Raw genomic sequence first — 144,179 nt, forward strand, 5'->3', positions numbered from 1 at the left:
AAGTACGTTTAAAAAACTAGTATTCCTAGTGAACACCTTTCCCAGCTAACATGCTCTCTGAGAAGATTTCTGAATGTCTCCAGGGTCTGAGCTTTCCTCAAGAAAAGACCACAGATATTAAAGCTGCAAGAAACTGAGACACAGATGATGCACTTGCTTTTCTATTTCTGTGCCCTATTATAAGCCTTGTTGTTTTGGGTCATTTATTAGAGGCCTCATATATATAAAGAACTGGGAATCTCAATTTTTGTGTTTAATTGCACCTGATAAATATTTGTCTCATAATTTGCACTTTTTTTGCCCTTTTATGATTATTGTTTCTACTTTATTCTCTGATCAGGTGGGCAAAGTGTCATTTAATAAAGTGCAGCGTAGAACAAGTACTTCTTTTTATTTTTTTTCAGACACACTGCCTAAGGATTTTATTCAGTGACTCTTTTTTTGTTTTGTGAGACAGAAGTTGAATATGGATGACTTTCTTTTTTAATATCCTGTGACGGGCCTTTAGGTAGTTATTGATCCTTTTAATCTCAAGGTAGTTGAGACTCCTTATAAAGGTCTTCACAATTCTTACAAGACCTAGACAGAAGCACAAATGAAATTTAAAAGTCTATATAAAGTGGATCATTTACATATGAAGGTGCTTGATGAAGCCTCCAGGAGACGGGAAGAGGCACAGCTTCCTCATAAGAATTTTGCAGTAGAATCACACAATATAGGAGCACAGAATCATTTCGGTTGGAAAAGACCTTTGAGATCATGGAGTCAGCCATTAACCCAGCCCTGCCAAGTGCACCACTAAACTGTATCCCTAAGCACCACATCTGTACATCTTTTAAACACCTCCAAGAAATGGGGACACAGCCACTTCCCTGGGCAGCTTGTTCCAATGCTGAACAACCCTGTTGGTGAAGGAAGTTTTCCTGATATGCAATCTATATTTCCCTGGTGCAGCTTGAGACTGTTTCCTCTCCTCCTACTGCTTGTAACCTGGGAGAACAGATCAGACTCCACCTGGCTACACCCTCCTTTCAGGTAGCTGTAGAGAGTGATAAGGTCCCCCTCTAGAGCCTCCTTTTCTCCATGCTAAACAACTCCAGCTCCTTCGGCTGCTCTTCATAGGACTTGTGCTCCAGTTCTTTCCCAGCTCCGTTGCCCTTCTCTGGACTCGCTTCAGCACCTCGATGTCCTTCTTGTAGCGAGAGGCCCAAAACTGAACACAGGATTTGAGGTGTGGCCTCACCAGTGCCAAGTACGGAAGGACAATCACTGCCCTGGTGCTGCTGGCCACACCATTGCTGATATAGGCCAGAATGGTATTAGTTTGGAGTTATTCATATGCCAAGTGAGACTGTTTTGAGGTTATTTTTTAAGGGGATTGTCTCAAATACAAATACCCTCTGGAGCTCTTCTCCTTGTACCTATTTGATTGAGTTTAAAAAGTATTTGAATGGCAAATTTACCTCAAACTTAGTGGGACAGTTGTTCAATACCTGACCTCTCAAGATACTTCCAGGTGAATAGGACTCAGGCAAGCTGATTTTATTATTTATTTTCCTTATTTAATTTTTTTCCCCCTCCTTCCAACCACTCGGTATGGGATAACTCTGCAGATCTGATTTTTGTAAAGAAAGTGGATGGATATGAATGTCTCCAAGCTCTTTGGTAGAGAAACTGCAAAGAAGTTGCATTAACACCTCTTTCATGGCCTTTTTTGTGATCCTCTTACTCCTTGGTAATCCCTCAGCTCTGCAGCTTCCTAGTTCTTGTGGTCTAAGATTTTATGAGTAACTTTTATACTTGCCTGTAGCAAGTTGTTCTCAAAACTCTTAAATTATATTTTAAGCCTAATTTGTGTAGGTTTAGGATCTGTGTAAACTGCCTCGTTGGCACATAACTTCTGCTTCTGGAAAAATGTTTTCTACATTCAGATAAAATCTGTTCTATTTAGCTTTGTCATCTTATTTATCTAAGAATCTTTGGGTTTTGTTGTTTGTTTTGTTTTTCCCCAAGGAGTAATCATTTATTTTGCACCTCTTAAATTGATGCTTTTAAGGAGTCCAAAATGTCATGTTTCTAAAATCAGCGATCTAGCAGAAGGGAGAGAGTTCAGAAGCCTTTACTGTGGCAAGATTCTGCCTCCAGCTTAAAAGGCAGCCTCAGCCTCTGATACATTGCTACATCCAGTACTTGGCTCCACAGCTCCTATGAAAACCCATCTCATCAAAGCTCAATCCCCAGGGAAGGGCCACTGGCAGGAAGTTTTCTGCATGGTCCATCCAGTGGTCTTCTACATGATGCAACAAAGAAGGGTAGTGCTCCTGCAGCTCCCCACTGCTCCCCAGGTGTAATCCCCTTCCTCTCCTGGCTGTACCACCAGCCCGTGCTGAAGAGAGCAAAACAGTTATAACAGTCTGAATTTTTTGTTTAATTTTCACTTTATTTGTGTCCTGTTTATCTTTAAAATTTGAGATGCCAAGCGGAACATGGAGCATGGTCACAGGACTAGCAAGGATCTGGGCCACTGACTTTGTTCCCTGTCTCCTAGGCACAGCAGTAAACCATAATCTTCATAAATTTCACAACTGGAATTCAAAAACAGTTCATCTACTGTATTTTCCTCACTGGTTTGTTCTCCTGTGACAGCAATTGATTTCATTAGAAGCATCTTTGGAAATCTGAAACTTCCAACAATATGTACAATATGATATAAAGAAAGATGGTTTTGGCATGAATATTGTTAAAGTACACTAGGATTTTTTCCTAATCCTCCAGATATTTAAAAATATAGAAACTTCACAGGGCTACAACCTGAAAAGTTTCTCAGCAAGACTTACAAATACAAAATCTTTTTTTTCAAGTGACACTGATTTTGCTACAAGAAAGGAGAAAATAAAGAAATAGCAGTTTATAATAAAGAAATGAAAGAGAAAGCCAATTGTGGCTCTAAGTAGGGAAGCTCCACATTTCTGTCAAGGCATGCCCACAGCAGAAACTAAATTGATCCCAGCTGCTTCAAAGCAGCTTTCCACTACTGAGCACCACTGAGGTATCTGATTCACTCCTTTGCAGAAAGGATTTTTCTCTCAGTGCCACACTGGGAACACGCACATCCCTGAAGAACTCGTTGTCATGGAGTAATCATCTCACTCAGGCATCAGTGGTTCCTCCAGGCGTTCATGCTGGTTCTGATTCAGAGCAGGTGTCTGAAGTGCTCCACTCCAAACCCCACACATGAAATCCCACCTGCACACAGCATATGTCAGCTGCATCAGGAAAGCTGAGGAGCATCTCCTGCTGCCTCAGAACTCCTACCACTGCCTCAGCCTGAAGGAATCCACAGGTTGGATCATCCCTCAGACCACATACAGGTGGGCTAGAAGGATGTCAAAGCCTTCATGAACCAAGCTAAGTGCAGGACAGAACCTTGGCACTAATAGCTGTGTATTCTCCTTAGCTCATGTGTTCTCACGCAAACAAAGCCCTGAAGGTGACCAGAACACACTTTTCCCCGTTTCCACTGGGTAAAGGAGCTGCTGAATGTAAATCTATGGTACAAATACTAGTTTTGTGAGAGAATAACTGCAGGATCATTCTTCTGAATAAATCTTCCTTATAACCTGGAAAAGGAAAGACATGTACCAGTTATTTTTGTCATTAAGCTAAAAATAGTACTCATAAGAGGGTTTTTTTGAGAAATCAAGCCATCTACCCAAATAATTAAATAAATGGCAAAGAGTCTAATCACTAAAGGAAATACATCAAATTATATTCTAAGAAAAATATTTTAGAGGGAGTATTGGCAGGACTCCAAACTACAGCTCTTGTACTTTAAGAGGACATTTGGAAAGATCTAATAAAAATGCAACATAATCAACCAATTCTAAGCCATCACCTGAGTTACTTGGTGTTTAAAGTTCCCATTGTAAATAGGATTACTTTAACAACATGGCTTAAATAATGTTAAAAATAGATCCTAAGTATTCTAGGTCATGCCAGAAATATGTAAGAAGTAAAACCAAGGGACTTTAGGTTCATGAAAGCCAACCTCATTTTCAAAATGGAATAAAATTCTAATCCTCTTTTTTTATTTCTTATCATAAATAAATATGATAAAAAGCTTGACATGGCTTGTAGGTAAGCACTGAAAAACACAGTTAAGGTACCCACTTTTGTCTGCGTTTGTTGGGTTTTCAGAATATAAATGGAAAGGTGCTGAGAATAAATGGAAAACCTCTGTGCAGATTTCCTTTTCATTTGTCTCTGACTGGATCTAGGGAAACGGCTGGATGAAGTCTCGGATATAGATATAGAGATAGAGACAGAGATGGAGATAGAGATAGAGATATACAGATACATATGTATATATAGATATATAGATTGTAGTGTGATTTTCAAAATGGCTTAAAGTGATTTCAAAATAGATAGTCTAGGGTCCTTTTGGTACAATTAAAAAACAAAAAAACAATTAACAAATCTATGCTATTCTCAAAATGTCTAGATCTTTTGAAAAGCTTTCAAAGACAGATTGGTATAATGTGGTAGAATATGCCTGAAGATGTTAATTTTGTATTTCCCCTGAAACAAAGTCTTTAAGATAGACAACTCTCAGCATTCTTCACAGGGCACCATTTTAAGCGGCAAATGGCAAAGACTGCTGATTTCAGGGCAAGGTTGGATTTTTCCGAACTCCTGCATGAAGGCATGTCCCAGAGTCCAGCAGCCTCGAAAGAGGCGTGCAGCTGCACCACGGCCTCTCCCTGTGCGACGTAACAAGGCTCGGAGCCAAAAAGGGTCACATATGGCTACATCCAGGCGCCAACTTTTTGTCACACGCTCGCTGCTTGCGTCGGGCAAGAGTGGGAGGATGTCCTGTGTCATTTTGCTGTGCAGTTCGAGGGACTGCAGCCAAAAAAAAAAAAGGGGGAAGAAAAGAGAGTAAAGTCAGCAAGGCTCCAGGTAAGAGCTGTTTTTCCTATTGTTTTTAGGGCAGCGGGACCTGCTCTTATCCCCCGACATCAGTTTGCAGCGGGACAGCTCTGTCAGGGCCACGGAGGACAGAGACCCTGGGCAGGTGCGTCCCTCCGCGCTTGATGCAGGGAGGGGGTGTCCCAGCCAGGTCCCCTCTCCCCGGCACCGGCAGCCGGGGCCAGCCGGCGCTCGCTGTTTTGGGGAATGGTGCCCCACGCCCGCCACCTCCAGGCCCGCCAGTTCCTGGGGCCCGGCCCCCCCCGCGCTGCTCCCCGCCTGGACGGGCTGCGGGGACGGGCCCGCCGGGGGCGGGCACGGCATCCCGCCGCCTCCCGGCACGGCATCCCGGCACGGCATCCCGCGGCATCCCGGCACGGCATCCCGGCACGGCATCCCGCGGCATCCCGCGGCATCCCGGCGCCCCTGGGCACGGCCGCGGCTCCCGGCGCAGCGCGATCCGAGGGCAGGCACCTCCGGCGCCGGGTGAGGGCGGCGGCGGCGGGCGGGGGAAGCCGGGGCCGGGCGGGCGGCGAGAGGCGCGGGCGGCGTCCCGCTCCGCCCGGGGCTGGATCGGCCGCCCGGGCCGGCTGGCCGCAGGGAACATCCGGCAGGGAACACCCCGCAGGGAACACCCCGCAGGAGCGGCGGGGCCGTGCGCCCCCCCTGCGCCCGCAAACCGGAGCGTTCCCGGCGACGCGGAGTGCCCAGGTACCGTGTGCGTCCCTGCCGGCCCCAGCCACTCCGGCCCCGGGCAGCCCTTCGGGCATCGAGGGGAACGGGGAGAAGTTTGGAGCTGAGGGCGAGGAGCGGTGAAGCTGCTGGGGAGCGTGGTCCTGGGGATGTGATGTCCCGTGCCCGACCACCGTGTCCCAGACGTTCTTCGGGATAGGTCACGGCTGATCTGCCTGCGCCTCCCTGCCCTGGCTGCTTCCGCAGTGACCAGGTTAAATGTGTCTTAGCGCCAGGTATTATTAACCTTTAGTGGAAGCCGCTAATCGGTGTCATTCATACATAGGCTGCCTCTCATCGGGGAGGAAACTGAAATTACTTTTTCTCCGGCAGAAAAGCAATCAGAAGCGTGCCAGGTGCGATTTTTAAGCATGTCTCCTTCCTGAAAGTATGATTACCCGGTCAAATTAATCAGTGGTGACAACACGAATGCTAGAGAGTAATTCACTGCCTAGAGACATTACAACACATTTTTGAACCATAACCGTTGTGCATGAAGTCCATAATTTAAATTGCACAGAAAGATAATGAACAACTAACGTGTCGTTTGTTGATGCAAAATATATTCCTAGAAAACTAGTTAAAATACACTGCTGACTTTCAGCTGTGTTTGCAAGGAATGTCCTTGCAAACTTGTACTTAGATCACACGCAAGGCAGTAACTTTTTTTCTTTCTAATTGCCACAGAATGTTGGCAGTAAGAGAATTGTTTCTTAATCCAGTTATATATGATTCTTCTCAGCATTCGTTGAAGTTATTTGTGGATTCTGCAGAGCAGGCAAGTGTTTTTAGCAGTGAAAAGTAAAAGAGTATTAAAAATTCCTGAAACAATAGCTTTGGGGGCATTGTGGTTAAGATTGGTTAATGTGGAAACATATAGGGCATATTGACTTACACAGTATAACTTCATCACCTTCTGTATGTAGGAAAAAAACCCCCACATTTATTGATGAAAAATTGGATCAAAACGGAGACCTTAAAAACAGCTGAAGGAAAGACAGTGACACTTTGTTTACCTTTTCTGACTACAAAAGTCACGGGAATGAGAATGGTCTGAGTTACTGAGTTTTTTTGTTTCAACTTATAATATTCTCTTTGAAGTTTTGAACTTGAATGTTTATGCCATGATGGTTTTGAAATACCACATTATGGTTGATAGCAAATACTTACATATATGAGTAAGATAATTTGAAACTTAGCTATAAATACCCACATAACTTCTAAAAGCACATACTTTAGTGTGCTATTAGAGTGAAGGTTTAGGTTTAGTTCCATACCTTGGTTTTGTAGTATACCTGTTGAAACAGAGACCAGCTTTTTTCTTTTGGTTTGGTTTGTTTGTTGTTTTTTTGTTGTTGTTTTTTTTTAATTAGATGTGTTATGACAGTTACAAATTAAGACAAAACACCATAACACATCAGTATGCTACAAAAATGTGCATGAATTTCAAAATCATGACAAATTTAAAAAATATTTTCATGATGCAAATCATGAAATGCAGAGAGATGGAAACTCAGTCACTTGTTAACTCGATCATGTTGTTAATCTGTCTGAAAGTACAAAATTGTTCCCTTGTGTCCGTTCACTGACTGTCCTGTTAACAAATAATATTTTTCGTTAGTGAACTAATGAAGGTTTTTTATGACCCTTTCAGAATGTAACTGCTTCCTTCAGTTTCTAAAACCTGAGATGGAAAATCTCTGAGGAATCATTTGTATAGTTATCTCCATCAGCTCAAGATCATATGTTCCCTGAACTCCTGCTGGATTTTTTGCTGTCCTTGGTTGATTTCTCCTCCTGGTGAAGATGCCTCAGGACCACACTTGGTTCTCTGGGCTTGGCTTCCTCTTGACTGGCTTTGGGGGCAAAGTGAGGGAAATTGGTGTGTTCTCCCCACTTCTTGATGTCCAAAGAGCCTCCATGCACTGCAGCATCTCCCTAGGGTGCACTTCATTTTCTCAAATAGTTTTGTGAGCAGTGGAACAGTTCAGTATTTTGGATTGATTTTTTGCATCCTGTAGCATCCAGACTGGCCACTCAGACCTACAGTATAACCCCCAGCACTGAAAGGGGAGAATTACAAAAGTAAATCCAAGTGATCTTGTCTGCTAGAAGTATTTAGACAGTCAAACATCTGTGTTAGAATGGATTAAGATTCTGGCGTTTGCATTTTTACAAGGGGATCATCCAGATTTTCATTGCAGCCTAAGAGTATGGCTTAGCAGAAATCCTAGAAAGTCAGAAATGGTGATCTGTTTGTGAAAAGCTCCCAAATCTGGCTCTCCTCACATGAAATAATGTCTTCTGTACTTGACTTAAAAATTCAGGTTTTTAAAGTTTTTCCCATTTTAGATTTATGTTTGTTATTTCTTCCCTTCTGTCCTGACTATATTAATTTCAGCCTGGTTTTCTAAGGAGATGAAGCTGAAACAATAATAATGCTGTCTGACTGACAGCTCCCCTCATTGCCTTGGTGTAATTTTTTTTACCCTTAGGGATTAATTTCTGCCAATATAAACAGAAGAGCAGAGATTTCAAAGTGATGAAATCTTACAAACCTCAAGACTTCTGGTGACCAGGGAGATGAGGGAGATGCAATTGATGCCCCCACTGAAGGAAGAGCTGTAGTAAACATTCAAAGTAATAGACATCAGAAAATGTGTGTGGGTGCTCCATAGGATGCTGAGCTTTATAACTTCTGCTGCTCAAGGCTTGGTGATTATATTTTTTCAATTTCTTTGCTCCATGGGAGTGCACAGTTGTGGAAGTTTTGATTGTGCCTTTTCTTCTCCATAGTCCTCTCAAAATAAGCTCAATAGGTCTCAGATGTTTCTGATAATGAGTTATGAATACAGACTGTCATTCCTCGACTTCATAGGCTGATGTGTTGCTTTCCTTGTCCATAATTTAATACTTCTTGATACAGGGTTGATAGCCAGTGGTGCAGTAATTTTCTTTGTTGTCTTGACTCAGTGCAAACACTCGATTACTGTGGTCACAATAAAACCTAGGCTCTTCCACAGTCAGTTTCAATTGCTTACAAGTTTTTGATTAGAGTGTAGTTTGCTTCCTACTGCCACTGCTGTTTCTTCTGGTTAAGGCTACATCCGAACATCCTCTTCTGCTTTCTCTGAACAGCAGGATGCCGTAACACTCTCCCCATATCACGAGAAGGATAATGGAGGAGAAATATGAAAAGGTGTTGTGAGTTTATCTAGCAAGACCTTTATGAATACATGTGCTTTTATTGATTTTTTTGGTGGGTTTGGTTCTGATTATTTGCTCTGTTACAAAACTGAAGAGCTGTGTGTACAGGTAATTGCTTATTTTCTCCTTCCTTGTCTTGCCAGCATTAATAGCATCACAAAACTTGTCCATCTTTTCTCTTTCATTATCTCCTTATAAAATTACTGTGGGTAGGTTTTTTTGATGTTGGTTGGGTTTGGTTGTTTTGTTTTCCTTTTTCTTTTTTTTTTTTTTTTTTTCTTTAGAAAGATTTAGTCATGTATTAAGTTAATTTGCTAGCTTTGTTCCTCCTGTAGAAATTGTGTCAACTGGCCTTGCTCTCTGGACATGAATGTACATATAAAAATGAAATTAATTTAGTAAAGTGCTCACTGGATTATGTTGATTTCTTTGAAAATATTTTTCTGCATTTACATTGCACAAAGCTCCCCTCTACATATTTTACAATCGTTTATATACATTAAAGTCTCCATTCCCCACTAAAGACGCAGCATCACCATGCTTGTAAAGCAATTACATTTGACTTTATTCTCTTGTGTGATATCACCAAGAGGAAGGATGAGGTGCACAATGATTTTTTTTCTGGGAATAAGCACAAACACATAATGTCTTTGCCTGCTTCATCCTCTTGCCCTTGGATGGAGCCAAACCTCCTTCCCTGCTGCAAGGACCTGGCCTCCTGGCAGCCCCACAGGGCTCTCCCTGTGCTCCAGGTAGCTGCCACCCCGCACCATGGGCTGGGTGCCTCCCAGCTGGGAATTGTCAGAGACAACTCCCACAGCAGTTTCTCACCACTGGTTGCATCGCTCCCAGAAACGTGGGATGTAGCATCGTACGTAGGTGCTACCCAGTCTGCTTCAGTTCAAATGCATCCAAGGGATGGCTCCTAAAACCCTGCCAGTGTAAGTGTTTAACTTGTGCTGTGGTGAAAGATTAGGTAGGATGTGCAAACTTGTGCCCTGACCTTGGCAGGGCAGAGAAGGGTGGTGACATCCTGCAGAGAGGGAGTGTGGGCTCTGCCCAGAGACCAGGGGATGGGCTGGGGTGGGCTGGGAGCAGGAGTCCTTCACATGGTTTAGCTGTGGCTGAGGCAGCTCATCTGACTACAACCAAAAAAAAAACACTCAGCAAAGGGAGGTGATGATTTTACCAGGGTCAGGTTTACACTGTATGTGGGGAGACAGACCTTGAGCAGCCTTTGGGTGTGCATCTCTGGCCAGGTGCACCCAGGCTGAAGCATTTTGACAGGAGGATTTCAACTGACTTCCCAGAGCACAAAAAGCACTGAATATATGCAGCAGAAGTTTTCTGCATGTCTTTTCTTTGGTATGTGGCACACATCTTTCCACACTGAACCCAGAGGTAGGGGAAGTTTCTGTGCTGGGCTGTGCTGCAAGGATGCAGCTCTGAATTTAAAATCTTCCATTTTCTGTGTCCCTAGGAAGATCCCAGGAAAACACTTGCAGATCGGGAGCACTTGCTTTTTTCTTTTTGTTTCTTGTTCTTTTGATCTACAGATTAAACAGTATTTACTACATACATAAAAATAGCAAAGCTATCTCTGTTGTCTTTCCCCATCCTGTCCACATGTTCCATCCAGCAGTGGAAGGTGAACTGAGTTTCCAGTACATAGTGATGTTTATGCCTGCAGTTCTGAACACCTGCTGAAGCAGAACAGAGGGAATAATTTTTACTGCTTTCCAGCTCCCATGGACAAATGGGTAGCCTTTTATTTTAGCCTTTTTCAGTTACCTTTTCAACCAATTCAACATTGCAAACTTTGAAACAATATTCTATTGGAAATCCAGAAGTTTGTCCATAGGCTCCTGAGCAACCTGGAACTGTGATTAGTAATGCAACTTTTCAAGGGTTGTTCAAATGCCCTTGGAAGATATGCTGCATTCAGCACCACACAATTTAGTTTTATGTCTGTATAAACTACTGCTCTTTGCTCAGGCTCAACATCCCTTTTAAGTTTTGTTTTGCCTACTTTGGAATCTTGTGTCATTTGTATCCTTTAACTAAGCACCTGACCCATTGCTATTTTAGATCTTCTTCATTACAAGGTACCTTGGTCTTGCTCAGATAGATGCAGAGGCATTGGCAGCTCTTAAATATTTCATATTAACTGATGAAAGTGCTCTGTGGTATTTCACTGAGTGATGACGAAGAGATTGTCATTCAGATGATTCTGTACCCTTACTCTGCCTCATCAAAAATAGCTTTAGTTCCTGGGAAATACATGGTATGCTTTGATCATAAGTAATTTCTATCTACAAAGGTGGATTTTATGGTCCTTAATTAAGGGAGTTTCCATTAGTGTTGGTAGGATTTATCCTGGAAGTATATATGTGGAGACCTTGCTATGTCTCTTCCATCTGTTGTGGATGATGTTTGGTTGGGTAAGAGGACTAGAGGAAGCAGAAGACGGGAAGATGATGTCTATATATTCTGTCTCTGAGTGGACAAGCACTTCTGAAAATAGTGTTTGAACTAGAACTTCCCCCATAGTACCAAGAAGGATATGATTTGCCTGAAGTATATATATTTCTCAGGGCTTAGCCAGTTGTGAATAGCATTGTTTGCTTTGGCAGATGACAAGAAGGTGTCAAGAAATCATGTGGTACTTCATCTTGATTTAAGTCCACAATACAGTGGGAGTGCTGAAGTTTTTCTGCTGTTTGTATGAATAGAAATTTTGAGGACTGGCTTTATAAACTGCTATGAAAAAATAAAGGAAAGCCACCCTGGAACTGAAGAGCAGGGCAGAGGTCTGCAATTCTGTCGCCACTTCTTCCAGAAGATGGATGGGATTCTCCTACAGAGACAACCTGTAATGGCAAGACACTGATTTAGGTGTAACCCTGCCTGTAGCAGAGCCTTGGGGACACAGGATTGCGGTTCCCTGGTCACAGGGATTCAGATAATGCTTTGGAGTGTGTGTATCAGTGTAGTTCGCCTTCCCCGTTTCCTTGCAAACAGGATGCACTCTCCTCCAGGAAAGGAGCCATTTTCTAGGGTATCAAAGGTGTGATGGTCATGGCTGGAGCAGTTGCCCCATGAGGAAAGGCTGAGGAAAGGGCTGGCTCAGTCAGGAAGAAGATGTCTCTAGAGGTGCTGACGGCAGCCCCTGGTACCACGGGGAGAGAGGTGGTCAAAAACAGAGAGCCACAGACTCTCCAGGGGCCATCAGCTGGATCAAGCCAGAGAGGTTCAGATGGGCACAAGAAAAAGAATCCTAGGAAGCAGAGGTGTGGGCTGGCCACGGTGCCAGTTCTGCTCTGGGGAGTTCTAGCCCCAAGGGAGCACAGCTGTGATCAGCCTCACCTGGCCTTGGTGCTGGGCCAGACCAGGGAATCCTGAGCCACATCCTGCCTGAGTTGTCCCTTGACCCTGTCATTCCAAGCTCAAAGCTGTGCCTCTGAAAAGTTGCTGTGAAGCCTCTGTTGACCATCTACACATAAAAAACATAGCAGGGAAGAGGAACCTTATTTAACAGACTGAAAGAAAGGCAGTTGACAGTACCTTTAATAAGAAATAACAAATAGATGCTAACAACAGCATAGTGGTTTGCAGTCCCTGCCTTAAAATATCTTGCTGATACAGTCTGCCTTAGATATGGTTAGATTCAGTGTTGTAAAACAATTTCTAAATGTACTGCATGTGATCTGTTTCAGGCTTCAAGTCTAATTCAGTCTGCTGCAGCTTTTGTTCACTTAAGAAAGGCTTTCTCCAAGGCACAATAAAGTATAATAAAAATGCAGGGACTTCTGCAAACATGTTTTGCTAAAGTTTTAATGTGATAGTTATGTTCTGTGTTCAAAAATGAAACACTGAGCTTACTGCTTTCTTGGAAGTGGGCATCATGTGCAATGGTGTGACTTTGATGTTTAAAAGAAAGGTCCCTAAGTGGGGATGGGATTCTTCTAATGTGTCTCACTTGTTTTTCTTCTTGGAAAGGTCAGGTATTATAAATTCTGTTGTTACCACCTTTCTGATATTTTCTCTAAATTTCTTCTCAGAAGAGCTGGATTGAAGTGAAACCTCTTGGTAACAAACCCTCCAGAGAAGACAGCCACTGACTAATCTATTATTAAGACTGTGAGTTGCTTCTGTTTAACAAAAAAATACTAAAGAACCATGCCAAAAAGCAAACTATAAGCAATTGCTTCTACAATAGATAGAGTTTCATTTAAGCAAACATCAAGCAATAAGCTCCTCTCCATGTTGTCAGAGCTGTTTCATAAGCAATGATTGAACATGTGTTCCCTGAGTAACACAAAAGAGTTGGCATTAAGGAGCCAGTGGTGCTTTCAACCACTTCCCCTCTCTTCCCCATCATTACTCAGAACCTGTCACTAAAAGTGCTTGCTGTTTACCTCAGAGAGCTTAAAACAACTTAAAAAGATGAATGTGTGAGGGTTGGAGTAATATTTGTTTTCTTTCCCCTTGAAGTTGCATTTGTTTGCTGGAAAAGCTAGAATTGTGGAAGGAATTAAATTGAATAAAAATAATTCTTAGCTAATTTCTAATGGAAACTGCCTATTACTGATGTGATTGGAAGGTCTCCTCTTTAACACAGAGGGTGTTTATCATAAGACATGATGCTTTTGGGAAAAAAGCATCACTGAAAAGGTAATGCTGGCTTTTTCTGTTCTGAATTGGTAGTTTTATTATTTACAGTTTGAAGAGAGAGTACATGCTGTCCATGCTGTTCCTTTTATTAATGAGTAACTCACTTTTATGTTCTTCTCTCCTTCTGGTTTCTCATTAGTTACAGGTAGCTGGAAGTAACACTCCAAAGTAAAACAGAATAAATTGGATGGTGTGTTTATCAAACAGATTTCTCAAGAGACTCAGTCTGCTCTGTTCTAGTGAGTTTTGAAACTAAAAAAAAAATAAATATTATGATACTAATATTATTATACTAATTCATTTAGCTTCACTGAGTATTAAAGTAATTCCAAATGGAAACCTACTTCCTGTAATCCCATTTAAGGAGATACAATTCCTTGATTTGAGTCAACTATAATAATTCACACATCTTAGCATTAAAATTGAATATTGTTACAGTAACTTAGTAATCTTGAAGGGATGTAATGGGGCATTCAGCTGTATATTCATTGTGTTAACTAAGTGACTAGTGAACAATCCAGCCTTTGTAGAGAGTTAAATTTTGTCATATAAAGGGAGAATGAAGAAAGCTGGAGGTCTTTTTAGTAGCAGTTGGTGGTCTACAGAACACAGAAGAAAGATGAACAAATGTGTCCAGCTAATCAATTTTGCACATCCACATGGAGTGATATCTGCCTCATGATTCTGACAACCAAAAAAGTCAATTAAAATTTCACACCTTAATGATTTTAAAAGTTGCTTGTTCTTTAGTTTTTTGTAAAACCTAGAACCTGAAGTTCTACTCCTTAAAATTAAATAAATACTTTGGAATAACTGGAAAAATCAGATTTAGAGATTCACCTTGTTTTTGAAATGAAGCCTTTTTTGGCTTAATGGATTGATTAGTCCTTATTATAAATATTTTAACTATGCAATTTTTCTAGGCATACATTTTGAGGGGTTTTTTTTTGTTTGTTTGTTTGTTTTTTTTAAATCTGTATCTTGGCCTCATTTCCGTACCTTTTCAGAATTTAGGAAGAGTCATGTAAGATTAGAAGTGAATCAAAGCAAATAACAAAAAGGTCAATTTTAATTTGAATGGCTCAGTACCGCCCATCCCTGCTCTCCTCCCAGTGCTGTTCCATTTGATTAAAGCCACCAAAAAGCTGGGATTTCCAGCCCAGGCCTTTCTGTATGGCTGCCTTTCAGTGTAGGATGGAGTGCCTTTGCTCCTGCTCTATTCCTGGTTGGGAGCTGGAGTGCAGAGATAACAGCCGGCAGTGCCGTCTCCGGGGCAAAGGATGTCTCCCGTAATCCCAGTTTCCTTGTTAAGACTTTCCAGCGTCAGTGTTTCATGGAGGAAGAGAAGCGAGGCTGACAGCCCAAGCTGCCGTGTGACAGGAGTGACATTTGACGTACGGGTGGCAGCGGATCCCTTGGTTGTGTCTGTGACAGAGGAGGCCGTCCAGCCTTCAGGCTTAGAAAAGCAAGAGCCCCTCAAAGGTGAGACGTAATTACCATTTGAAGTTAAGCTGTTCCCAAAATGGGGATATTTGTTCAGATGTCTTACCAGGAGCTGGCAGGGGGATCTGGCTTCACTCCTCCTGTGCCAGTCTGAACTGCTCCAGCAAGACAGCAGGCCCAGTCTATTTATACAACTGAACAAAAGAGGTGCAGGATAAGACCTCGTTCTGATTTTGGGGCAAAGGCCTTGACAGCAGAACACACAGAGACATGCTATTTTGTTGGAGCATGTCTTTTTAAGGCTCCGTCTCTTAAGAGAGAGTGCAGCATTCAAAAGCCTGAGGATGGATGGCTCATCACTAAATGGGATGTGATGAGGGGGAAGATACTCAGCCTCAGGCAGCATGGGAGCTAAAAACAACTCAGTGGTGTTGCGAGCTGTGTTTGCACAGTGCCAGCACAGCCAGTGCTGAACTTGGGAGAGGCTGGAGATGTTCTGGAAATGTTCAGAGGAATGAAATCCTCAGGAAAACCCTGAAACTGAAGAAGGAATATTATGGCATGTTCGTGTCTGGTCTCAGTATGGGAGTTTCAAAAATTGTTAAGAAAATAAGCATATGGACTGTATAAAAGGCACATAAGCTTATTTTGGGTGAGGAATATACACGACACTGCTCTCCTTTTTACATCTTTTCAGAAAGGATCTTGGCATGTTTTCTGTAGATTGTGTCTCTGAACTTAGAGAGGGAGGATGAGGAGGAAGGGAAGCTGAGAAGAGAGTGCTGCTGGGATATGACAGAGTTTAGCACCAGTTTGTTTGCAAGTGGAAGATGCAGAGGAGCTACAGGGATGTGTTATATTGTTAATTATGTTTCAGTGTAGCTCTGGAGTTGTGGATCCTAGGAGAAATGCCGCTCTGAACAAATATGGCATTCAGAATTTGTTGGTGAACTGTAACATCTGAAATGATACTTCTCTAGATAAAAATAGAGCTTAACTCAGCTTAACATTCAACAAACACTTATTGCAACTCCAATTTTAATGTTTAAACTGTGAACAAAATACCAGGAAACATTCACTAATAATTCTGTGGCATCTGCTTTCTGGAGGAAATTGTGCCCTCATTTTCTAAATTAGAGGAACAAAAATAACAGTTAATTTATTTTATTTTTTTTCTCAGGTCATGGTGCACTTGGTAATAAGTCACTGGTAAACAGCTCATACGCTGTCTGTGCTTCTCATCTTGAGTGCTGAGTTTACAGGTTGTTTACTTGGAAGCCTTGGGACAGGCTTGGGACCCGTGGGAGAGAGGGGCTGAGGTGACACAGCAGAGACAGCCCAGGGAACAAGGTCTGTGGCACATGCAAAGGGCTTGAGGACTCCTGTCTATACACTTTGACAATGGGCATCAAAGTTACTGAGCAGAGGAGTGAGATAAAAGGTCGGAATGGTTTTGTTTTGTAACCAAAATGGGCAGATATGTCTATTGAGGAGAATGGCAGCCGACTAAATAAATGCACTTTGGCAACAGCAGTTGTACCCAGGTGTCATCTCATCTTTTGGGGGCTGTGGCACAGTATTCCAATGCAGGTTACTTTTCTTCTTCAAGGTAGAGGATCCTTTGAATATCATTTTAAATCTTGGGTAACTCCATCCTCCATTAAAAAATGAATGGATGCTCTAAAAATACCAAGCCTAGAATCCTAGTTCCTTTGGTCATAAATTTCCCATAGGAAAACTGTTCTGTGTTCAACAGTTTAATGCTGGGGTTGGTGATGATGCTTGGGTTTAATAGGGTTTATTGAAGTATCTTCATTATTGGGAATAAAATTGTTCTGGTGATTTTACATGATTTTGCACAGGATAAGCAGCACTGTGGTGGTGTGGTAAAGACTGTCTTATTTTTGTCTCCACAATTCAGGAGGAGCTGGGATCTTACAGAGTACTGGTGGAACTGTCTAACCAGAGAAGATACCGGTAATCAAACATGAATATCTAAAGGAAAGGTCATCTTAGTTATCATATGTATATGCCCTTTTCCCATCCACCAGCTTGTTGTTTTAATGGCTCTGGGGTGGCACAGATTTGTGACTAATCCTTTCATTGAATCAGCAGTGTCTACTGAGATAATACAGGAATTGTTCAGAGCTTTAAAGGGATGGATGGTTCAAAATTATAAAACAAACAAACAAAAAAAAAAACCCAAACAACTGAAAAATAAAAAAAAAACAGGTCAAAAGAGCTTTTCTATTACATCACCAAATTGATTACTTTTAATTCAGGAATTAATTTAAGCCATTCTTATTTTTCATAACTGGATCTTGGAGAAGCATTTTTACCATGTAAACCTGCATTTTTATTATTTTTTTTCCTTGGGACTGAGTAGTGAGGGCAGCTATCCAGAATGAGCTTCAACAAAGCCTAGATGTGTGGGCTCACAGTGTCTCCAGGCAGCATAGCAAATGCCACTTTTCCCAAGGATAAACATCACTGGCTTTGGCCTCACACCTCCACCTTGGCTTGGAGGATTTGTGGCCATTTGTGGCCACAGATTCTGCTCATCTTCAGCCTTTACTTCAGCCTGATGATGAATCACATCTTGCCGTCAGAGTTGTTTTGTGCCACAGTCTAGGCTGTGGCACCTGAGGGATTCCCTCTAGTGTGTGGTTTGGTGATGTGGATGGTTGTGGGGCAGCCTGCATTGGAAGTGCTCTTCTGTGGCTGCAGACTCTCCTTCCTTTGGGGATCTTTGAGCTAGGAGCAGGTTTTTGCATGAATCTCCAGCTTGTCCCTGGTAAAATGGGAAAACATTACCTTCTGAGTTGTGAGATGATGCCTTCAAAGCCCAGAATAGACAACTGTTTCACCAGGGAGGCTTCTTGAAAGACTGAGCAGTTTGTGTCCTCTAATGAGGCAAATGAGTGATGTGCCCTGGATTTAGCTGTGCCTACCATGTGATAATAGAAATTCATTGTGAAATTTTTATGATCCCAGAAAAGTACTGACATGCTGCACAAAGCAAGGGTGCTGCCACTGCACAGACTGGGCAAGGTTTTTTCACTCAATTTGTTTTTCCTCTATAGCCCCTGACTCCAGGTCAGTTCAACTATTTCGGGTCACTTTGAAAGCAATCTGAAACCACACTCTACTAAATACAGCTTCCCTGGATATGTAGCTTCAGCACATTTTCTTGTTGCATGAAATCTCAGAAAGCCTATTAGTAAATCCTGACTTTGATTTTTCTTTTTATAGTTTACAATTTCAGATAAAATTTCCACTTGCACTAGTAAAGGACTTAGTGTGAACTTGCAGCTCACTCTCTTTTGACTAGGTTATTTTATCTGTGTCAGTTTGTGATATCTGATACCTATTTTTCAGCCTCCGGTTCTGAAGCTGAATGATCAGAATTTCAGAAGAGCAGTTTATTTGTAGAAATTGCTTCCTTTTTCTCCATGTAGATACAATTTTCATATAAATGTTGAGTATTTTGACAATCAGCTCCCAGATGTGATCGAAGCACACATCTCTAAAGAGTCAAGTATTAGCTCATAAAACTCAGTGACCATGAAAACACATCCATGACATGGACGGTGTAGGACTGGTTAAATGATAGATCCTTAGAGCATGTGGTAGGAAGAAGGTTAGGCACAAACTCCTGACTGATGGTATTTGGGGAAGAGTAGCTTTTGTGCTATTAACAGGCATGGTAGTTCTGCTGAATACCTGGTGTCTCCTCTCCTTCATGCTGCCCTGAGGATTCTCTGGAGAAGCAAAACATTACTAAGGACAAACAGAGAAAACTCAGAGCACTGTATGATAATTTTACTGTAGAGCCTGGACATCCTTCAGTGGGAATGGACATGCTTGAATTGCTATGCATGAATATTTTTATGATATTGAATAAATCTCTGAGAAGAACTTGGCTGAATACAGGGAATCTTGAGGCCCTATGCCATGTGTCCCTTTCTGTGAGATGTATCCTGCTCTATTTCTGTTTCAAGGAGGTTTTATGCATTTGTTTGGAAGTAGTGCATCCTTAGAAGAACTGTTCAACAGCTCTTGAAAGAACAGTTTCCTGCCTCGCAGGGTATTTTTAGCCAGCTTAGACCCACAACACATCAAGACCTGAGGAACGGACCACCCGGGACTTAAAAGATAGTTTTGTGTTGATACCTCTCTGCCTTGTGGAAGTTGAAGGTAAATTAGGGTGAATTTGGCTTCTGATATATATCAGAACATCTGTTACAAATCGTGCCTGGCTACAGTAGCCTCTCAGATGGATCTCTGCAGCACAGTGGTGCACTGGCCCTGCTGTTTTTTTTGGAGATGTCCTCCGTACCAAGGGCAAATAAAAAAATCTATAGATCTGCCTGCTTGTCGCTGTAAAGCTGCATGGTTAATTGATGTGTGGCCTGATCCTTGTGTAGAGCATTGAAATCTGAACTGTGTTCAGAATAAGCATAAGTGCATTCATCCTTTTCCTCAGTATAGGTGAAGGGAAGAATTCACTCCTGGAATGAACAAAGGGAACATTGTTGCTGTGCATACCTGACAGAGATGGGCTAGAAAAAATACCTGGTGAATTAATATCAGAATTACATTCACTCTCAGGCTGGTAAAAGCTGTAGTCTCCAGAGAGAAGAGCAAGAACACCACCACATTGCCTGAGTTTTGGTATCACAGCACACTGAGTCTGGAGGTGATCTTTAGTTCTCATCCATGTCATATCCATGTGCCAAGGGTTTCTTCCATTGTTTTATTTCAGGTTTGATCTCTGTGACACCAGACGTGGAATATCACATGGTCAGTCATTGCCTGTTAGGTCAAAAGAAGCATTAGAAAATGCAGTTACAGAGCATGTCTGATGGAAACCCTTGTGTGACAGACACTGGTGTTTTGAAAACTTCTCTTGAGGCTTTTCATCCAGGCTTCAGGCTTACCATTCTGCCATTAATAGCAATTATGCACCTTGCTGTTGTTATTTGCCACATGCAAATATAGGTATAAATACCATGTTTTCATGACATGTAAAATTGCATTCCCCTACTGATGGCAGCAAGGAATCTTGCAGGGAGGATTGCAAAGCATTTGTAAAAAAATCCTGTTTATTGAATGAAGCCACAATAGAGCATACAGAGGTTAGGGCTGAGTTTTAATGATTCCTGCTTTTCTTCTCCTGCTCTTTGCAGAGATGCTGTTGTTCCAGGGAGGGCTAGGGAACCCCTTGGGCTGCAGCTGTGTCTGGACTGCACAGTGCAAGAATAAAGACTGAAAAAACCTCTTTTCCACTTCTGCCATCCCTCTGCATCTTTTTAGGGATCAGATATGATTCATTGCCTTCCCCTCACCTCCAAATGCCATTCAGCCCTCGGAGAGCCCCAGTGAGAGAGCAGATTGCTTTAGTTAAATATTGGCAAGTGACCACATCCTGCAGCTGGGGTTTGTCTGGGCTTCTGACCCCTTTTCCTTTTTGTCATAGGTTTTATAGAGGGGTTTAGTTTTGGAACTGCTGACTTCAGCTCTCACATCTATGCTGATGGCTTTATTAATGGTAGAGACATCACATAAATTGTCATCTCCTGCCCTTGACTGCCCAATGTCAGAGATGTCTCTGGAAGAGTTTCTGTAGACAGGAAAGCAGATGTTGATTCTTTGGGGCATTTGACTTTTAAATTTCCTCCTCATCACCTTGCTTTTAAGGGCACTGTTACAGGGTTTGGTTACTTGTGTCGGTGCCCTTTCAGAATGGCACCCTGCAGCACTGCAGGGCTTCCTCTGCAGCCACCAGCCCAGAGTTGTTGGGCTTATGGGGTGATCAGTATGCAACAAACTGTGTTCATCTCTTTGTGCACTGTGAAACTTTCCATTTTACCATTCAAGCAGAATTTAGCCCAAGTGGAGGGGTAACACAATTTCAATGGGAAGATAAAATTGATAATCTTACATTCTTTTCTGATTGAGCTCTTTCAGTCTTTAAAGTGCTTTTTCATTGTCTAATGCTTCTTTGAAATAAAAAAAAACAAAACTGAATGAACAGTTAATAAAATCCTTTCCCATTTTCATCAGAAAGCTGATGTTATATTAGCACAAAATATCCTTGTAATTTTCCACTTTCAGATTCTGCTTTCTACCTCTCCAGAATCAGTGGACACAGTAGACTTCTTACCATAGGAGAGAATAGTCCTTTCCCTTTGCAGGAAATTGTTGTGGGGCTAGTTGGAGGTTATCTATCAAAACTGAAAATACTTTTTGGTAGTCCTCTCTTTGTTAGAAAATTGATATTCTGCCCTGTCACAGAAGGGAATAGGTTTTCTTAAAGCAGTGTTGACTAAATGATTTGGACTTTTTTTTTGGTATGGAAAGGAAGTTTTACTTTTGCTTAGAACTGACATAATGGGGATTTTTTTTGCAGAGTTGTTTTTTGTTTCTTTTGTCCAGAGCAGTTGGGAACAGTTGAGCTGGTTCTTATCAAATGGGTATCTAGTGTGTAGTGTCAAGTTCCTGAGGGAGGTCAAAAATAAGGGAAAACACTATGAGCACATGAAGGTGCTTACCACTGTGTAATCTCCATGTGTCCTGTGCTTGGCAGCTTGTGGGTTGAGTGAGACATAGTATTTTTGTGTTTAATAGCTTTTGATAGATTTTGCTTCCTTCAGGTTTTTTATGATATCCTCAGCATTACTGATTACACCTGAACCTCTAACTCAGCTCTTTATACACAGTTTTCAAATCCAGGGTAGATTTGCCACAAATATCTAGAAATTTCTCCCTGAAGCCACCTTCCTGACATTATGAAGGTTCTGTCTTAGAAACCATCGATACTTGTTGCCTCTTAATTCTGTGAACATTTGAAATACTAACATTGTGTGTAATGGAAAGCAAACCACAAATCTGTGGAGGTGTGTGAATCTGCAGAGTGTTGGTTTCTGGCAGAGATCCTGGCCAGGTGACAGGACATCTGGAATGATAGTACAGTCTTCCCAAAGCCAAGCCTCATTGCTGCCATATTTCACCTCTCTTTTGGATGCTACTGTTGTGTCATCATCACCCTCTGCAAGGTGGTGGGATTCTCTCCCTGTCCCTACAGCTTTAGCCATTGTTTTCTTGTCCTTCAGGTATGTAGAGATGTTGCCAGTGCACTGCAGGCTGAGCAGTTTTGAAGGCAAAAGCATTTCTCTTGTGCTTCTCAACACACACAGAAATAGTGCGAGGTAAGAAGTGGTGTATGTGCAGTGAATACCCCTCAGATGATTTATCTACTGATTATACCAATGGTTTATGCCAAGATGTCCCAGAAGAAAAGAATGAAACAGGAACTAGTTACAGCTCTAGAAGAAACAGGAACTCTGCCCTGTTGAGAGCAGTTACTCACTGTTGTATTTGAAGAGCTGAAGAAAATGTATGTAAACAAAACATGTGAACTTGTGTAATTAATACCTAAAGCCTAATTACAGCAGATTATTTTTACACTCTATCATTTAACTTAAATTGTTAGAGATTCCACATGAGAAGTGCAGAAACTCAGCAGTTCTGCAAATGAGTAAGTAATTCAGTATGTACTTATAGCCAGAACTGTTAAGGAAATGCTGCTTAATTAAGCCTCATAAATACAGACAGATTTGTTTTTAAAAATACTTTTTCTGCTGCTCAAAACAATCTTCATTTTTGCTCATTCCTGAATGTTTAGAACAGATTTAGAGTTTTAAATGCTTGTCAATAAATATTAATGACGAGTTTGGGGGTTTTTCTCCTGCATCTGTGAAATTTCTTTTGAAAGTAGTAGGATGTCCTTATGCAAGTTGCTGGTAGAAGGAAGAGCTGCAACTTTAAGGAGACTTGGCTTAAGCATAAGATAACTTACCAAGTAGCTATAGAATTTTTTTAATCTTGATAAAAGAACTCATGAAATGTCAGGTTTTTTAGATATTTCACTGCAAATGATGCTTATGGCATAAGCTGTTTAGCTTAATAGTTCCAACAGTGTTTTCGAAATTGACCTCCAGTATCTGTTCAGATGTAGAGCCCACCTCTCTCTGTGAGGGAATAGTAAAAATGTGCAGATTGATAAGCTCCATCCATTTCTGCAAGATAAACTCCTCACATATGGGTTTACAATGTGGAAATCATGCCTGCCAATATCCTTCATGTTCAACAGCGGCTGTGTGAGGAGGATTAAGTCATTGTGCATCCTCTCAGGTTTCAAAGATGCTTCACAGAAGGCAGAATTACTTGCTGCTAGTCCAAACCTGTACAAAATCCCCCTCTTTGACCCCTGTCCTGCATTTGAGATCCTGGAAATGTTCCCACTGACGTAAGCCTGAGTTAGATAAAGTACTCAATCCACCTTAAGATCACATCTTTATTTCTTCAACATAGACACCTCTTTTTTTTTTGTACTTCAAAGCCTCCAGAGACTGGGCATCACACCAAGGTGGGGAAATAGTGCTCCAGATCAATACAATTAGACAGTGCACAGTCTAAATTGGTGCCATATTTATGTATTTCAGAAGAAAGAGCAAGTTTGCCTCTCACAGCCTATAAGATGCTGTCATTGTGGTAATGGAAACAGGAAGCATGAAGGAGAAGGGTTTTTGTGTAGGCTGAATCTTCCCCTGCAGTGAAGCTGAGTTCAGACAGCAATCTTGCGCTTCTCAACAGCTGGCATAAAATGCCTCTTAGCAGAGGTCAGCACTTAGGACGCTTCTCTTAAAACAAATGGAAACTCAGCTGAAGGCAGAATGAGGCAACAATTACCATGAATTCTCTCTTAGAAGACTGTCACAGACGAGTGGTTTAGGTCATTTAAGGAAACCCTGCCAAAGGTAATAGCAGCAGCAAGTTTAATCTGAATTTGGGAAGGCGCATCTTGACAAAATTCAGTGGCAAGGTTCATTCTATGACTGGCTACACAGACAAAGCAAACAGAGCAAACTTGGATTAGAACCAAATTTTAAATTATTTACATGGAGAACAGGGATGAAAAAGGATAAAGATCTAAAAGGTAAGGGAGATGATCCGAACGAGTCGTGGGGTTCTAAGAGGACCCCCTTGTGTTCTAAATTCCTATTGGAGTGTTGGTGCAGCTGAGTCCAATCTTAGTCCCTGGCTTGGTCAATGGTTTATGTCTAAAGGATTTCATAGGGAAATAGATGGACTAGGGCAGACCATCTGTCTCCAAATGCTTTTGAGCCTTTTTAGGCAATTTTAGGTCATGCTGCCAGCAGCAAGGAGGTGAATTTGTGCCTTTCTTCTACTCTGCTTCAGAGGGATGTTGATTTTTGATGTCTTTGAGTGAAAATTCAGTACATCCCATTAACCTCATTAATCACAGTGTGAAGAAAAACCCTGTCAGAGAATCCAGGCTTTATCTTTGCCTTTTGCTTTTTGAGACACTGAAAGGAGGAGGAAAAAAAGATATCAGATGTGTCTGAGTGATAGTACTGAGACTCAGAAATTGTAACTGGACTAGGGAAAAAAAACTTTACCATAGGTGCCAGGAATGGAAGTCTGAAAAGGGAACTTAAAAGGCAGGCTGTCTGACTTGTTTTGCTGGAAAGGTCTGCTGTTCCGATCCTGTTTTCTCTTTCTGGAGCAAATATTTATCAAGTTGTTATTATTTTACTACTATCTTACACAAGTGCAAAAGGAAAATATATTATTAAATCTAGTGGGTTTGTTTTTGTACTTGTATAAATAACTCTTTAGCAAGCTATTTATTAGCTATTGCTACTGCACAGCATCAAGGAATAAAAAAGACTCCCAGTGTAGATGTGCCAACACAAAGATGGTATTCATAAGGGAGCACTGAAAATGAACACCAGCCTAAAAGGCACATGCCATGTTCACTATCTGGAATTTGGTATTTGAAGTTCATGCACATAAGGATAGTAGCAGCCTTATCAGAAAGCATCAGCTTAGCATATATTCCAAAATTTGCAGTGCTGACAGCTCCTACAGCACTGATGAGTAGGCTGCACAGAGGTGAAAGATCTCTGATCTTCCTGTCAGCAAAAGCATATGTAGACCTTATAGACAAGGTAATGAAAATATTCATGGCAGTTTTGACCCTCGCTGCTATTTTTTTGTGCTGACCCTTCATTTATAAATGGATATGGGAAACAAATGAATCATCATTTTGTGGTGGTAAGTATAAAGTTCAGCTTCCAGGCTGAAGTACGTAGTTAATTAGTTATTTACGACAATGCTCTTTCAGAGCAAGGGTAGACTGTATTTGTGCGTTTCACTGCATGGATTATGATGTTGTCTTTAAACCAAGAATTTGGGATGGGCAAGTTTTGAGTACTGTTTTACAGGCTGATAAAGAACAGGAAGCCACAAGAGCCTTCTCAAATCCTGTAACAATTCTTTTGCAGTTGCCTGATATTCCTTTTCCACTTACCTCTGCAAAAGGTATTGGACATAGTTGAAGTATGATTTCTGATCCTGGCCAAAAACAATGGAATCAATGCATCTCTTCTGTCATTGATTATGTGCAGATTGAAAACCACAATTGGGTCCTGCCACAGATTAAAACCCAATACGCTGTTACAGACATCTTCATTTTGATTTTGGAGCTTTATGTTTCTATCATTGGAGTCCGTTTCCCTGTTGAGCAATAATGCCATTTACTGTGAGACACACGTCAGAACCACAGCTGAATAAATGCAACTTCCACACTACAAAAGCAGATTTAAAGCCAGACTTCCTCATATATAACAAGACTGCATGACAGCTAGTGCTGACTTGTAGAACAACACATACAGTATAAATACCTGGTAAAGCTGCTGGGAGTTATTTGCATAACATATTGAGGGCAGAGAACAACTTCCACAAATTTTACATATCATCAATTCCCTTTATTTTTCTAGCTTCAAAGCAACATGCCTCACTTTTCTCCTGAAACACACCTGTAGATAGAGCCAGTATTATGTTAAAATGAGAGACAACTGGATTTTTTTACCTACCTCAGCTAAACAAGAACGATTTGACATTTAGGTCGGATACATGCAAAGTGACACACACACGCGCACACACACACACGCACACACACACACATATATATATATATGTCAATCATAACCACCCAGTTACTGCACTTTCTCAGAAAAATCCTGAAAGCAGTCTTCTTGAAAAGCAATAGTCACATCTGTTTTCTAAGTGTCCATCTGATGAGTTAAGCAGTTAGTTCTGGATATAATCAGAACTCTGGAAATAAGTTTCAGAAGCATTTTCCTAATCAGTTTTGTTGTGACATGAGCTCAACCAACCTGTGGCAGCAGCTCCTGAGCACATCATCTGTTGTGGTTGCTCAGCAGTGAGGAGGGCATGGCAGAGGGGGGCCTGTTCTAGTGACTTCAGTGAGCTCATGAAAGGATGTCTCGTTACCTCCTTGGACTCATGCAGTCTCTACTGCTGCTGTGTTTCCACGCAACTCCAGGATGCTGAAAGAATTTCTGTGCAGATTTGTTACCAGTTCTATGGCAGTTGGATAGCCAGCCTTTGTCAGTCAATGGAATTTGCAGGTTCGGTGGCTCTCCTGTTCTGAAAATGTATTCAGTAAAGGAGAGGCACTGTCAGAATAGATGATTATAGCTCTGAATTACTTGAAAAAGTGAATGTAGAGGAAATGGAAGATGACAAAGATGGACACCATCTGAAAGGAAAGTATTTTTCAAAGGAAAATTAAGAAGCTGACTTTCAAATAATGAAAGTAGAAATAACTTGAGACAGAATTAAATAAGAAATAGCAAGACTATGTTGGAAGCACTGCTGAGACTGTTGAACTTTGTATATGAGGTATTTTCTGGGATTACTTGTCCTTATTTTATCCTCCCTGGGATAAGGGGAGGCTGCAGACTGTTTAAAGAGGCAGAGGAGCAGTCACAGCATGGAGAACCCAAAGGCTGTTGGGGTGGAACAGAGCTGAAAAAAACCCCAACCTGCCAAAAACCACAGAGAATTTAGCAATTACTTCTGCTCTTTGTCTGCTGGATGTGTCTGCAGGGCTGGTGGCAGAACGCATTTCAGAAACCCACATTGCCAAGATGAGTGGCATCACTTCCTTAAACATATTTTTCTTCTTATACTCCCACGAAGGCATACAACTCTAATCAATTGAATTGCAGATTTGGAAAGCCAAAAGGGAGAAAAAACGCTGATGACATTTCTGGGTTTTTTTAACATTTCAGGGAAATCTGTTGTCCTGGGAAGTTCAGACTTGGGGGGCACTACTGTAGGCACATTTCTATTTTGTTTTAGCAACCAGAGAATGGCCATATTTTCAAAGCCACAGTTCATGCTCTGGGGGAGAAATGCAAGGTATGATTTACATGTCAGCTGTACTACAATGTTTGTCACTCTTCTCAATACAGAACTGTTACCCTTTTTTATTTTCTGTCACTTTTATAAACTGATACAGAATAGGATTGTATGGAGAAGAAAAGATGGTAAGGTAAAACTTTCATTTTTGTTATAGCTTCTTAGTTTCAGCAAGAAATCTCCATCTGCAGTTTTCCAAGAGGCTGTTTCTTTAAAAAGATGTTTTCAAGATTGATTGGTATCAGGTGTTCACTGCCATGTGATGCAGGTGTTACCATGGTGACCACTCCACTCCTTTAGGTAGGATGTCAGAGGCTATAATTGTGCTTTTAAAATCCTGTGCACAGTATGATAACTTGCACAGAAATAAGCTGTAGCCTTGCTCAGACACAGGTCTGTCTCTGAATTTGCTGATTTTTGACTGCAAGCCACAGAAGATTGTAGACTGATGTTTGGGAGAGATTTCTTTCCTCTCTCCCTTTCCATGTGACAAACAAGCACAATGGAGCCTACAATATAATGGTAAAGATTAAATTCTTTTAGCTGCACTCCCTCCCCAGCCCCATTTGAGTCTGTGGCTCTTTCTGATCTCAGGCCAGGAGATAAAACTGGTTGGAGCCCTGCTGTGTCTATGTGGCTCTGCTTGTGTCTGCCTTCTTCTAGGGCACATGAAAAAAGGTGTTTTACCGACACACTGGCGTCTGCATGGCTGTCCTCCAGACAAGGCTGAAGTGCCTTCTCTGCCTTTGGCAAATCTCTGACCAGGGATTAAAATTGCATTACCCTTCAAAATGCTGCTTGCTGACCCTTATATTTCATAGGTCCTAATGCTGCAACCACCCATTTGCCTTTTTTACAGTGCAGCTGGCAGCAATGCTACACATGCTCCTTAGCTTCTGCAGGGCTAGGACACAGGTGCCCCTCTTTTCATACACTGCTTATTTCTGTGCAAAAATAGTTTTCCACAGTCTGTAGATGCCTGCACTTCTCCTTCAAGCCAAGTAAGTTTTAGGTGACACAAAAAAGTAGTAAGATTGCAATGCTTATTTATTACCTTGAATTCTGCATCAGTAAGATGGAATGTAAAGAGAAAAGTTAGTAAAGAGTGAGGAAATTATAAGGATGAGTTGAAGGTCAAGAGGCAAAGGCTGAAAGAGCAGTAGAGTTAGAGGCTATTGTGCATCCTGCCCCAATTCCTCTATATCCCAGCTACTGCTTCTTAGCAGGAGCCAAAAGCCCCAGGCTCAGCCTCCTAAGGATGCCTTTAGGCAAGATGGTATCCTGGGAACCCTGGTTTTTAATGACTGGCTGTAACTTTGCTCTGTTGGTCTCCTCGGAGGGTGTGGGTTCAAGACCACAGCAGCAAAATAGCCCTACAAGAACGACCCAGTCTGTTACAGGAGATCAGATGTCAGGGAAAAGTCTTACTGCTAGAAAAGAAAATTTCCCCAATTAAATAAACCTTTCTGATGAAGTCTTTCACATTTCTTTAATTTTAATAGGGCTCAATCCTTTAAGCTGCTAAATAGCTTTACCTCTCCCCAGCAGAGGTAGACAATTGTGGACATCAGCACTGCTCAGTACTCCAAAGAGTTAAGAACAGAAAGTTGACCATTTGGACCTTCTGTGTCCTGGTAGTCCCTCTTAAGCCTCCAATTGCTGTTTTGAAAGATGAAATTAGAAAGTAAGATGAAATAAATATTTATGGCCTCAGTTGTACAGAGTGCTTAAGAATTTGTTTTTAAGGATGCAGCTATGAAAACTGGACATGCAGGTGAGTGCTGCTGTGTGCTGGAACTGTGTGGTACAGTGGTGTGTAGTGCTACAACTTGGATTCCAAATGACATTTGATTGTATAGTGTGCTTCAGTTTATTGATTTTACATTATCCTCTATTGTACTGGAGTTGTCTTTTGCTAGGTATTAAGTGGGCTGTAATACCACAAATAAGTGGAACACCTAGAGATAGTTGAAGGTGAGTGTAGTTTGCAGTCCTTTAGGTCAACATTGTCACATCCCCAACTGTACTAAGTATGTGCCCTGAAGCTGTGCTGAGCATCTTTTAGAAGCCACAGCTACCCCAGGGTTCAAATTCTTAAACTGAAATTTCCCATTGGCTTTTAATTAGATTAATAAATGAATGTGCAATTGGTGAGCTGTACGGAAAATTTCTGAATATGGAAACAACTAAACCAGACCCTAATGCAGTCATCAAGCAGTTTGAATAATTAAATATCAAAAGCAGATAAAGAACAAAAGAAGTCAGACGTTGTATAGCGTAGAGCATAAACGCTGATATGAAGACTGACTGAAATCTGAAGGGATGGTAAACAAGAGCATCTGTCCTTTCAAACATCACATTTATTAATAACTAACAAGCATTTTAATGGGTTGCTTTGCATCTAACTGTATAAATAAGACTGGAAAATGCCAGCCAAAACTACAGACAGCAGAATCAAACATTGAATTGAATTGTTTGGCCTAAAAGTGAGAGCTTCCATGGCTGGTTCTTTAGCGGAGAAAAGTGACACAGAAAGTGACGTAATTTACTAATTATTGACTCATTCTTCATGTTTTCACTTCTGTTTCCCTGGTTCTTTCCTTTTTGTGGGGAAGGGCTTCCCCTTCTGCTTTTGCTGTGTTCCTCTAAGCAACAGAAACATGCAACAGAAAACCATCTGGAAACCGGACTCGGTGCCAGCCCTATTGAGAATAAAAAAGCTGATTTTTGATGCCTGATTTGGAGTACCACATGCTCTGTTCTATATGTCTCACAGCCAAACTGGAAATCTGTCACCATGCCCAGTTTCCAAAACATGGAGACTCTTAGAATACAGATTCCTGCTGTATCAGTGCATAGTTCCTCATCTTTTTCACATCTCTTGGGGTGAGCAGCTCAACCTGAAAACTCTGGGCATCTGTAACCATCTTACCCTGCTCTGTGCATTGCTCACAGCAAACTGAACTTTACTTACCATGGGAGGCATAGCATCATCCTGGGAAGCACTCATTAGACCATGTGTAGAAGATTGTCCAGTTTTGGTTCTGTCTTACCAAAAGGTTGTTGATAAACTGGAGCAGGAGTTGGCCAGGAAGGAACACTTGAATAGATGATGAGGGACTGGGATTTGTTCAGCTTGGAGAACACTTGGGAGGACCTATGACTTTCCTTACGTTGCTGAGAAGGTGGAGTAAGGCACTTTACAGGGTTGCACAGCAGGAGAGCAACAGACTATGGCTATGAGAGATTATGGTTATGAACTAGAAGAGGACAAATTCAGACCTGAGGTAAGGAAGAGCCTTTTCTTCATGATGACAATGAAACCCTGGCACAGAGAGGTTGTGTAGTTTCTATCCTTGAAAATATTCAATAGCTGACAGGACAAAATCCCTGAGAAGTGTGATCTGAATTAGTTATTGACTCTGCTTTGAGTAGGAGGTTGGAGTAGATGACCTCTTGAGGTCATTTCCAACCTGAATTATTCTATCATTTTATAACACTGAGTTTTCAGCCTTGATTTGTCCTCTACTTCTGGCTCTGTCCCAGTCACCTCCTCCCATCCAGCTCTCAGAGACCTACAAGCAGTGGGGGGTTACACTGCTGTTCTCCACCAAGTGAACATTGGTGACATGATGAAAAGTTGCTGGTTTTGACATGTGGACAAACTCTCATTTTGACAAAACCCTTCCTTGTCTTCATAAGGTGGTTGCTTAGCCAGGACTTTTAGGCAGCTGTCCCAGCAAGAAAACGTTTGCTTTCCTTTCATGCTGCCATATATTTTGAATGATTTTTTGTTGTCTTTCACATTGCTGTTCATCTGGAAGCTGGTATTTGACTTTTCAAAATGGTGGCTGGCAAGAAGCCACAGCAGTAATTAGCAGGAAGGCAGAACAGAATTCCAACAAACACTTAGCTGAGGTATTTTAGTATCGCAAAAATGAAGGGTTTTTTTCTGCTTCAGCAAATGAAGAAATAATGTTCCAGCCTTAAGCAAGTTCAAAGAACTTGCTTTCAGGGTCCAAAGTAAAGTGGAGCAATTTCTGGGAGCAGGAGCAGGAAATGAGCCAAAGACAGTGGATACATGTTCATTTAGGAGAAAAGACAGATGGAAAAAGAAAAATTAAACCACATACAGCAAAACCAGGTGTCACTGGCAAGAGACTGACTTCTTGCATGAGAAAAGTGTAAAACATTTTTCACACCCAGTCTACACCTGGACTGAGTCTGTGCTAGAGTTTAAACCTATGCCAGCCTATCTTTGTGGCCTTGTAAATCTGCTTGGTGAAGAAGATGGTTAGGACCAATGCTGAAGATTAAGCTACTGCTTTCTACATGACTGCTACATCCATTTGCTCCCATCTGAACAGATGAACTTTGTTTTGTTAACTTGTTTTCACCATGTAAGAGTTGATTGTTCTTTCTATTTTTTTCAGGATACAGACATTTTAGTGTATTCCTAAATTTATCGGTGTTGAAATTCTGAAGCAAGCATCAGTGGATTGTGGCCTCTGAGAAGCCACTAGAGTCTGCTTCCTCCCAGACCTTTCTTCATGTCTCATGCACCCCATCTGTTCAGAAAATATTCAGCAAAAAGTCAAGCTGGATGCCTTGCTTTGATTTAAATAGGTTTTTTTTTTAGTTGTCCCAGAAGCAGTGACCCTAATACATTTTTATATGCAGAACTGTTTTTGAGAAGACTAAACTGAATAAAAGTGAATTACTTTGTACTCTTCCTAATATTACTTGTTCCCTTCTCCTCAGCTGACTTTTAGAAAAGCTCAGAAAGCTCACACTTTTCTTCAGCAGCAGAGTCAGAATTAATATAGAATGGGCAGATACAAAGACATCATCCAAAGTGTGCCTATGAGTAGTCTGAAATAACCACTTAATAATAAATCTGAAATAATGTTAGGAAAAATCCAGAATTTATTTTCTTTCCTAAAATTGAAGGGACTGCAAAGTCAAATTTCTAATGTGGATTAATGACTATGAAGTTTCTAAAGTTGTGTTGAAGAATATAACAAGAACACTTCTTTTTCTGGCCACTGTTGAATGCTTGGTATTACATTTTTTCCCTAAACATGTCACTTTGAAGAGGAAACTTGCTAGATTGGCTTACAATAAGTAGAGCAAAGAGTGTCTCCCAGAAAACACAGAGCCTTGGGTTGACAGAGAAGTGGAACGATAAGTTTGCCTATCAAAAGTCACTTCATTTCATCCAGTTATGCCACCTTGAGAATTGGTCATCACTGTTTTCTTAGCAGTTGCAGAATTCACTAACTTCAAATTCAATGATAACTTGGGATGCACCTCAGAACTTCTCTCCAAAAAAGCCATGTGACCAGGCTGATTTGGGCAAATCAGCTTTCTGTTTGGTGAGGGGAACAAAATGAGGGGCATTTTGTGATGTATGATGAAGGACATGTTAGCATCAGTTCAGGCCTCACTATGTGATGATCCAGCTCTTGAACTTGGTGTAGCTTGTCATTGTTTGGGTATTGAGGTGACAGTAGGAGACAACACAAAAATTGCTGCCCAGAAGGTCTAAAATAATTGCATATGTAACTTCTGCTTATTTTGGACATGTTTGCAGTCTCTTTAAAACTGTGTATGTCTAACAGCTTACACTGACCTCCTTTAGGATTTTCAGAATTCTAACTCCAGTATTCCTCACAAACTAATGTATATCATGCACTCAAACTTCACCAAAGACTAGCAAGAGGCACAGGGTTTTTCTTGAGTATAGTTATATTAAAACTGTCTAATAACTCTTTACAGTGTAAATAATCACTCTTTGAATTTGGTACATGCAAATAATGTAAACAATTGAAAACTGACTCTTCAACTTTGTTTTAATGCTGTTACTTTTTTATAGGTGTGGTAACTCCTCATTGGCAGGGATAAATTCTAATAACCATTCCCCCAGGGAGATCAGAAAAATCAAATTATTAGGTGTGGTGAGTCAACATAGCATGTAAAAAGAGAGGCAATTACAACTGTCCTGTCATCAGATCAGTAGGTCTGTGTTGTGATTGACCTCATTCACTTCCACTTGCAAGAAGCATGTAAATGTCATAAGATGCTCTGCCACTCTTGTCCCCAAGAGAACAGTGTCTCATGGGGTCCTTTTTAGTGCTCTGTCAGTATTTTGGTAATACAAAGGAAAATATTCTTTCAGAGGAACATTCAGCAGTTCCTTGCAGCATAGTCAATGTTATTAGTGTCAAGTCTTACTTAAATAAAAGTACAATGTTTTGGTTTGATTTTGTTTTGGTTTTGCTCATGTTTGGTTTACCCTTTCTAAAAGCTCTTTGCTTCAACAGTTTTTAGCTTTCAGTTTTTAGCTAGGAGCTCATTGGAGAAAGGGACAGGTAAGAATTCATGGCTTGTGGGGAGAAAACAAGCAGAGTCATTAGAGTACTCAGCTGGAAATGTGGAAGTTATGAATGGTGGTCTGGTTCCAAGGTCTCTTGTATAAGAAATAGTCACTGCATAAATCACAGAAGCAGGTTTCTTTAGGTTACAAGAATAATATTTTTTCTTTATATTTCAAGTGGTGGCCTGACAAATGCCAGTCCTGACCCCAGATTTTGTGGCATAGCTGTTTGGGGTTTTTTCCACTCAATTAAAGAATTGACTTAAAGTGTAAAGACTAGGGCAAAACTTGAGTTAACATCAAAAAACCAGAATTTCAGTTACAATACTTCTGCACAGTGGAAAGTGCTATTTCTCAGTTTCTTCCCTCGGATCAAAGCATTCACCTAGGAGACAGCAGCTCTAAGCAGTTTTTCTTCAAATCCCAAGGTATTCCTCTGTGCATGTTTTCAAAAGGAAGAATGAACTATGCCTGGTGGTTTGAAGGGGTCATTGCAGAGGTGATGGTTTCTTTATCAGCTGAAGTGAGCAGTAAGTAGGTGCAGGTGATGCCTGGCAAACCAGAGCAGGGAAAAGGTCTGTGATGGGTGGCGTCCCTAGGCAGGCCCTTCTCCCAGGTGTTACATCTTGGTTAGTTCCAGGTGGCTCTTCCTTCATGTATGAAATTTGTAGGTTGAAGTAATTTTCTGAAGCATCCAGCTTGGGAGAAGAAACTTCGGTATCTAGTTCTGCAGTTTGGCTTCTCTGTACTTTGCAGATTTGCTACCTCAAGCAAAGGTGTCATACATAGACATGTTCTTGGCTGAAGAACAAAGAAAATACACTCCCAGATGCTGGGAAGAATTGTGGTGTGTGAAACAAGGAAAAAGGCACCATCAGTTCCAGGAACAGTAGTGGGCTTTCATCATGACAGTCCACAAAAGGTTTTACTTTGCAAATGACTACTTGCGCTGGGCTTAACTCCATCTTTATTCGCTTCAGACAAAGGTGTGGGTTTATTAGTTTTAGGATAACCCCAAACAGTTTCATATCCAATGAAATTCAAAGAACTTCTTTCCATCCCTACTTATCTCACCTTAATGGCTATGGCAAGAGCATTCAGAGATAAAAGAAATTGGATGACCTATCTCCTCATACATCAGCGTAGGGATGTCTACACCTCATAATACAAAATAAATGCACCTTACAAATATGCTGAAATGACTTTACATATGTCTTATAAACCTAAGAACATTCTGGACATCAATCCAATAATATATTTCATGGTCTAATTTTGATTTCTTTAAAAATTTCATACAAGATAGCTAGCTTGGTTGGTCTTTAAAAAGACTTAACTGAGCCTCTCAAATGCACTAAATTCAAGCAGAAGCAGAATACTTTGTTCATATGTTAACAAATGAATAAATAGAACTTTTTTTTGTAGAAAAAGCAAGTAAAAGTCTCAGAAGTATTATCTGAAAAATAAATTTCTTGGAAGTGAAAAAGTAACTTAATAAATGATGACATGACAGGGTGGACTTTACACAATCCCTAAATGTTGTTTGGGAGACTCTGAATGCACTCACTGGTGCAAGACCAACAAAGTTTATCCAAGTTTACAGCAAATAACCTATCCTTGCATATGTAATGGACAAGCTTTCATTAAAGCCTCCTGTGGCATATTAGGAAGCTCTTAGATCATTAGTTTATCTGGCACCAAGCCACTTACCAAACTCCTAAGTGTGGAAGTTTGGTTTCTAAGTCACAGTTTTGGAAGCTGCAGTAACTGTTCAGAAAAATCTATCCTTCAGCTGGTAGAGCCCCTGAAGAGCTGCAAAGATGTGTAATATATATGCTTTTGTTCTTCAAAACAGAATAGAGAGAGCCCATCAACAGACCTTTTGAATCTACATGGTGTTTTCTTCTCTTCAGCGCTTAGGTACTTAAAGCAGCCAAAATCAATACACAAAATGTCAGGTCTGAAAGGGCATGTGTGCAAAAAAAGCATTTTGGGCTAAGGAGGTGGTTCAAAGCACTGACTGTGCTAACAATTTTGCCCAGTAATGTAGTAAAAGCATGGGTTTTGGTATTCAGGTGAGCAACAGATTTGGAACAAGATAGCATTTGAACTTGAGAGAACATTCACAATTTGATGCTTCCCTGCTAATACCAGGCATGGTTTACTGAAGGGAAGAGGAATGGAAGGAAAGACAGTAGCTTGGGAAAAGAGCTAACGGTGCTGTTGCCACTGCACTATCCCAGCTGGGCTGTGTGTGAGCATCAGCATGGTATCAACCACAGACCTCCTTTCTGTGACTGTAGAACAGGTAGTGTCACTCTGATAACATTTTCTGTCCCCCAGTATTCACATTACTCTCTTCTTAATTAGAAATCCATTCTTGCTTTACCTTGCCAACTATATTAAAATAAATGAAGCATATTTTGTAACCAGTGTCCAAGGACAGGTACATCACTGAATTTTCTTCTGCATGGTGTTAATTGAACAAAACCAATAAAATAGGCATAGCTGATATGTGCAAGAAGAAAACTAATTTTAGAGAGTGCTAAAAGCTTCAGGCAAGATTGTGGTTTTCCTGTAAATTTATACTGTCTTTATTGTATAAGTGTTGAGGTGGAAGCTGAAAAGTAGCACAACTTATTTTGAAATAGTTTGAAATCCAGTAATATCTCTGTGATGAACCCAAATCTGCTTCAAAATTCTGGCCTTTGTTAATATTCTAAAAACTTTCTGGAGGAGCATTTTTATAACTCATAGCTGTGAAACAGGAAGGAGTTCTCTGAGCCCTTCACAAAGTTTGTACGGTGTTTCATAAAGTGATTTCATTATTTCTCTACATGAAAGTGCAATGAAAAGACTATTCATCCAAGAGAGAATCTGGGGAAGAAAAGGTTATACTAGCCAAGAGCTGAATTGTTGAATACATTGGTATGGACTTTATTGTGGTTCCATATTTTACCCAAATTATTACATAAGTTGTTTGAAGGACAAATTAATATAGCCATTTAAACAAATTGTTAGCTTTTTAAACATTCTTTTCTTGCCTACATTAAATATTTGAAATAGAGATGACACTGTACAGAAAAGGAATATGTATGTAGGCAAATTATTTTCTGTTTCTTCTACCTAACTTTATGTGTCCGCTGACATCGACTGAAATGTTCTTTTTTCCCTCTAGTAAATAAGTAATCAGCTCATGTGAACAGTTCGTGGTAAGACCCCTATCTCGGTTGCCCCAGTGCACATCTAGAGAAACATAACTCCTGTGGGATTGCTTTAGTTTTACAGCAGCTAAATTTTATTCAGCTTGGATCTTCTGTGTTGGAAGAAACCTACTCAGCGGTAAATTAACCCCCACCTCCCCTCCAGCCCTCCCATTTGTAGGTGATTGACCCTTGAAAAATGTCAGATAGGGGCAACCTTGACTGGGTACAGAACATTGAATCATTTCCTCAAGCTAGAAGTTATTTTTTCCTGATTGTTTCTTGCCTTATTTTTTGCCCTGCTGACGTACGTGGCACACAAGGTATGTGTGGCTTCAAATTGCTGCAGCTGTTCTGATTTTTACAAGCATGGAGGCTTTTCCAGTGGCAATTTGCTTTTCTGGTAGTTAGGTGATATCAGCTTATTTTTGTGGAGACAAGAATCTGGAGCTGCTGGTACAACTTGAGCAGTGGCTTTGTTCTGTGTCTCATGCTGGCCCCTCTTGAGGCCATGCTGTGGGGCTGAAGGCATACCTGAACATTAAGGTACTTAGCATTTTGGGAGGCAGAATTGTGCATATTGTCAAGAACCCATACTAAATGATCCCCCTCTTGTATGCTGGTTGATTCTTCATCCAAATCAACTGATGGCTGATACAAAATCAGGCAGTGTGGTTATTCCCAGCTAGCTTTCTTGTCTCCTGTGAAACTCACTGTGTTTAGATGCTGAAATATGAACTCTGTTTTAGACATTTGCTGAAAATGTGTTGGCAAAGTAGTATTCATCTTAGAGCAGTGTGAAAGCAGCTTTTATGCCGCAGTTACGTGTTCTCTGTTTGGATAGCAGAACAGCCACGGCTTGTTGCTTACACGGTGTCCAGGCAGCAGTTGCCACCTTTGGGGTGAACGTAACAGCACTGCTGGTGCAGAGAAATTTGCCTCTCATTATGAGAGAATGGAGAATTCCTTTAATGGCACTGTTGTTAAGGATTTATTTTTGTACCCAAAGTGCCCTGAATGAAAAGGCTGACGTCCAGAAGTCTACCTGTATGGCATGCTCTCCTGTATGTGAATTTGTAATCTGTTCATTTATTTTAAATGCATGCAAGTTTATCTTCCTTCTTGGTGACAGTTCAGCTTTCCCTTGGTGTTTTGCTGTAGTCAGCTGAGAAGACAGACACTGAGATCACTTTCCAGTTGTTTCTGTGTGTCTCTGGTATTCATCAGCCTCTTTGCTGTCCTGTAAGTAGCTTTTTTCTTATGCTCTCGTTTGCTGTATTGTATTGTCTTTTGAGCTGTTTTTTAAAACATCTTAACAAGGTTTCACTAGTATCTGCCATTCCTAAAGAATTTTAGTTAATGAGCTGTGTTTGTTTCCTTACTGCCTTGAACAGACTAAGCAAATAGAGAAGTTCCCCTTTATTTAAATGTTCATAGCCTTGCGAGTGTTCTCCTGCTGCTGGGTTTTACACACTGTGAGGATCATCTTTGTCTTTCTAAGCTCTCCCTTGAAATGCTAGAGCTAGCATATTGTTTGGTATAATAAATGTGATTAGATTAAAATCCAAAAACCCCTCCATATTATTTGTTAAAATTATGTTCTTTGGTTGCGACACTCAGTGTTTTTGGGAGTTCCCTGCTGAGAAGTACAGAAATTAGTTCCGTTTCTCTGTGTGTGCATCTTTTCCTCCTTCAGAGGGGAAGAGGGATTCATTGGGTGAAACCATTTATTTGGCCCTTAAAATGCAGACTGTCAGGTCAGCCCTGCAGAGACATCCATATCAGAGCCAGGTTTCTGGAGCTATTTTTGACCATGAGGAGTCTGAGATGGAGTACTGGACACAAACAGCTCTGAACTGAGCAAGAATAGCTGGTTTTGCTTGTCCTTGGCCTTCACACAGTCATCACAAATGTGAAGGACTCTACAGTTGAGGGAGGAATGCTGAAACTTCTCAGTCAGGAACAAATCTTGCTCTTACTTTATTCCCTCTATCAGCTACATGAGCAAGGATTTTGTGGAGGGGTATCTGCAGGAATTTATTTTCTGACAGTGCTCTCCTAAAACCTCCATTTCATTGAACAAAGCTGTAGTGGTTTGGTTGAAGTTTTAAGGTACAGAATGTGACCCATGAGTTTAAAATGAGACCAGCATTCAGGTCCTATTCAGTGAAAGGTCGTGCCTGTTCATCTGCAGTCAAGAAAATGCAGTTATTTCTGCACTTTTTGTTAAAGAAAAAGACAAGTTATAAATAAAACAAACCTTTCAGCTGCTTATTTTAAAGTGAGACAAAGATGTAGCAGAGGAGACAGAGAAAAATGTTAACATGCCTGTAATCTTTGGTAGCTCTTCAAGAACAAGAGGTATTCTGCAGAAGGAGTCCCTTGAGATCTCCCTGTCTGCAGTTTTCCATCCAGATTCATGCAAGGCTCTAGAGAGGAGATGTAGGCTCTACTCATCTCCAGTGTTGAATGACGTTTAGAAATAGAGAATCCACCATATCTAAGGACAGGCACTCATTGGGGGACCATGACAAGCACATTCTTATTTTTCACCTTTTGAATATATAGGTCTTAATGCAGAACTAAATCCCAATATATAAACCAAGGAGTAAATATCTTGAGTACTACAACATCAGCATGATCCCTCAATGATCTGCACTTGCCAGTATCACTTCCAGGCTTTCTTTTGAAATGTTCAACTCATACTTCCACTAAAAAACACCAAGAAACCCTCCTATGGAATTTCCATTAAGCAATGCACTTAGGTCTGTGTTTCTGGGAAAGACACATCTTTGCAGACCATGTCTTCTAAAATGGTCATGGTGTTTGTTTAAATCTCTCTAGAAACAGAAGTTATCAGCTTGCAGAAAGATGCACTCAGGGATAATGCCTATCTGTTTTTGCCTTTTCTCTTTTTCTGTGCTTAATAACACAAAATGTGTGGAAAAAAAAAAAAGACTTCTGAGGAATTTGCATGGAAAATAAAAAAATAAAAGAAGACATTAATTTACACTGTTGGGTGTCAGGCTGTAATGTGATTATGCTGACAAAACTAAAAGCAGAAATGTTCAGAGCTCATAGGCATTTTAGGAGAGGTCTTTAGGTTAGCAGGTGGAAAAAATTTGTTTCTGAGCATTCTGCAGTTCCTGAATTCACACATTACACAGGTAGGCACAAGCGCTGACCAAATGCCATGGATTCTGCAAAACCTTAAGAGAAGCTTGCCAGGGGGCTGTTATTTCCAATTAAACATAAAATCTGATGGCTCCAAAATGTCAGTGCTGAACAATAATCTTTATACAAAGGGAAATTGGTCCTTTTGGGCTCCTCATCCCCCTGCAGCAGAGTGCCTTCAGCGAGGAATTGAAATGGCAGGTGTGAGTAACTCCAAATATCACATGTAACTCACTCTCTGCAGGTTGCATTGCTCATTCTTTTGTCTTTCTGTGGTGAGAGTCACCTGTGGTGCTACCTGAGAAAGAGCCTCTGCAGGGATGGTGGAGACTTTTGCCATGGTCCTTCTGTGGGTCAGGATGGGAGAGGCTGGGTGAGGAGGGGGACACTGGCCCTTTCTGCATGGAGCGAGCATGTCTATGAGCATGTGAATTTGCTGCTATAGGACAGAGAAAGAGGAGAGAAGGCATTTGCTGCCATGGGAGGGTAGGAAGAGAGGCATGGCTGGTGCTGCCTCTTTCAGGGTAAGAGGAGTTGAGATGAAGGATGTCCCATCTCCAGCATGACCTCTGTGGCTGTCAGCGTTTGACCATTTTTGTCTCACTGCTGGATGAGAGCACAAAGGAACAAACCTCCTGTGATAAAGCCAAACAAGGTCTGGGATTGCCTTGCCTCTTAACCTAGGAAATGTCTTGTATCACTGGCGCCATGTACAGGCTCTTTCCAGAGCAAAGAAACCCAGTGAAGTTTGTGGGCTTCCAGGAGTGAAACCAGAAAGTGAAAATTTCGGAGGGGTCAAATAGCCTGGTGATTAAAGCAGTTGCCATATCCATAGCAACTGAAGCTGACTCTCCTCCCACCCTGTGCAACTCCCTGAATACTGGCAAGCAACTCTTTAGGAGCAGTTGGAGGTCTCTCTCTTGCCTGGACCTAGTAAAAAGTTTCATTAAAACTGATGTAATTCAGTAATGACATGGCACCATCCCTACACAGCAGAAGTGCAGAGTCTCCTTTGAGTTTTCAAGATGAAAACCCTATCCAATTCTGTTCCAAGGGGAAGTAATGTTTGCTGAGACAGATCTTGCTAGTTGCTTCTCCTGCTCTTGTGGGAGAATGGCATTGCTCTAACATGTCAAAATTAAACCCACCTCTCACTCAGAATAAAGCAGACTAAATGTTAAATTAAAACTAAAAAGATGAGGAGAGAGCAGACTGTTAAACGTTTAAATCCAAAGGATTCAATATGTGGAACTTCCCCTTAATGTTGTTTGTATGACAAATAGGAACAAGACTTGATTGCTTGTTTATATTTTGGTCTTCATTCCTTCACTTTCCTTAAGCATCAATGGCCCATGCAGATTAAGAAAGTTAAATAAAAGTCCTGTGGATCATGGTATCCCAGCTAAAATAGCTTAAGGGTCCAGCCATACTTGGAATCATAGAATCATAGAATCGTAACATGGTTTGGCTTGGGAGGGATATTTAGAGGTCATTTAGTTCAAGCCCCCTGCCAATGGCAGGGACACCTGCAACAAGATCAGGTTGCTCAGAGCCCCATGCAACCTGACCTGGAATGTTTTGAGTGATGAGGCATCCACCATCACTCTGGGCAACCTGTGCCAGTGTTTTACCACCTCCTGTAAAAAACCTCTTCCTTATGTCTAATCTAAATCAATCCTCTTTCAGTCTAAAACCATCATCTCTTGTCCTGTCACAACAGACCCTACTAAAAAGTTTTTATTCTAGGCCCCCTTTCAGTACTGCAAGTCTGAGGGTTTCATTCAAATAATTTATAAAAAGTGCACTTCAACTTTCTACTGTCATCTTTTAAGTCATCCTATATGTACTGGTGATTTTCACAGCCTCCTTACCATTTGAGATATAAATACACCTTTTTTGGTCCCTTTTTAAAGCACTTAATCCAGGTGTTTCCATAGAAGGACATGTTTACTGAATGATGATTTATCAAAATGGAAAGGGTTCTTTGAAAGCCATCTACTTTAATTAGAGATAATTCGTGTGGAAATGACCTGCCTATTAGCTTCATGCATGCCTTGGAAAGGTCTTTTTGGTTCTTGTTCTTGAAAAACAGGCTATAATAATTTGAGGTAGGGATTTGCTTTTAGGGTTTAGATTTTTTGAGAGACAATAATTTTTCTTAAATGCCAAATAAGATCACTGAGATAATAAAATACCTTCCTTAGTATATTTTGTAGAATTTTGATTGAAATATGTCTTCTTTTTCATGAAACTAGTCTATAACTGTGAAACCCTAAAGTAGGAAGGCTGGTTTAGTGTCACAGGCTAAGATCATTAGAGGGTAATAGAGATGATTCATACCCTCATAAAATAGAAGTATATTGAAAGGCTAAAGAAATTAAACCAAATTAATCCCCTGTGTATTTCACAGACTTGTTTAGGCATGTAACTACTATGAATTTTACCTATTAGACCTGTTCTCCTAGGAAAAAGAGACACTCTGAAATAGCATGAAAGCCAGGGAGGTTTATAAATTGCTGTGATCAATGGTATCCTTTCAGCAACAAATAGTCATCTAAAAGTAGGAAGGGGGAAGCAAGTATAGTATTGAAGATAAACCCTTCACCTGAAGTGTAAAATTAATCCAAAATAAGTTCTAAGGAAAAAAATTCTTAATGTGTATTACAGATAATCATATAGCCTGTTTGTTTCCTTCATTGCTTCTCAAGAGATTGTGGGATTGTGAATTATTCATTTATTTAATTTCTTTTATCAGTGATACTCAGTGGAGCTGTGCTTAGCTGGCTCATTTCTAGAAAATTTAAGAACAAGATGCTCTCAAATACTTATTCCCCCATATTCCTTGTTCTGTGGAAAAAGCTTTTCCCCCAGTCTCAGAACATTCTGGCAGAGGATTAAATCCTACGGTTTCATTATTCTGATCCTTTGTGGGTGTAAATACCCTGTGGTCTCTGACCTTGGCACAGTCACAGATTTTCTGGTGCACAGGTAACCAGAGACTGTATCATCGGGTTTCCTATCCCCTGGAGATAACTCTTACCACCAAATCTGAGTGGGACAAATCTGACTCAGTGATCTGCTCTTGAATGTCAAAGCACTTGTTCCTAGTACTGTGTCCTGGCTCTATTATCAAATTTCAGTGGAAGCAACACAAGCCTTGCAATTAGATGAAGTACGTGGGAAACTGCAGGGTCAAATTGTAAAACTGTACTATCAGGATATGTCTCAGTGAATTGAAATTGATTGAATTCATTTTTTTTACTTGCAATTTAAAGTCTGTTGTAAATATAATTGAGAAAGTCTTGTGAATCAAGGTCATTATTTAAGTTAAATTATAAGCCTAAAAGAAGACAGATTTCTCAAATCTCAGTCTATTTTCTTGGTGAGTCACCATGAGAGGGGCAAATTTTCCTAGCTGTAATTTCATTAAAATCAGTAAATAGGACTACTGCCAAGATTGAACAGGTAAACTTTGACCTCAGTGAAATTGTATTAGAGTAAGCATGATGTATGCTGGAGAATTAAATGAAAATAAAAAATATTCATTGAATATTGAAGAAATACTGTTTCTGAGGCAAAAAAATTGTGCTAAAGCATAAATATAGTATAAATGGAATATACCAAGCAAGGAACTGAGGGTCCTCATTTCAAATGCAATTGTTGAACAGTGCAGCAAAGTCATATAGCTTCTCAAAATGTATCCATATGTCCTATTGATTTTTCATTTTTGTGAATGTTAAAGTCACTGACATGTCAAGGAGAGCAGTAGGAAACTTAAGTAACTCATTAAAGGCTGTTCCAGGGCACCAGGCTGACTTGCAGTTGGAGGTTAGCTCCATTTTCCTTGTATTAGACTTCACTTGCCAAATGGCTGTTTCCTGCCTGGGCTCACTTTAACAGTCACCAGATTGGTCGGAAAAGCACAGTGTTCTTTGTTGGTTCATCCTCCCCTGAGGGCAAGCTGAACCAGAATGATTTTGCAGAATTTTCCAGCACCTGTAGCGGTCTAAGGACATGGTCAAGACAAAGTTTTAGGAACAGAAATTATCTTTTATTAGTTATTAGTGATTGGAAAAACCTTCAGGTAGACCAGCAGAGATAGCTTTATAGAATTATCCTGTAATAATTCACTTACATAAGCAAAATCAAAGACCTTTTACTGCCCTTGAACTGATTTACTAAAATAATATTTTATTAACTATTTAAACATTTATTGAATTGAGCAAATATGATTTTCTTTCCACCATCCTATTCAGTGAAACATGCCAAATGAGGTATTTTGGATTGGATTTCCAGGAGTATTCTTGGATGAGCCAGAAGAATAGTTCAGGAAGCCCAGATCATTTGTGGAGTATGAGACACCCCTGAAGTGAGAAATAAATTAATAATTATGGTGAAAATAGTTATGCAGACCTTCATGGCAAAAGTAAAGAGCACTGAGGCCCCAAGAACTGTGTTTGAGATAAGTTTCGGGGTGATGTCTGCAAGATATCTGAGGGGCTCCCAGACTGATATTTACTGAAGAGGGGTGGTAGAGATGCTCCCATCAATAAGCACTACTGAAATAGCTGAAGCAGTCAGCTGCTTTACCTGTCAGGCTGGTGCTTAAGGAAGCCAGCAGAATAAAAAAAAAACTTGGAATGTTAGATTTACAGACTCACTCATGATGAAGACAAGCAGGCTTTCCTGAAGCTTTCCATGGTAAAGAAAATAAAATTAGCCTTTATTAGTATGTTAGTACTTTTACTACTCAGTAAAGAATAGATTTAAGCTTACTTTGTTTTAAATGCTGTTTCCAGTCCTCTATGAGTAAGTAGCAATTTAATACTAAGTTTCACTTTGTTGTTGTTGGTTTGGTTTGTGTTGGGATTTTTGTTGGTTTTTTGTTTGGTTTATTTTGTTGGGGTTTTTTTTCTGTTTTGTTGTTTTGTTGGGTCTTTTGGGGTTTTTGTTTTTGTTTTTTGGGGGTGTTTTTCCTAGAACAGACTGCTATGAGTAATTCTTGCTCTGAAAGTTGTGACTCCTCCTTGTGTGTGCTTGCACTATGAAACCAGAATGCAGAAATGAAAAACTTAAATAGGAAAGTTTTACTCAGGGAGAAAACACATGCTTGGATTTGACTGGACTTCAGCTTTTCCAAAGTTTTCGTCAGACATAAACTACATAATTATAAGACAAACTATCCTCTCCTATGCTCAGGTGAAGAAATGCTGGGGGGGTGTGACTCCAAAACTGGCTAAATCCAAGTATTTGCACATTAGTCAGATGAAACTGAGATAAGAAGGGAAGTCCATGAAAAGGAAGGGATGGTCTGGTCTGATTCAGGCTAAAAAAATACAGCTTGTAGGTTTGAAGAAGGAAGAATCATACAAATAAAATAAAATTCATCTGGCTTTATATATAATTATAGAATGTTACATGGCTGTGACAAAGATAAAATAAAATGTCAGCTTTTATGGATGCTAAATATGAGCAAAAGCAGGGAGCACAGTGCCTCTGGAATAGCAGGCTGCATAACTTTCTCAGTCTCGCCTGAGAAAGTGGCCTGGGAAATCATAAGGAGGAATTAAAACAATCCTCAGAGATGGAGAACAGCCTTGCAGGTGCTGTTTGTTTGTTCCTTGTTTTCTTGCCAGAGAAAGTCGAGGGGTGGTGAACCCCACTGACCAATGATGGTGATGTGTTAGTTTACTAACCAATAAGAGTTTTCTTTTCTGTACTTTTCACGTATCAGTCTATAAAAGAAGATCTGAGGTAATAAACTTTAGGAGCTCTCCTGTTCAACTCACAAGAGAATCCGTGTCGTTCTTCTCGCCTTTCCCAATAAAGCGACAAGCTTTTTTTGCATAGCTAAATTAATATAGTACTTCTAAGAGCTTGTCCTTGCTTTTTAATGGAAATGGTCTCAGTGCCATGCTTTGAAGGCTTAGGAATTTAGCAAGGTGCCTGCAGCTATTCACATCGAAATTCCTGCTTGCTTCCAGACTGTTACCACCTAACTGCTGAATGGAAAGAAGCACAAGCTTCTGTCCCTCAGCAGTTTCATAATGGAAAGGTAACCCTTTCACCAAATCCACCTCTATCTCCAAGGGACACTCTGGAGGTCTTAATATTAAATAAATAGTGACTTTTCTCCCTGGAAGGGTGCTGCCTGCAGGGCAAAGAAGATGCATTTCTCTGCAGATCTTATTGGAGCTGCTGGTTCTTTTCAGGGCTCCAAACAATATCAGTCTGTAAAGACTGTCACAAATACTACATATTTAGTGGCCTAGGTGTTGTAGCACATCATATTAACAATATATTAACAATAATTTATCCCCCTCAAAAAAAAAAACAAACCTGAGAAGACAGATTCTTGGTGTACTAAAGACTTTTTAAGTTAAAAAAACAAAGCTGTTTTGCTGTTACCTAGCTAGCTTGCTGCTAAGTGTAGGGTCTCCATTGCGCCCATCTTTCTGCTCATCGTACACCAGAGCTGGTCTCCTGCAGTGTTCCCCAGAACTGAACACGCCTCTTCCTCCCATGTTGCCTGCCTTCCAAAGAAACTCCTCACTACTGATTTAGTTCTTCTTCCTCAGTAAGGTTCTAGAGCTCTCCTTTCTTTCCATGTCCCTTTAGCTTCCCTTGTAATTTCTTTGTCTCACAGACCCTCAGGTAATCTCTCTTCTCTCAGAGGCACAGCTGGCAAGTAAAGAACCAAATCCCTCTCTGCTCCTAATGAAGAATACAGATTTGCATACATATGCTGGGTTACGTAGATGACTTGTCTGTGTCACAGGAAGTGTTTGTGGGATGTGGGGTCAGCAGATATCAAAGCAGAGGGAAAAACTTCTTTAATGCTTCCCTAAGGAATTCCCAGTTGAAGGGCTGAGGAGAAAAGAGATTGGAGAGGCTGGGGGATACTCATTTTCTTGAGTGCCTTTGAGAGTGCAAAATATCATAAATAAAATTGAACTCCAATGTTGTAGTTGCAGAGACTCTGCTAGACAAGATTAGCAGTAAAAATTATTCCTGATTCTGAAATTTCTCCTCATACATATTCCTGAAAGTGAGCAAAATTCTCTTGAATTTCTGACCATATTCAGATTCTAAGAAAGGATTTAGCAGGTTGGAACTGTGTGGCTGAACTCAGAAAGTAGGATGTGCATTTGCAACAGAAAATGAGTCTGTGGGGATGAATGGACAAAATATAAGAGGAAGAATTAGGTTGGTCAGTTGATTTGTTACCACTGAGTTTCATTTCTTATTCTGTAGTAGGGGATGTGTTTGATTTCTTTCCAGTGTAGCTCCTGAGTTAGAATTGAACTGTGTTTCCCATGAAGTCGACTAACATTTGTGTCTGTCATTGCTCTTGGTCACGCACAGACATTCCGAAAGTGACATGTTTGGTTGCCTGGTATTGACTGCCTTCAGCTAATGTCACTTCATTTATTACTTGCTGCAGATAACTTCTGATTCAGTTGTCAGTATCATGACTGCTTCTGCTCTCTCCCTTATTTTCTTTCACAAAGAGAAAATTGTGCCATTATTTAGAACTGCTGTTAGTGCTCTCCTGTGCATCAGAGCACTGTGCATACTCAGGGGTCAGACACAGCTCACAGTCAGGCTTTCTACTCTGTCCGGGTTTATAGAGGGTGAACTGCACCATTGGTATCTGTGCATTCTCCAGAAGCTTAAAGGCATCAGGATCAATCTTACATTGCTTTTTTCCCCTCTTGTCTTTCCCATGAGTATAATATTGGCTTTATGAAAGTGATCAGAAAATTAAACTGAAAGTTTCAATGTTCCATTCTGCGGAAGAAAAAGTCCTACAGCTTTGGCCCAGTTTTTCAGATTCTGTGCCCTAAAATAATGGATTTCTGAACAATGGGATCAAGATTGTGGCTATTAATTCAGTGCTTCTGAGAGCAGGAAATGGAGGAATGGTGCAATCGTGATATCCCAGTCTGACCATTTTGGAATTAAGATCATGTATGGAAGCCATTTTTGCACACTATTGATAAGGATGTTGCTTCTGGTGCAAGAGTGTAGAGCGGGTCTTGTACCCAGGGCAGAAATAACACACAAGACCTTTGTGTAAAATGTCTGTACAACTGTGTACACTGCAAAGAACCAAAATGGAAAAAACATGTTACACAATATACCAAACTTTCAAATATCATCCAAAAAAATATCAAGTGTTATATGGACTATAATAGACGGACTGAAACAGATGTAGAAGGACATGCTTCTGCTCTGTAGATTTACTGAGATGGGATATAATTTAGTTTCCCTGCATAGGAAAACAAAAATTCATTCATTTTTCTGAGAACATTTTTCTCAGAAAGGCCAACTCTGTTGGTACAGGAAACCCAAATCATCTTTCTAAAGTGAAATAATAAAATGTACTCTTGTTCCTAGTTTAATGATATATTAAAGAACTTGAAAGGCAACAAATTTACTTCTTTTTCTTTAGTAGATCACTTCTAACATTCATATAGCTATATTACTTCTGCATACTAAGAAATGTGTGATTTCTTGCCCTAAACCCCAAACAAAATTGAGACCCCTTGGTTTGAATATCCATATGGTAAAGATGTATTGGTAAAAAACACTTGCTTATTTTTCTGTGTGCTTCCCAGCAGCAGGGTTGCCAGTATGTAACAAATGATCCTGATATGAAAAAAAACAGAAGAGAAATTTTTCTCACAAAATTTATGTGTGTGCCCAGGTTACTGTTAGTCATCATCATAATCTCTAGGCTATCTTCCTTAGAAGCATGGATGTTCCTAGGTGGTTTTTTTTCCCCTTTTCTGTGGTCCAGAAATGCCTCAGGATAAAGCGTAAAGACAACGTGCGTATGTATGATGAGAATGTTCCTATTCTGAGACCTTTGGTAAGAGGAGACAAAGACATGAGAATGCAGCTGCAGCAGAAGTGGATGTGAAAGCATGGCAACTGCTTAGCAAGAAGATGTGGTTTTCATCTCAGTTGCACAGTAGGAAGCACTTCATTCAATAAGTTTTCTGTTCTCCTTACTTAAAAAGTTTTGAGTCTACAGACTTTTGGGGTAAAGGTGAATGGAGAAGACTCATTACAAGTAAATAAAGACAAACTAGACACCACTTGAAGAACTAATGTTTTTTTCTGAATATATTAAGACGCTGAAATGCGTCTTACAGTAAGAGACCCTCAAGACACAGAATCAGTCAGTCTGGCTCTGAAAGTACTACTTGGATATTGAATTTTTCATCTGTTTTGTGAGAGGATTTCATGCTTTCCAGTTTGTTTCTACTAAAGGGCATTCAGAACAAACAGTGTTTGGGAAGCGTAGCTTCCTCTGATAGCACAGGCAGAGACTATTCATAAGTTTTTGACAAAAGTGCATGAATAGCAAGGAGTGATGTGGTTGGTCTTTCAGACTCCTGCATGGAGTGGAGTGCCATGGAGTCCCACAGAGCCAATGTTGGGAACCTTTTTATATTTACTGTGGAATGGTTTGTCCTTCCAAGCAGAACAAATCTGGTGGTCTGTCTGTATTAGACAGTACCAAGATCAGAAGCAAAAACAGCTTTCACAAATACTTAAATTTATCTATCTACTAATAGATAATACAGAAGAAGAGACAACACTGACATTAAATGTGGACTTTGCCACCTGCTACAACTAAGCACCTTGAAGCATTATTTCCCTTTATTCTCAACAGAAATTGTTTCAGGAGAATAATTTATTCTTTTCCTGTCACTTGTTTAAATAAATTATGCCCAGAATCTGTGACTCATTTTCTCCCAAATGGATGGCTATGCTGCCAGCAAAAGAAGACTCAAAGATTAACAAACTAGCTGTCTTTTAGTGAAAATGCCATTGGTAGTTTACCTGACATTGTTTTGTCTAAGGACAGTTGCCTGAATATCTGATAGATCATTGATTTTTGCTTTTGGCAGTGGTCAGTTTTCACAAGCAGAGCATTTCCTTCCCCCATGCATACCTGAGTGGTCTGCTGCGCATTCTGGGTGATCCTGCAGGCATTTCAGAGGCATATATGAGAGGATTAATCTAATACTCCCAAAACCTCCTTTACACTGTCTTGCCCCAGTAATGTGCTGCAAAGTTAGTCCTGGTGATGGAGGGCTAGCTGGGATGCCAGTCATAGCCTTCAGTCTCTTAACTGGTAGGTGAGCCCTTCTGGGACTTGCACAAGTCTTCCTACTATTGACCCTCTGCAGACAGCCTCCATCCCTCCCCAACTCTTCTCTTCCACCCAGTCGCCTCATACTTTTGGGTAGACTGGGCTTTTGCTATGGCAAAAAGGGAGCTGGAGAAATTGTGATTTGGAAATCTCGCACTGTACTTTCGGAACTATGCTCTATTAGTCTGGTGAGCAGTGACACAGGAGAAAAATGACAACAGTAATTTGGAAACTTAGAGAAGCAACTGCACACAGGTATTGGCAACACGTGAGTATCTTTATCTTGGATAAAGCTAAAGTAAAATGGGTTCAGTGAAGCAGAAGGAGATGTTGGCAGCAGGAGAAGGAGTGGATTTGAGAAAAATAGATGCTGTGCACATTGTAATTACTGTTTACTCTGTGAAGAGGCATGAATAATACTGTGCTTAACAGATGCAAGGAGATGCCTGAAAGGTGGATATTTTCCAATGGATGTGTTAAAAAATGTAAAGGTAAAAACAGATGAAGAGCAGAGAAAACTCTGTATCCTTACTTGGATGTAGGCCTTTGAAAATACTGATAAAAGAGAGCCTCAGAAGGAAATTGAAGAAATCCCTTAGGACATTAACAAACTAAATGGCATTTCTCTCAAGTACAGCAGCAAGCTACTTTGAATAATGTCTGTCATATGTAGGGAGTTGAGCTTAAGTTTTGGGTTATATGGACCTATAAATGGATTTACATTTTGTAATGTCAGTTACAGACTCTTGGGGTAGTCCCTCATCTTTCAAATATACTTAGAGAACATGCTGTGCTGGTGCAGTTTAAATAGAAAAAACAAAGGTGAAAACCCTTAATGGTAAATGTTATGTATATAAAGGATGGTGTACTTTTAGATAGCTAAATTTGAATTATAGCCACCTGACGGATGGATAATGATCAGCTGATTTTCTGTCTGACAGATGTTCCAGATTTGTCTAGTTTTGCATACTTTTTTAATCAAGTGCATAAATCAAACTTCACTTACATGAAGGCACGTCAGACTGTCCTTCATTATCTTGCTGGGTTGTCTAGTATTATGCAATGAAGGAAGATTACATCAGAGGAGAAGGAGATGTGCTGGAGAGGAAAGGGAAGGGCTTTGTAACAAGAAAAAGTGCAAACTGTACTGCAGAGGAGAGTAGCTTCATATGGCATGAGCTGTAGACCAGATTTTCTCCATTTAAAAGTAACCATTTAGGGGACAAAACATCCATGCAAAAGAGAAAAGAGGGGGGGGAAGTCCTTCTTCCAAGGCATGCTTGAGAATGTGTGTTTTCCTGTTAATGTCATTCTTTACAGCTTATGTGAACAGCAGTCTACTCACATCAGTACTTTCGGCTCCACCGTATTAATGGTTGAAATGAAATGGACAGGAAATGCAAGCATGCTGGTATTTTGGCATTGAGAGTAGTTTTAACAATTTTACTAAGCAAAAGAAGACCCCAAGAATTTTCTGCTCTGAAGTGTAATTTACAGTCTCTTTACTTGCTGTGGTGAGCATATGAGGAAAAACAATTAGGACACCTAGAGTTTAATAAATATGAACACCCCCACAAAGCCATGAGACTGTGTATATAAACATGGATTCATTCTCCTTCTTTTCATATTTTGTGCCAAGTGCTGATCTCACCCTCTGATAGTATAATACTAAATCTGAGAATGTCAATGCATGTTTGACCATTGGACTGCATCATCTTAAAGGTCTCTTCCAACCTTGATGATTCCATGATTTTTGTGTTTTCTGAAGAATGTCATTCTTGAATGCCCATGTATAGTTTCTACCCTTTGCCATTGATGGAAAAATTTCATTCAGATTTGACCTGTTTCCCTGCAGAACAGGAACCTTCTGCTAAATCTCCAGGTGAGACCTTTTACTTACTGCCCTTGGTTAAAGGAAGCAGTTTATTTGCATGTTCAGGTCACCTTTCAGACTTGGCAGTCCTACTTGTGCCTTTGTTTCTTGCCAAGAAGGATTAATTTCTTCTATTACAAGGTACTTACAGATACAAAGAAGATTACTTCTTCTTGGTTTTGGATTGACACAGCTGAAAGGCACTTCGATGGAGAAAAGAAAATGTTTGTAGTAGAAATGGCAGGTCAGCATCAGTAATCAAAGTTCTGCCTCTTCTTTCCTGCATATCAGAGCAAGTAATATTTGATATTTACTTGTATAATTTTTTTCTATCCATGAAATGAAAGCAGTAATATTTCCCAAGCTTAGCCGAATTTTAAAAGAGGGACTCTGATGCTCTGCTTCTTATATGAACAACACTAACATGATTGACACTTTCCATATCCAGTTCTTAGTCTAAATACAGCCAGTTGTCAACCAAAAGATGACAACTTTCCATCAGATTGATCTCCAGTACCATCTGTATCCCTTCCCACACAAAGCACTGACCTTATTCACACAGAGACAACACTCCTGTTCCCACATTGCAAACAGAACTTCATTCATATAGAGCAAGTAACTTTTGTTTTTCATTGAGTAATGGATACCTAATTATTATTAATTTCTCTGTTAATTATCACATTATTATGTAAATAATGGTATTATAGCCTTTTGTGGCTGCTAAGGGCAGTTTTCACACTCTCTCTGTGCCACTTGCAGGCAAGTATCCTTCTGCTCTAGGTGCTGACACTTCATCCGTTGACTCTGAGTGTGACCATGCCTTATTTCTGTGCCTGATTAAAAGCTCATTCTGGTCCAAAGTTTCCCATTCAGTACAATGGGCTTTGAGACAGCGATCACAGGAGCAGAATATGGTTCGTTCCATTATTTCCGGGATTCAGTTATTAATTATATAAAAGTCACGTGCTCAAGTGAAGGTTAAACCAGGCTAACAAGCAGCAGAGGAAAACAAGTGGTTTGTTAGGTGAAGGATAAAGAAATTCTATGAAGAGTTTCAGTGTTTTGAGAGGTCATTTTATATAGGTTGCTCCTTTGTGAAATGAGTTTTTTCTAACAAGATTCTAAATAAGAATCTGAAGATTCATATTAAGGAAAACATGCTTTACTTCACACAGACTGTATGACAAGAGAGTTTTAGTTCTCTTCCAAGTGATTGTATGGCAAAACGGCTTAAAAAAGAGGGAATAGGTCGTAAAAAGACGTACAGATGGCTGGCAGAAAGGACTGTTGCCGACTCTATTTACAGGTTTCTTGTTGGTGCAAAGTTGTTCATGTGCTCGTCTGATATGCAAAAGGCACGGTAAGGACGGTAAGGATGTACACAGACAGTCTTTTACCTTCTTCAGGGGCAGAAATAAAGCTTAAACCCTCAGTTTTGAAATGTATGGCATTTAATAAGAAAAGAACCATTGAGCAAAGCCTCTGGCTATTGTACTATTGAGCAGGTGATTAGCATCCATCAGGCTACAGCTGTTTTCTTCTTCTGTTTGTTCAATATGCAGATGTTGCTATGAGGAAAGGAGTCAGCAATGACTGATGTGGAGCCTGTGGTCACAGATTTTGCAGCATCAGGACGGGCAGGCCGCCGAAACGCCTTACCAGATATCCTGGGCTCTCCTGCTGGTGCTGGGACTTCAGAGTTGCCACACAAACTGGCTGAGCTCTCTGTTTCAGAAGGTAATGGCTGTGCTTTCAGAAAAGGACATTTTTATGTAGTTGTCCTTTGTTTTTTTCCTAAGACTTCCACCATCATGCAGTTTTGATATCAATACTAATATTCCTTTCATCATTTAGAATTAATTTGAACCTTCCAGAGCAGTTATCACGTGTGCCTCCTGATGAGACAAGTTAATATTAACCCATATCCATCCACAGATACAGTGCTAGCAGTTTAGGGAAACAGTTCAGTGCTGGGAAATGAATTCCAGTTCCCCTGATTACCAGGCAACTTTGCAAACACAGCCAATCCAGCCATAAATTCCAGCATACTACTACACTGAGATAACTTTGCATAAGACAGCAGAGCTGTGCTGTTAATACAATGACAGCTATCCTAACTCAGGCATATACATTAAAAGTAGTGTTTATAGTATATTACTCCTGCTTAGTAGGCTTTCAACTTTTCTATCTGAGACCAATGCCCTATTTTGCCATGATCTTTAATTTGATAAGCTGTTCTGCTGATACAGCACAGGTCTAATCAACACCAGCTTTGTGAGTTCTTTTTACTTTCAGAATGACTTCAGGGGAGTTTTCAGATTCAGAAAAATCCTTTTTCTAATGCCTAAGAAACAAAAAATATAGACTCGTCCTGATCATTGTCTGTCCCTACTTTTTTAAACTGAGTCAGAATTTTTTTCAGAAAACATTTTCTTCTCATGCCTATCACTGTTGCTGTTGTGGTATCACAACAACAAATGGTCCCACATCGACCGTGATGGTGTGAGTGCAGCAAACAGGAAGGGAAGCCTGTGCTGAGGTTCAAACAGTCCATGAATATGAACCAAAGTAGATCATTAAAAGGATTCCTAGTCTCCAGAGCTGCATATCCTCCTTTTACATTACCCAAAGAAATTACAGGATGTTAGGTGTACAGCCTCCTAAAGCACTGTAAAGGCTGGAAGGGAAGGATTTATTTGATCTCAAATTGTTGTTATTTTGGTGATTTAATTTTTAGTCATGTGTTTGGGGGTTCTGTAATCTAAACCCCACATGGGCCCATCAAAGGACTGCTGAGCAAGTAGAAAGAACATTTCCTGGAGGAGTAAGAAGGGCCAAATGACCATATTGTGACTTGAACCAGGAGAAGTGAGGAAAATAAGAATCTGAACGTGTTCTGGAAGAAGGCATTATTTTGTCTTGAGGAGACATTTTTCCCTATAAATATGAAAATTATGTCCCTACAAAACAAACAGGAAAGAGTGCAAGTCTTTTTAAAAGAAAAGCTACAGCATGGCAGAAAGCATCTAGCCCTCCAGATGACACAGTAGTCCTTCTCTCCTGGTCTCCATGCAATTCATTAAGAAGAAGAAAAAATGAAGCACAGCTATGTTAGTTTTAGCAAAATGTACTGATGCTTTCGTAGAAAGACAGGACCAGCACTGCCAGGATTTGAAGAACAATTAAGAGCATGGAATTGTCCTTGGCTTTTGTCACTGACGTATAGCTATGCCAGAGCATGTTGGAAGGCAGCAGATTCTGTTACCAGCAGTTTACAGTAGTGATAATAGGAAGTGAATACAAAATGCAGTTGGGTCCACTCTGACAGCTTGGGTGCTTTCTGGGGATGGGAATTCCACAAGTATCAGATGGGAATTTCAGCCTCATTGTGTTGTAAATTAAAGTTTTGATGAGATAGCAAGCAAACAGAGGAGAATTCATCAAAATGGAAAGACAGTTTTGAAGTTCAAATGCTGTGACAGGGAAACAGTTTGTGAAACATTTGGGACTCTAACAGGCATCTCTTTTGCCTACTTCTGACTTTAACAATAAGTCGTTAAAAAAGGAAAGTCATTTGCAGCTCAGAACAAAGAAATTAGATAAAGGAGAGAAGTGGAAAGATGGAACGTGGCTATATAAAGTATGCCCTATTTTGTTGCTACTCTGAAATTCAGATTCAGTGAAGATTATGGGAAATGGTGAGGACTCTCTCCATTTTGTTTCAAATTTAGCTAATGCTCATTGGATCATACATTTCCTCTTTCTAAAATACTGTCAGCTACCATCATAGTGAAAAGTCAGGAACAAGATGTGCTAATACCTTCTGGTTTAGAAGAGAAAATAGACTGCTCTATTTTTTTATGAATACACACGGACTGTACCTGTATTATGGACAAATGTCTATGTACTCTGCAAGCCACATGAAGTTGATGTTCTTGTGAGATGAACAGGAGAGATTCTGGCACCAGTTATTTATTTTGGAGCGTAACTCTGAAATGCAGACCATCTGTATCATGTCTGATCATCCTCTGGTGGTGTGTAAGTTTTGGAGTGATGAGACTTTCCAGAGGTGTTCTGGAACCACGTTGGATAGTTGATTGGTGTCACCGGTGATCCAAAGGTTGAAGAGGAGGCTGCAAGAATTTTGAGAGCAAGAAGCTGTACTGGTCTTCCACATTTGGTAACCTGTGTTAGGGCACCATTCTGCCTATAACAGTAGCTTAGCTAGCACCTATTGCACACCTAAGTGCCACCAAGTATGAGACTAGATTTCTTCTAACAAACTGTTTCCGTCTAGCCTGTCTGAAAGACTCCACTAATATTAGATGTCCAACCTGCACAGAAACAGCCAATAGAGGAGATCATTCTGTCTCCCTTTCCACAACAGTGCTGTGCCACATAAGGCTGGAGGATGTAAAATAACTCGGTTCTTTATCACTATAGAACTCCAAAGCCTCTGAATTCCTAAGCAGACTTAAAACATCAAGCAGATTCTGCCAAGGGCTTTAGCTGATGAATTGTGTGCAGCATTATATATTTGCTGTGATGTGGAGACCAAGATACATAATTCTTTTGTGTGATTTTGATATTTTATAGCAAGTCAGAAAATGTACCCCTTAGATGATGACTGTGGAGGAGATGGAGGAGTATGAGGTGGAGAACAGTACAGCCAGATGTGCTGAGCAGGTCTCTCCTTGTCCCCAAAAGCTCTGGCCTGCTATAGATTTGGTTATGTTGTTACCACTGGTACTACCATGTGGGGTTTGAAGGTAATGTGAAAATTATTATTATGGTTTGCAAGCAAATCAAGGCAAGAGGAGTTTCTGCTTCTCAGTGAGTAAACTTGATCAGAAGAAACAGCATGGAATAATACATGTAATGACCAGAGACACTGGGGAGCTTTTATTTATATCAGTCATGTAAGCATTCAACTCTAATCTGTGCAAAAGTGAACTTCCAACTCAGAGTAACAAAAATCCCCCATCTTGTGAAGACAGACATATTCATGTAGGTATTTCTTGTCAAAGAAGGTCAGATATATAACTGGCATGTCCATAAACTGTAATGTTATCTACCTGAAACCAGACAGTGCTCAAACGAATGCAATATTCTAATTTTATTTTGGAAATTACCCAAAAAAAAAAAAAAAAAAAATACAATGATATAAAGTTATTTCCAATCTGTTTTTTAGATTAATGCCAAATGCACATTGATCAGCCTGTGCAAGGAACGGGCAAATCAACACCAACAGGCAGTGGCTTTTAGAAGATGTCTCTCAAAGTTCTTTTATTTCTTGAGTTAATCTCTCTTCCAAAAGCACTCATGATTGTGGTAGCAAAGAGCCAGTCCAAACAGAGATGATCAGTGAACCCAAATACTTGGTTGCATTAAAAAAAGCTGTGAGAATGTGTGTGGTATAAATGTTTATTTCTGTCTCTGTTTAGATGCAGGAGCAGAGGGTGGAGAGGTGTCATCATCCAAGGCCTTGCTGGAAAGTCAAGAGGCGGAAGGAAAACGCAATGATTCCTAACACCTAAGGACTTCTGGGTTAATGAATCCCATCAACAGCCTTCCCAGTTTCCCTGTGTCACCCCTTCTGAAGTGTGGTAGCAACTTTAGCAGCACAGACATGACTTTGCAAAACACTTGTACCTAGATGATTATGCAGATAGCATACAGTTCTTTCTAATGTCATCCTTCAAAAGCAATGTTCTGCATATCCAAACAGAAAGAGAGCTAAAGAATGTATCTCTTGTTTTCAGTTTTCTCTCTTGTTTTGGTTATAGTATTCCTCCTAACTAATCTTATTTAACAGTTCATCTAATTCATGGTTTCAAAATCAAAATCCTATTTCTAATTTCCAAAACCAACTTATTTCTCTCTGACACAGAGGTTCACTCCCCACAATGTGATACTAAGTATATATTAGATTACAGACATTATCTCTAATTTACCTCCCGAGATTTTTGTTCTCATTAGACATATGTAGATGGGTGTGAGAAAAAAAAAAAAAATAAGTACATAAAATAAAATTCTCTCCTACTCCTGTTGCCAGAAGGTTTTATAGACTATTTAAACATCAGTGTTTGTTTTCTCTCCTGACCTCTATTTGATTATGGCAGATCATCTCAGTTCTCCCACTCTTTGCAGTCTTGCCACTTTGGCCATTCGTTTTCATGCTGAATATTGTAGCTGTTCATGTGTATCTAACGTAAAGTAGGTATGTTTGTATCTGATGAAAATTGTTTAATCTCACTGTGGAAATTAAATATCTATCATCTTTTCTGTCTTTGGTTGATTTCTTAATTTTTCTCCTGTAGGACGATATTTAAAGCCCAATAATACATATTTCTTTTATTTCATCTGGGTTTTGCTTTGTTGTTTGCTGACAGTGAAGATGTTTTAATCACTGTGATTTTTACAAAGATTTTAGGCAAAGTTCTTTCCCTACTGGAAGGACTTGGTTTGTTTGGAGGTCATGCTCCTGAAAATACTTGGTATTCATTCCCTTATTGTAGGAGACTTAAGATTTGGGTACATACATGAACCTTCATGATTCCTTGGGCAGCAGCCACTTACTGAGGAAAACTGAGGAAGCATCTCTGATGGGTACATCCCACATGTCACTGGTATTCCATCTGTGAAATATTTGTGTAATCTAAACCTGGCAGAGAGCTTGTAAGAGCTTAAGAGAGCTTGTAAAGCACAACTTTCATTCCAACTGTTCATTTACTCGTATTGTGGCTTTTGAGGACCACTCAATAAAGGATCCAATTTAATTCAACTGAATTGACAATTAGTTTCCTCCTCTTAAACCTGTTTTCTTTTAACAAGTGCAACATACAAATTTTTTTTTCAGATTTGGAAATGTAAAAAACTTACTTCACTGGATCAAAACAGGTGGCTTAAAAAAGTCTGAGAGACTGAACTAGCTGACACTGAAGGAACAGAGCTGAAAACAACAGTAGAGAGGTACTAGGAGGTAACTGTATTTGTGGTACACACTCTTGTTCTGGGTTGTAGTCCTATTCTCCTACACCAGCCTCCTTTATAGAATCACATTACATAGAATTGGTAAATTAGAAAAAGCTGTGGTGATACCATCAAAATCAAGTATATGAGTATTACTGGAACATAAGTCCTTATATGCTTTGCTCTTCTGGGTCATGGCCTATATTGAATTCTGCACTTCTTTCGCAGTTGCAGCACTGTGCAAAAGAAACTATATTTAGTTTCTTCTCTGATACAATACAGACACTGAAATTTGGGTTACTGGAATAGATACTTTAGGTACTTTGTTAGTCTAAACTAGTTTGAAAATTATTGTTATTAAAACACCAATTATGATCCAGCTGAATTTAGCAAATTATTCATGTGCTAAATTCTATCTAAAAAAAACCCCAGTCTATAACTATATACATAAATAGCCTTAAGTGCTCACAAATGTGTAGTTCACAACCAGTCAAGAATTCTCAACACCCTAGGGAATTTATTGTGAAGCAATCAGGTATTTACTTTGTACTTGAGCTGTATGAACCTGTTGCTGAAAACATGTTGCATAGAAAGAATTTTAACAGCAAATTTGAAAAAATGCAGTAGTAAAAACTAAGATTTAAAATGCAATTTAATTAAAAGCAGGATGAATATTTTTAAAATATCTGTAATATGTTATATATGTATTACCTAATTGCAAATTAACCAAGTTACAAACACAGAAATGGTTCTTTGCCATGTGCATGTATGGTTTGTGTCTAAACAAATGTTAGTCTAGACTGCATGAGAGATCTCTTTTTTAGTTAGTTGTAGCAGCAGTAATATTTAGTAATATTTAGTTATGCCTGGATTTTACCAAATTTCTCCAGTTGTGAGCCAAATGCATATTTCTGACCAGTATAAACTGTCTCACAAACTGACTGATGTGGGAGACATTGTACTGTATAAACTTTGGTCTTTGGATCAGAGTTTATTAGTTGTGCATGATTCTTGGCTCAGGTGGAAGGGAACTCACCCCTTGAAGCCTGTCTGGGGGGCTTTATGCCATGCTGTCCAGTACTCTGGGGCTTGGGCAGAGTTACTGTCTTAAGCACAGCTGAAGTTGGGGATGCTTTGGTTCATTTTCATGTTAGTGTGCTGAAGACAGATAATAGTCCTGCTAAACTTTGGCTGAGTCTGTAAAGAGCAAATGAAGTACTTCTGAATATGTTTGTCACTGAGCCAGTTTATCCAGTTTCAACCATTATCCAGGCTGTATACCACCCTCCTTTAGTCCAACTAATGGATAATTGATAAAAGTGCATTCTCTTGGTTAACATGGCCACAACGTAATGGCCCTGAATCAGCAGGGTATTTTAAAACATGCTTAACTTTAAATGCAGAAGGGTTTCACAGGAGTCAATTTAGGTGCCTAATATTAGGTACTTACTTAGTTACCTTAATAAATGACAGCAGCAAACTTCTATTAGGGCTAATCTGGTATTAAAATGCATTAATCCAAATTTCCATTCCAGCGAGTTTGGTACAGGTAATAGCATCTTTTTCATCATCTTACAGCACTATCCTGGGCTTTTGTGAAGCAAAGAATTTCATGTTAATACCAAGCAAAAAAGGCAACTTTGTTGTCTTCATATTTTAGAATATAATGAAGCAATTATCCATTCTTATCCACTCAGCATGCTAAAAAAAAAAAGGCAGGAAGTACCTTTGTAATTTTATTGTGCATATATTAAAAAATATAGGTATTTTGAACATACAGAAAGTTTGCCTTGATGTTTTCCGGATGTCATTAAGAAATTATAACTGCACTTGCTTACTTAAAAATTACAAGAGAGCAGTGGCTATAAGAGGCTTAAATTGCACTTTACCTACTACCATTAGTAGGCTAAATATCCTTTATGTATCACACACAAGATCTAGCAAATTAGTATTAGTTCATATTCCTCTCTTCTGTCTGCTAGTGCTCTGTATATGACAAAACCCATGAAACAGAATTTAACAAAGTCTTCTCCAAGGATTCCTCTATGCCTGTTCAGTGAGCATAAACCCCAGATGGAGGTGAGTGTGGGTTTCCCCAAGTCCAAACAGCACAGACCAGTGGGGCTGAGCCCACTGGGCTCCCAGGGCACTTGCTCTGAACTAGAAATGGCAAAGGCTTACACTGTCCTGCCATCTAGTGGGATCCTGAGCCTGCCAGGTCGGTTGTGCAAGGCAGTGGAGGGAGACAAGAGACCTTAAACGCAGCTGCAAATTGGGCTGGTGAGAGGCAGAATGTCTCTAGCTAATCCAATACGTTCATTTCAGGAGTTTTGCTACGGGCCCAGAACCTTGGTGCCTCTGTATACAGAAATCTGTGTGATTGCAAACAGGAGGTATCTTGTCTATCAGCCCATAAACTTACTGTAAAACAGGTGTTAAGTCTGGCTCACAGTCTACCTTACTTACCCACTCTGTTATTTGGATTTGGGTGCAAATCCCACCTCAGATAACTGTATTGACCTTCTTTTAGGGATAATTGTGTTTCATCTTCTCAACCTGAAGCTGTTCTATTTTAGCTAGTAATTAGCAATGATTACTGAGAGGTCTTCCTTTACTGTCTTGGTTTATTTCCCTTTTCAGTCCAGCGGGGACCATCTCGATGGATGTAAGCAACAGGAAGCCTGAAGTCCATCACTTTATCTGGCATGTGCCACAGCCCAATGCCAGATCTCTGGATTTTAGTACAAGACTTGCCTAGATACTGCTGTTGGGGGATTTTGTTGTTTATATGTGGTGTTTGTTTGTTTGTTGAGTGGGGCAGGGGTTGCCTGTGCGCTGTGGGCTTTTCTGTGTGGAACATATTTATAGTAATTGCTTGCAATGTAAGGCCCCTGGTGTGCGGACTTAGACAATCCCTACCAGTGCTTTATTCTAGGGGCTGTACTGTGCAAGGATTGATGCTGTAAGTCCAGTGCTTATCATACAATGTATGGAAAAGCTAATCTGTGATAGAATGGCTTGACCCTACTGTGTAGAGCTTACTGTGCTTTTATTTGCAGACTCCTCAGGCATGTTTGTCCATACATCAGCGGTGTAAACATAAAAAGAAGGAGCGTGTGAACTGCTGCTAATGCCCAGCAGAATTCCAGGAACGGTTTCCCAGTATCGCACTCAGTTTCCTAAGGGTGCAGGAGGGTTCCCGGCGCATGGGAATGCAGCCGGCAAGCGACACCTCCCTCATGGCGGACACAAGATGGCGCCCGAGCCCGCGCAGCCACACAGTCGGGCCTCGCCTTGCTCACAGCCTCGGCCCCGTCCGTCCGCCGGCTCCCGGCTCCCCGGGCACGGCGGAGTTCGGGTCTCCTTCGGGATGGTGGCTGCCGTGAGGAAGAGCGGGAGCTGTGGCAGCGCCGCGGGACGGAGGGCGGGGCACCCCACGGGCGCCAGGCGCTGGCGGCAGAGGCCGCCCTTGCCCTTGCGCGGCCTCGGCTCCAGCGGCCGCGCCTCGTCACCCCGCGGGCCCTGGGCACCGCAGCTTCTGCGGCTTCCCAAGGAGGGGGAAGCGGGCACAACAATCATCCAGTGCTATCCCGTTCCTTCCGTCTTGATTTGTTGTCTTACTCCCCTCAAAGCTTACATTCATCTCCTCCTTTCCTGTCTTCAGTGTTCATCACTTGCTGCACTCACACCTGAAACCCAATATCCACCGTCAGTGCTTTCAACACTCAAGAGTTGAATCTCTTTAATTACCTCCGTATTTGCTAAAATACGATGGTAGAAGGTCAACTCATTGTTGTTCCTCTCAGCAAGTACTGGGTAAATGTTACTTTATCGGACAGACTCATGAGAGACCCTTGGGCCAGGCCCAGAACAGCCCTTGTCTCTAACACGGAGAGAGGGAAAACTTGTGTGGAAAACAAGTAACATGTCATTATGCAAGTAGAGGTGGTGTTGCAATCTAAAAAAGTGCTGAAATAAGTTTCTTCCAGGCATCTTCTTTCAGACAGCCTTTGAACTTTGCTTTTTTTTTTTTTTTTTTCTTTTGACTGCTGTGACTCGAAACTTCTAGGTAAATTTATAAAGGATGAAATTAAATGCTGGAATGTAATGAGTATATTTAGGGGAGGGAAGACAAAGGGCAATGAGGTGGAGTTAAAGGCATGACAGTTTCACCATGTTTCCTCTCTGTAGCCCTTCTTTTATCAGAGCATTTGAGCCAGTCATGACCTGGTCCTGCACCCTCCACTGGCTCTGGACTCAGGATGTTTTGAGCTCTGGGTGCAAGGCTGATCAGTCAAGAAGGTTTCAAAGGTCTGGAGGAAGATGCTATTAGAAGCCTTGTTTAAATATTACAAGACTAGTTAATGATTTTGACCATAGAGGGTCTGGTTTATGTTTACTGTTGCGGTGCTGAGAAGGAAACCTTTCATAATACGTACACATGAATGTATGGAATTAAAGGAACAGCGTCAGTATCTATACCTCCCCATAATTATCTAGGCAGGGACTACATGCCTGCTTTCCTTTGTGTGTATATCTGTATTTTTTCCCATTACAAACTCTGGATCTGGTAAAGTACAAGCCCACACTTAGCAAGTGGGATGTGTTTATAAGTTTCCCGGTATAGAGTTGTCTATTGTGACCATCTCGTGTGATTTCTTGCGTAATCCAAAATACATAACTTCTCTGAATTACTTCCTGCATCATGTCCAATGGATGTGTTTGTTAGCATAGTTTACAATTTGCAGGGTTGAAAAGTCTTATAAGGCAGTTTGAAAGTTGGCCAAAGGCTTAAGTCTCCTCACAGGTAATATGCACTTCATTTTTAATATAAATTTATGTAGGTTTAACTTTCAGTGACTGGAATTTTGTGTACCAGACTGGAGAGGCCACAGTTTCTCTGGGATTGTCTCCAAACAACCAGCATGACCAAAATTTTCCCCAAGCTTGTCTTTGTACTGCTCCTTATTTAAATCTAGTTATCAACTATCGTAACACTGCAATGCTTCAAGTTGCTCTAAAATTTCGTGTTCCAGGAAATTTATGTATTTAGACTCATGAAAACTCAGAAATTAGTCAGTGCTTGGTCACAAACCAGTATGTAAAGCAGGGATATGGTTGCACTCTTGAATGAATCAAGTTAGATATGTAATTCCAGCTAGGTCACCCAGCATGAGGTTTCATTTCAAAAGCCTGATTTGTGTCAAGCATTTGTTCATCCATGACAGGCCTATAAATTGATAACCTAATTAAATTATTTATCAAGACTGTGGAATTCATATATTTCTCTGGATGCACTAACACTGCTTTTTAGAACTTCTGAGGAAACAGCTTGCTCTGGGTGGGAGGTTTTGATTTAGAGGACGCAAACCCAGAGGAGTGTGGCTCCAGCTGCGTCTGGGAGATCATATCTGGCTCCAAAAGGCTGTACCTGTGTCCTGTCAGTCTCTAGCTCAGTCGAACAGAGGAGAACCTTAGGGGTATCCACATGCAGGTAGCTAATGAGCTGAGTTTTAACTTTGCATCTGTTTTACAAAATCAGTAGGTTTTTTTCTTAAAATCTTGAATTCTAGAAATTCAGTCAAATAAGCCTGATTTTACTTCTTGCTTAAATCTCAGCTGGTACTGAGAATGATTTCAGTATATTGCAGAAAATGGAATGCTTCAGAATGGACAAACTGAACGAAGGTACATTGAGCCATTCCAAAAGTTTCTTAAATTCAGCCCTGCAGATTGCACAGTTATTTTTTGTTCTGCTGAAAGGATATATCTTGGGATTGATTAGCTTGAGATTTGTTACCCTGGGTTCCAAACAATCATGCTTATTTATGTATTGGACAGCCTTCATAGTGTATTCTAGGGCTACAGGAAGAGAACATGATATTCATGATGTATAGTTACAAGTTAAACTTGTACCTTTACACTGTAAAATTTATACTGATTATGATAAAAATCATTCCCTTCTTTGCTACAATACAGAGTCCTTGGACCTTAATACAGAGGGTCTTTCTGCTCCACTAATATTCTCACTTGTCTGCCCTGAACACCAAACCTACATGTCTCTCAGAATCAGCTGCAACAGGTCAAATGGAAGTCATCTAATCTCCTTAAACCTATGTGTTATTTTTCCATTCCTCCTAATAAGAATTACTTTAGTTTATTGTGTTCATAGTATTCACATGCCTTCTAAATTTCTCTCTAAGAAACCTTGGTTTCTTACTTCCTTACATATGCCCATGCTGAAATTGTAAGTCTGGAAAGCTGATTTCTTGGATTGATTTTTTACAGTAACTAGACAGCTATTGTGACACACAGTATCAGCCACACAGTATAATTTCTGTTACAGTTTAAGGGCTTTTAAATAGTTTTTCTATTCTGAAAGGTAAAAGAAAGCAAAAACAAATATTAAAATAACAAAGGCCTAATGGCACAAAATTAAAGTAACTGTCTCATCAATATATTGGGACTGGGAGCCAGAAAGGTGCCTGGCTTTAATGCAGGCTAATTCTTTGAGGAGAATGTCTGACTCGAGTTTTCTAAATGTAAGTGACACAGTAACATTAAACAAGAGATAACCTCCCAAATGCCTTTCAGAAGCAGAGAACATTCTGGAGATATTTCATAACATTTGCTTACTTTAAATCATTGTCAACCAGCTGTCCTCCCAGTTTAAACCAATCCAAATATATGTCTAATAGTTCATAATGAGGTCTTAGTGGGTATTTACTTTCCAGGACTCTCCTAATCTCATGTCACACCAATTTGTAACGTAAGAGAGAGTCTACAAGAATGAATGCATGATCACAGACCACTTCGTTTTCACCAATTAGCAACCAACACCAGAATTAGACCTCACCATGACTTGTGTCTAATGCTAGCCTGTCCTGGCATTATTTTGCTTGAGCTTTACAGTGCAGGAAACCTGCTGAAGGTGTTCTTAAATTTTGCCTAAAATATGTCATGCTCTTAGAAAGGATGTGGTGTAAACATGTCTTTCCTGCTCCTGCCTGCATTACCTTGCGCCTCACCTATCATCTGGTCCAAAGCTCCAGCAAAGCCCTTCCCATGGCATTTATACAGCACAAAACTGGATTTGTACAGATGCTTCGTAGCTGGGGCCATTCTGTGACCATTTGTTTGTGCAGCTGCATAATTGAGTTTCTTCTTCATAAGGTATTTATCTCTTGTTGAACCTGGGATTTCTAATGAGCTGTCCATTGATAGAATAAGTAAACCTAGGTATTTTCTGTGACTCACCAAGAGCACTGAGATGGCTCATTCTTATTAGGGGATCAGAAAATCTCTTAGACAGCTAGAGGACATATAAGATAATTTTAGTTAAGAATATTCTACTGCCATGTTTGACATTATATTTTTCTGCAGCACCAAAAACGAAATCACACTCAGCCCTGAAGTATCATCCTGTCTGACACAATAGCTGCTAAACTCTGTTCATTCCTCTATTACACTGAGATCAAAGCTGCACAGAGATTCACAGCAGGGCTTCAAACAAGCCTAAAATTTGCGGAGAATACCCTAGCATGCTGTCCATAAATAGAGGAAACTTCTTTCAGCTGCACATTATTTTCAGTTTCCTTAATAATACTAAGCATGTAAAGAAATGCCTAAGTGAGCTAGGACCCTGAATCCTGCTGCCTTTCAATGGAATTCAATTCCTAAAAGGCCTCTCAATGTCTACATCTGCTTTTGTACCAGTGGAGTTAGGCCCTGGTATCATTGCTGCCCTTTGTTGCACATATGGGTACAAGATGCTCTGCAGTTCATGGACTTTCATTGCCAGAAATGTTTGAATAATGCATAATTACTACATTATCTGAAGGTCATATAGTATCTTCTTAATGTAGTATTCCAGCTATTGTACTACAAAGATGGTGAAAAGACAGAGATTTAACTGAATTAGTATAGCAAGAGAGCCCTGCCTATATTATATCCAGAGAGGGACAGAGCAGAAGGACAAATAAACCTGACTTCAGATATTAGCTTCACCAATTTCCCTACTTTTCTACAGCCAGGCACTAAGCCTTTAGTGACTGGCTGTCATGATTAGATGCTCAGCAGTTCCTGACATAGATTATGAGCAATCCACACATGATAGAACCTCATGGTCAGACTTTTCTACCACAGCAGCCTGGTGACCATCCTGTGGTGCTCCCTTCTTCCCTATAACTGCCCCCCACCCTTTTTTTTCTTTTCCCTGAAGAAGTCATTTCTTTTCTTTCAAAGTATAGAATGAAAGCTGAATGAGGCCAATGGCCTCATTCTCTGAATGTCTGAGGGCATGTGAAGCAGGGATATAACAGGGGGAAAAGTAGCCAAAAGCAGGTTGTCTGATGTTTGAAGGCTGAAGGTTAGGGCAGTCTCACCAAATGGCCTTTGGAAGCAAGGATTACTCATTACACAGAGATACCTTGCTGCAGAATTTTCATCTTTTAAGCAGACCTTGTACAGGGAATGCAAATGTGCCTACTTACACTGCTCAGGTGGTGTAAAGGGTTTAGTGTAAAGGAGAATGAATCCCTGGCTGTTCAGAATCTCCAGAGATACTATTTGTCGCAGTAGCACACGGTCTGTTAAAACCATCCAAGTGCTGATAGCACAAAAGCAACTCCAAGCTGGTCTCTTGTGCAGCGACCTAAATTGCGCACCAGGTATTTCACACCAGGGTCTCTGTTTCAGCAAAGCATTTATATTGATCAGGATGACTTGTACTAGTTTTTGATGTTAGCATAACTCTTGCCTAAGCGTCCACAATAAGATAGATTCCACATAAGATGCTATGGAAAACATTTTGAACTGTGGCTTGTCACCCCACAAAGGAGTCAATAATGTAACATTTCCTACTGTTGATTTACCCTGGTCCCAAATCATCACTAACACAGACAGGTGGGAACTCACCCTCATAAAACACAATGTGAGGACTCTGGCAACCTATCTACTTAAGAAGGAATGTGAACATTTTAACAGACCCTTGTTTTATATTTGAAGCATGGCACAAAGTTTTACAGAATGTATTTTTCTTAAGAAATTCTTACTTACTTCCTTCCTCTTAAGGGCAGATCATTACACTAATACTTGTCTTATTTAAATACATTGAGAAATCCTGACAGAACAAAGCTATCCCATCAGGTATGACTGCTTAAATTATGAAGGATCCTGAAAAGGCTGCTTCCCAAAGGCCAGGCTGCAGTATTGTCTGGAAGAATGTGCAAGGCAGAAGTGTCCTTGAGGAGTCCAGCTACCAGGAGTGGCACTGAATCGCTTTCAGGAGTTTTATATCACAAAGTCCGTGAGGCTGGTTGTATACAATCCCTAGTGAGCAAAGAAAGCACGAGCTCACCCAGCCTCTGTTTACACATCTGCACCAGAATAATAAACAGGGGCTCCAGGGCTACTGTAAAGAAAATCTGTATGAGCAGATAACTTTTTCTTGTCAGTACTGGGAGAGGAGACACTGCCAGTTCATGAGGATATTGCTAAAATAGTTCAGAATTTAATATCACAGAATCACTGAATGATTTGGGTTGGAAGGGATCATCCAGTTCCAAGCCCCCTGCCATGGTCAGGGACCGTTCCACTAGTGCAGGCTTCTCAATGCCCCATCCAACCTGGCATGCTTAAATTAAAACTCCACCAGAAACATCATTTTCCCTATACACAAAGAAACTGCCATACTACAAGAGCCTGAAAGAAATGCAAATGATGGTCAAAAACTAATCTAAAAGTATTAGAAAATAATTCCTAATTATTTTTATTTTGTATGGCTGAACTAGGTGGAAAATTGTTGAGGTTTTGTTCCTAAATCATGTAAATTCTCTTTTGTGCAGTCCCTGAGTTTTGTTGCAGGAACTGAAGTGCTCGATTCACTATTCTGGAATCCATCCAAGCCATAGGTCAGGAAAAGCTGACACCGTGGGATGTCCCACAGAGACAAGCTGCTTTCTGAAAAGCACTCGAGATGAGACAAGATGACCACCTAATGCCTTCATAAATTTCAAAGAACAACTAGAAGGAAGACATTCCTTCTCTTGCAGAAAAGAAAGAGAAAGAAAAAAAGAAAAATAAAAGAAAAAGGTTTTAAGCTCTTTTCCTTTTTCTTCATTCTTAATCTCCAAATGATGATAGTCGTGGAGCCAAGATGCTGTTTAGAGCCAGGAACAGCAAATACCAAGTTCAGACAGCATCCATAGAGATGCTATTCTGGGTAAAGGGGTCTGCACTTGGCCAGCACCAAAACGGCCTTGGATATCTTCATGGGAAAACTTTTGGAGTTGGCGTTCTGCAGTAGCGTTTACGATCCTGTGTTTTCACTCAACAGCCCTTCCCGCTGGATGCCCGCTTCTCGTTTTGCCCGCGCGTTCCTTTAACAGCGAGACGGGCGGCGGTGTCCCCGGGGCGCCTCGGGCGAGGAGCGGTGCGGCAGGCGGAGGCAGCCCCTCTCCCTGCCCTCTCCACGTCCTGCCTAGTGTCCGGCCGGGCACCCCGCGCCCCCTCCCCGGCGGCGGGAGCGCCCTCCCCCGGTGGTGCGGGCGTCTCCGCGGCGGCCGTCGGGGGCGGACCGCGGCCGCCCCCCGCCTCCGGCCCCCCGCCGGGCGCCGGCTTTAAATGCGGGGCGGCGCGGCGGCAGCGGTGCTCCTGCTACCCCCGGCACCGCGCTCGGAACACGCAGCCGGCCGCCATGGTCGAGGCTTTTTGCGCCACCTGGAAGTTGGTAGACAGCCACAACTTCGACGAGTACATGAAGGCACTGGGTAGGTACGGCCGGGCGGCGACACCTTAGGAAACCTTGGAATTTTTCACCGTCTGGAAAAAAAAAAAAAAATTAAAAAAAAAAAATTTGAAAAGGCTCCCCACTATTGCTAGAGGTTTAGGTTTAGGTGAAACATTGGCAGCAGTGATGATGATGGAGGGGGCGGTTTTGGTGGCTGTGCTTCTGTCCATAGGGCTAATTCTATGCGAATCATTAATTTGGGGGGGCAGGGTGTGTTTGTGTGGGAGAGGCTCCGGGAAATGCCGCCGGGCTATGGGAAGTGTGTGAAAGACGAGCACGTGCTGCCTGCGGATAAGTTTGAAACAAACAAGCAGAAAAGAAATCACCATGCTGGAGTGATAAGGAATTGAAACTGAGCCGCAGAAGGGATCGCGGCCGTGCGTGTGACCGCGGACAGAGCGCGGTGCCGCCGTGCTCGGCGGCGAGGGAGGGCGCGGAGCTACAGCTGGGCGGACTGTAGCGATGTACAAGGGCACGAGAGAAGCAGAAAGCAGCGTTTCACAGGGATAGCTTACAGCTGTAGTGCGGGGTAAAAGATCTCTCTACGTCGATATGTGGGGAAAAAAAAAAAAAGTAAAAATACCGAAGTTTTATGTATTTCTCTTTTCCCTTGAATGGTCTAGGAGTGGGGTTTGCAACACGGCAGGTGGGGAATGTGACTAAACCCACTGTGATTATCAGCAGCGAGGGGGACAAAGTAGTGATAAGAACTCAAAGTACTTTCAAAAACACAGAAATCAGCTTTAAACTCGGAGAGGAATTTGATGAAACTACCCCAGATGATAGAAACTGCAAAGTAAGTGAACTCTGGGGCTGCCGTCGCCTCTCCTTTTTTCTTCCCTTCCCCTCCCCCCAGGCTCTGCCCTTTGGTGGGGTAAAAGAAAAAAAGTAACTTCTGTTGCTACTAGTTATAGCACGGCAAAGGACGGGAAAACAAGGCAAGATTGAGTCCTGCTGCCCGTACGTGCTTACACCATTACTTTTTTGAATGTATCACCTTGCCAGCTCCCTGTCCGTCGTCCAGTGTCAGTTGATTGTGTTAGTTGCCCGCTTTTCTCACAAGCCAAATATCATCTTTTCCCAGTCAAAAGAGTCAGATGCCTCTTTTCCTGCACCTTTGGGGGCTTAACATCAAATATTATTCCAGGCCACATCTGAAACAGGTTCCTGGGAGACTGGAACTCAAAGGAAACAACTTTTTCATCCTTTGACACAAACAAGAATTGTGTGGATTTCATACTTAAAAACGAGGATGATTCACAGCCTTGGCTTTAAAATGGCTGGGACTACTTTATCATTCTAGATCCACATCCATCTATTGAAGAGAATTCAATAGAACAGTGCATGCTGCATGTGTGAGCAGAATCCCAAGTACCCTAATTAAAGGCATGTCTTTGTGTTTCTTGGTATCTCACAGTCAGTTGTGACCCTGGATGGAGAGAAGCTAGTGCACGTACAGAAATGGGACGGCAAAGAGACAAACTTTGTGAGAGAAATAAAGGATGGCAAAATGGTAATGGTAAGTATAGAGCACACTAAGCATTTGCATGCACTGCAAACACTCCCAACTTACCTTTATCTCAAGCTTTGTGAACAGTGTGACTTAGACACAAACCCTAAACTAATTGATGGGGAACGCTAGCAGGGATTTCTAAAATGTTTATTTTGGTTTGGTTTGTCTTGTTTTACTGACAATTAAAAAATTGCCAGTGGCTTTAGGCAGGTCAGCCTGTGGATTTCCAGACATATATATGTTCTTTATAGACTTTTGTGTAAATACCCAGGAAAAAAGTCCTGATGAGCTTGTAATGATACAGAATTCTTGATTATATAGGAAATTATCTCTTGCCAGTGGCAATTTAGACTTCTTTAAAAACTTTTTATGTATGCACACATAAATAGTATTTACTTACACAGAACAAGTAGTTTCCTATGAAAATAAAATTACAGTATTATGGGAGCTAATAGTTTTTTTCATATTTAATAATAAAGGGTTTATTCCTCCTGTCTAGTTAAAAACCACGACAAACAGCAATTGTGTGGAGAAAAGTCAGAGAAAATTCACCTGCTTTTCCTGACTTTTTCGGAACAAGACTATGGGCTTGATAATAAATGTTATTTTATAACATAATACATGAATAAATGTTATAAGTTACTGTAGCTAATGTCCAGGATAGCACTTTCCATGGCACAGAGATGTAGCTTTCAAAAACAAAAAGTCTTCAGCTATACTAATCTATCAGACTTGATTGTTGAAGACCAGTTATTTTGTTTCCTAATTATTTCAGAGAGTATCTGTGTGGATGAAGACTTACAAATAATACAAACTTTAAAGCACAGTGAAACACAAGTGACAAGTGTTTCAAGGGAAAACACATGCTTTGCTTTTTGAAGCAGCTATGCATGAATCACACAGATATAGAAAATCTTGTCCTTTGGAATTTGAATACAATGAGGTGCCTTGTTCTACTACAGGAAATAGCTCCAGAATGCACACAGTAGTTGGTGTTCTGCACAACTGCAGTGACTAGAGTATTTGGTAGTTCTAGCTATACAGGGTACAGAATACATTTTTTTTTAAGACAAGGCTCTCCTGGAGTTTATATTTATGCATAATAATATAGAGGCCTTGTAATTTTAGGTTGCACATCTTAGTGGGATAAAGCTTGGGAAAATAAGTGTTAAGTCTGTATTAAAACAATCCTATATTTTAAGAAAATAAACAGGAAGTTAAATTTTTAACAGCTGACTTGTAAATGTGCATTGTGTTTCTTTGGTGTGAAAGCAGCAAGGAGAAAGCATCATTTCTTATGGGAACCATAGCTAAGGCTAGGCTTCTTGTTCATTTAAAATGTCAATGACCTATTTGTTTTTCTGTAAATTACATAATATAAGCCAACCTTGATTTAGCATGGACTTCATAATGTGTTAAACCATTACAGAAAATGGCCCAGCCTCTAACATTTGTCTTTTCCTTGGACTTGCAGACTCTCACCTTTGGTGACGTGGTTGCTGTTCGCCACTATGAGAAAGCGTAGAATACACCCAACTTCTGTCCAGATATTACTTCTGCTGGATGGGTTAATGCCCTGTCCATGATTGATCGTAGCTAAAATGCACATTTCTTGCATGAAAGGTTAATAAAGATTTTTTTTGTTGGGGGGGTGTTTTTTTATAAAAAAAGTTATGCCATCAAGCTGGCATGCTTGTTCTGTATAGTGAAACAGTTTAAACTTGGCATTAAATTTCTGATACACTTGCCTCTTTTTTTTTTTTCTTTTTTACAGTAAATGAAAAATATTTGAATAGTTTTGAAATACAGATAAAACAAATTAAAACGTTTTTTAAACCTGTGTTCCTTTTGTATTTAATCAGCTAATGTATTGGTGTCCTGGAGGGAGGTATTCAGAGTTCCTTTTTCTGAGTTAAAAGGCCAGAAAACCATGTGGTACACAATGATGCAGCAACCTTTCTATGGAGTGTAGAATACTTGGGGAAATGAAAAATTTACTTTGGCTTTTTGCTGGAAAAATATAAACTTAACTGTGTTTATGTAGACAGAGAAGTGAGATGTTCACATAAGTTTCAGCTCTTCACTGGGAATTTGTTACTAAGTGCAGATTAAGGTCAGTAGATTGACAGATAATGTTCCAAAGTTTGTAGAGTTTTGATTTTAATAGTTAGAGTTTTAAATCTGTTTTGATAGGTTTGGTGGGGTTTTTTTTTCTAATATGCAAATATTGAAGTCTTTCACAGGGTGGGACGAAAGGGTCAACATCATAACTCCCTTACATCGGTCCCCACAGGAATGGGAGGAAAACAGTACAACATGAACCTACTGCATTTCCCTCAGAGCTGTTGTTTCATAGCTAATATGTACAAGAGATAACAATTTGCACTGTGAGCAATTTAAAATAAAATGCTTCTTAAATGAGAAATTAAAACCTTATTCCTGAACAATATATTCCTATAAGGCCAGAGAGGAAAACACTGCTGTATGCTTAGGAAAATTGAAACAGATTTTTGGCAGCATGGAGGAGATTGTTTGGAGAGTCCATGTTTTCTATACACTGACTCAGAGAACCACACAGAGGTGTAGCTACCTACAGCCTTGTAAACAAAGGCAAAGCTGAGCTGTGGATTTAGCTGGTCATTGCTCTGTGAGCGGTATGTGTGGCTGTAGCCAGAGGTGCAGGAGGGGCATCTTGCCCAACTTCCCAGGCCTCATCCTTCAGATCTGCCATGTGATAATGTGAAGAGTCTTCTTGCTTCCCTGGATAGATAGAATAACATGGGTAACTCATCTGACAAAAATCCACACATAACTAGCACCTACCCCACACAAACATAAAATCAGTGTTGTTAATTTTTTCACAAAAAACAGTTTGAAAGGAATATTTAAGTTGGTTTTCTCTTGTGGTAGAACACTGTACTTCTAGAAAACAGAGCCCTTTATAATAAGCTTTTAGAAATATATTTTATGTGGTAGACAGTGATAGTTTTTAAAATCTAAGAGCTGTCTTTTTTTAATCAGAGAAATGAAAAGTAGAATGTGATCTAGTGGTATGGGAACTCCACTTGCTATGCTTTGGGCTATTTCACTGCTAGAGTGCAAGTTATTTTTAAGCAGCATCTTCTGCCCTTTGGTTGTATCAATCAATTTAATCCTCAGCTTCAGTACCTAAAACAGCCTTTATCTCCCTCTCCTCTGCCTGCTTGCCTGTGGGTGCATTTGCCACATGACTGTCCTTACCAGCCACCTTTTCTCAGAAAGTTGGGAGCAGCTGCTTTTCCCTTTTCATTGGAGTAAACAGACTTGCTTTCCCAATACTGCCATTTACCTGCACAACAAATGTTTTGTGGGGTCATGAATTAAAAAACCTAGGTGTTTGTTTTTCTTAAATACTAGGAAAGGAATGCAGAGGAAAATTATTAAGACTTCGTTTAGAAATAAAATCTGATTGATAAATGTAATGCATTACAGTCACTTTCAAACAAAGAAAAGTAACCCTTTAAATAAAAGCTACTTTTCCCTATTCTAAATATTACATTAGTGTCAAATAAGGGAGAGAAAAGTGGTGCTTGTGAGGAAATTACACTGCTCAGAGGAGTGGAAAAGAGGCGAATATACTGACACATGGGACTTCCATTTGCTGCTGACACAACTTTGCAGAGCCATGACAGGAACAGCAGTGAGCAATGGGACACTTCAGGGGAACCACAGGATTACATTATTACCGTGATCATCTCCTAAAACTGACGCCAAGTACTCTTCCCCTATATGAAACTACTCTGACTTCAAAGTTCTAAAATTTTTGGCAGCAGACTTGTATTTACAATATACCTCATCACTGCCCTTAAGCTTTATTAAAGGTGTACTTGACAGTATTTTTCATAGTGTTGGGTGTTGTTTTGTTTTGTTTTTTAAAGCCTTAAAAGTAATCGGAATCCATTTTTACATGTATGCCATGAGAAACCTTGCTTCCGAAAGACGCTTGAGACTGGCGGGGGATGTAGAGCACAGCCGCCTTGCATCAGCCGGTGCCCCGACTCCAGCCCTGCCCGCGGCCAGGCTTGGCTCCTGCGAGCTCCTTAGCGCCGAGCCGGGCGGGGGTGGCACCCCCTGAAGGTCACCGCGGCCACGGCCGGCTCAAGGCGGCAGCCCGAGCCGCCGTCCGACAGCGGGGTCGCGGAGCGGGGCGGCTTCTGGCCCCGAGCGGCGCGGGCGGGGCGCGGTGGTTTCCGGCGGCCCCGCGGAGGGCCGGGGTTTGCACAAGCCGTCCGGGGCTCGCCTCTTTCCCGGTCACACGAGTAGCGCCGTCGGCGGGCCGGGCGCTCCCGCAGGGCCGACATGGAGCTGCGGGCGGTGCTCGGGCTGGCGCTGCTCTGCTCCGCGCTGGAGGCGGCGCCGGCCGGCCCGCAGCGGCCCCGCTCCGCCGTGGGTGAGTCGGCCGGGGGTCAGCGGCTGAGGGGCCGCCCGTGGAGGGCGGGGGAGGCGGCTGAGGGGCGGCCCGGCGAGGGAGGCCCGGCCGGGGGCCGCTGCCAGCCCGGCGGCGGAGGGGGGGGCGGGCTGCGCGGTCCCTTCTTGCGGTGGCCCTTCCCTCCCCCTGGCACCGCTCCTCGCACATAACCTGCTGCCGTAGCATTCCCTGTCCCAACTGGCTTCGGCCACACGTGACTGCTAGATCAGTCCACATGGCTCTTTTCAGGTACGGGGGTTACACGGGGTTTATATTTAGTCGTCCCGGCAGGCCGGCGGGTGAGGTGAGGTGAGCCCTGCCCTGCTCTGGCGCGGTGTCCCGAGGCACGCACTGCAAACACCGCGTTTGGGGGCTGTGCTGGGCTGTGCTGGCAGCAAACACACGCTCTGCCTGGCCTGATCCCCGCTCGGGGCGTGCGTGCAGGTGAAACCATGTAGAAATGGTTTCCCACAGAATTCTCATCCCATGTTACTCACACTTGCCTCGGGACAAGCACACAGCAGTGTCCCGGGGTTTGTCTCCTGTTGGTAGGCATCACAATTTTACAGATTTTGAAGATCATCTCTAGTCTTTGATTCCTGAAATAAAACTCCATGAGGTACAGCCGTGTGGTGCCTGTTCACCCATAGAGTGAGCGTGTGGCCTTGGGAAAAATCAATTTATATCCGTCCCTATTTCACAACCACTGCCCCAGATACATGTGTGCCTTTACCAAGTGCTTTGAAACTGACAGAAAGAAATCACTCTAAAATTTACATGAAACTTGAAGGCTGATAGTTTAACACAGATTTTGTTCATCTTATTCTACATATTCCTATACTTCTCAGCTCCTTTATCCATGTAATGCTATGTAACAGTGGCTGAGAGCATGTCAGCCTGGACAGTAGTGGGTAGGTAGGGCTAACACAATGCTCTATGGTGAGAGGCCCAGTCTCTACACATGTGTTGTTTCTTGTCTTTCTTTCTAGACATCTTTCTTGTCATCTTTTACAGTAGCTTCCAGCCAGGGAAAGTCTGGAAAAATAATTAAAATGAGGCTCCCTTTCTTTTCAAGTGGAATGGAGAAGTCCTTCTGTTGCCTCTACTATCCAGTTTCCAGATTGCTATTAATGGAAAGGAGGTGATTTTTCAGTTCCTTCCAATCTCCATTTCATTTTTAATGAATAGCATATACCCATGCCTCTGCTTCTGTTTTCAGATTTTCTAAGCAGTGTACATGAAGGACTCATCAGGAAGAACTTTCCCATACTTACCAGGCAGGCTAATCAGAAACCTATTAACTTTAAATAGGAGCTGTAGATAAACTGGAGTAAACTTGGCATTACCCTGGTATATCCAGTTCAAATGCAAATAAAGAATTTCCTTTAATCTTTGTTTTCTGAAAACAGGGCAATTCTGGCATGTATCTGACCTACATTTAGATCCGACTTACCACATTACCCCTGATCGCACCAAAGTCTGTTCTTCTTCCAAAGGAGCCAATGCCTCCAACCCAGGCCCTTTTGGGGACTTTTTGTGTGATTCTCCTTATCAACTTATTTTGTCAGCATTTGCATTCATGAAGGATTCAAAAGAGCAGATTTCATTCATGATTTGGACAGGGTAAGTGTTCAAGTCACTCTGCACTTAAAGCTGGATAGCCAAATAGTGTGGCAACTCACAAGTTTGTATTTGCACCAACGGATTTAAGTTTAGTATCTCACAAATGCTAGTTGTCCCTTTAGTTGTCCAGATGGTGAAAGTGGAAGAGTGAGTGAGAACATAAGGCTTCAGGACAGATTTTGATCTCTGTAGTAACTGCTAGACTGTTCATTGTCATATTTAGCATAGGGCTATGTTAGTGTGAGTTAATAAAAATGGTGCAGGGTGGGCAGGAAGTAAAAAAAGCAAAAAGAAAGGTCAGGGCAGCAACTGACTCATTGCAAGCTTCTGTTGAGTAAGAACATTTACCTTTCCTGTTCCAGACTCTCAGAGATGTTACCTGTGAGGTTTTGTGTGCCTTAGCAGTGGCACTAGACAAAGAAGTGTGAAAGGGAGCAGATTCATAGTACTATGCTATCAAGGCATAGTACTGTGCCTTGTTACTTTCTAGGTATTCATAAAAGATAGCATTAGCTTACCCTTCTGCCATAGCAGAACTCTCAGTTCTAACATCACACAATTTTTTAAAGCATACATCAATGGATAATTTATCAAAGAGATTAGTATTTTTGAGTGTGAGAACTAGTTTGTTTATGTTAAATTACTCGTTTTTGCTGGGAAAGAGTGTTAAATATGTGAAGGCAAGTGATTAATTTATTTCACTTACCTTATTGTACTTAATTTTCAACAGGATATTGTTGAAAGGGAAAAAGAAACTAGCAATGCTGTGCAGGTGATGAAAGATATACAATACAAACTGCACAGTAGCTCAAAATGATGACTAATTTCTAAGAAAGCTTCATTATGATAAATATGAATCATAGGATAGACATTGTCTAAACAAGTCTACTTGTTCGTGTTTTTTTAAACAAAAGCCTTTGCAGAGAGCCTTTGATTCTGTGATTTTAATTAAGTTGTATAGTAGTGTTACATGCTAGAATGTAGATGTGTTTGCAGACTTTTTTTGCCTTCCTTGTGTTGCTAACAAACCTTTTTTAATCAAACCTTTTCCTTTTTCAGAGATAGCCCTCCTCATGTTCCTGTAAAAGAGCTCTCAACAAAGTTGGTCATTAGCATCATTGGTAATCTGAGTTCTACAATTCGTAGTTTCTTTCCAGATCTTCAGGTTTTCCCAGCCTTAGGCAATCATGACTACTGGCCACAGGTAAAACAAGTTAGAAATTTGTTCATACATCATACTGAGCGTGTTTCTAACTCCTGGGAAAGCATGTATGAAAAATAATTATGTGCAACTGTTATTCTGGAGACAGAATTCTACAGTTAGCATATAATATTATAAATAGTTTCACTCTAGAACAGAAACTACATGACTCTCTGTGCACTTACCTAAGGAAACCCTGACCCTGGGTACAATCTGTACATGGCCTGAGGTCACACAAATTTACTACTAATCATTCCTCATGGCTTAGAACCACCATATGTCAATGTAGTTAATACACACATACTTTTCCTTACTGTGTCATGTGTCATGTCGTGCATGGGTATACAGTAACTTAATCTAGCAGAAGTGACATCAATAATGGACCTGTGAGCCTGTGGTAAGTTTCAAAGCCTACTGAAACGCCTGCTGGAAATCTGTCAGCAAGCATCACTAGATTTTTTTTGTTGTTTTTTAACTAAAATAATAGCTGAGTTTTTGTAACATTCCCATAGTTTCGCCACTCCTATTAAAAATATGTCTACTTTTCTTTCCTCATTGGACATTTAGAAATAATCACATTGATGATTCACTAGTTATGTGCAGCTGAGGATGTTGCTTTTTCACTTTGACTGTGCTGAATATTGTTCTTGGCATGCTCAAAAGTAAACAGTTGCTTCATTTGTCCTTTAAAGTGTTTTGTGGGTCGATCTGGCAGCACACTGGATCAGAAGCAAATGCTGTCATTGGATGTGAGGGTATTGGAAGGGATGTGAAGCAGGTCAGCTGAAGTATTTTGTTTGAAATTCCTCATGGGAATTCAGTAACACCCCTTCACACCCTCAAGGCTTGTATTCCAGCTTTCTCTGGTGTTTTTTAGGCCTGTCGGGGTATAGGTTGGTGCAGCAGGTGATTGTGTGATAGTCAGTGTCATTGCTGGACCTGGTGGTTTCCTAATAGGGGCATAGCAGAGGTGCTAAGAGACATGGCAAAGGAAACATGAGAGACAAAGTAACAGCTAGATGTATATTGAAAGTGTGAGTGCACAAACCAAACTGTGACTTCAGTCCTTTGTGTTCTTACTGTGGTAGTAAAGCTACAGCTTTTCATATGCACTGGCATAGGGACAGGCTGATTCACTAGAAAACACTGGGAAAGTATTAAATAACACCTTAACTGAAGTGTCACAGAGTGTTTTGTGTCCGCTTTGTTTTTTTTTAAAATGTCTTAGCAGAGAATTGTTATCATTCAGCAATCTCATTTGACAGAGGAAAAAAACCCCAACAAAAACCTTGTAAACAAAGAATGTAGGGACTTTTTCAACAAATATGATTTTGTTTGTGAAATTAAATCTGGAGACAGAAAGAAAAGATGCTCAGGAAGGGCAGATGGGCAGCAAATAGAAAATTGAAACAAGCCGGTGACTGGAATAACTGTTGTTAGTTCTCCCTGCACAAAGCCACTCAGGAGTGTTTCTGTGATAGTTTGAAAAGGCATGTTTCACCAATGTGCAGAACTGGCATGCTTTTCAGTTATTGTTTGAAAAAGACATAGGATCAGATAGTCCCCACTATGGGGTTATTTCAACTTGTTCAATTTTTTAATGTTTGTCTTTTGCTCTTTATGACATTTCTTTTTTTCATATGGGTGGGCTTGGCAAATAGCCTGTAGAGTGGAAGCTATATGGAGCAAGCCACACACTGTAGGCTGTTCCAAATCAAGTGTAAAAGCTGTGCACGCACTGCAAAACCAAAGAATTTTATTGCTCTTTTGTGTTCTGAGTTGTCTGTCTTAACAACTGAACAATCCTGGGTGATTTTTCTTGAAGAACCTGTTAAAAATACTACTCAGGTTAATCAAGCATTGGCATACCTTTCAGATCATATATTGTGACCTTGGCCTTACTGCATAGCCTTACTTGTTTCACACCCTTGCTCCTGTTTAAAACAAGTCCCCAGACTGCTTATAGCAGTTCAGAGAACACTGACTTGCCTGGGCCAAGAGCACCTTCGGTCCATAACATGGCCTCTTATCTAGAATCAGGTTTTTTGCTGCATCTGTTAGTGACTGTTAGCTCTGGCTCAAAGCTGTCCTAACAGGACATGTCTGGGCGCTGCAATCAACAAATGCCTCAACAGACGTCTGATTGCTCTGCTCCTAGACAGAGACTTACTGCCTGAACCTCTAATAACATAGGTTTAGTGTCAAAGATCTTAGAAAGGTCAAATTTTATGTTTAAGAAAACATGGACTGCAATTTTTTCAATCCGTGGGTTTTTTCCTTCTAGCACCAAGACTTCAGATGTTTTAGGAAAGGCAAGGACAGGCTGGTATCTTCCTGTCAGGGTTAGAGCAGAGCATGGGTCTCATCAGACTGAAGAGTGCTACAGCCCTAATTACAGTTAATGGGAGAAAACATTGACAAAACTTTCCCTTGTACATTTTAAAATGTTTTCTTACAAGAAAAAATGGACATCATGAAAACATTTGTGAATTTCACCAGAATGTTTCTGAGGGCCAAAGAGTTTTGGGGAGCTGCTATGAAACTCAAGTTACTTGAAGAAGAAACTTATTTTCGTCCAATTGTCTTTATTTTTAGACTTTGACTTGGCAGTTGATGTATTTATTAATTTTGCAGAATGTATGGTTTTCCATTCTGCTGTATTCTTAAGGCTTGACATATTTCTGGCATTAGTTTAATAATGCATTGACAATGCCATGCAATCAGTTCTAAGTTTAGGCATTTTTTCCTGATCTGGATATTCAGAAGTTGTTTTTTTCCCGTTTTGAATTCCTCCTAGTGATGACTGATACATTTTATGCAAGAGGTCAGGCAGGATAATTTAGTGCATTTTTTGTCTGTGTGTCTGAATACTAAGACTTAGGCAGGTTCTCTTTCACAGGACCAGCTTCCTGTAACTACCAGTGAAGTTTACAATGCTGTAGCAGATTTCTGGAAACCTTGGCTGAGTGATGAAGCAATCAATACCTTCAGAAAAGGTAAAGTATGGCAGTAATACATTGTGAAGCTAGGGCTTAGAAAATGAATGTTTCTGTGGATTTGTCCTGTTTGTTTAGCTAAGTCTCATAGGATGAGTCAGAACAATGGATTATCTATAATGCTTCTCCTGGAAGAAGTTACTTATCTTTTTGAATGGCAATGCTTATATTCAGAATACATTTATTACTTTCTGATACAATATTTATCACTTCTTGTAACATGTTTAGTGTTATTGACTTTGTACCAATGCATGTGAAATATCTTTCTGCTTTCGAGACCTCATAACGCTTTTTAGATGAGGGTGCATGACGCACACGAAACTTTACTTTGATGGGAAAAAAACTGTTAAAATGCTGTTTCTGTTTTAATGGCATATGTATTTCAGAGCACACTGAATAGGTACATTTTTATTCAGGGTATGATGGCACATAGCTTTGGTGATTATGCCATTAATATTTGTGTGCACCTTACTAAACTGGCAGAATAATTATATCCTAATGAGAATTTTTCTTTTTAGCAAACAACTGAAATGTTCAATCCAATTTCCAATCCACTCAAACATTAGGGATTTGGAAGTTACATTTGTGTTTTTGTGTCCTGAATGAAAGCAAACTCTGGATAAGAGTGGAAGTAGAAACTCGAATGAGGGTAATAAAACTCAAAGAGGCAGACCTTAAGTTAAATTATATTGTTATTCTTCTGTTGCCATGGCTCCATTGAAGTCCATGAACTATGAATTTATACCTATTGAAGAAGCTCAGCATGCCATGGAGAATTTTTGGAGCAAGGATTGAAAAATGTGATCCTTACTTTTTATCATATCATCAGTCTGAAGTCAAATGACTTCCAAAGTACAAGGCTACTAAGCTCAAACAGTTGTTCCTGAAGGAGCCTCTATGTTTGCAGTATTTCAAGAAGTATGGGCCTTTCACAACTACTGTATCTGTCCATGTGGAAGAAATATTACAGGGCACTTTTTGCATGTCAGTTGGACAATTGCACCTAAATACTGTCAAATAAACACTAAGATAATACAGGCAAGAATTCATAAATAATTCAGTGTCAACTTCTATAAAAATGTGGCTGAAAATATTGTTAACAAGTTCTATTGTGATAAGGTGACTGTGGCTTGAATGAGCATGATATTCTGTTAGAAAGAGGAAAGTTGGGTATTTTGTCAGTGGTGTACTTTGATTATAAAGTTGTGCTTTGAAGCCTTTAATTTGTCATCTGATGTTGGTCTTATTTTCACAGGTGGCTTCTACACGCAGCTGTTTGAATCCAGTAATAGCCATCAACCACTCAGGATAATCAGTCTGAACACAAATTTGTATTACAGCCCCAACAAGGTAACTGTGAATATCACAGACCCAGCCAACCAGTTTGCCTGGCTAGAGGAAATACTTGAAACCTCTTCACAAAAGAAGGAAAAGGTAGGGATCTGGAACAGAAGCAATCATTATTTGTTTCAATTTTGAAAAAAATAAAAAAAAAAAAAAAGATGGAAGAAGTAGAAATAATGAAAGTATAAACATGCTTCTAGAAGAATAATAATGCTGCCAAAGATACTACAAAGTCAAAATTTTATTTTTTCCTAATTCCTCCTTTAATATGCACATTTTACAGCAATAATTAATAAACTAGTTGAATTAAGTTTCTCAAATTATATAGTAAAATACTTTTTCTTTCCTACCATGTAAAATACTGTAGAGGTCAGTTTGACCTTTTTACACATAGCCTTTAATTTTAAAACATATGCTCTTGGCCTAATACAAAAGCTAACATATTTTATTTTCATTGTAATGTAAAGTATCAAAAATAGAAATTAGAAAAGAGTTTATCAGCCAAAAAATTTAGCCAAACTGCAGTACTTGCTATCATTTGAGTGCTATAATAACTTGTCTTATAATACACAGGTTTTGAAGTGAAGGTTTAAATTGTTGGCTCCTGATTGATTGATTGATTGATTGGCATGGGGATAGGATCATCATCTGAGCAAAAGTATTTAATTGAAACATGTTTGCATTTTGCTACAGTGTTGCAATTTTGGAATATTATATTACACTCAGGAGAAAAGAGATATCCCTTTCTCAGGAAACCCTGCAGCATGTTAGTTGGTGTGTGCAGTTGGCACTAAGTATCTACCTCAGACAGAGGAGTTTTAACTAGTTATCCATGTTTCTGGTGACTCTCTGACTCTCTGGAGTAGACTGTAATACTCAAACATAATTTTTTTCTTCTGTCCTCTTGTGATGCCAAATTATAAGCCTTGCCCTAGTAACTTATTTTTTTTTTCATTTGAAGTAATTGATAACATTTTCCTTAGGCCTAAGACCATGCACAGATTTATTGGAACATTTTTTCTCCCCAGTAATATACTAAACTGGTATTTTGAATTCAGGTGATCTTACTGTTGGGATTTTATATTAAAAAACTGTCATGATTTACAGCTTTTAGAATGCCATTTTAAAATGCTTTAAATAAAGTGTTACTATGAAACTGTGGTAACCACTTCTAGGATACATCTAAGATTTTAAGTTTCAAATTAAGGTACTAATTGTGCTTTCTGTATTTAATTCCTTAGGTGTATATAATAGGTCATGTCCCCATAGGATATTTGCCATATGCAAGGAACACTACAGCTGTCAGGGAGTATTACAATGAGAGGCTGGTAAAGATTTTTCGCAAATACAGTAGTGTTATTGCGGGCCAGTTTTTTGGACATACACATAGAGATAGTATCATGGTCCTCCTGGATGAAGAAGGTAATGATGCTTGTTGACTCCTGAACTTTTTCTTCCTGATTAATAGCAAATTAATACTTTCTTGCATGTTCTTTCTAGTCAGCCTGCGTTATAAATAATTGAAAAAAGGAAATTGGGATATACTGTCATGTATTACTTATCTCACACACTCCAATTTTATTTCCAAAGAGAACCTTGCAAGGGTGACTGTCTTTTTTTTGTTGATGTCAGCAGAGACTCCCCAAGCTTCCTAACTTTTTTTTTTTTTTTTTTTTTTTTTAAATGAATGCTTATGCCTATTCAAGAATTTCTAGTCTTTCCTCTCTGCTCTCCCAGTGACATGGGCAAATTATACCAGCCAGTTGCTATTGTGTAATGTGTCAAAGGGAATGTTCTCAGGCCAGCTAGACATGCTCTATGTTCTTGTATTTCCTGCATCATTACTGTGCCTCTCTGCTGAGTTCCCTGCTGCTTCAAAGTTAATTAAGATAAGGGTAAGCAGGAGGTAGGGGAAAGAAAGTCTCTGCCTGTTGCATCTCTTAGATCAGCTAATTTCCCTTCAAGAAAATCACCCACGTTGAAATTTTTTTTTATTGCTTTGAAATCCCTTAGTTCTAAGCATGGGCATGGCCATATGGAGCACTTGTAACATCTCTAACAGAATAACTCTAACAAGTTTTGTCCTCATATTAGAACTGTAAGAGGTTACCCAAATGTTAAATGGCTTTTCATCTATGATTTATATAAACTCATATGAGCAATGTGCAAAATGCTGACTAGGTAATACTATTCCAAATATTTACCTTTTTACATGGTGTTAATCTCTAGTAAAAAAGAATCCAGCCCAGTTAAAGAACTGGGCTTTCTTTATTTTTTATTATTTTTTATTATAATTTATTATTTATTATTTTATTTTTTAAATGATGCTAAATGCAGTCTTATACCTATATTTTTTCACATTGTCCCATATGTTCATGAAACCATCATCTCTACTGCAAATTTCACTGGGAACAGATTGATCTTGGTGTTTGTTGTTAAAGTTTGCATGTGCGAGTAACTACTTCCCAATTATTTTAGTAATTTTGCATCTTTTGACAAAATTTAAATAGTAATCAAATACACATTGTGTTTGTCTGTACAGTTTTAAACTGTCTTCTATTCAGGCTGTCTTCCTCTTGACAAAATTCCAGCGAATTCAAGACAAATGCAATATTGCAGCCAACACCAGTGTACTGAAATAGACCTCAGCTGTATTTTCCCCACAAGAATCTACTGATTTTCAAACTTTCAAAACTTCTGCCTATATGTGGAGGCTGACCTTGTGATTTCACTGCTGTGACACTGCTTTCTTTTCGTTCCACTGAGAACTTCTCAATGTACTCACCTGCACTTTCTGTCTCAATAAAACTCACATACATCCTCATGGTTCAGTTGCTGTAAAGGTCGGTGTTCACACAGTAGGTGCTGAGCTACTCAGGGTCAGATGATGAAACAGACCCTGGTGTTTCTAATAACATCATAAATACATACAGCAACGTGTAAAATACAGTATGGAATCAGCAACTAAAGTTTTTAAATATTTATTTAGTAGAAATATACTAAATACAGAGACTTTACATACAAGCAAGACCATTTTCAGCTTTGGACAGACAGCTGAATTGGTTGGGAAGCCTCTAGTATAGACAGGCTTAAATGTTACACACTGGAGTGGGTACTGTGATATTTCACATTGGGTTTGGCCTATCCATTGGAAGTATGGCAGTTCACAGTAGATACATCTAAATCAGGTGAAAAAATTTCTAATGTCTTTAAGCCTGTCACTCTTGTTTTTACTGTGTTGGTAGTCTACAAAAACATTTGTTTGAAAAAGAAATGATTGAAAGAAAACTTCTCCTCAACTTCCCTTTTTCTGCAGAAAAGCCAGTCAATTCCTTGTTTGTGGCACCTGCTGTAACCCCAGTGAAGGATGTATGGCAAATAGAGTCCAATAACCCTGGTGTCAGATTGTATCAATATGATCTTTTTGACTACAGCTTGCTGGTAAGTAAAGATTTTAAAGCATTATTTAAGACTTTATAGTGTCAGTAAAAATTACAGCAAGATTTCAGTCTTTGTAGTATTATGGCTGCTGGTGATGGAACTTGGGTGCCTACACTTACTTTTTCTTCCTGGGCATAGGAAAGGAAATCTAAAAGAGAACTTGGTTGCTCTTCCTGTGCCTGCAGAGCTCCCCAGTACTTTCTGCTCTGTATTGAATATTCTTATGATGTAGAATCAAAGACAGAATTTTTCTGGGCGAAATCCTAAAACTGTTTGCAGGGATCTCTGCAATGCTGAAGGAGGTTCATCTGAATCTTGCATGCTTACATACCAATTTTGTTTTCTGGTGATAGCCTGAGTTTTGGGATGCAGCCCATGAAATGTTTCTAAAGGGTGTAAAAGGGCTGATGAAGAAAGCACTTTTAACCATAGAATGTTTTTTGTAATCATTCACCTTCCTATATAGAGTTTTTATAGGGAATATTAGATAAATTTAGAAGGAAAATGAAAAGTAGAAGGCTTCTACTTTGTAGTTTCATGTGATTTTTGGAGATAAAGTGAATCCTGTGTAATTATTTTGGCTGTGAATGGTTTAGGCTTTCTCTCTGTAATTCAGGATAAAATCTTGACCCTACCGAGTTCAGTGACAATGCACCCTGCAGCTTGATTGGGACTGGGGTTTCTCTCTGGAGACCTATGCTAATTCAGGCTGCTCCTTTCTTGTTCAGATTTCACTCCTGCATCGACATCCATCCTTTTCCTTAACTTCTCCCTGGGCCGTTCTTTTTCTGTCCGTTCTGCCCCTCAAGTAGAGCCCACAGAAAGGAAACTTCTGGCTCTTTTGCCCCACTCCTAAAGCAGATATGAGCGTTGTGGAGTTTGGACAGGAAAGCCCTCTAAGACTGCCACTGCTGCCTTTGTGGCTCCTTTTTCTCCTCCTCCCCATCCCCCCACCATTACCGCTCTGCAAGTACCGGCTTTGGGTGTAAGCCCAGCGCTTGGGGTGGGACGTGACCTTCTATTCACATGTGAATAATAAGGAGTGACAGCTTCCTAATCAATATATCACTCCAGAGACTTAATGAAGCAGGGAAGAAAGCAATACAGCAGTGCCTATTTCTTTTCTTTCGTTCTTTCTTTCTTTTTTTCTTTTCTTTTTTTTTTTTTTTAACTGTAGGATCTTTGGCAGTTTTACTTGGACCTCAGAGATGCCAACAAGAAAAATGAATCGAACTGGAAATTAGAATACATCCTGACTGAAACTTATGGCATTGAAGACTTGAAGCCAGAAAGCCTATACGAAATGGCCAAGCAGTTGTCTATGCCACACAGCACACTGTTTGAGCAGTATTACAGTAACTATATTGTGAGTTATGACAAAACTATTCTCTGTGAAGAGGGGTGCAAGATCTGCCAAATATGCTCAATCCTCTATTTAGATTACTCCTCGTACACAGATTGCATCAATCAGGGGGAAATGTGGAGATGAAATCTCTGTGCAGTTAATGCAGGTAGTGACTTTAGCCTGTGATTTAAAGAACCTGCTTGTTCTTTTGCTCAAGCACTGACATGCTTGAGCCTGTGGGACTTCTCTACATCTCAGGGGAGTGGTAAAACTCCCTAGATCTTTCTTTTTGCAAATGTTTTCTTTTATCATCTAAATAAAAATTTATTTGCTATGTAGTAGTGGCCAGATACTTTGCTTTGCCTCAAGTGTTCTGTACCCTCTTTAACAGGCATCCCATTGTGTTGGAATAGAAGTTACTCAGGTCTTTGTAAATCCGAGTCTTATTTCTCAGGGTGTGTAAACACAGGCAATGCCATTTCAGGCTTGGGTTTTTTATGGGAGCAGGTTTCAACCAATGGCTGTCAAAATTTGCAAACTGAAGTCGGCAAAACCTGCATTTGCTGAGACTTGAGTGCAGTTATGTTGTTGATGCAATGCCAGTATTAGATATCTCTCTGTGCCAAATTTTCCCTGTTAATCCCTGAAACCCATTTCTTAGGGGCATTTTCTAATGATGGCACAAAAGTGACTTAATGGAATACAAACCTCGATTCTGTAAATGCTTAATCTAATTTTTCAGAATATGTTTGCCCAGCACAGAGTGCTTTTTTCTTACAGTAGAACTATGTACATTGATACAGCTGTCAAGGACTGTCCTGGTAAGAGATTTTGCTGCAGACCATATATCAGATTTAAATTGATCAACATCAGTAATTGGACTCAGCATATACATTGTCTGCAGCACAGGTAAACATTTACATGTCTTGCTGGTTCTTAGGTTTTCTTTTTTCAGAGAGCAGTCTAGTACTTAATGTGAAGTCCATCACATGTTCAAATTTACAGTTGCAGAGATTGCTTCTTCCTCTTCTTATGGCTACACATGTGCACAAGATGATGCTATTAAGATAGCCCTTTATCTGGTGTGTGTATAACCAAGAAGGACCTTTATCCATTTTTCTGCCACACAAAAAGCTATACTTTTGGAAACTTTGGTAATAAAATACAACACAGACCCTGCTCTATATTATCCCTGAGTAAGGGGAGCTTTAGAAGTGGCTATGGAACAAATCCAATTGATGGGTTTTTTATAATGAGATTAAAGCCTTTACTGCAGCTGTTGAGGAACTTCCTGGGTTTGTTTCTACTCAGGCTTGAAATATTCAGCAGAAAATTTGCAGATAAATTTTTGGAGTCTGTAGCATCCACAACTGTAGATGCAGATACTTCAGATTTCTCATGCATCAGTCATCCCCAGAGAAAATGGTTGGTTTGTTAAATTTGCATTCAGAAACAAATCCTCCAGTGCACAGCAGGCAGTCATGTATTTTAAATTCGGTGCTTGGAGAAGATAATGGTGAGCATGTAGACTCTTTAGTTATCTGCTCTGCCTGGCCTCAAATGGATCTGGATATGTAAATAACCTAAATTAACGTGGGCACTGTACAGACTGTGAGTGTACAGACTGTGAGGAAGTGCCATAAAGTTTCCGTTCTGAAAGCTGATGATTCCTGTGTGTTGTACATGTCCCTTGGTTGTGATTCTCATTGGTGTGTTTATTAAAAAAATGCCTGTTGCCAGTACCCATTTTCCAAGGGAAGCAAGCAGAGTTGTGGGTGGATAGCATAAGGGCAATTGGAGCCGTAGGATAGCTGAGCTTCCTCCAATTTGCCAGATGGATTTTGTTCAGTTCAATCTTGAGCTTTCAACCATGATGTTTTTTTTTCTGTGAGTTCTGTGGCTTCCATTGAAGCTTAATACCTACAAGACATCCTGGAAACACTATAAAAATTATCTAGTTGTATTCTTCCATTACAGGCTTCTTTATTGCTAAACTTTAGGAAGAGCTGGACCACGTGGTGATTTGGCAGCTACAGAATTCTGGAAGAGGGGTATGCTCTGATGGGATGTTGGGCATCCTGCTTACTAGATTACTTTTTTTTTTTGTGTCTGTGTGTCAGTAGATGTTGTTCGATGAACATGAACAAATTAATGCCTCCAAATGTCTATACAGCAAGCTATGTTCCAGGCATACTGTTTTTGGTTTTTTTTAATGTGGATTTCAATTGAAGCCAAGAGTTGAATGGCACCAGCCAAGGTGGTTTTTGTTTCAAACAGAGGGTTATAGCCACCAGGGTTACATTTAGCCAGGGTATATCCCCCAAGATACATCCTGTTATGCAGGCTGGCATTCTCTGCTTTTTCTGTATGTAACTATAGCCATGGAAGTGCAAGCATAACTGGACAAGAAAGATCCAGCTGTATGTTTTACTGCATTATCTTGTAACTTGGAGGAAAACCAAGGAGAGAGCTTCTAGAGATGCTGCAGTTGAAAAAACATGATATAAATCACAGGAATAGCTTAGATAACTAGGAAGCATGCCTGGGTATAAGGGAAAATAGAGGGAGACTGTGATCTTTTTGGTTTGGGTTCCTACTTTATTCCTTCATAGATCTGGGAGTGTTCTACAAGAAAGTTATCCTGTGCTGACAGAACCTTTTCTAAGGAATCGTGGAAATGTCAAAGAAGCATGACCTAATAAAGTAGCTGACCCTTACAGACCAGATTCCCACTTCACTTTTCAGATGATATTTTTTATGGCCCCATCTTGAAATGATGAATTAGGGGGAATATTTGTAAGGCTACACTTAACAGAAAGACAAATTACACCACCTAGTGGAGTAAAAAGGTTTTATCTGCAGTTGAGCTAGAGGCATATAAACAAGGATTTATCAAATATTCTAGGATTTAACTCTAGCTTTTGAAGATAACTAGTTTCCAAAGGAAGTACTACTACTTCTTGGTAACAGTACTGCCACATTGCACTTCTGGCTATTAAATGTTGCTGGCTTCTAGAGGCCATGTCACTTGATAGATCCTGAACCCTGTGGTAGGTACAGGTCTCAGCCCCCATCCAGGGAAGAACTGAATGGAATCCCACAGGGAATCCTGTGGAAGCTTATGTCTACATTAACAAAAACTGCAGCCTAGTAGGAGTGCCTTCTTTAACAGGAGGGTTGGTGCTGAGGAGCTGATCTGACTGCTGCACATTTCAGTAGCAGTTGAAGGGTGTTAGATGTACCCTTGAAATGCAGCTGCCAGCTGCAGTTACTTCTGAAAGAACACTCTCCAAGAGCACTCTGCAACATGAATAAAGGCATAGTAAGTGAGGATAATCAGTAAACTGTGTTCAAAAAGGTGTGATCCAAACCAAAGTGAAGGTACATCCAGATGGACATGTTAATTGCTTTAGATTGCACTCATTAGCGTCTGGATGTGATCTCATCACTTCTATTGTTTTCACTTGTCAGCCTGAAGAAAAGAAATGACTGAAGGAGATGGGACTGGAGAATATGTGAGTAACATATTGTTAGTAAAACTGATGAGTCTAAAACCAGCAGTAGGTAACTTAGTATGTGTATTCTTTTGTGATGAAATGGACAAATGATGAGCACACAGCATCTCCAAGGAGAAGTATCTGGTTTAATGCTGTATCTAAGTTCCCTCCATGGAAAAGCAATCTCAGGAAGGTAAATTGTTACATTGGTCTAAGAATAAAATAAAACTTGTGGAAGTCCCTCTCATGCTCAGTCAAAAGGGGCTATGAAAATGTCCATGAAGAAAGGAACTTTCAAAATTGCTTTTCTTCCTTATTTTCCAAAAGCTGACGACTAGGTTCTGTATGTTTGGTACTAGAGCTTTCAGTAAGAAAATACTGCTTTAGGTAATTCATCTGTCATCTGTCACCCTGGGTTTCTTGTTCTGCTGGAGGAACATCCTACCTAGGAATTCCACCAGTTTAGTTATTTCCTGGTCTGCAAAGAACCCTAGTGTAAGGTGAATATTATTTTCTTACTGTGCGTGGAATATCACAACCGTAGGAACTAAAAAAAAATAAAACATGTAGAGAAAAAATAACCAAAATTTTAAAGTACCCTATGTATGCTTAATTAGCTTCTGATGTTTGTGGGAATAATGAAGCAATCGTACTAAACTGATCACCATATATGAATTCCTGCCAAAGCAGGTATCTGGAGAGTGGTCACATGTAGGATGGAACATGCAGCAAAAATTGGTAGATGACTGAAAATACAAGAGAATCAACATAGAAAATGCTGAAAGGAAAACTACTTGAAATGTGGGAGTCTCAGCCTCAAATACCTAGTGAAGCAATGGAAAGAGCACAGCTTACAGATGTGGCCAAATTGCAGCTTTTCAAACTCAACTTACATTTCCTTCAGTGATAGAGTTGTAGTTACAGAACATCTAGAAAATTGCTTCTATTACCTGCATTTGTATAGAATTTAATCAAATTTTATCCGGACCTACCTGTCAAATATGTTACAGCTAATTACTGAAATATTCCCCCATCATGCCTTCTAGCTTGCACTGGGTAAGAAAATTGGACACCATTCTCAGACCCTATAAACTCTTTGGTGGGTTTGAAAGCAACCAGACATCAGGAATAATTGAGCTGGAGAAGTTGCAAATGTGGACCTGGACAGAAAAAGCTTTTTCCATCCTAAAAAGCATCCTGAGATTTCAGTATTCCCCACTGTAATAAAATCAAGACTATGTCATGGTTTTCGGCAGGGAGAAATGCAAAGTGGGGATTTGCACCTGAGCCTGTCACCTTCCTCCTCAAGCATTTGCTTGTCATGGTGTTGACTATGCTTTCTCCTACCCTGGAGCTAAAAAGCATTCTAAATTAAAATTTTCATTGGGACTGTTAGGCTTATATAAAAATTTCTGATAGCAATGCAGCGTTTTCCACTGAAACTTAAGCAATTCTCAAAACTTCTCCCACATGCTATAATGTTTGATGCCTTGCCTGTCCAACAGAGTACATGCCAATAAAGCTGCAGCAACTTTATTAGTCTTGAATAGTCTAAGTTTTTTGATATTTTGTGCAGATCAGATGATCAGCTGGTAAATGCAGACTTCAGAGCACTGAAATTAGTAAAGTGATGAATTAATAAAGAAATGTATAATTTTACTTGAGATTCAGGAATGGGTTTTCAAATACACCTAAAAAGTATTTCTGTGTTACATAATGCAGTCTTTCCTGGAACTGAATAAGCAGATTCAGGTAGCAGTGGCACAGTATCTGTATCAGTATACTGCTTTTTCTGGAATAATTCCCCTTGTAGCCCAGAGTGACATGATAACACAGCTGTGCTGCTTTCCCTTCCAAGTTATCCTGGATGTGTGCCTGTATAACATTGATTTATGACATGCAGATCCATACCGATAGACTTAAGTGTACAAACCCACATGAATTGTGCTCCCAGATGTTCCGGTTTGATGTTTGTTGACTATAGATGCAACAGCCTAATACAGTGTTTCTAAGGAGGTGGGGCATCAATTCTGCATCTTGTGGATTGGAGTTTACAAGACAATTTAGGTTTGCCTGAGGCTGCTAAAGAATAGCAGCTTCTCTATGATCTTTAAAACCCAAATCTCCAGTCTTCAGACTAGCAGGATTTTCCTTCAAGTGGGGGTGGTGATAGAAGCCTGTCGTATCGCTCAAAATACATGCAGAAAGACTCCTCTTCCAGATGGGTAGAGTGCCTTAAAACTCTCGCATGCTGCTCTGGCCTTTTTATGTTGTATAAAATGGGAAGCATCCATTTTTAAACACATTCAAAAACATTCCCTGGCCAACTTCTCATTCCTATTTTGTTGGATGTTTTAGGCAGAATTTGTCTGATATATTAGAACATTTTACACCTATGAAAGCTGCCATCTGCCACAGAGCCAGCTGAAATTTGAGACCTTGGTAAAATATCATGCTAAAAGATTCTGAGGTTGTTGCAGCTGATTGCAATGAAGTGTGCATTCTTACCTATCCTTCCTTAACTGAGTCACTGCAAAGAACATTTAACTTTGTCTCTCACAGGATATTTGATGTTGTTTTTACATCAACCTAGCTGAAACCTTCCAGCATTTCTAACAGACTTTGTTGATAGCTAACAAGACATGTTTCAAGCTGTCTGTTCTTAACAAAGTCTCCTCATTTGTTGTTCCTGGTTTTGTTTTTTAAATCTAATTGAAAGTATTTATACAGAGCTTGAAATTCTAGACAGGCACAGGATTTGCTCGGAATAACTGCCAGTGTACAATGGAGGGCTTTTCTATAGTATTTTTTTTTTTATATATCCCCTCCTCCAATCCCCTGGCCAAAGTAAATTTCTGCTAAGCAATGTCAAAAAACCATAGCAACTATCTTGTGACAGAGCTGAGGAGGCTTTGTTCTGCAGAGGACCCATTAATCACTACATTGCCCCAAGCCCACACTTTCATCCAATGCAATGCTGGGAATTTTCTGCTGAAAATGGTTGCTAAATATTGGTATGGGGGAAGAGCTCCCCTCGAAGTGACCCACGGGAGGAAGGGGTGCGTGTTACTTGTAGTGTGTGACTCTAGGGATGGACAGAGGGGTTCCCAACAGCAGGAAATGGGGGTTTTCCCTTTAGTCTGGTCAAGAGAAGGAGGATTAGGAGCAGGGAGTTTGCCAGGGGAGTGGATCAGAAGGCAGGCTGGTGGGGAGCAGGGCAGAGCAGAACACTCTCACTGGGCTCATCAGGGCATTTGTTCAGCAGTTCTCCATCAGGTGCAGGTGCTGGGGCTGGAGTGGTGCTCAGTAGGTGCCACTGCCCATGGCAGTAACACGAGCTTCCTGCCCTGGGCAGCCTGCACGCTCTCCTAAGCCCATCCCTCTACTCAAGATTTTAAGGTCACTTTTCTAAGGCCACAGGTTTTTCCCTGTCATAGAATCATGGAATGGTTTAGCTGGAAGCTTAAAGATCATCTAGTTCCAATCCCCCTGCCAGTGGCCAGGGACACCTTTCATTAGACCAAGTGGCTCAAAACCCCATCCAACCTGGCCTTGAACACTTCCAGGGATGGGGTTATCCACAGCTTCTTTCAGCAACTTTCTCCGTCACCCAGTCATAGTTCCTCTTTTATTTAATTGCTAAATGTCAGCTATTACTTGTTAGGGTTTTTGCATAGTATCACTTCAAGTTTTCAGGGGAGTCCAGCATTCAGAATATGCCTGCAATTAAGGTTTGATCCATTGAAACAGTCAAAAAATTCCCACTCATTCAATGCATTTACTTGCTTACTTAGTCCGTAAGACCTTACAGCTGCAGCAGAAATCCACCCCACGGGAGTTTGTATTGAACATATTAGCTGCTCTGGCACAAGGAGTGTCATAGTGCCTTAAATGACTTTGGAAACTTAGAATCTGGAAAATCAGCAATTGGGAAATCTGAACGTGGCTCTTCCTGTATCCCAGTTATCAGTATTTACCACACATGCACAAACAATAAACTCCTTACAACCCTTACTGTATTTGCTACTTTCATATAGTTATACACAAAAGCAATTGCTGTGTGAGCAGCTGGATAGAGGCAAGAGTGGTTGTTTGTGCATGGAAGAGGGGTGGCCCTCAGATTCTGGAGTGCCTTTTGGATGGAAAATAGGATCCTGTCTTGCCTAATGATTTATGTGAAAACATGTCAGAGCTTCTCAATGCCTCCGAGGGGATGTTTTCCCACAGAAATTTGCATATCTGCCCTAGTGCTGTCTTCACGTCCTTTCACCAGTCCGTGTTTTGCCGCCACTTCTCTTCACAGGACAAAGCTAGTATTAACAGCCGGGGCCTCATGGTGTGCCATTTCCTTGCAGATACGTTGATTCCCTTTTGAGGCCCCTAACTGCATTCAGGGTCTCTTTGCTTTGCTTTCCCCCCTAGAAGGAGAGCTAAGCCCATTTGAGAGAGACCTGCCCCTTTTCCTCTAAGCCAGAGTAAGTCATATCATGACCAGGGGAGGTGAAAATCTCTTGCTTCAGCTGCAGTTGCAGAACTGTTACTATGCTGCTGCTAAATAAAACCTCATAATAGGTTTGGGGTTTTTTGGGCTCTGTCTCTGATACCCCTTTTCTTAGTTTATTTTTCAGGTGATAATTTTTTCTTAGCACTTTGCTTGTAGGTGTGCTGACAGACCAGTGTCCTGTGCTTAAATTGCAAAAGGTTAGGTCTGTCTAGTGTTCAAGCATATTCAGCTTGAAGAATAATCACACACTTTGTTTAGGTATAAGGCCCATCTCTCAGCTTATGCCAGCCTAAGGAGTGTTTAGCCTCCTTTTAGAAATCCAGCTTTGGGAATTTTTGTTTGTTCACATTTATGAACAATGATAGTTTATTCCTGAAGACACAGTTTGAAAAACAAAGTAAGGAGTAAAACAAAGAAAAACAAAGTAAAAATGTGAATTAACCAGTGCTAATTGGTTAGGCTGACACCAAGATTGGCATGTTTAGAGTCTGGTGTAACTTCAGTGAGGTCAGGATGAAGTCTGCATCTACCTCATCTACATAATTTAACACAGGATGTGAGAAAGCAAATAATACGTAGACTGCAAACTATGTTTTTCAATAATTTGCCAGGTGGAAAAAAGCCTTCATCATACATGCCAAATATAGAACTAGAAATTGCAATTATATTTTAAACTTTCTTATTGTGTAACTAGACAGGTCCTATACTTATTAATTTTGTTGCATTGAATGCTTTCAATTGTGGTTTTTAGGCCAACTTGTATTTCAAGAATATCCTTTTTTTTTTTGCCTTTCTGAACTTAGACATTTTCACCCATTGGTATGCAAAACAATAAACCATTGAATTTAGTGGCTAGGGAATAGCTTCTAAACTTTACGTGTACTATATGCAATGCATATAAAAGAATGAAAAATTCCATCTCTTTTCCAGTGCAGGTCTTCAGGTGCTCAGAATCAGTAATAATTTTGGTTTTCTTGTAGAGCTGTTACAAATTACCTGATCTCACTATTTTATTCTCACACTCTCTATTCTGCCTTCATCCCTCTCCCAGTTATGAGTTACTAGCATTATGAAGGAGGCACACTCTTCGTTTTGTTGAATGTTGTAAAATATTCACCAGAATCATATAAGAATTTGTCCTGCTGCTGGCAGAAAGCAGCTCTATAAACAATGTGCTCCTTTGTTTGCCCGAAGCATAGTAACAAATGGATTATGTGTAACAACCATCTATAGGGCTTTTATTTCATCTCCATTCAGGCTCTGTGTGTTTTGCACTGCTTTTAATGAGGCTGCCTGAACTATGGTAACCCCGTGGTACATTTGTAAGCAAGAGATATTGGATGAATCAGCCCCTTCCAGGACTGCATTATGAGGTGATCTGCTTTCATTACAGGATTTATTTTATAGGTGGTAGATCTCAGCGAGAGGATACTGCAGGCACAAGCAGCACTTATCCGCTCTCTAAGGCCAAGTTCAGGGTCTGCATGAATGTGAATCTGCTTTCCCACAGTCAAATCTTTCATTGCATGGCTAGAAACACAACCATTTTTGTGCATGACCTCTCCTTTGCTTCCCCTCTGCTTCAGACTCATACTGGAATGATTGATAGTCCTTTATAAAATACTCCATAAAGAACTATTTTACTTCCCCATGAGCATGAAAGCTTGGGTCCCCATACACATAACAAGTACAAAACCCAGCATCTCACAGCAGAATGAAAAGCCTCTTCTGCTTTCTGCCTTTCTGAAGTGTGAAGGTTTCCCCTCTGGAAATGGAAATATTTATTCCCTACAATGGAGCTCACTGTTGTCAAAACTAACCAAACACATATTTATATAAGTGCAGATAAATGTCTTCTATTTTTTTTTTCCCCTCTGGAGGCCTATGTAGGTTTTACTTTTTTTTTTTTTCTCTTTTTTTTTTTTTTTTTTTTAAACATAATTTATGAGTTTTACCAAAGCAATCCATGATTCTCAAGTGTCATAGTTATCTTTTGTGGTTTGTTTGAATATTTACCTTCTGTTTGTTCTACTGCTTTTCAGTCACTAACAGTATCTAAACACTAAACACTGTGTAGTTTCTGCCTAGGAAAACCTGTTGCAAAACAATTGTAAGCATGATAACAAAGTAGATAAAACAAAGCAATGTGCTTTGTTCACAGGCCTCACCTTCCTCTTTGTAGACACATTTTCTGTATGTCACTTGAAATGTTTAGTTGTTAAAAATTATAGCTCAAGCAATTCCTAATTTTGCTTGGAGGACCAGTAAAAAACAGGAAGTGGTTGGAGAAATACAAGAGATCATAGAATCACTGAATGGTTTGTCTTGGAAGAAACCTTGAAGATCATTAGTTCCACCCCTCTACAGTAGGCAGGGACACCTTCCACTAGATCAGGTTGCTCAAAGCTCCATCCAACCCGGCCTTGAACACTGCCAGGGATGGGGCATCCACATCCAGGATCCACTGCTTTGGATAACACCCACGACAGGACTAACCTTTAAGAAATCACTGTTGTCAGCTTTTTCAGATTTCATGTTTGAAAGGTGGCTCTGGGAAGGAATTACTGGCATTGAGGTAAAATCAAGTTGAACTGTGAATTGCCGAGTTATAATGAGAGTTCTAACAGCACAGGACTTCAAGTAACACCTTGTGCAAATTGTAGTCTTTGCTAGAGTATAGAGCACCAAGATGAAAAGTACCATGAAGAAAAAGGGTGAGGTCATACAACATAGCTTGTTATTACAGGAAAAGAAATAAGCCTTATGACGAAGACAAATTAATTAGCAAAGAAAACTGTTTGGGGGAAGACTGAAATTTTCTAGGTTGTGACTTGTTTAGGTTTTTTTTTTAATCTTTTAATAACAAATCAACCCCAAAACACTCCTCTCCCCAGCCCTATTTTTTGTAAGTACATACAGTGTCAGGCTCAGGGATTCACCAGCTATTGTTAATTTTACTGTTTAATACAGAAACCCTTTCCAATTTCCAAGCACTTCTAATTTCTGATTTTACTAGTGCAATTGTAGACCCTCTACTGCATACATTTCCTGCTGTCATAAACATCTGTGTGTGTATGTATGAGATACAGCAAGGTAAAGAGACAGAGACCCTGAATGTCCTGATGCGTGCATAGCTTTGATGCAAATCTCAGTTTTGGCACTATCATTTTTATGTGTCAGTCTCCAAATGCCAATGAGAGACTGCCCACAAGACAACTTCTGATCTCCCAAATGAAAATGTTCATTACATTTTTTGTGCATGCACTGTATGTCATTGAACTGCAGAAACAGGCAGCATCTGCATAGTCTTGAGAAAGTGATATAGCAGATAGAAATTTGCAAAGGTATTGTGAAGCACTTAAAAAGTCTGATGACAAAGTTAAGGGGAGGGCATTTTTTGATGAATATTTGTGTTGCTGGGTGATAATCAGGGCTTTTCTGTTTATTTTTTCTTTGTGTTTTAATGAGTATAAAGGCATGCAGGTTAGCTACCTGGGCACTTATTTTCATTACAATCAACAATTAATTAATTTACAACCTATAATTTGGCTGAATTTAAATACAGCACATTTCAAACTCAAGGCTCTGGAAGGCATGCAAAACACACACGCTGTCTGATACCCTTTATCAAGTTTAAATGACACCACGTTTAAATGTCTTGGGAAGCTGCATATGAAAAGTACATTGGCAACTACTTTGGAAGCTGATCCAATTTTAAGGCAAGAGATGTTTCAGATGACATGGGATATTTAATTTATCCCACTCCTCCTCCTCTTTCACTTATGTCTAATATTTTGTCAGAAAAATTTGGCTATGTGCTTTCAGTGTCTTGCCCCTCTAAAAACAAGCTGCAAACTTCCATTGCTTTTCATTCCCCATGGATCTGTCAAGAGGCTGTAAGTATTGTGAGACACAAAGTGTTTGATCGTGTCACCCCAGGAGTCAGTTTTTAGCAGGCAGAGTGAAGGCAGAATGAAGACTGAAAAACTAGAGCTAGTTAACAAGTTTGTTTGCAAAGATAAATCCTGTATTTACTACTCTCTGCTGTGAAGAAACCCCAAGTATTTGGGGGTTTGCAATCTGTGCTGGGTGTCTGGCAAGATGACAGAACAAGCCTGAGAATTATTCATTGTCTTTCTATGGCAACCTATCTCTAGTTGTAATAATGTAACTCATTTTCAAAATTAAAACTGAAAAGTTGACAAGCAATCACCAAAGGATGGACTAAGGAATTTTTTTCTTTTTTTTCTTTTTTTTTCTATTGAGAATAATAAATATTTTTTAGGCAATATGAAATTTCAAACATGCCAAAAAAAAAAAAAAAAAAAGAAAAAAGAAAAAAGAAGCAGACGACTGGTTTTAAACCTACTGCTTTAATGTTTCCGTTTAAATGTATGCTAGTAGACATTTAGCTTACTAATTGCCCAACAAGGAGCTGTGCAACAATTTTAGAGATAAACCACCTTCGGTTGTCTGACATCATGGACCGGCTTTTGTGCCGGTGAATCTTTTTGGTGAATGTATCTGCCGCCGGAGGCAATGAGGCTATGCTGATTTACATCGGTCGAGATCTGCGAAGCTAAAACAAATTTGGTTTTCTTCCTTCTGCGCTTACTCCCCCAGGCAGCCCCGATTTCACAAAATCCCGTCGCTAATGGTGATCGCCACCATCCTCACTCACATCGGCAGCCGCGGGCGGGCAGCGAGCCAGGAAGGTGCGAGCTCGGGGCAGGCGCTCGGCTGAGAGCCGGGAGCCGCGCCTGTGCCGAGGGGGACATCCCCGGGCACTCCATGCTCGGCTGGCACTTTGTCCCCGAGGGGGACATCCCCTGGCACTCCATGCTCGGCTGGCAGCCACCTTGTGCTGCCCCCGGCAGGCTCGGTGCGGCGGGCCCGGGCGGTGCCCACGCCATGCCTGCACTCAGCATGACCAGCCCGGCCGCAGCCACTCACCGCCGCGCTGCCGCTTACATCAGCGTCACACCATGGCTTGGCGAGACGCAGCCTAACAGGCTCCTCGTTGTTTTTCCTCTTTTCACCGACAAGAAGAAAGCCTGGGAAAAGAGCAGGGATCCCAGACCTTCCTTGAGAACAGCCGAATATTGTCTGCATGGTAATGAAGGGAACAAAACCGTGAACACGCAGAGCTCTCTCCCCCGGCAAGCCGGGACGCACAAAAGCAGGGTGTGTAATCGGAAGGAGCGGGCGAGGCCAGCGCAGTGTGCGGAGGAAATAACCTCCAGTAACCCTCAGCGCAGAGCCCGCTGCGGCTCCTGGGAAGACCAAGCACTTCCCTTTATCCTGTTTTTCATGGCAATGTCCCTGCCATTGATTTGGAGAGTCTGTGTCAATATGGTAGCACAGCAGCCAGATCTCTTAAAAAAAAAAAAAAAAATAAAAAATATTGTAACACATGGTGTGCGTTTATGATTCCAGTTTTCTATTACACCCACAAAGCCAAGATGGGTACATTCGCACAGCTCGTCCTTGTTTTTGCAAGCTCCTGGTATTTTCTTAAGAGAAAGTGATTCCTTCTTTGCTCTGTTTTGAAATTCAAAAAAGCTTAGTGTTTCTGTTTGCAATGTGGCTTTCATTATTGCTTCTTTCAAAGGTGGAAAAATGGATTCGCATTGTATATACTTTGGACACCATAAGCACCTGAACCATTTCCATCTGTTGGGGACAGGTCCAGCTTCTGTGAAAATTCTGTTTCTCACAGAAGTCCATCTCTTGGCAGGCAGGCATAGTGTCCCTATGGAGAAAAAACACGGTTGTCATGGGAAACTGTGATCGTGGAGAGAAAAACATGTTTTGTGAGCCTTTAGGGGACTTGTCTCTCTGTACCATGAAGGCAGGCAGCAAACCTGTCCTTCTCTGGAAATCAGAGCAGAGCTTGGCCATGGGGTGGTGAGCTTTTGGAGGACTTTTGCTGTTGGACTCTTCCACCACACCTCTGCATGGGCTGTCTTCTAGGACTCTCCAGTCAGGCATTCTCCTCCACACCTCTATTTGTTCCCTAGTTCTGCTTGTGCTGCATGTGATATTCCTTCTAAAATGTCAATAAGGAGGATGTCATCCAGATGGCTAAAGGAACCTTTTTTTCTTTCTTTTTGTTTTTTCCCAAAAAACCTCTTTTACCCTAGAGCATCTGTTGGAGTTGCTAAATGAAAACTGTGATGCAAAGTTGGATGTATATCAAAATCAACCCCTTGGATGTGTTACATATGTGTTCATTGCATACAAGACATCCATCAACTCAAAAGTTTCTGCTTGACAGTCTTCCTCTGATATCTCTGTTCCATTTTTTCAATTTTAAAATTAAAAATTAAATTAATTTAATCTGTAAAGATTAAACAGAACTGTATCCGTGACCTGTAAACTGGCATTCATGCCTCTCCACCTCTGTTAGCATTTGTTTTCCTTGTGTGCACTGCATACCGTTTCCTCATGACTCTCCTGTGACTGACCAACACACCCAGGTTTATTCCTGCTTTGTTACATGCTGCATAGTATGCAAAACAGGAAAAAGAGGTCTCTAGAAAAATACAGAACTTGTACTTTGTTGAGCTGTTGAATGCTCTTCATAAAGCCTTCCTCATCTCTGCAGTGATAAATTCATCCACCAGTGCATGAGATCTGATTATAGCCTTGCACCATGACAAATGTTACCACTGGTTACAGAATTATCCACTAATTAAAAAGAAGTTGCTATAATTAAAAGAGTCTTCATTCAGATGTGCTTGTACAAAGAAAGACCTCAGTTCATGTTCTGAGCTGTGACAGTGGACTCTGACAGGCAGAAAATAGGAAGAATTGTCTCAGCTTCATATGCTACTCTGAGCTTGATGACAATTAATTATGTAAATAATTGTGTGTTCGTTTCTGTCGAGAAAACACACATGCACATGAAGATGAATCATTGCTTCCCATAAGAACCTAGCAAGTGCAGTAAGTTTTCAAATAGTCTTGCAGGAGATTTCTTGACAGTGATGGTTGCAGTCAATTGTCCAAACTGACACTATCCAAGAACTGTGTCCATTCTGTAGTGGTATTAGCCCAGATAAAACAAGGATCTTATAACTTGAGAGTTTTTTTTAGCCTAAAACTTAATTTGATTGACTAGAGACAAACAAAGCTAATGCCTAAACACACTAGTCTTGTTCAAACCATGTCTACTTCTCTCAGAGCCCGACATATTCTTAGAAAACTATTGACAGGGATGAATTTTTCCTTACTTGGCAGAAAGATAAGATAAAGCACAAAAGCAAAGCTTGGCTTCGGCAACTTTTCCCAGCGATTAAGGAAGCTGCTCAAGCAATTAAAATGGGCTGTATCAAAGCTTTTTTTTCATTCAAGAAGTGTACATGCTGAGCCCGAAATCATTGTCGAGCCAATTTACAAGTTGGACAAAGCATTGCTTCAGCTTTCAGATCTATGTATAACTCTTTAGTGCCCTCCCCTGTCCCAGTATGGCAATGCCTGTGTTCGGTAGGAAAACTGTTTTAAATATGGTTAAGAAAATAATATTGTGATTTTATTACTAATTTGAAATGCTACTCTTGTCTCTTTTATCTCTCAAATCAATCTTTTTGTCTTAAAAGTGGGGAAGAGGGCATTTCATTTATTCAGAGAACAAGAAATCAAAACCACCAAAGGAATGTGTGTGTGCCATGTTTTTGTTTTACATATTGTTTTCCAGGGGCCATAATGATATTGATTTCTCAGACAAGTATGCCAGAGAGGCAAGTGAAAAAAAAATAAGTTAACAGTAAAATTTACTGCTCCTTAGGTCAGTCAGATATTTATCCACATGGGTCATTTAGCATTGAATGTTGTGTGCATTTCTCCTGGATGAAAGGAAGGACAGGTGTGTTGTGTGCTTTCTAAATCAACACATTGTTCAAAGAAAGAATGAACGTAAAGGGGGTGGAGCCAGTGTACAGGAGAATGAAGTAGAATATCTACTGTGTGTGCAGATGCAGGAGTCTCACCTCATCCATACTTTTAGATGTCTTAACTGGCCCTGTGGAGAGCCAGGGCAGCATCTCCACAACCTCTCTGCCCTAGAACCACGTCCCTACAGCCTCACTGTGTGCTACTCTATGCCAGTTCCATGCAAGAGCAAGAAGGTCTGATGTGCAGTCAAGATACTCCAGATTTCCCTGGACTTTTGGGAGATGTTATCTGAAATACCTGTGATCCTTGCTTTGAAAGGTATTGCTGCTTCACACCCTTGGACCCGTGCTTCTGTAGTATTTCCTTACATAATATTGATCTCGTTTCCTTCCTAGTAAAGAAAAATTTCCCCTAATGCTACACTCTCATCTTCCTGCCACATCCTCCCTGCAGGAATTGGGATTCACTAATAAATTAAGTTGCCACATTCCTGTCTGTCCTTTCTCCTTGATAATATGTAGCTTTTGCAGCTTTGATGAGCATATAACCAACACTGATATGAGAAGTATTAATACAAGCAGCATGAAGGTGGTTTTGTGGATTTTGGGGGGTTTGTTTGTTTGTGTGGGAGGTATTTTGTTGCTGTTGTTGTTGTTTGTTTTCTTTTATCTTATTTCATTATAATTTTCTGGGTTAATTCTGTGATTGTAATTTTCTAGGGTAGAGAGAAATTTGAATCCTGCTTTCCACCGGTTTCCTTCTGCCATGCAATATGTGCTAAAATAAGAGTCTGTCCATCTGTCATCCTGTGGTACACAGGTACTTTTTGCATGGCTAAAATTGGATCTAATGTCCCGCAAGACACTTATATGGGTTAGCTTGTCTTAATATGCTTTAAAACCAAGTAAATGGAAGAAAGAGACAGTAACTAGAATATATAGGTCAAAGATTTCTTCATCCTTCAGATAATCCAGTTATTTTAAAAAGCAGGAGGAAGTAATCCTAAAAGCTGAGCTTATCCAAATCAATTATAAACATTGCTTTGAAATCCCTCATGGGTTTTATTTTAAATTTCAAAGTAGTTTTGTAAATATTTTTGTAAATATTGTGTGTCTCAGTTGAAATTTAACAAAATGCTTGTTTGTTTGCTGTATGGAGTTCACTTTAGGATTAAGGCTTCAAGACCTTCCCATGCACTGCAGACACACTTACAGATATCTAGATAGATGTCTGCCCATTGCTGTTCAAAACTAAAAGGAAGAGTGGATTCTCTTCTCAGATATAGCAAATTAGGAAAAGGGTGGGGGGTATGTTATTACAAAACAAAAACTATTCCAGAAATGCACCATGAAAGACAAGTAAGACCATGTTTCAAGGTCTTGCTAAGCATGAATCCATACTATTGTTTGGATGTTATATATTTCACAGCATTCACCCACTGACAGGATTTACAAAGACAGCGCTACTGTGATCTCTCTCTCCTCCTGCACCCAGCTTATCCTGTTGTGCTGTCTGTCTGTAGTGACTCCTGAGTCAATTCCCTTTCTGTCACTGCACCTCTTTGAAGCTGAAGCACTAAAACATATGAGAACTATTGTGCTGCTGTTTCTTTATCTCAAAGCACCAGGATAATTTATCCTTATCTGCCTTTTGCTGAAATAGATGTTGGGGCACAGGGCTGGATATGTCTGTTGTTTGCAGCAATGAGAAGTTCTGTAGCTGTTGCTAAGTGTTCAAAAGTAGGATGTGGTTATAGTTGGCTAGATGTCATTAAATGCTTCTAGGTTTAACAAAAGGTTTTTGTGAGGGATAAAGGTAAGAAAAGATTATGCTTCTGTAGATATTCAGAAAACTGAAATGAAAACAGCTTCTGTCTAAAAAAGACACAGCACAAATGGGTTTTGCAATATGATGATGTACAAATCTGTGGGATGCAGAATGACAGAAATAACCAAGAGAAAAGTCTACAAAAGACAATTATAAACAGGCATGGGTGAAAACAGAGAGAGGATTCTAAGTCTTCTTCAAAAGGGACAACCTTTACCTGTTCACTGAGAAACCTCATCTTGTTTATTTTCTCTTGCATTGAGGAAAGGTGGCTTCAAACAGTTTTTTGTAATAAGCTAATTTATATCCAAGATATGCTGCCTCTGGCAGTTTCTCCTGCACTTGAAATAACTCACAAGACCCCAGACCCTTGGGTCTCTGTTCAGGCCAGAATGAGGTAACATCATCTTTTCTTTGAAAGAGAAATTGGTGACAGTTCTACATTTATCCAGAAATAATATGAGTTGTGTAGTATTAGCGTTCCTTACTGAGCTGAAGTAAGGTTCCATACTGCTGAATAAGTGCATGGCAAGCAGCAAACCAGTCCACTGTCTGTGCCTCACCAAAGTCTCAGCACACAGAAATCAGAATCACAGCCATTGCACTTTCCAACTCCATCTGAAAAGCAGGAAAGATTAACCAGAATCTCTCAGCAGATGATTATGATGTATTGGAAGGCAGTGTAGAAAATGTTGTAGATTTCTAAGTATTTAAATATCTTGCTGTTATGATTGACAAATTAGATTCCTCAATTCTACTGGGAACATGTGTATTTCCAACTGTAGGGTTCCCAGACAGACTATCCTGCTTCTACAATCTCTTTGAATTTTTAGTGGGAACAAGTTTTCAAATCACAGTTGATTTATATTGGCAAAATTCAATTACTTTTTTTCATGTCAAGAAGTGCTTTTAACTTGTTGGGCTGCAGCCTGAAGCTAGGAAATTTCACACAGGAGCTTGAATAAAACTAATATACTGATGTTCAGCACTGGTTGTGAAAGGGTTAGGCTCTCTCAGTTCCTAGATTTTTCTGCTTTGTCCAGAATTTTACTCTTCTTATTTTTGAACCACATGCTTGGGAAAACCCAAACTTAGTTTAAGGCAGAAGCCCCTAAAGGTCTCTGATAACATCCAGATCAAGGCTTGCTCTCAAATGTGGTCTATTTCCCATTCATCATTCACCATTTGTGTAGTTCCCATCAGCTGAAACTGCTAGCTCTTTGGAATGCTCTACTGCTCTTCCTCACAAAGGTGTGGTACCTAATGCCATGAACTTTCTTTCAGCCTTCCTTTTCTAGGAAACAAAGCTCTTCACTTTTTCAGGTGACACTGTTGCTTGTCCTAAGTTATTGACTAATGGAATATTCATCAACAGAAATTCAGACTAGGTAGTTACATGTTAGATTAAATATAATTGTGTTCTTGTTTTAGGACTAATAACTCTTCTAGTTTCTGAACTCTGAAAAATTTCAGTATTTTATGTTGCACTTCTCAGGCAAAAACACCTGCACAACAGATATAAAGCAATTCTTTCTCCTCAAAGCTGCAGGAGTTAATGAAGGGTAAACATTTCTTGTGAAGAGATCTCTATTTTTACGTGCATAACTCAGGTAATCCAGTAAAATTTAATTAAATATATTTGAAATTTATATTAATTAGGTATATTTAGCATGTGTTTCAAGTGCCACCAAAGCACATCAGAGCAGCAAGATGATAGGCCAGGCCAGGAGAGATGGTGATTGGCATATTCACTGGATGCAGTGAGGTTAAAATTAAACCATTTTAGTTCAGTACAATCCAGAGCTCTTGCCAAATCTTAAAAAGAATACATTTCAAGCTATCTTTTGGACACAAAATTAGCTGTAATCTTCGTTTAAGTTTTAAGATTATCTGTTCTATAAAAGGCATTTGAAGACATCCAGCTGCTTGCTTAAGTATTCACTATTTTTTTTCTCCTTTTGACTCAGGCCATACGGTTCTTTGGGTTCTTTTTATTTTTTCTGACTTTTTCTCCAACAGATTTCAAAACTCTTAACAACAAATCACTTCTCTGATCTCCTTTTCTGATTGTTTCTTCCGCTTCCTGTAAATGACTTTTTCCACCACAAAGTTTTGTCTTTGAGAGCAGTGATTTCTTACCTCCAAAGAATTTCCCTGATATATTTTACTTTGTGTTGTCTAGTTTTAGCCAGAATTTCTGAGGCTTGCTGAATTTTCCTCTCAGCTATATTTAGCAGCACACTTATATGTCTTTTCACCCTTACTCTCTTTTTCTCTAAATATGGCCATATAATTTAATTCTTCTTCCTTTAAAGCTTTTTCTTTTTGATTCCCTAATCCATTCCTCCATCAGCTGATCCAGGATTTCTTGAGATCTTTGAAGCTTTTGTTCTGTAGCAAATCTTTTGCTAAAGCTCATCGGCTTTGACCTGGTGATTAACTCACTTCAGGTACCTGTGTCTTGCCTCTTTGTGCTGGATCAACTCCCATCTCTTCTTCTTCTTCTTCTTCTCTTCAGTTTCTTTCAAAGACCTTTTCTTAAAGGCCTATGAAGCTTTGCAGTTGAGCAGATTATGGTTCAGGTCTGTAGTATCCTTCTCCATGATCTGCTTCTTTCTCAGATGTTTTTCATGGAAACATTTCCTGTACTCATCTTAGAGCTTTGATCTTTTAAGCTTTGCCTTGTGCTTTGTTTCTTTCTCCTGTGCCAGTCTTTGTCATCTCATCTCTTGTAAGGCCATTTCTTTCAGCCTGGCCTCCAGAAAGTCACTCCTTATTCAGACTATTCCCACTCCCCTGAACTTTGGCCAGCAGTTGCCATTTCTCCCTTCCTTCCCTTCCTCCCTCCTTTTACATGAGAATCATCTGTGGGGCTTTGTTGGCTCAGACCTAGTGGTAGCCACAGCTGTGGGTGCTGCTGATACCTAAATCCAACAATTTAAGAACCTGAAGAGGAATTTTCAACCTTAAATCCTTTTGTGAATATAACCCCTAATTGTGATTAACAGCTCTTCTCTTCCAACAAGGAGCTCTTGGACCATCTGCTGAGAAAGCTCAGCATGGAGCTCAGCACTGTACCACAGAAGGCCGATTGGCTTCTTTGCTTTGGAGTCGTCCTAGGGAGCAAAGTGCTGGGGGATCATGTTCTTCAAGGCTGCTACCATTACAAGAAACTGCTGGGATTTTAATCTGAGATTTTTAATCTCAGCATGTACATTAAGATACTGCTTAATGAGGAGTATTGATCCACCCTGGAAGTTATGAAGATGCAGTTTGCTGTAACTATGTCTTTAATCAAAAATCAAGAGTCATAGTCTTCTCAGAGACAGTTTTCTCTTAAACCCACACTGAAAGAAGCTGTGGTTTTGTTAGTCCTATAAGTGCCTTTTTGCTGATTTTTAACAAGAAACATTTTATTTTCAGTATTATTGTAATACAAGGATTTTAGTCTGTTTTTAATATCTGAAAATCAAAGTTGTGTATAATTTTTTTTCAATTTATTAACTTTAGTTCCTTGCTTTCTCAATATAAGCTCTGTTTGATGGCTGAGAAGTGTCCATTGGACATGTTCTTAAACTTGTCTTCAGCATTAAATAAATATTGCATACTCCCTTGGATGCTTTGGTATGAGTTTTCTTAGATAATATTCCATTGTTTAAAATTAAACTTCAAAATCGTGATTATTTTAGTACTCTGGTACAATTTCTTCTCACATGCAGTTTTTTTAAATGTGAAAGAAACTCCCTAAAACTGTGAGCGAACAATAGTGCTGGCTCATCCCTCCATTTTGCATATATCTCCTCCTGCAACAGATAGAATGTTTCATAATGAGTAGAGTTCTTGTCCTCACAAGTAACAGAGATAATTCAGTCTTGGGACTGTGTATTAGGCAGCTGCTAAACTTAACCTCAGATCAGACAGCACACGGAGAATGATGCAAATGAAAGCAGACGGCCTTCTCACACTATCTATCTCTGAATTCATAAAGTTGTGTGTGGAAATGCTGGGTATGGAGATGAATTACAGAGGGACCAGTTGTGTCTTATGTAAAAATCATGCTGATGGAAACAAGGGGAAGAAAATACGATGTTACTAATCAAAATGCTGTCAGCATGTTAAAAATTGGAGCATTTTTATCCTGAAACAGCAACTTTCCTTGTGGGAAAACAATTTCAAGGAAAATAAGGTATTTATACCAATGCTATTCATATTGTTCCTAAGGACCTCATACATCTCCCTAATGTATGGAAAAAATGCATTCATCTCAGTTAAAGAGATGAGGAACAAAAGAGGACAAATGAACACAGCAAATCTCTGCTGAGCAAACAGAGCTCCTGTCTTTTCTGATGGGTTAGCACCGATGTGCTCTTCCTCTCTGACATGCTGCCTAAACGTGTGTGTTGGTAACATAGTTTTGACATGTATTGGCATAACTGCACCCTGAGTTACTTGTCATACAGGTGTTTACATCACCAGTGATGGCATTTATTCAGAACTGAATTAGCCTTCTTTCTTCATGTTGTGACAGGTGGTGGGGAAATTTGGCTTAAGGTTGACCTAAGATATACATATTTTCTCTGCAAAATTTTTTTGTCTGAAGTATTGAAGGATCAGCATCTTGCTGAAGATACACCTTTAAAAAAAAGGGTGTGGACATTAGTTCCTTGGTCCCTCACATCATTTAGAGGAGACAGCTTCAGAAGGGATGCTGGACTTACTCACAGTGACTTGGCCATTTGTGAGAGAGCACAAAAACTCCTCAGCATCTCTTTCTTTAGCCATGACATATGCTTTACTGATGCTGATATTTTGGCCAGAGTTTGTGTGCCATATCCTTTCAGTAAACTACAACACTACATGAAATAGGCAAGAATACGTTATTTGAAGGCGATATTAATGGTAGGAATAATGTAATTTACATAATAGTAGCATTTATTAGGGCATGTATAAGTGCTACTGTGCTGCCTATTAAATCTCTTAGACTATAAAAGGGAAATGGTCTGATGTTGATGATCAAAATGCCCTCCTAAATGTTCATCAAATCAGTCTTTTTACTCTTATTTTCTGTGGGCATGGCACCATATTATTGAGATGCAGAATAGTTAGTGTAATCAGTCACACAATAATGTATTGTATTGTATTGTATTTTATGTAATGTATTCAATGTAGGTACTCGAATATCAAAATATCTGTACAGATAAAGTACCAGTCTAAGCAAGAGCCAAAGACAAATATTTTGTGATATTTCATTCTTGTAGCCATCCTTGTCTTGTACCCAGGACGGCTACATAAGTAGGGAGGTCAGGCTTCTTTCTCACCTGCTTGTGAGTTGCAGCCTTCCAAACACGTTTATCACTAAACAGCATTAGTAATATATAGCTATGAGAGCTAAAGGAGAAGTGGTTTATTGTTTTCCGCTGTCACTGTTTGCTACTCCTGCAGTTTAGCTCCAACCTTTGGCTGCTGATGCTATGTGTTTGTTTTACAGGGTCTGATATAGAGGTGTGGGGTTCATACTTTGGGTTAAATATAGCTGGCCATAAACCAGGCCACAGTTAGAATGCATCTTTCATGATGCAGTCAGATACAGTCAGTGGGGCTTCAGGAGATAAAAGAATTAAAGACACTGAAATCATTTTTCCCCATTTGTTTTCCTGAGAAAATAAGTATATGAAACAATGGCTATCTGTTATGAGAAATGCTGGAGGTGAAAGATTTCCCACATTCGGACCAAGGCAGAAGTTCAGGGTGGATTGCTTGTGTCACATGTAGTAAACAGCAGATGGCTGCAAGCATAAGGAAAAAGACTATATATTTCACAACCTTATATTGAAACTAAAGAAACCAGTTCTTCAGCTGGCATAGAAAGGTATGTCTATTGATTCTGACAGAGATTTACTGGTGTACATGTGGCTTGTCCTGAGAAAATGTTTCTCTAAGTATCAATGGGTGGGCGAAGATTTTACACACAGAGGTAGAGCTGATCAATACAATACATATTTAACCTTCCTCAGAATATTTGCAGCCTGGATGTTGGTCCAACTTAGGCCACAGAAGAAGCTAACTTTGACATTCAGATGCCAGTGTCTGAGGGGTTTGAATCTGCTGTTATAAAGGCAGTCACTTGAAAGATGTCCTATGTTAGCCCATCCACCTACCAGAGCAAAATTAAACTTTTGCCCCTTGATGGTACACAGGTATGAGCTGTGAAAGCAAACACTCTCATTCCTGCTGCTTACATTTGTTTTGACTATCTCAAGGTTCCAAAAAAAAGATCAAAATTTTAGAAGAAAAGGCTGAAGGGTTCATGGAGCAGGAATTCCTGTTCCCTAGTCCAAACAGCTCAGCCCATGTAGGTTTTGCTATCATACCCACCTTCTTCCCTCAAAGCTGCCTGTGGAAGCAGGAGGCATTCTGGATGGACTCCAGTAGGGAGCACTAGGAGGCTATTGCACATGCAGCTGCTGGGGAATTGCACTGAGATCAAACGGCTTGAGGATTAATTTGTTTCTCCTGTTTTGTCTTTTAAAGGTGACTGTATTAATCTAGAAAACAACAGTACCTTTTATGAGTGATCAAAGCTGTCATGTAAGAATTGCAGGGAATTTAACATATTCCAGTTAACACCATGCTGGGTCGGACCACTTTCCTGAGAGAGGCACTTTAAATACAATTTCAGTTTGAGAACACCCTATGATTGCAGCAGAATCACTCATAACGTGATTGGGGTCAGCGATTTTATCTCAAAGTATGTCCCGTTAGCAACTGGCTTTCGTGTGTTGTTGGTTGTGAGGAAGACTCTAATTACGTTTCTACGCTGTGTGGGGACTGGTTAACACAAAGAAATCTCGTCTCCTTTTGTGCTGTGCTCAGCCCAGCAGTTACTTTTGTTCTAAATTGGGCCTGGCAGCCTCTAGGGTGGATGATTGACATGTCAATGTGCTAACAGAAGCCAGAACCAATTCTCTTGTCTGACACCTCCTTTCCTCCTCCGAATATTAATGATGAGTGACCCAGCTGAATGAATGAAAAGTGCACACATCCCTTGTGGCTCTGTGCAGATGCTCAGAGATGACAGCAGGATTTGCCCAGGAGAGGACACAAGCCCATAAAGCCATCTGGTATTATGGAGTGAGCTTAATGTGTTCATTGACTTGGCCAAATGTTTGGTAAATCAAAAGTTGACAGGGAATGATTCATAACATTTATGCTTAAAATGCATTCAAAACATCACAGAGAAAAATAGGAGTCCTAGATTAATTCCTAGAAAAACAGAGAGAAGTACAGCTCAGATTTTGAGCTGGGAAGATAGGCAAGGAAAATATAAAAATATTTTAGTTAAATATGAGTCACAAAGCAGTGATTTTCTCTAAAAGTGCCTTCAGTTGCCCTGTGATTGATTTCAGATAACACAGGTTATTGATGATCACCAGAGGCGTTTACAATACAATTTCCCAAAATGTCCAAATGAGCCAGCCTTGGAAGCCATTTTTGCAGTCACTTGATATTTATCAGTTCATTATTCTGATTTGGTTGAATCAAATAATCTGCTCTTTCTTAGTCTGAATTATGTAATGTTTATTGTTATATTACAGACTGAGACTATTAAATGTGTAGTCAGACATTTCTGACTAGGTGGTACAATGCATAACCAAGGAGCAGATTTCTTTTTTTAATCATGTAAATTTTACTTTTTAAATTATTTTTTAAATTTCATTTTTCAATGAAATAGATTCCCTTTTATAGTCTTTGATTTGAGATTTTCCGTGTAAATGCTTCTTTTATCTCTAGTATCTCAATGCCCCAATAGGCAACCAGAAAAAATCCATATTAACATGCAATAGACTTTTTCTCTTTGTGAGTTTTAAATCTGGTTCAAAGACAAAAAAAAAAAAAAAAAAAAAAAAAAAAAATCTTTTCTCACTCAATTTGGCATATCATATTTTTTATCTCCACTTCAGTAAAAATGCAACCCATTTTCACCTTCAGTGCCTTCCTCATCTTTTGAAGATGCTGCGGTTGAATACCCTTTGTATTTTCACAATATCCCAAAGATTGGCAATTCTTTTGCGCCCATACAGGAGACTCTTGTATCCGTGCACTGAGTAACTCTTGCAGCGATTATTGCAAACCTTTTCCCTAATCACTTTCTCTATTTTCTTTTATACTGCATGACAGCCCAGTCAGATTCACCTGGTTGCTGTGAAACCATTTTGTCTTCCTCTTCAAATCCTTTTGTGTGACCCACCTTGATTACCTAAATATGTTATTTCCCTTCTTCCACGTTTTTCCTATTACCCCAAAGGCCCATCGTGGTTTCCTTTTATTTCTCAGCTGTTGATGTTGCTCCCATTTTTACTTTGCAAGCTGTATATCTCACCTCACTTTGCTAAAATATAAAGACATAAAACCTATATGTCTTATTTAAACCTCACGTTTCGGTTCCCCTGTAGTTAGTGGAGAGAAAGGATACCTTCAGAGCACATTTATTTTGTCTCGGTCTAAGATAAACACCTAAGTTAATTGTGATGAATTGCTCTCTGGGTATTCTTCCCATACACAGGAAATCTAGACGACCAGTTTGGTTCGTACCTTACAAAGTATGGAAAATTAATCCTTGTTTTAATCAGTTTGCCCAGAATTTTCCCAAGTGCCTTATTTCCTCCTGCCTCAGTACCTTAACCCCCTCCCTGGAATCCATTTGATACCATTTTCTTGGACTAAGTTTGATATTAAAATTTAAGCCTTCAAGGAAATATGTAAACTGTTATTGTAAACATCCACTTAGGAAAAGAAAAAAAAGTGTAATTTTAAAATAGTTGCTGGTTGACTTCACAATGCTTCATACTGAACTTTCGTTTGTAGGGCACTGGGGTATTGCCATGTTTCTGTGAGAGAGTGCCTTTCTGCTCTTGTTGTACAAAGGCTTTATTAGCAGAAGGGTGTTTAAGCTTGCAAATTAAAGCAGCAGTTTGCAAGAGAAGCCTGAGTAACACCTGTTACAAGTCCCCCAGAGATGGGGTACACCTGTTGGCCAGCACTGTCACATGCAGACTGATGGTTCTGGCCTGAGGTGGCTATGAGTTATTTAGATACAGCATGGGAAATACTTCTTTGTGTAAGTATCTGTTCAAACAGAACCCTTTCACTACATTACAGTAGTAAAATCAATCATTTAAAAAAAATTGCCTGTAACATTTGGTTCAATATTATTTTAGAAAAAAAATCTGACAAAATATTTTAAGCTAAGAACATTCTTTACTCTTGCATCTTAAAAATAGCCAAGTAGTTAGTTAATTTCTAAACAATTACAAAGAGAATCACTCTGAGGTTAGACCTTTGAATGGCAAATTTCAGCTGCAAGTGCTTTAATTATTTTTTTCTTTTTTCTATGTAAATTAATAATTAAATAATTGTGCCACAGAAACAGAAGGTCCAAGTTCATAAAGTAGATCTGCACTTCACAGATTTATGACAACTCAATGATCAGTGTCACTGAAAAGCAAGAATGAACTTTTCATCTGTTTTTTGCAGTCATATGGGTTGTGCCCTCCAATCTGAAGAAAGACAAGATGATGATATCTTTAAATGACAAAATAATAACAAAATTCTTTTGTTAATATAGCTTCTTCTACTAGAATTAAAATATATGTAACAATTATCTTATTCCAAAGGGCATTAACTTGACTCAGTAAAAATGTTTGGTCTCTCTTGTGCATACCAGTTTCAGCTTTGAAACTCACAGAAAGGGCTTAATTTCACAGAATCACAAAATGGTTTGTGTTGGAAAGGACATGGAAGGTCATCTGGTTCTAACCCCCACTGCTGTGGGCAGGGACACCTACTAAACCAGATTGCTAGAGCCCCATCCAAGCTGACTCTAAACACTCCCAGGGACAGGGCATCCAAAACTTCTCTGGGCAACTTGTTTCAGTGCCTCACCACCTTCACAGCAAAGAATTTCTTTCTAGTATCTAATCTAAATCTAATCTCTTTCAGTTTGAGGCCATTTCCCCTTGTCCAATCACTGCATGTCCTTGGGAAAAGTCCCTCTCCAGCTCTCCTGAAGACCCCTTAGATACTGGAAGGCTTCTGTAAGGTCTCCCTGGACAGTGAGCAGGTTCTCTGTAGGCTCTGCCTCCACAATGTTCAGGCAAAGTAGTTGCGGTGCTGGAAACCGAATAGAGAACACTAAGTTTTCTCATACCCATGTGGACAAATTCTGCCTGTGAAAGAGCTAAGTGGGTGTGTGGACATATCAATTCTTCTGGGTAAGCCACTCTCAAAAATTAAATACAAACAAAAAATCTGGCAGGAGAACAAAGTTCAGTCTGGGAAAGGTTTTCTCACAATAGAAAGTCCAGAACCTTCCAACAAAGAGAGCATCAGATTAATGCAAAATTATTGAAGACTCAGCTTCATTGTTCCCCTATTGAATGCTAAGAGAATTTGTCCTGTTAGGGTTAGATTTAGGGAGGGGTGGGATTGGAGACAGGCTGAGTTTCCAGCTGCCATGGCCCAAGCAGACAAACTGTGGAGGTGAGGAAGGTCCTAGCTGAATGGTAGGTGGCACGCTGACTGTTGATGCATTTACACCGTGGGATGTATCTCTGCATCTCTGGGATGTTTAGAATATGATATTAGGTTGTTTACTGTCCACTGCCAGGGGAGACAAAGCATACCTGTCACAGTAGAGAGAGTAGGATACCCCCCAGAATGGAATTATGACCATTTCAAATGGTCTGAACCACTGGAGAAGGGGTTCCTCTTCTATTAAATGAGATCTTAATTTTAAACTGCTAAGTTTGGTCTACTAAATTTTCCCCTAAAACATGACAGTGAGAGCAGGAGGAGCAGTGCAGGAATACAGCTGGGGAGCAGACAGGAGTGTAGCTTTGGCCATGGCTCTACATATCTGCTCACAATGAATTTTGAGACCTGTGGGAATCCTTCCCATGACACTAGGATACTCACTGCTCTCAGGAGAATGTCTTCATTCACATGCCACAGGCTTCAGGTGGGAAACCAGGGGTCTCTATGTGCCATGCCTAAAGCAAATTGAATTAGAACAAGTCCATTTGAATATGGGTAAAGGACACAAAACCAGGAAAGGAAAAATGAGCAAGTACGTATTATACAGGCTAGAGAGAACTGCTTCTTCCACACAATTTTCTCCTGCTCAGTAAATGTTAATTAGGTTTTAATAATAAGGTGGGGCCCTTTCAGAATATGAATTAATATATTAGCCACTGCTAATATACACAGTTATGAACAGACTATTTGGAGTTATAAATGGAAATAATTTATTTACTGGCATGGTGAAACCTGGAAACCTTTAGTGAAAGACAGCAATTAAGGGACACAGCAATAAAACTGGCAGAGGGAAGGAAAGAAGAAATATAATTGAAAAAAGGGCTCTTTATTCTACATTTCAGAAAGAGTAAACATGAATGATAAAACATGCAGCGTGGATTGAAAGGAGATAAGGAGCTTAAGACCACTGCATCAGCACCAACTTGTGGCATCTGATGGGGCTGAGTTTGTGTAACTGCACAGGAGACTCAGGCACCAGACAGGGAAAGGAAAGCAACCCCTTTATCAGCTGGGCACACCACAAGCTCTGGCTTTCCAGTTTCTCCTGCAGGTTAAGTAAGAGTAATGAGAGCTTATCAGTGCCTTGATTAGACACAAGGCCAAGCATTATCCTTTCCCTGGCACAATTAACCTTTCTGGCGAAGAAGTGGCTCTGCCTTAGCTTACCTAAGTGGGTTGCTTTTATTTAAGTCAGTACAAGAAACACTGTGAACATTTTTACTCAGGTGGAAAGCAGATTATTTCAAATATTTAATTTATGTTTATTTCTAAGTGGAATAAATCGTACTTCAACCAAAAAAACCTCTCAACTCCTACACAAGCAATGAACAAAAGCTGCTTAAGAAACTTTTTTTTTTTTTTTTTTTTTTTTTACTAAACTGGTGTACTTTTGGGAACAGACATGGTCTCATTCAAGGGAGTAATGTCTCAAGTTCATGAGTGTCCTCATACTACCAAAATTCTTAACAATAAATTACTCAGAATATAAGTTCTGCTTGAGTAACATTTATAAAAGCAGGCTCTGGGTTTCTCTGCTGACTGTGCTAACAAGAGTGTCAGCTGTGATTTTACTTCTTGTGATGTGGATTAGATCCAAGCCAAATTTGACATTTTTCCAAGTCAATTATGAATTATCTGAGAACCAAAGCAGCCAAATGAAATTGCCCTGAACTTGAAAAAGAAATTAAATTTCTTGTATGCTCAAGAAAGAAGAGAATCTTGCTATTTTTAAGAGGTAGGAAACAAATCTATTTTGTGGCTCGGGTTGTTCGTAAGAAGATGCTCAGCTATTCTGTTGAAGAAGGGTCAGTTAAATAAAGAGAAATGGAAGCAGAGAGGTAGAAAATGTGCAACCAAAAAATTTCATAGGCCAATTACTGAGTAATATTTCAAGCCATGCACTACAAGCACATTTCCTTAGGCAAATTAAAAAAACCCAAGCAACAAAATAGCAGTACTCTGAAAATGGTGTTTTGGGGCCTTGATGTATGAAACAGCTGTGCAGCTTGGGTTTACCACTGATGAGGAAACCTACTTCTGATTCTCAGCTCTAATTTGTTCTGTGTCATACCACTTTCCTACCTCAGGTTTTACTATCAGTACAACTGGAATAAAGTGTAAGGCTTAGTGTAACTACATTTGAAACACATGCATCTCTGACTAAAATAATTTTAATCTAACCTAGCTATGTGGGTAGAATGACATGAAACAACAACAGCTGTCTTCATCCCACCCATAGTGCCATTTTCATTTTCTGCTGCTCTACCACTGCAAAGCAGGTGAAGTATTCTACAGTACTTTCTATTCTGAACATTGGCTAAATGACTGAAAACTTGTTAAGAGATCTGTAAGTTAATTGTATTGTGTCAACAATTTTTTTCCATCCACAAAGGTAAAGATCCAGTTGTAGCAAGAGCTGAGAATAAATGATAATCCATCCAAGCTGAAGGCAATGATAAGGGCAGACACTGGACTTTAGTGAGTGAAATTTTTATTTTAAAATGTTTTTAATTAATTTGGTTTTGGTTTTGTTCTTTCACTGGAACAAAGATGCGAGACAAATAAACAAATTATATTGCACCTGCAGTTTAATTTATGAATGCATCGAATCTAGTTTACCTTCATTTTATTTCTTTCATATGATACTTACAAGCAGAGTTTTATTGATCATCTTTTTATTCTCTGTGTTTTCTTGGGAATAGATCTGCTTCTAAATCAGGCAGATACTTCAACTCTCATCAAATACTTAATGGTTTTTCTTATCCTTGTGCCTTGAAATAATTCTGAAAAAAGATTTATATGTCCATTAATACATTATTGTTTACTCATTAGCAAATGAAAGTCCAAATAATGCAAGTGAGACAGAATATTGAGAAATTTTAAAAGCTGTACTTTTCACAAGCTAAATAAATAAACTGTTATTTTATAGAGCTGTATTTATTAAAATTCCCCCTCCCCTTGTGTGTTGGGCTATGACACACATTTTTCTCCTCCTTTGTTAAGCACAAAATGTCATCAAAGTTTATTATGATTTAAATTTTGGTTTTATCATCAAGAAATTTTTGCTTTATTTCCCTTCTGGTCTTCATATAATCATCTTTTCTTCTTATCAGAATTGCCATTATTAATGGAAAAATTCTCTAATATTGAAATAAATGGATTTCAGCTACTGAGCAGTTTATGTCACATGAAATGATGAGAAAATACAGTTCAGGAAGGATGCATTAAGCTAAATTACCTCTGTCCACAGATGCTTCCTAGTAATAGATATTAATTTCCAAATTCATTCTCTGCATTCAAAAAAGAACTAATTATGCCAGTAATATCCAGGTAAAATTGCCAAGATTATGGCAGTGATCCTGCTATTATAAGAGAGGAAGGCAGTCGAGACCAGCAGCAGTAGCAGCATTGATTTATGTGCAGATACCAACTTTCTCTTCAGCCTAATATGTTGTGAAGAAAAGCCAGTTTTCACATCCCCAAAACCAGTCAATTCTATTATTGAAATGGATTTTATGTCTGGGTCATTCAGGACACCCTTTTGATTGCCTTGGAGAGTAAGAAGTTTAAGAATAAAATATTCTTTCACTTCAGAATACAAGAAATTTCGCCTGTTCCAAAAGGATGAGACATCTGTTGTAAGAATACAGAAATGGAAAGACATTTCTGTCCTATTCTCCAAAAAAGTATTAATCTTATTTATCACTGACAGAAAAGCTTCCAAATGTCCCTGAGTAAACCAAGATTTATAAAAAAATTAAGTAAAAAATAGTAGAATGTTTAGTATGTCACTGAAGTAAAAAATGTAGATTTTGGAGTGTTTAATACATGGGGTAAAGATAGAGAAAAAAATATGTAGTTCTTAGCTCTCCTTCTTCCTTCTTCTCCATAATTCTGCAGTTTTTAAGAGCACAAAGAATGATTAGTTGAAAGTTAATCACAGTTTTAGTTATGTAAGTAGATATAGAAAACTTAGTTGTTAATATATAAAAACAATATACGTGTCTATTGTTAATAAAGTAAAAATAGATATAAAGATGAAACAGCCTCGTAGTTCAAAGCCATTCTGTGCCATCAGAGCCAAAGTGTGCCAAGTAACAATGATTTGAACTTGTACAATAAGTCTATAAAGGCCTGCCAAGTCTTTGATAATATCCTAATAAACACAAGAAACAAGATCCTAATGAACTTTAGAGTTTTCTTCCTGACACAGAAAACAGAGATAAACAGAACCCCCCGTAAAAGAGTATTCCGAAAGAGCTCGGCTCAGAAGAGACCAAGAAATCCAAGTTTCGAGAAGTGCAGCAGAACCAAAACAGAGAAAAAATTTCATCTGTGTGAGGTGGGATCAAATCCTTATTTCTATTCTGAGTGAAAGAGTCCATAAATAAGGATGGAGTCTTCTTGGGCTAAACTTTTTAATATTTTTTTATAGATATAGATTTAGATATCTTGATATCTATCTTTAATGTCATCAGTTTCTGAGTAAGGGAGTCGGAAAGACAGTAAAACACAACATGAAGTCTCCTATATTCCTGTTTCATTTGGGAGTAATGAACATAGCATGACACCTTGTAAGTTTTTCTGTGGAGTCTCTCAGTCCCAGTAATGTGGTGATCAATTTATAGAAGCAGAGAAGACCCCCTGCATGGGCTTGTGCTGTTTAGCCCTCATTCTGCTGAGATGTTTGTGTAATGATTTTTGGCTGAACTTGTTCAGTGAGAAAATTTTACACACAGGCTCACATTGTTTGTGCTCTCCCCTTCCAAACCAAAAGGCAGATGGTAGCCAAAGAGATACCCAGAAGAAGCAATCAGAGGCAGAGCCTGGCACCCTTGTCTAAGTTTTATGGAGGATGAAGACACTGATGCTATGAGATGAATGACCCCTCAGTAATAATTGTTTGGCTCCTAAGGAGAGCCTTAAAACACGTGCACAAACACCAACTTGTCATTGTTTTTCAAGAGGAAGACAAAGAACAGAGTGAGGACCCACAGTAGCTGTTCCTTTCCCCCTGGGCTGCACAAAAGAAATCCTGATCATACACCCTCCTCTTGACACATTCCTCTTGATTCTTGTTAGTGTTTAGGCTTGAGAAGATGAGCAAGTGCTAACCTGTGGCAGATACCATGTCTCCTTTCATAAGGTCTCACCCTGAGTCTTGTTACTTTAACTGCTGAGACAACCATGAGCGTATCCTAGACAAACAGTCCATGGCAAGGCAAACATGAGGAGGTCTTGCTTCAAACACAAGGAGTTGCTTCAGAGCAGTTTTATGCTCTTCCTTTTAATCATTTTGGAACTGAACAGGGTGAAGTTTTTTACCCGAGTTTTTAAAAACAATCCTTAACAGAGAACTACTAAGAACGTGAATGTGGAACAGCAACGCTTGGGAAAATCAGAAGCAGCTGTAGCAGCTCCTGAGCTTCATTAGTGCTACAAAAATCACTGCTCTCACTACTGGGCAGTAACAGATAGTTTTTAGTTCATTTGCATGTCTTTGGCTTTCAACTTGATTCCAAAATTTTCTTGAAAGCTGCCTCTCATGGTTTTTGGCAGCACAGTGCTAAACAAGAGACTGTACAGGATAACGCTTATAACTGATTGGACTGTACATGCTCACTGAATGAACATTAATTGAATATTACAACTATATTTTTGGTTAGGTCAAAGTCAAAATCAAAGTTAGTAGCAGGATGTTGGGAACAAGAACAGAAGGATGGATGGATGGATGGATGGATGGATGGATGGATGGATGGATGCTTTTTCATAATTAAGCAGGAAAAACACATCATAATCCTGTTTTTTCCTATTAGACATTTCTGTACTTTTTCCTATCCAGTGCCAATTTTTTTTCCAAACACAGTCAATCCTTTTTGCTTCATTGTTTCCCCTGTAAGTATTCAAGTTTATCCAAACAAAGGAAGTACAAAGGACCTAGAGAATTTCTGCATCTCTTCCTTCACGAGTTGCTGTCTGAAGCCCTATTTCTAAATCCAAGATTTATTTTCATTCTCTGTCAGACAGTGTTGATTACCAAGTTAGAGAAATTGATTCATGAGGAAAGGTTAAGGAGCTAAATACAAATAGCTTGGCTGCACTATGACTAAGACAGATGGGAGCATCATAATAGGCTGCAGAGTACGATTGCACTGAGAAGGAAGGGCCTCTGGGGGAAGGCATAAAACATAATCTGGCTCATTTTGACTCTTCCAATTGTCACCAGAACCATTATGGTGAAAAGGGAAGCAGGTGGCTGCTTTACATACTGTTTTGAATTTAAACAAGTCTCAGCAGAAGCACTTAGTTAGTTATGGGTTATCACAAGAGTGCAATATTTGCCCTGCTCCTTTAGATCAAAGCTCCATCCAGCTGCAAATCCTGCCTCCTGCGATGCAATGGATCTGATGCTCTGGAGCTGAGCAAATGTGCAGGGTTCCTCCCCTTGGTCTTCTCCCAGTTCCCAGCAGTTTGTGGCACAGGATTTTCTAGAGGTTTTATTAAGACCATTACATTTAACAACTACAAATTAACCCAGACCTCCATTATCCCTCTATTTTTAAGCCTATTATTATTTTTGACACTGGAAGTGATTTCCCCAGTTTAGTTATGCATGGAATGCAGCTGTTGTCTAATCAGTAGATTGTGTGTTCTTGGCTGTTATATTGAAAGATTTAATGGTTGTTTTTTCAGTCTTACAGAAAAGCTTTATTTCACTTGTCTTTTTTCTAGGCTGTGTGGTCATGGTCTATGTGGTCACTTTTCCTAAATTCCTCCCCTGAACAGCTATTCCACACTTTCCATTATGTTTGTTGCCTTTTTTTTTTTTTTTGTCCCCTTTTAAAAATCAAGTATGTATTTTTATTATATTGTATATCTGGGGTGTACCCAGTGTTGAAGATGTGAGGCTGCCGTAAACTGTGATCCTCTTATTTGTGGATTTTTTGATGCTGCTGAGCAGGGATGACATTCACAATTCTGTACTGTGACACAGCATCTCTTTCCTACATAGTGGTAATAAATCATATTGTGTTTGTGTCAGTGTGGTTGTTTTGTCCCAGGTGTTTTACCTTGAAGCACTGGATATTGAAAATGGGTTATTTTCTCTTCCAGTCTAATATTTGGAGATGTGCAGCAGGGGGAGATAACTCTTTTACTTCTCTGTCATCAAGTATAAGAAGAAATATTTTTCTTTCCTTTTCCAAAGTCAGGCTTTCATGGAGATGGTGGATTTTAAAAGGGTAATTCTTGCCTTGGTCCAAGAGCCAGAGCCATGGCACTATTGGACAGGCAAGAGTTCTTATTTTCAATGTTCTTTCTCTGTGTGCAACATCTTGCTGCATTCATGAGCAGATATAATGTGAGAAAGATGAAGAGTAGAGGATATGTATGGGTGCAAAAGAGGGAGAGAAGGAGCAGATTTGGAAAGGGGAAGACAACAAGAAAAGGCAAGACTGTTCACTGTAGCAATACTTTTGGTAAAATATCTACAGGTTATTTTAGACCATGTGGGATGCACAGAGAATTGATAGTGTTGGAACCTATATAGCACAGATATAAAATCAAACTTCAATTAAACACATGTACAAGTTGCCAGAGTTTGCAAGGAGCTTTGTCAATCAGTGCACAAACCTTTATTTTGTAATGAATGTAACTTTAGCCTAGAGAGTAGCATACATGGTTTCTAAAACCTCCCTGATAAAACCTCTTTGAAACTGAAAGGACTCCAAGTTCTGTTTACATCAATACCTTCCTAAGCAAGCAGGACCTGTAGAAGAGCATGTTCTAAAAATATACAGTTTCTGTTCCAAGATATTCACAAGATTAGAAGAATACAGGAACCTGAGAAAAAGTGCATTAGTATACATCCACAGTTTGTGCTATTCAGTAGCTGTCATACTATATGTAAAAAGTGATGTTCAGCAATTAACATATTAATGCTAACATCTCAAACTATAATTTAACTATAATTTTACTGCAGGCTGAGACACAATAAAGATAAGAAATTGTCAGGCACTCACTGTTCTTTAGGAAATGTAAAAAAGAGAATGTAACTTGAATATCTCATGGTACTCATTTCACTTTAAAATCTTCAGAGGCTTCCCAGAAAAATCCCTCAAATATCTGTATTTTGATCCTTACGTATGTAAAAGAATATCTCCTTGTGTTATGATTGTGAGCTGGAAAGCTGTAGCTGGATGAAAAAGATTTCCTTAAGTAAAAACAAAACACTGCCTAGTGTACTAATATGTGACATTGTTCATGAAAAGCACTTTTAATATGAAATCCTAATTATAAATTATGTTTTTCAACAAAATCATGCCATGAATTTAAACGCACAGTCAAAATAATGCAGTTTCATTGATAGCGCTATGGTGGACACTGTAATATTTTCAAAACCACTGACAAGCAGCTCTGGGTAATTCTGTAAAAACTAATAGAATGCACCTTCATATACAGAGAATACCTTATTAATATGTATTTTATCCAAACATTTTGACATCTATTTTTAATGAACTCCCCCCCCTCCAGTGCAGAGGAGACATTTGTAACCTAAAAAAAAATCAACCTACCAAGCATTTAGTTGCAGGGTATCAACTGCCACTTATGACAAAGTGCTTTCTCTACATCTCTGTTTTCCTGTAATCAAATTACAAATGGAGGTAATTTTTTTTTTTTTTTCATAATATGTCATTGGATTCAGAGAGCCACTGTAATTTGATATGCTCTAAATTTCTGTGCTTTCTTTCACTACCTAACTTAGTTAGGAAAAAGACAAATGTTATCCAATTTCCAGATTTTTTCTTTATTTTAGAAGGAAATTTATCTCTACAGAACTGGATGTCTTTAATATGATGATTTTGATTTGGAATGGTGAATTAAGACACTGATGAACATGAACCCTTTTTTACATGAAGGAAAAGATGCATGAGCTATTTTTCTGGTTTGCTCTATGGGAACAATTCCAAGCTCTCCTGGTTCATATACAGCACTGTGAAATAAGACAGTTTGAATACTGAATGCAAGTGTTATCCTATTGCAGTATATTTTTTGTGGTGTCCCTCATTTTCAGGATTCATGGACTTCATGATAAAGAAAAAGGAAAAGCCAAATATTACTTTGTGACTTCCATATTAAAACCACTTGTACTTTTATACAATGCTTCAGAAGGAAGACTAATAAAGCTGCTTTATAATTAATATCTTTCCTATTCCTGGAACTACAAGAAATGCTGAAATACAAGTGATATTGGGATACATTTGTGTATGTCATATCCATGACTGGCTTTTTAACTTTCATGATTTTTTTTAATGTCCTTGCTAATTCTTTTCTGTTGGACAGAAAGAATATCATCCAATAAATGAGGTCAAAGAAATCAATTATCCACTGTATCACCACAGCATTTTGTGCATTTAATTTTTGCTCTAGACAAAGTCATGTGCTATTCTAATTCTTGTGCATCAGGCTTACATTACTCATCTTTGCAGCCAGTCCCCTAAAACTGTAGCCTATTTGTCATCTCTCATTTACACTGACAATGTCAACAACTGCTTCTGCTGAACCCACAGTCACAGCCTCCATTAACTTGTACTTTAAATTTACTGACAAGTATCTTGTTCTGCCCTCCTTCTTGGAATAATACAATTTTTAGATTACCTTGGGGTTTTTTTAAGATTATTTTTTTCAGATCTATGCGAAAAGCATCTTCATTGTTCTTTTTCAGTCTCTCTTCTGCATGTGGTGACTACCAAAGACTACAAGAATATTTAAGCCACTGCCAGCTTTTTCCATTGACCTTTGCATTGAAATGTTGAATGTCTTTGCAAGGCTCAAAACATCAGCCTGACTGACAATTGCAAACAAAAATCAGTCAGAGCAAAGTGACTTTCTTTATGAACAAAACACAAAATTGCAGTAAGAGCAAGTGCTGGTGAATGTATCGGATAAGACTGAAGGAGCCAAGGGGAAGTACCTTGGAGCATTGCTTTTAAAGCCAAGTTGTCGGCTGTGTTAAGTTTTCAGCGAAATCTGGGGAATTCAAAGGAGAACATGCTGCTGGCATATTGACCTGCAGGCTGGCTGAGCCAAACCACCCTTGAGCTCTCAGGATTTTGTTTAATAACTTACAGGACTAAAACACAATATCTGGGACAAAAAGCACACGTCTCTAAGAAAAGATGTTTGTTTGTTCTTTCCAGGACCTTCTCATGCTTAAAGACAAGCACTTAGAGACTGAGCACTATTTTTAGTGTCCAGCTTTACTGCAAGCAAGGCAAGACAGATCCGCTTTGGCTCAGGGAACAGTGATTACTTTTTCTACCATAAAAGTAGCTCATTCAGCTCCCTTTTCCTGAGATACAGAGAAACAGTTTTTCTCAAGTAAAGGGAACTTTCTTGTCTGTATGTAAATGCACCATATTTTTCCCTGAAGTTTCTTTTCAAAGAACTACTCGTTACAAACAGAAGTCATTACTGTTCCCAATATCTAAAAGGATCAATAAGGATTTTGTTTTTGAATATATTTGTCTGGCTGCTACTGAATCTGCATGTGATGTTCATAACCTGAAGTGAAAGATCCTGATGGCTATTTTGGTACTGATAGAAGACCAAGGACAAGAAGTGAGCTTGGATGGATGCACAATGGGAAGATTCAGAACCTGAGGCTGCTGCTCTTAGGGGAGCTGAGTAATGAATAGAAGCACAGTGAGTGTGCTTTCAGAGTCAGTGACCTCTTTACTAATGGTTTTGGTGGAAATCCCAGTCAATCTCTGTGAGGAATCCCATGTAAAAAGTTGTTAGCATTTGTTCTTCATATTGCCACATGCACAGTGTGCATACATGCACAAATGACTGTCACAGGCACAACATGAAAACCTTGGGAAAGACGTGACTTTATTTAGAGGAGGGTTAATTTCACCTAATGCTAGTATTCTAAAAGGTCAATATCTCACCTAAGTTCATTGTCTGGTCTCCTTCTTATCAACAGAAAGGCAGCAAGAGAGAACCTTCTCCAAAAGATCATCTATCCTACATATCTTAGACATGCATCTCAGGAGAGAGTAGGTGAATTGCTTGTAGATGCCTCTTTGTCCCCCTGTGATTAGACTGCTATTCTAGGCAAGAATGCACATTAAATTTCTGATTGGCTAAAGTTAAGTAAATTGAATCCCAGGGATATCTGTCTAAACAGCAGAACACATTTTGCTCTGTTTTCTATCATAACAACTTTTTTGTACCATGCATTTGTACCATTCACTCTTCTACAACTCTCTGAAAGGGGGATGTAGCAAAGTGGGGTTAGCCTCTTCTCCCCAGTAACAAAAGATGGGATGAGTGGAACTTGTTTCAAGTTGTGCTAGGGTAGGTTTAGGTTGGGTATTACAAAAAATTTCTTCACATAAAGGGTTGTCAAGCATTGGAATAGGCTGCTAAGTGTAGTGGTTGAGCCACCAGCCCTAGGGACACAGTGTAGTGGTAGCCTTGGCAGGACTGGGTTAATGGTTGGACCTGAAGATCTCAGAGTTTTTTTCTGACCTACGTGATTCTATGATACTAGGATTTTGGTAATATTATTGCTTATACAATATTCAAAAAGTATTTTAAAACTATTTGTCAATTTTTTAAAAAAATCAAAATCATAGGTAATAAAATAATAATATTGATTCTTAATTTAGCTTCTTAGTTGGATTATGTAGTGTGTTTTAATGCAGATAAAGGCTTAACAGGAAGAAAAACATTGTGATGTGTGGAATCAGGAAAATTATGCTTGCAGGTGTCAAAAGATACAGAAGACTTGTTTATAAAAGTAAAGAAAACATTTCTTTCTAAGCAACATATAAATATATCCTGTCGTCTACTCTAATAATTGCAAGATCTTTGGAAGCCTGCAGGTGTTTCACAATGAATACAAAGTATACAGAGCATTACTGCAATAGTATTCCCAAATTTTTTTTTTTTTTTCTCGAAAAAGTTCATCTGTTTCATTTTTAAATCCGTGTGTTCCTCTCTTAAGCTGACTGTGGTGTGTTCAGGGTGGATTTTCCCACTCACTATGATAGGACAGAATTCCAGATAATCAATCTCTTGTTGCAGGCAGTCCAATGTGGTAAGCAACCTTGGGAAATTGAATTTACTTTCCCATGTCATGTGCTGGCAGATAGAGTCAGGTAAAGGGGCAAGTGCTGCATACCTGGATCAGAGAGTGGGAGAGCAGAAAATGCACTATACTGTTTGATGGATGGGATCATGGTTGGGAATGATCACCAGCAACTGGTACAGCAAAGGAACAAAGAAACAATAAAAACTAAAGACCAGGAGAGACTGTGCAAAGGCTGATTAAATTTTTGTGGGCTTTATGCCTTCTAAAGGATAAAGGTATAAGCAGGCAGTCTCTGGTGGAATGTACATTTGGGGAGTGAACAAGCTGTGGCTGGACTCCAAAATGGTATTGGTGTTTTGGCTGGGGTTTTCCAGTTCTCAGAGGCAACAGGGGTAGGGTCTGTCCTGAGAACCCTCAGCCAGGTGCTCTGGCTGTTCCATGAAGCAGTGGTGTCCTGGGCCACCTGTGTATCTGGATCTCTTGACAGCAGTGTTGTACAGGACCTAGAGCTGATCCCAACCATATCACTTTACAGCATACAGCTGGTGAAATATTTTATAGGTCAATTGCTCAATCCATTGCTTGATACTTCAAAAGGATCTCTGATGACTTCAGTAGTGCCATATTCGTGCTACAGGTTTGCAAAGGAAAATGGTATAGAAGCTACATCTGAGCTGGGAGCATCAATGCTCCATAGAAAATTATGTATTCCTAGACTCCTCAACTTCCAAGCTGAGGGCCATGGCCACTGCACACTTTTATCTCCAGTCTTGTGAGCTCTCTCAGATGTAACTTTTTATAAGCATCCAACTTACCCAAGAATCCATATTCCACTCATTTTGAAGTGCCTGGAGTACCTGCCTGTGTAATTTCCTTGATATCAGGAAGAATGGGGAGAGAAGGGGCAGCAGTAGATATGACTCTCAGAGGGGGATTGTTACTACATTCTTTGAATGTTTAAGTAATAAAATAGCCATTAGGATCAGTTAAAAATGTATAAAAACCCTCTTGCCTTCAGGAAAGTAATGTTCAACTTTCATTTCCTCCAGAGACAAATACCAATTCAGAGGAGCAGGAGAAGATAGAATGGAATGAACCAGGTTACTGTAAGACTATGGGGTCATAACCACGTAGTTCTAAATATTGTTGCAAAAGCTGGAATATTAAATCTCACTGGGTGGAGAGATGGATGCAGTCCAAGGGCAACCTAGAGGGAAATAAGACTGAACTAATGAATGTCTGCTCTCTCAGTAGTATGTAAAGAATGTCTCCAATATTGTGCTCTCTAAAATAGTGTCTCTGGGCAATGTGAGAATAATCATAGGTAGAAATTGCACTTCCTTCCAAAAATCACATGAAGAAGAATAAAAATCATGTCTGAGAAAACGTGACCTGTAGATTTCAGCAAGCTGTCTCACTCTTAATGACATTTGAGTATCTTCTGAGATTTCCTGACATAATGAGATTTTAGACTGGGTTAGAGGATGTCTTTATTACCTTGAATTCTGTGGAACTGCTGATTACCTTCTGATCTCCCTCCCTGTTCATATTTAGTTTTGTGGAGGTTCCTTATTGAAGTTGTTAAAAGAATATATTTGACTACATCTCTTTTGACAGAGCTATGAAATATACTTTCTTTGAAAAATTTAACTAAAGTTTACTCAGGTGAAATAACCCCTGAGGATTATCCCTTCAATTTAAAAGATAAGACTAGAACAGTACATTTTATGATTCTCCTTAGGAAGTAGAACTTGTGAGAATTAATATTATCCTAAAGCAAAGATCATAGGATCACAGAATAACTGAGATTAGAAGGGACCTTCGGATATCATCTATTCCAGCCCCTTGCCTCAGAACAGGACTGGATAGACCACAGTACTCAGGACCCCTTTATAAATACCTGCTGACTATGACAAATCACCTTCACTATATTTGGACATTATTTCAGGATTAGCTGCTCCAGCACCTTCCCCAGCTGAGAGGTGATGCTAAAAACTTCTAGTTCCCATAATCCTCGTTCTTGCTCTACCTGAAGACAGAAGTGACATTTTCTTTCCTCCACTTCTCAGGAAGCCTCTCTCAATTGCTATGGCTTTCACAGTGGCCTCTTGGTGACATCTGCCACCTCCCTCAGTGTTCATGGGAGAATGGACTTGTTCAAATGTTCCTTAATCCAGTCCTCCTCCATCAAGAGCTGTTCTGCCTTTTTTTTTTTTTACCTCAGGAAGGTAAAAACTATGATTCTGGCACTGTCCAGCAGTATCAGGTGCTTTGCTTCCACCTTAATAACTCTCATTGCAATAGTGTACATATTTAGCCCATTCAGCCTGTAGGCTGGCATGGGTTACAGATAACATCTATCTTAATATTCACAGATGTAGACTAGACTGATTAAAAAAAAAAAAAAAAAAAGAAAAATGCTGAAAACAGGAAAAATAACTTCATGTTTTTCCCACAAGTTTTAGAAATGGGTTAATTAGACACTAGTTAGGTTCATGTCTGCATTTTTGATACAAGCAATAGCCAAAAAAGCTGTATTAAATTGACCTAGTTTGAGAAAAAAAATTCAGGGTCATGGTCTCAGCTAGACCAATACTTATTTGCCTTACTTATACTTATTTGGTGATTTCTTGGACCAATCTATAATTTTTTTTTTATTATTTGCCACTAGTCCTATAAGTGTATTCATCTTACTGAAAACGTTTTGCTGAATTATGCTTTGTCTCATTGAGTGCCACTGTGAACAGTACTACATCACTGTACCATGCTATTGAAAGAAAAAAGAAACTTCAGCACCTCTTGAAAATAACTTTGAGCATTGCCTTTGTCATATCTGTTTTGTACACTTACCCATTCCACCTTATTCTTCCTCACTATACCACCATTTATTTCCATAACACCCAGGTGAAATATACTGTTCCATTTCTTTTTGGAGATCATAAGGCACCTTGGTCGCAGCCCTCTCATGTCTGCCAGAGCCCTGTTCTGGCCAGCAAAACTCTCCCAAATGGAAGTTCCTTCCTAGAAATAACAAGTGTTTTAATGTGAAGTTACTTGCTGTGTAATACAATGAAACCTTTCCTGCCCTTTCCAAAGGAAGAAGCCACTAATGGCCTTTGTACACCTCTCTTCCCAGCAAGTCACAGGCATTTGAAATGGGACTGTAGACAGAAACATTGTTTATTGGTTCATTTCTAGTAAGTATAATTTAAAAATATTTCCTCCTTCTTGTCCTACAGTGGTATTTCAGGTATGTCACTATCCTGGTGTTTGCAAACTGACCAGGATTGACAAGAAGTAAGAGAGAGTGGAACCCCTGCCACCAGAAGGCTTTAATTCCAGATGAAATGTTAATTCTTCCTGATAAAAACCCCATCTGTATCTCCTTGCATAAACTTACTTCCTCAATGTTCTTGCACTCCACTACAGTCTAGAATGGTATCCTTGAGTCACTTTGAGCATACAAAATGTTACATATTATGTTACCTATCCACATAATGGATAAATATGCTCTAGATTGATCAAAATCATAGAATGTGTTCCAAATATTGCTTGAAAAAGATTGAAGTAAATCCAATTTAAAGCTTCACTCACTAGTTTAGGACAAAAATTTTGGAAGAACATAGGGAAGCATTGCTTCAATCACTTTTGCACTATGCATTCATCCTCCTCTGATTGCATGAGAGCTTATTTACCTTGAGAAGAGAGTTAAGAACCTTGATTATGAACTGTGTCAGCTCCTTGTCCTTTCAAGAGGTACTGTCTTTAAAATAGTGTGTGCTGAGAAAAATCCCAAAAATCCTATACAAATTAAGAATGTTACAGTTAGTCCCTTCCAAATATTCTGGAGCTTAAGACAGCCTACATAGTTTTCCTACTGGGTACTGCACCAATACTAAAAAAGAAAGATCTTAAACACGTGATAGGACATGAACTAGATAGATAATCTAAAAGTCTAGGAAAAAAAACCAAGAAAACCCACAGAAACAAACAAAAAAGAAACCAAAACACTTAACTAGCCTGTATCCTTTCAGGGAGGATTTTCCAAGGAGAGTTAATTTCTCTGCACAGAGAAAGAGCCTAACTTCTCATCATGCCAAAAAAATTCCCCTCTCTCAGTTATCCCTCTACTTCTGTAATCTAGCAGTGCTGAAGGACACCTACAAGAGTCAAGTGTCAGCCTGAGACCAGCTAGCAGAAAAAACATTGAAATAAAAAAGTGCAGTTTTGCAATTAAACTTAATTCCCTCCTTTTGCATTGTCTCCTTCATTTCTCTTTCTTTAATTCTGCTTGTATTATTCTGACAAGGTCTTTTGTAAACTCCCAAGATGCCAACCTGGAGCTGACAAGAATAGTGGCAAAAATACCTAAAGCACAAATTCTTTTGACAGACTAACAGGAGTCTGTTGTCTGCCAGGATCACCTTTCATTTTTCCTGTGTGCATTTCTTCTGCTTTGCCCTCTGCAGACACCTCAGCAACAGCCTGGGGGTGTCAGGCATAATTGTGCAAAGACATGGAGAAGGAAAAGAAAATGGCAAGTGTCAAGTCTATCCCCTGACCTCCCACTACTATATAAACTGAAAAGAGAAATCATGGGAAAGTGGCCAGTCAGCTCCTCAAGTCTTGATAAGTTTAATTGATTTCTAAGTATTTTCATAGCTATGCTGAAAGATATGTGTGTTTGTGATACAACAAAGCATTCCCTGAAATCAATTACACTCTTTATTCTGACTTCAGTTGGGCTGAAGGTTGACACTGGTTTCCATCATGAGAGTTCTGTAATATGCATTTTCAAAGGATTGATAAAAAACCTCATCATTCCACTAGCAGTGAAAAAGAGGCAACAAGGGACATTCTGAAGTTTTGTATTAGAAACACAAGATCAGTAGAGCATGAAAGCTCATATATGTGCTCTTATATGATATAATTTTTTTTTTTTTTGGCAGTTACTAATGATATCATTTCTACTGTTAGTGATCCCAGTGCTTTCTGTTGTTCTTCTGAAGAAAATGTTCTCTGGCATCACTAGCCCTGATCATTCAGTTATATTGCCAATTAAGTCCAAGCAGTAATGCTTAAAGGAACTACAGATCACCACACTCTGAAAAAGGGTAACTATCCAAAGATAAACCACTGATTTTGATAGAAACTAAATCAAACTGCAGTATTTAGCTAACATATCCCTTTAAATTTTTGTCATTCTGAGCAGGTTTTATTTTAAAACAGAGACTCTCCAGAACTGGAAAGCTGACATTCTGTATCTATGTCCACGCCGTTTGACATTCCTATCATGGCAACTTACCTTCACTGCCATTTCTCACAAATGGTGATGTGGGTATGTCAGCTGTCTATGCATATGACACAGACATGATGATATGTCATAGAGAAAAAACAGACTGAAATAATAATAGATGTAAATAAAGAAACAATGATGTTTCTGTGAGCATTGTGTTAAACTAGTTGATGTTATCTCTGCTTACTCATCATCAGTAGCTGGAGCTTTCACGGCAAGGAAAGTACGATGTTCCACAGGTTTGAAAGGTCAAGTTTAATTTTCCAAACATCAGTAAGTTTGTTTTCAACACTTCAATGGAAAATCAAATTCACTTGAGCAAACTTGTCATATAAATAACTTGCAGTACTGAAGATACAAATTCAGAGTAAAATTGGGCAAATCAGAGTCCATACTGGGTAAAAAGAGCTAGCATACCCTGGAAGCCAGAAGCAGCTGGCTTGAGTGGGCACAGCATTCTTAAATGGGATGTTTTCTAAGTAACCAAGGGCAGGCACATATTTTCAGTGGGAATAATGCTAATGTGCCTAATGTTATTTGGCAGTTTAATATTTTTTATTATACAACATTTGTGGAAGGAACTGCACAAGGGAGGAAAGAGTGCAATGGCTCAAGTTCCGTGCAACAATTTTGGCACTGGCTTTCACTAAGTAACTGATCACTTTGAAAAGGAGAGGTTCACCCAGCTCTTGGGAGGTCTGAATGCAAATGGTGTCACCCACTCAGGATGACAATCAGGGTCACTGGGACTTGAGGCATCACCTTGTGGCCACTGACTTCAGTATTACCACCACCATGATGGCAATTGTCACAAACTGGAAGTCCTATTACATAGTGTAGTGGGTTCATGTGGGATATCCTGCCAAGAAGGAATGGGGCCTATAGCCTAGCCAGTGACAGGTCTGCCCTGTTTTCCTAACCCAGCACTTACTGCCTTTTGGAGTTCATAGATATGGTATTTATTATAGTGACACACAGAACAGAGAAACTGGGGTTAAATGACCTCAGAAAAACTTGTAACAGCTGACAAATCTTTTAGGAGATTAGGCACTTCATTTAAAAAGGTCTTTTTTTTCCTAATGTAACTTACTCTGTAATACTGACTTAATGCATTATCTTTTTCCTTCTCAAATTTCCTTTTCTCATTCTTTTAATTTTCCTTCACATTCATTCCTTCTTTTCCTGTGCAAGTCACCAGTCAAACTGGCAATAAAGAAAAGGGATGAATGGGTTGAGAGTGGGGGACATAGAAAAGAAAGGAGTATGGGATAAAAACAGGAAATAATAAAAGAAAATATGAAACATGAGAGCAGACACTTCAAAATCAACACTTTCCAATAAAAGGCACAGTAGAAACTATTGCAACTATTATAAAGAAATAAAAATATTGCCTAATTTTACATCAACAGAATACAAAGATTAGAAAAAATGTTTCTTTTTCAAGTTCCTCATCATGACTACAATGTTGCTGGAGAATGCACTATGCCTTCTATTGAGGAAGTTTGTTCAGTATCCAAACTTTTACAAAAGAATCCATATAGAAATGCTATATGTGGATAGAACAAGTTTTCTTACACTTGTGTCTTGTCTGGCTGATGAAGGAATATTTTCAGCACTGTCCACCATTTATTACCTTAGACATTCAATTAATGCAGCTCATCTTCTCTTGTGTCAATTTTCATCAAGAACATGTTCTGGTTTGTCTTTAATCTGTATTTACGCCCAAACAGAACATATCCAGTTTTATTATATTTAGTTTGAAACAGCCTCATGAAATAGATGGGACACATATCTAACTTAAAGAAGCAATTTTTGTCTTGATTCTTATCTCTGGTCACTACAAGTCACAGATAATTCTTCTAAGGTTAGTGTAGCTACATGTATAAAAATCCAGATAACAGAAGAAAGTGCTTGCTCCTGTTAAGCATTTGTGACTTTTCCTAAGCAAGGCTTTGATAATATAATCAGGAGCAGTGATAAACCCTTAACAGATACCTATTGTTCACAGTCAAATGACCTTTTAGGTCAGCTGTTAAATTACCATGACTTACTACACAGTGGTATCTCTTCCATTCAGTGCCTGGTGTTGAGTGGTATGTTCCTGACAAGCAGAAGAAAATCCAATTATCTACTTTTCTTTCTTGCATCTTCAGGAAACGTTAGCATTTTTGATACAGCATGTGGCCATACCATACAGAGGATGGTACGGCACCTTTAGGAGAATTATATTTTTGTAACTTTTTCATAAAGTTCTGAAAGAACCAATTTTCTGTTGCAGCTATCTTAAGAAAACAGCTTTAAATCTGTGCCTGGACAGATTCTGTGGGATAATGTTGTGAAAAAGTAACAGAGAAAATACTATTGGATTTCTTGTTCCAATCCTTTTGGACCAATCACAGCATCTTAGGAGGGCTGCTGTGTATTAAATGGCAAGAAATGTGAGCTACCTGTCATACAGTAATTGTTTCTCTGAAGAGGAAACTATTGCATGCCTTTCACAACTCTTCTGAAGCCCCTTGCCAAAAATCCAACAGAACCGGATAAATGGCCATATTCGAATTATAGGACACATTCATCTCCTGAGAGCAGAGAGACTTCTGTGTCATTCTTTTCTCCACAACAGTCTACCTCAGACTGTTTTGGAGGTTTAAACAATGATTTTCATAAAACCCCACCCAAAAATCTCAAACCCACTTAGGGGCTGTCCACTTTATTTTTTTGGCTTATATGTTTGTAACAGCATTAGAGTCTACATTACTTTCTTGACTTTTTTGTTGTTGTTGGTTTTGCCATTGCTTCATGGTAGGAACAAACTTGGCAGGAATAAACTTGTTCAAAACCACCACTGTACCTCACCCAAACTTGCAAGCTTAGAAATACTTCTGAATCACTTGCTTTTGATACAGATTCAGTTTGCTTTTGTGGTTATTTCTGGAGTAAAGTGCGAGAATCTGACTGGATTCTTGATACTTTAACAACCAGTGTAGTTTTCTGTTCTTTATAAACCATAATAAATGCAAGTGGGAGGATTTTTGAGTCTCAGCAATTTGATTTTTTGAGGAAGAATAAAGAGTGCCATGGGAATATGTTTCATTGTCTTGAAATGCCATGGAAACCTTCTGACCTTTAAATGTAAACTTTCCAATTTGCAGGAAGAGGTTTAGCCAAAAGATTCTCATTAATATTTGTGGCAGCTAAGAAGCTGAATGCTTTTGTGCTAGGCTGAGATTTACCTCTATGCCACAGACTATGAAATTGTATGAGGGAAGTCAGAGATGCTGCTTATGCCAAAAGTCCTTTCAGAATTAATTTTCCAAAGTTCTTTTACAACAGCCATGGACATATCCTGGACTCATTTAGTGTGGTCCTGGTAGTTTAAAATCTTATGGCATCCTGACTTGAGGGATTCAAAGATTTACTTAACACTTCTATGGTGCTAGAATGTCAAGTGCCTTTTGTCCAATAAACAAAGTGCCTTTTTATATGATACAATGCCCAATTTCTTGAAAGGAAAAGAACCTGTGGAAGTACACCTGCTGCTTCATCTGTAGCATTTTCTATTCATTCAGATGCATCAAAATCTGACAAAATATTCAGACTCTGGGAAGACACTTATTTAATCTGATGATTCAGGTTTTACTTTTCTCTGAATTTTGCCAATTCCATAGCAGTAGGTTTCTTAGTTAGCACTGTGGTATATATATAATTGCTTTTATTTCATTATCAATAGTAAGGCAGTTAAACTTTTCAAGAACATTAAACTTTAGAGAACCATATATTTTCAAGGTGATGGGGACAGCTGTGTTATTCTAAGCTGTGTTGCAAGAAGTATTCCTAGAGAAGTTTAAGAACTGAGTGAATTCCCTTACTTCTCAAAGGCAGGATGAAAAGTCGCTCTGACTTTGTGGATCAAGGCTTCATGTTGGTATGGTATTTTCATAGCACTGATATGTGAAAACAAGTAAATTAGTTCCAGATTTGCTGCTATGACCTCACTAGGATAATCCACTGAAACAAGCTGAGAGCTGAAGGTCAGAAAATAACACCTGTGTTCAAAAGAACGTACAGAGCTGGAAAAGGGCTTGGGGGCAGTTTATGGCTATACAAGAGACTGGTAAAATGCAGACCATATTTTATTTTTATTTACAGGACCTATTGGGTTAGGGCTCAGGTCCTCTCTCAGCTCTTTGGTAAACCTGGTGAGACTGAATGTGAAGATAGCAAGGTACCTCATCTTTAGTGTTGCTAGTGCAAAACAGGCTTGGTGAGGGCAAAGCCTGCTGAGGCCTGGCCACACCATGGTGTTACCTCTTGTTTCCATTTACTGCCCTACACTTCTAACTGGTGACAGAGAAATGAGCTCACAATTTCTTCTCTTAGTCCTGAACATGCTCACTCCTCTGATAACCTCAGCTGTTTAAAAGTGTATCTCTTCTACCCAGTGGTCTCTCAGCCACCGAGAACAACTGTAGTAGATGCTGTGGGTTTTTCTCCGGGTAATCTGAGTTCAACAAAAAGGGTTCATTTTGTTGTTGCAAATATGTCTGTGTGCCTCAGTGCAGCCCCAGCTCTTTTTTGCTCCTGTCTTCTGGGCAAAGTCACTGCAGAGAAGAAAGGTGAGCCATGTAACCTATGAATCTTCTGCTGTTTAGTGCCTGGAAAGACCTCAGGAGTTTATTAAAAGTCTTGACAGCCATCTAACTTGTCCTTCTTTGAATTTATCAGTGATAAAGGGACCTTAAACTTAGGCAAAACTAGAAGTAGTTGCTTGTCTCTCTAATTGGCAGATCAGGTGTAGGTGTAAGTGTCCTTTTCCCCTCCTACCATTCCATATCTCTACAAACAGCCTGACAGCCAAAAGATAGCTAAGTGTTCAAGCTGGCCTGAAAGTAAACATGCAATCCCACATTGTTGCTATTTGATAATGCTTAATTTGCTTTTCAAAAGGCAGGTGGCTACCACCAAGTGAGATTCCCTGAGATACAGATGGCACCTGCATAGGGCTGGGCTGAAGACCAAGTGCCATTACTGAAAGCATCTCAAAAGACTCTAAATGCTTGTGCTTTGGCAACAGAATTGAATCCTAAGTGACATTTTTAAGGTACTAAAATCAAATCACCTGCAGCAGTAGCAGAATGAACTCCATTTCCAAAACCTAAAGTGTCTACATTTGTTAGCATTGAGCTATTTCCATCAGCGTTTTCAAAAAAACCTGAACTTTTGTTGCCTGCTACCATTACTGTCTGTAAGATACTGTGACAACAAGCTCTCCATGTGTGTAAGTTAGAAAATAATGCCACCTTTCTTCCCATTCTGGTTTAATGACTTTCAATGACTCCATTTATTTTGAAACAAGTTACAGCATACAGCAATTTTGCCACTCAATAGCTTTTGGGCGCAATCTGTTTTTTGACTTGGTAAACAGATGAAGCTCTCAAATACCTTGAATTCTTTTACTAAAAAAAAAGGCTAGAGACAAAAAAGGCAGCAAGCTTCTTCATCCTTCATGGTATTTTCCAAAAACAAAATAGAAAATCACAAAATATATGGATGATGTACCAAGTTTTCAAAGAAAGGAGAAAACTGGAAAAAGCCTAATGAAACTATATCACTAAAGAAAGCCTATGGTAGTTACATTATCTTGTGACTGAAGTATTTGTGCTGTGATTGAGTGTAAGTACATTTTGCTGAACAAGCTGAAAATGCTGCCACAGGAGAACAGGCTGACTTCAGCTTTATTCAATTGCTTTACTTTCAAGCAGTTTCTGATATTTCAAAGCAACTGACAGAATCAAGCCAAATTCACAAACTCAGTCATTCAAAGGGTATAAATTATGACCTTTAAGATCAGAATGGATGTTTCTATCCATGCTGTATTGTTGTAGTAGATGAAAATAATCGACTTCTACGGAGAGGAGGTGGTTTAAGACTGCCGTGTGTGAAAGGGTGATGTGAATGTTTACAAAGAGCTCACCTGCAGGTTGTACGAAGTCATCTGATCAGTGGCTGTAACCAAGTCAACGATGACAGATTTGTTATTGCATCTAGATGTTGGGGACCAAACAGTGCCAGAAATGCTGTGGTGATATTGTAGGATTAATGTCAGACATCACATCCAGCTGGCAGAGTCACATACATCATTATTGCAGCGGGTATGACTTGAATTAAGCTTGCCCAGAGAACACTAAGAATAATACTGTACCAAGAAGTAGCTATGGAACTATTTATGAAAATACATATCAAGGGAAAAGTATCCTTCATCAGTTGCTAAGTTAAAGAGAAAAAAATTCCTGTATTTCTTATCAAGAAGTAGGATGTGGTACAAAGTGCTACCTCTAGAGATAAAATGTGTTATGCTGTGTGTGCCAGCAGGGATCCATGTCACACATCAACTAAAGCAGACTTTCAGTGAGGAACTACAGAGTTACCTGACCATGTGGACAAAGCAGGTGCTAAAAAAAATATTATAAAAAATTATCAGGAAATGAGAGCTTGAAGCCAGGATGTAATAGGAAATGCTTACTTGTTTAGTAGAAAATGAGCTCTAAACAAGATAAATAGTTAGAAAAACACACAGACAGAAAAGCCAGGAGAGTAATAAGACTGAAAACTTTTCAAAGACTGGATTTTCAGGAACAGAAGACCATTCTTTATGAAACAAAGCAAGATAGTATTTCCAGTCAGATGAAAGCTGCACCTTATTCTAAAAGAAAATCCAACGAGAGATTTTAAAGCTGGAGATACTGAAGTTTCCCATAACCACACTTTAAAACATGAAAACATGTCCCCAGATTTGGCAAAGGAGTTTTCTGAGTACCTTCACAGCACTGAATCCACTCTACAGCATCTCTCCCATCAGGATCTGAAGAAAATAGCTTATACTAGCTTGGAAGGTTCTCACCTTCCTGAGCTGTAAACTGAATGAGGCGTATGGAAATCACAAACACGTGTACTTTGTGCAGCCAAACCAAACATTACCTGGTTTTCCAATGGCATGAATTTGAAGTTATTCTGGCATAGGTAATGCCAGTAAGAACTGGGATTTGTCATTCTATATCACATCCAAAGTTGTGGTTCTCATCCATCTGATGCATGTGCTGGGATGTGTTCAAGGGCAAAACTGATCACCTTCTACTTTGGTATGCAAGTCTGAATATTGACTTCAAGAAACCCAAGGCACAGCTCATCACTGAAAGCCTTTCAGACTTCTATTTCGTTCTCATATCTGCATTAAAAATGATTTAATGAATAATTTTGTTCCAGGACTGCATTCATACATTTTTAATAAAATGTACATTTATTCCAACCTTAGCATTCTTCAGCATTCTGTATTAATTATGTACCAAAACCGTGGAATGTTTAGTGCCCTAACTCATCATTTGACTAAGCTTACTGGAAGTTATGAATTCATTATCTTTTATTCCCTACATATCTCTGTGATGCAAATTTCTATAGTGGTGATATATGTCTGAGTGCTTTGCTCCCTGTTAATGTGGTATTAATATAACAATGAAGTTCATTACATTTCCAGATACCTTTTCTACTAACGCTAAATTAATGTTTGAATTTGCTTGATGGAGTCCTGCAGTTACCTAGGTTTGGTTTGTTTGTTTTGTTTGTTTTTTTTCAAGTTAATACAGCAGTTAAGATATTTGTTTTGGCGATATTGCCAGGTGATACTTTTACTTTTGTGAGATGCCATATTTTCTAAATCACAGGTTAATTATTGCTACTTACAACTATACCTCTGGAAGTCCATCTGTCCCAACAGAAAGGATTGCATAAATAAAGAAAAAACCTCTTGTAGATAGGAAAGGAAAGCCCATCCAAATGCTGTTCCTAGGATGCTAATGCCCTCCTGACAACCATCCCCTCACACTGTACATCTGAAGTGTTTTAGAGGCCAGCACAAAGGCTGTGCAGCTCAAGAAAAGAGATTTTACCTTAGACTTTATACCAGTTTCCAGATAAAGAAATAAATTATTCTGTCTACAGTAGATAAGACAAAAAAAAAAAAAGGGGGGGGGGGCTAAATTGCAGCAAGTGATAGATAGGCCTGACATTGGGAAAAATGTCTTGAGCGGATAGTGAAACTCTGGGACAGACTGCCTAGAAAAGCTGTGGAGTATCTGCTACTAGGGGTTTTAAATGCCATTCAGACAAACATCCATCAGGATGGGGGATAGATAAACCAGGCAATCTCTTAAAATACCTTCCAGTTTTATTTTTTTTATGATTCTGTGAGCAGGCTTGTCATACTGAAATATTTCTTTGATTAGGGTCTGATGCTATGCCTTGTCTCCTGTAAAGCTATTTATCCTTATGTTGTTAGAGACCTATTATGATGAATAAAAGACAGATGCCTAGTTTGTTCTCAGAAGCCAATTTTTCAGCCAGTTGGAATCTGGAGCTGCAAACAGATTTCCTACAGAGCTCAGTTCTAGAAGTTCCTTTGTTTCAGATATAATGGGACTTTCTAGGTTAAGCATCCTGACATTTTCTACAAATATGCCTAAGTAAAGAACTGCCATCATGCTCAGACACAGGGCTGCATTCCTGTAAGTCACCTAGTTACAGAATGAGATCTGAGCTAATCCTCAACTTCACATGACTGCCACTGAAGTGGAAAAAACTGGGAAGTTTTATTATTTGTAGAGAGACAAGGTCATAAATGAGATCATTAAGGTTCTGGGAAGACTTTATAGCAGCCTTCCAGTACCTAAAGGGGGCCTGCAAGAGCTGGAAAGGGACTTTTGACAGCAGTTAAAGATCACTTTTCACAAGTGATAGAACAAGGAGTAATGGCATTAGGCTGAAAGAGTGTGGGCTTAGATTAAATATTAGGAAGAAATTCTCTCCTGTGAGGATGATGAGACACTGAAACATGTTGCTCAGAGATATCATGGATGCCGCATCTATGGAAGTGTTCAAGGCCCATTTGGACAGGACTTCGACTAACCTGATCTGGTGGGTGGCATCCCTGCCCATGGCATGAGAGTTGGAACTAGATGATCTTTAAGATACCTTCTGACCCAAGTCATTCTATGATTTTATAATCAGTTGCTAAGTCCCAGTTGTAATACAAGAACTTGTTAAGTTGCAGCAGACTTCAGAGATTAACTCACACTGAAGAAAATATTTCAGGAGTCATGGAGCCTAACACTAGCTGATAGTGTTCCTGAGGCTTCCACATTTAGCCACTCTGGAGGCACACCATGAACCGACAAAGATGCTTGTTCAGACCACCTATAGTTGTTGTTATGCTCTTAAAATGTTTGAATGAAGTTTCGAAATTGAATCTGAAAATGGGACCTAGACTTTGAATTTAGCTTGTTTTGACTTAGGTGTCATTTAGGTGCTTTTGACAAAGCTGTATTTAGTATTGTATTGTATTTATATTTGTATTTTTCAAAAGCTTCAAGGATGCACTTAATATATACCCACAGAAATGCCTCTGAAGAGGAATGGATGTGAGTGCATACATTCAAACATATCTCTCAGCTTTTTAGCTATATCACAGCTACAGAAGACAAACTGTCTTGGAAATTTAATCCTAAGTGAACAACTGTCCTGAGAGAATGCCCAGAGCAGGATACTGAGGACAATGTTACTTTAAATCAAAGAGAGCAGCAAGAAATGTCTAGGATCTCTTAAACCAGTTCAGAGAAAGTATGGTACCAGCATTGGTCTTAATACAGACCTTTCTTATCTACCAACAGTATTTTTTTAAAGTTTTATTTCTGCATTCTATTTTTGTTCCTGAATACACTGGTCTAGTGCTGATTTTAAACAATTTAATTCTGAACATGAGTTAAGATCTCTGATATCAAACACCTACACAAAAACCTTTGTGCCTTATTTGTGTTTAAATTTTATTTCAAATCAGGTGCCTAACTGCAGTGCTTGTAGAATTGTAGAGCACTTGGATTTTAATTGTATCAAGTTCAGGCAAAAGTGACTATAAAAGCCTCAAAGAAAAATAATAGTTTCTAAGTGCAAGTGAAAAGATGCTGAGATTTACATAATGGATTTTGTCAGACACCCCTACTGTTTTATAGAGGGAAAAGTGCATGTGCACAATAAATAAATTACACTCTGCCATCAGTAGGTTGCAACTAATTGCATTGGTGGCTCCATTTTTTCCCTCATGACTTAGGTGGGGTAACATGTTGGGAAGCACATATTTTTTCATTATTCTCTTTAATTGGTTTGATAAATCTGCTTATAGATGACAGAATTTTTTATTGCTTCTACCAAGTTACTTATATTGAAACCAGATCTTTTGTGTGTGTACATGCAAGATCTCAAAATATTGGGGAAAAAAAAAAGTAATTATTGTCTGTGGCTCAATAGAACACGACCAATATCTTGTTCTTTCACCTACTCTGCCTTCAGGCTGTCTTGCTATGTGTGCTTTTCATAGTATCCACCTCCTAGATCTACTCACTTCAGGAAAGAGCTGGCTAAAGCACCTCCTTCCACCTCCACACTGCCCTCCACGAGGGTGTTTTGATCTATCTTTCAACAATTCATTGCCAAAATTATTTTCTTGAAATGCTGTTCAAATTCAGTGAATCTTATTTTAATATGGGAAACTACAATTTAGAAATTTTTAAATTATTAAATCAATTTTTATGGAGACTGAAAATCTCTTTAAAAAAG

General features: G+C 39.7%; 3 protein-coding genes across 7 annotated transcripts; all 3 read left to right on the plus strand.

Moving 5' to 3' along the window:
* Positions 1–4,892: 4,892 nt before the first annotated feature.
* Positions 4,893–58,804, plus strand: PKIB (cAMP-dependent protein kinase inhibitor beta). Of its 5 annotated transcripts, none has more exons than XM_058836011.1 (3): positions 4,893–4,959; positions 53,696–53,870; positions 57,578–58,803. In XM_058836011.1, exons 2-3 carry the CDS (start codon positions 53,723–53,725, stop codon positions 57,661–57,663), a joined length of 234 nt encoding a protein of 77 aa, XP_058691994.1. In that variant the 5' UTR covers positions 4,893–4,959; positions 53,696–53,722; the 3' UTR covers positions 57,664–58,803. The 5 variants fall into 5 exon arrangements, with proteins under 5 accessions (XP_058691994.1, XP_058691996.1, XP_058691995.1 ...); XM_058836013.1 differs by lacking the exon at positions 4,893–4,959 and adding an exon at positions 5,055–5,074 and having other exon boundaries at positions 57,578–58,804; XM_058836012.1 differs by lacking the exon at positions 4,893–4,959 and adding an exon at positions 5,393–5,454.
* Positions 58,805–69,684: 10,880 nt separating this feature from the next.
* Positions 69,685–73,249, plus strand: FABP7 (fatty acid binding protein 7). The gene is made up of 4 exons (XM_058836008.1): positions 69,685–69,874; positions 70,518–70,690; positions 71,312–71,413; positions 72,882–73,249. Exons 1-4 carry the CDS (start codon positions 69,802–69,804, stop codon positions 72,930–72,932), a joined length of 399 nt encoding a protein of 132 aa, XP_058691991.1. The 5' UTR covers positions 69,685–69,801; the 3' UTR covers positions 72,933–73,249.
* Positions 73,250–75,488: 2,239 nt separating this feature from the next.
* SMPDL3A (sphingomyelin phosphodiesterase acid like 3A) lies at positions 75,489–88,142 on the plus strand. Its single transcript, XM_058836006.1, has 8 exons — positions 75,489–75,836; positions 77,264–77,477; positions 78,537–78,681; positions 81,578–81,674; positions 82,930–83,108; positions 84,260–84,440; positions 86,335–86,459; positions 87,637–88,142. The coding sequence occupies exons 1-8, from the start codon at positions 75,746–75,748 to the stop codon at positions 87,946–87,948; spliced, it is 1,344 nt and encodes a 447-aa protein (XP_058691989.1). The 5' UTR covers positions 75,489–75,745; the 3' UTR covers positions 87,949–88,142.
* Positions 88,143–144,179: the final 56,037 nt, after the last annotated feature.

This window comes from Poecile atricapillus, chromosome 3 (genome assembly GCF_030490865.1).
Source record: "Poecile atricapillus isolate bPoeAtr1 chromosome 3, bPoeAtr1.hap1, whole genome shotgun sequence".
Lineage (NCBI taxonomy): Eukaryota > Metazoa > Chordata > Aves > Passeriformes > Paridae > Poecile > Poecile atricapillus.

Bases quoted from the DNA above. Each gene is read 5' to 3' on its own strand.
- PKIB (XM_058836011.1), top strand. From the start codon at position 53,723: ATGACTGATGTGGAGCCTGTGGTCACAGATTTTGCAGCATCAGGACGG. The intron at 53,871-57,577 runs GTAATGGCTGTG...GTCTCTGTTTAG, and splicing joins TGAGCTCTCTGTTTCAGAAG to ATGCAGGAGCAGAGGGTGGA.
- FABP7 (XM_058836008.1), top strand. From the start codon at position 69,802: ATGGTCGAGGCTTTTTGCGCCACCTGGAAGTTGGTAGACAGCCACAAC. The intron at 70,691-71,311 runs GTAAGTGAACTC...GGTATCTCACAG, and splicing joins CAGATGATAGAAACTGCAAA to TCAGTTGTGACCCTGGATGG. The intron at 71,414-72,881 runs GTAAGTATAGAG...TTGGACTTGCAG, and splicing joins AGGATGGCAAAATGGTAATG to ACTCTCACCTTTGGTGACGT.
- SMPDL3A (XM_058836006.1), top strand. From the start codon at position 75,746: ATGGAGCTGCGGGCGGTGCTCGGGCTGGCGCTGCTCTGCTCCGCGCTG. The intron at 81,675-82,929 runs GTAAAGTATGGC...TTATTTTCACAG, and splicing joins AATCAATACCTTCAGAAAAG to GTGGCTTCTACACGCAGCTG. The intron at 86,460-87,636 runs GTAAGTAAAGAT...TTTTAACTGTAG, and splicing joins TTTTTGACTACAGCTTGCTG to GATCTTTGGCAGTTTTACTT.